Source organism: Ailuropoda melanoleuca, chromosome 1, assembly GCF_002007445.2.
Source record: "Ailuropoda melanoleuca isolate Jingjing chromosome 1, ASM200744v2, whole genome shotgun sequence".
Taxonomy (NCBI): domain Eukaryota; kingdom Metazoa; phylum Chordata; class Mammalia; order Carnivora; family Ursidae; genus Ailuropoda; species Ailuropoda melanoleuca.
In genome coordinates, this window is record NC_048218.1 from 60,760,273 (window position 1) to 60,904,451 (window position 144,179).

The 144,179-nt window shown below is 36.4% G+C and overlaps 1 pseudogene; it reads left to right on the forward strand.

Moving 5' to 3' along the window:
• Positions 1-53,660: 53,660 nt before the first annotated feature.
• Positions 53,661-114,322, forward strand: LOC105235867 (annotated as a pseudogene).
• The last annotated feature ends 29,857 nt before the right edge of the window (positions 114,323-144,179 follow it).

Here is a 144,179-nt window from a genome sequence, read left to right on the forward strand (position 1 = left end):
AATCTACAAACCAATTTAGAGAGAAATGACAGGTTAACAACATTGAGTCATCTAATCTACGAACATGCATCTCTCCATCTTTTTAGGGCTTCTTTAATTTCTTTCAGCATTATCTGTTTTTCAGTGTAATGGCCTTGAATAGCTTTTCTCAGATTGATCTCTAAGTAATATTTTTTGATGCTGGTGTAAATGCTATCTTCAGTATTTCAATTACTGATTGCTAATACACAGAAATCCAACTGTTTTTTGTATTCATCTTATATCCTACAACCTTGCTAACTTCACATATTAGATTTATTAGCTTATTTGTGTTAGATTCCAGAAGATATTTTACAGAAACCATTCTGGTTTTGGTAAATGAAGATTATTCTACTACTTCTTTTGCAATAATGTTGTCATTTAATGTTTTTCTTACCTTACTGGGCTGACTGGAATCGCCAATACAATATTGAATAGAAGTGGTGGGAGAGAATATCCTTACTTTGTTCAGAATTTTAAGAGACAACATTCATTTTCTTTTCACCATTAGGAACGATGTTAGCTGAAAGCTTTTCGTAGATGACATTTATCAGATTAGGGACATCTCTTCAATTTCTTGTTTTCTGGGAAACTTCTATTAGTAATGGATGTGGGTTTTGTCAAATGCTTTTCCCTATATCTGTTGATCTATGTGCTTCATTGTCACTGTTATTGTGTATGTTCGTGTGTGTGTAGTCTGTTAATAAGGTGAATCACATGATCTTTAAATGTTAAACCACCTTTGCATTCTTGAGATTTTTCCAAATTGGTCGTAATATATTATCTTTTTTACATACCATTAATATAAATTGTTAAAATTTTGTTGAAAATATATACATGTATGTTTATGAAGGATATTGTTCTGTAGTTTTCTTGTCTTACAACATGTTGGTCTAGTTTTGCTATCTGGATAATGCTGTTCTTGTGAAATGTGTCGGGAAATAGTCTCTTTAATTATCTGGAAAGATTTGTGTTTAGACGTGTTTTATGGCTTGGTATGTGTTAAATATTTATAAATGATCTGTGCATGATTGAAATTAATGTACATTCTGCAGTTGATGAGTCAACTTTGTTAATTATGTTTTTCAATTTTTTTATATCCTCATATTTTTAAATGCTTTTCTATCAATTCCTAAGAGAGGAATGTTGAACTTTCTGACTTTGGAGATCTATCAAGTTCTCATTGTATTTCTGTCAAATTTTCCCTTGAATAATTTGACACTTTGTTAATATATGCATATAATTTTAAAATTGCTATACATTCTGCTCATTGAATCTTTAATCATTTTGAAGTAATTCTTTTTAATTCTACTAATTGTATTTGTCTGAAGTCTACTTTTGTTGGTTATGTCAACTTCTCTTTTTATTAGGATTTAATGGCATGCCTTTTTCCATCTAATGGCTTTCAACATTTTATATAGCCATGTCTTTCAGATATATTCCTTATAAACAGTATAGATTTTTTGTTCCCAGTTTATCTTTATTAAACTAGAGCATTTAGTCTATTTGTACTCAGCCTAATTACTAATATATTTGGATTTTGTTTTATACGTTTTCTTTGTAGTCTCTTTTTATCTCTTTTCTTTGTTCTTTCAGATTATTGAATACTTTAAATAATGTTTTCATTCATTATTAGTATAAAATTCAGACCCTCTGTTTCCACTCCTGTGGTAATATTAGAAATAACATTCATATTTAACTTACTAAAGTTTATAATTATTCAATTATTTTACTCTCTTCTTTGAAAATATTAGGATACTAGAAATTTTACCCCCATTAATACCACTCACTCCAACTGGTAAATTATGGCTCTATGACTTTTTTTGTTATCTGAAATTTGAAAGTCAGTTTTCTGTTTATGTGTTTGCTACAACAGACATTATTACTTTCGATTTATAGACTCAGTGTTCATATTTATATTGCCCACTCATCTACCATTTTCTTTGATGTTCACTTCACTTAGAGATCACTTTCCTTGGACCTGAAGATTATTTTCTAGAGTTTTCAATAACTGACAGTCTTTTGGTGATTAATTTTCCCCCATATTTATTTTAGTAAACATGTCTTTACTTCACCTTTTTTTAATTGACATTTTGTCAAATATAGAAATCTAGTCATGCAGTTATCCATGACACTACATTATTTTTCTTCGTAACACTTGAAATTTGTAACCGTGTAGTTATTTATTCAATATCTGTATTCTGAACTGGGTTACTGGGCCATAAGTTCTACGTGGGTGGGAACTATGCCCATTTTGCGAATCAGTGGATATTTAAATCTACTATAATGCTTGGAATATGGAAGTTAAACAAATAGATTTGCATGAATAAATAATAGAATGAACACATTAATAAGTGTAGTCCCTGCACTTGTGGTATTTACATCCTGGTGGATGTCTATTGAAAATAGACAAAATATTGGTTATCTGAAAATTCAGGGCTAGTTGTCTGATTCCCACCATTGAACAAAACAAAACATGGACCCAGGAGAAAAAGAGATTTGAATGGTCAAAGTTTGGGTTAATTTCTGAACTGACTAATATGCAGCTATTTTCATTATGTATTGTTCTTTTATTATTCTTAAAACTGTAGGTGAAATTGGTCCTGAGGACTTAATAGTACACCTTGAGTATAAATTTTTGCTTTGTCTAAGTTGGGCTTTACTAATATATGTATATTATTGGCTCCTCTTTCACCTTTCTTAGGGTATATTCATACTTCTTAAGGCATACTTCTTAGGAAATCTTTTAGATTTCTCCGCAAAGGTCTCTTCAATCCCAGGTGCATTTGTATGTGAAAATCAAGTTCATGTGCCTGATCCTTTGCCATATGCCCATATGGCAGATCTAAGTACTAACACTAGCCATGGTATTATTAGTGCTCATTATGGTTTTCATTTTGTATTATTCTGCTAAAAGATAGAATGGCAGCCTCAAGGTGCTAAGTATCTTAAAGAGCTATAGAAAATGTGGTGAGCTGAGGGGGTGTCTGGACTTGAAACTCTGAGGTTTGATGGCCTTTTTCATCTTTAGCAATTCTAAGATGTAGACCTATAGATACTGACATAAGCAGATGGCTTTTGCTGGGGCAAGAATTACATGACACCTACCATTTGGGTCTCACCCACCCCCAGATTTACCTCCTTTTCTTGCTGTTTAGCACACCATTGAATGTCTTTGAGTCTATTTTTCCAAGTCTTAAAATATGCCAGGTGTTTTACTATCCCCTTGATGACAGAATGTGAGTGATCTCTACTTTCATGAAGCTCATGGTATAGCTGGGGAGGCAAAGAAATAAAATTATCTATTATACCACAGTGTGATAAATTCCACAGATAGGGAAATGACTGACATCTAAGTGGAACCGTGACTTGTCAGAAGGATCCTTTTATGTTACTTCTGGGATGCCTTCTCTGACCATTTATGTCTTGGTTATATGTGGCAGTCCTTATTGTTCAGTGAGAGAACCATATTGCTCAATGTCAGGGGTGACACTCATATTACCATGCAAATGGTGTCCCCTGGATTGTTCAGCATATAATCCATGCAACTTGGCTCTTATAATGGCAAATGTAGCCATGATTATTTTGAAAAGGCCAATTCTCAAGAAGACAGTGAAAGATTATAACTGAACTAAATTATGGAGAGATGTTTCATTAGAAAGAAATATAGGAGAAGTAGTCTTCCAGCTTTGGATAAATAGCTACCCCATCAAAAAAAGAAAAGAATAATAGAATACCACAGGAATTGCAAGGGACTAACACAGTGCTGCCAAATCAAGACATAAGCTGGTGACTTAGTAGTCCATTGAGTAAAGGGTGGTGGTGGATGAAGTATCTTCTTGATATTCATGAGGCTGCAGGCTTCAAAAGACTGATTTCCATAGTCAGTACCCCAGATCTACTTCAGACCACCAGAATTTGGAACAGTCATAGGGGTGACCTATTTGAGGCCAAAAAAGTCCTGGCAGAGGTTATTTCTAATGAAACTGGAGTCCTAGCAGTAAAAGGAAACGTCCTTAATAAGTCCCACTTTGATGTGTTATCTGTATATTGTACAAGATATCTGTATATTTTACGAGATGTCTGTCCTTTGCAAGCTAAGGGACAGCATATGTATCCAGAAGCCAGGGTACAAGAATGACAGACACTGCAGTATATGGCAAGAGTTAAAAGAACTGTAGAGCTGTTCAGATTTTCTAGTCAAAGTCAAGAGCATTTTGCACAACTGAACTGATTGGCCATGAATCTCTGAGCATTTGATCAATGAAATGGCGCCTCTTTATAATGCAGGATTGGAGGCCACACCTCCCAGTCTGAATACATGGCCTGAGGCCATATACAACTGTGTAGCAAGAATACAGAACTTTTCTCATATAAACATGCAGTCTTGGATCCTTGTTTAGCTCTGATATTTGCAACCCTCATTTAAGGTAAACAGTATTTGGGAATTTTATTAAACAAAATCTTTTATCAGTCAAATTTCTTTAATTTAGCTCCAAAATTCCTGAAGAAAAAAAATCAATATTAAGTTTTTCAGCAGGAACTTTATACACATTGCAAAGTAACTATTTATCAGTTTGTGTAGTCGGTAAGTTTACCTGTGAAGAATTAAATATGAATACAAGAGCTCTCACGTATAGAGAGAAGTAATTTCTTTTTGAAAATCTACCATGTACTGCTCTGGGTGCTTTGTGTTTGCCTGATCATGAGCCATCTCCTCCTTTTGATGAAGTAATTCACATCTGAATGTTTTCATCATGAAAATAAGAGCCCACTCCAAATTCTCTTTATGAGAAAGTCTGTGCTTTGGACATGAGATGATCATTTCTCTTGAGGAAACAACACTAAAAAAATCAAAACTTGTTTTTAGCACTGAAACTGCAGCTCTAAATTTGTTTAAATGGGTTCAGTTTTCTATTTCAATTCCTGTGTCAAATGCAAGTGTGGGAAGAATTTTTAGCATCGTGGATAATCTGTGGAACGATGCAACTGTGCATCGGGACTACAACAAAATGAACATACAGTCAGTATATAGGAAATGCTGAGCCTGTTTAAATGCACCTTTAATTTAAGTGGAAGGAAAAGATGGGTATTTGAACTCAAAGACTTATAAAAAGCTATATATTCTAAAATAGATTATAAGGTATAACGTAGGTCATCCTCGTATGAAGCCAATGAGTTGGAAACTTGGGAATTCAGATAAGAGCTAAAGGGGACAGAAGGTGAGATTTATTACCTGAGCCAACTAACACCAAAAATTAGTTAATTTTTCTCTCTTTTTTGATGTATGGATGTTTCCCCATCCATAAAAATGTGATCAAACAATACATAAAAATTTTGTTAAAAATAATAATTTGGGGAAGAGGGACAGGAGAACAGAGGAAAGCCCTGATTCTCATTATAAACCTTTTGAACAATTAGTTGAATATTCTAAAAATGTGCATGGATTAGTTTTTTAAAATGTTGATAGGTATTTTCCAGGTGGAGAGATTATAAACTATATATGCTTTTTTTTTTTAGTTCTGTATACTAACAGCACTAATGCTAATTTCTCAGCAACACTCGTTGACTTAGTCATTGTTGAAAGTTAGAAATCAGAGAAAAACAAAAATAATACTAAAACATTTTTAAAACCCATGACCATTCAAAGACAACAACTATTAGCTCTTCTTCCAGATTGTTTTCTCAAATAGATTATGCTAATATAGCAACTAATATAGAACTTTTCACATTACTTAATATATTTCTGCATCACCTTTTTTAAGGACTATATGTAATGTATCATAATTTATTTAATGAATCCATTACTTTGGAATCACAGGGTGTTTTGAATTCATCTTTCTCCCTCAAATTTGTGTATTTGTCTCATTTCTTAGGATGAATTCCTAGAAGAGCACTGCTGGCCCAAAGGGAAGGCATATGTTTAAGACATTTGATACAGTTGCCAAATTGCCTTTTAGGAAAGTTGGACCAATTCAGACTACCATTAGCAGTGTATAAGAATGTTTATTCCAATCCATGCTGTCACTCAATTTTGTCAGTCATTTTAATATTTGTCAATGTAATAGGCTAAAAATTAAATCTCAATTTTTTTTGCATTTCTTTGAAGTTAAACGTATTTTCTTCTTTTGTGAATTACCTGTTATTTGCCCACATTATTTTTTCCATTGAGATGTTGAGCAATTTCTTCATAATTTGTTAAAGGTCTTCATATAAGTATATTAACATGTGTTAATACATTTTTCCATTTATTTTGTAGTTATCTCTCCTAGCTTAGTGTTCATCTCAACTTTTTTTATTCTCTTTTTTTCCCCATAGATAGGGAAGTTTTGTGTTTTGTTTTCAAATCAATTGAAAGACTGAATATAAAAACGGACAATGGCCAGACCATCTATAAAAATAAAATTCTGATGCAAAGTTGTTGGGGTTAACTTAGAGCATGAAATCAGCCATAATATTCAGCTTGCTAAAATGTAACTCGAAGGCAGCTGAGGGCAGGAAAGGTTTCGGAGAAGGGCGTAGGCCTTTGGAATGCCAAGGCCTAGGTGACCACTCTGCAATTGGAATGCCATGGGGTTGCCTTCCCGAAGCTTTCCTAGCCCAAACAGCTGCCCTGTGATTAAGAGATGTAGGCATTGTCCCTTAGGCTATGTTGGATAGAACATGCCCAAATTAGCATATCCTATCATCCCTATAACCAGATCCTCCCAGTTTCAGTAAGACCTCCTGTCAACATCATGTGCTTGAGGAACAGTGATAAGGATTTGTGATTATCTTGAAGAACCAATAAAAGTGGGAACAAAGAAGAGCAAAGGGTCTTCGCCTCTGAGCATTGCCTTCCCCTCTCTTTCACGGAGAAGTTTGGAGTAATCTTTCATCGGTCAGTAGAGGGATTGCTGGCCATTCCCGGCACAAAGCCTGCAGTAGCCTGCCCAGGAAATCAACCCTTACCTACAATAAACAACCAGGAAGTCAGCTTGCTATCAGTAAGACTTCCAGGAAGACAGATTGCTATCTCTAGTGGCAATCCAGGAAACTAAACAATGACTCTATCAATCAGCCCCGAATGGCCAGGATTTGATTAATGGACAACTTCTTAATTTCCGTCCCCATTTCCAACTTAGGACAAACCAGAGTAAGCCAAATATGCACTCCTAATCAATCATATAGGATGTCCCGCTTCCACATGGCCCGCTTAGAGCGTCCCCAGGCCAACAGCCTCCAATGAGGCTACACCTTCAGCTTCCCTTTTCTTCACCATAAAGCTTTCCAGCTCCTCTGCCTGCCTTTGAGTCTCTGACAAAATACAAGTGACAGTAGCCGCTGACCCCCTTGCTATAACCAGCTCAGAATAAATTGCCTTTGTTTTTCTCGTTTTGTTGGTCTTCATTTATTCCCATACTATCTTTATATTCTTACATTGTTACTCCTTTGGTGCCACACAGAGCCCCTCCTCACTACAATTTTGTGTAATTTTTAACAATACTTAATTACGCTTTATTGAAGAGGCAATCTGGGGTGTAGATTCAAAGCACTGGCTGGAAGGCTAGACTATTTGGATTTTTATATCTGTGCTGTCCCTAATCAGTTAAGTGACTTTGGACAGTTGCCTATCCTCTCTCGCCTTAGTCTTCCCCATCTGCATAATGGGTGTAATATTAGCTCCACAAGGTTGCTGTGAGGACCAAGTGAAAGTACCTAGAATGACACCTAACACATAGTAAGCACACAAAATATGTTCTTGTTATTGCCTGTATTTTTCAAGTACTTTAATGATCACATTTCTAATTATAGGAGAATTTTACACGGTTCCTACAGGAGGTGACAGGCATACTCTAAGAATCAGTTGAGGGATAGGTTCTTGATTTCAGCCACCTTAGTCAGTCTGTGGTTCAAAGCAGGGATGCTTCCACAAAATCAAGAAACTGAGGGAAGCTCAGGCATGCTGCCTGCACCACGGGTTTGAGAACTAGAGAAATGCTGCCACTTACAGGCCTATAGATGCTCATGAATCTGTCCAAACCCAGACTGTCCATAATCTTGTGAATGGTTTCATCCACCAAAAGTTCCAAGAGTCCTGTTGTGCTCCTTGTCCTGTCTCCCCGTAACACCTGCTATTTTGGAGTGAAATTGAATACATTAAATATTTTCTTTCCTCTAGTCTTTGGCCATAGCTCAAGTAACCCCTACATAGCTATCAGTAAGTATATCTCAGTTGATTTATTTAAAGAAAATTTTAGGGATTTGACCCCCACATAGACCTAGAGTAGAGCTCTTAAGTTTATTACTAATAGGAATTCCAGGTAATTATGATACTGATTCTCAGGTGTCACTATTAAAAATTGAGATCATTCAAGAGACCCGGCAGTGTGAACAGGAACCTACATTTTTTCCTAGATGTACTGAGATTTAATTAACGTATAACATTGTGTAAGTTTAAGATGCACAATATGATGATTTGATGCATTTATATATTGTGAAATGATTACTGTGGTAGTTAACACCTCCATCACTTCACATAATTACCTTTACTATTGCGAGAGCATTAAGATCTACTCTCCTAGCAAATTTCAAGTATATCATACAATATTGTTAACTATTATGCTGAACATCAGATCCCCAGAACTTATTCATCTTATAACTGCAAATTTGTACCTGTCGACCAACATCTCTCCATTTACCCTACCTTCAGAGTTCCTGGAAACCACCATTCTAGTCCCTGTTTCTGTGAGTTCAGGTTTTTTTTTTTTATTCTACATAAAAGTAAGATTGTACAGTATTTGTCTAACTCTGCCTGACTTATTTCACTTAGCATAATGCCCTCAAGATCAATCCATGGTGTCACAAATGGAAGAATTTTCTTCTTTCTCAGATCTGAATAACATTTGCTTTATCTATTCATTTGCTTTATCCATTCATCTGTAGATAGACCCTTAGGTTATTTCCCTGACTTGGCTCTTGGGAATAATGCTGCAATGAACATGGCAGTACCCATATCCCTTCAAGGCTCTGTTTTCATTTCCTTTGGATACATATCTAGAAGTGGGGTTGCTAGATCATATGGTGTTTCTATTTTTCATTTTTTGAGTTCCCTCCATATTGTTTTCCATCTTGGCTACACCATTTTACTACCCCACCAATGGTGCACAAGAGTTCCCTTTTCCCCACATCCTCTCCAACATTTGTTATTTCTTGTCATTTGATGACAGTCATTCTAACAGATGTGAGGTATTATCTCATTGTGGTTTTGATCTGCATTTCCCAGGTGATTAATGTTGTTGAGCACCTTTCCATGTACCTGTTGTCCATCTGAAAAAAGAATTTCATTTTTAATAAGCACTCTAAATTATTTTGATGATGATGGTATGTAGACCCCACATTGAAAATACTGCTATAGATGTACTCAGATACTAAACTGGTTTGCATTTGATCTAACATCTAAAGTAGGAGCTAAAAAATGACACAGAGGTAGGATGAGAGGAAGAGGAAGCATTAGATTATCTTCCTCTTTCATCTTCTCCATACGGTCTTTAAAGAAAGAGGCCTATTATTAGTATTTTGCCCTTTAATGTTACATTAAAAATACTTGGTTTCTTTCATCTTCCAGCTTCTCTGTTTTGCATTTCAGAGCATTCTGTCACTAGGACAAATTTGGTGATGCCCAAAGAAACACCAGTCATTTTGATCCTCTCCTCCAATTACTACTATCTTTATTTTCAGTGAGGAACAGTGTTAAACCTTTTCTTGGTGCTTTTTGTACAACAGCAACTTTCCTTTTAGACCCTTACAAATGGAATTTTAAAAAATATTTAACTTGTTTCCTCTACCCCCATGTACACATAACTATATCTGGTATTTAAATATGATTTTATATTGTCTCTAATTATTTCATGTTTTCATCTTGTCTTTTCAGCTAGATCACAAATAAGCAGTGCATTTCATTACAATTACTTGCTGTACCAATTTGGTTTAGCTCTTCTGTTTCTTTTTGGTTGAGCTTTTCTCTTTCTTCCTTTATGATTTGGTCATTCTTTTCTATTACCTCTATTCACATTGTACATTTTTCTTTTCTTTCCTCCATAAAAAAGTTGTTTTATTCACTTATAAAATATTATTTAATTAAAAGTTTTTAGAATGGTTTAATAATACTACTCAATTTTGTATATAAATAAACTGAGTATCTGACATGTTAATGTAATTTTTCAAGGTAATAATGTTAACAAGTTGCACATATTTTTTTTTTAAAAAAAAGGAATATAGCATTAGCAAACATGTGTTAAATACCCATGTGGTCAAATTTTCATATGCATTTATCTTATGTATTCCTCAAAATAACCCTATGAGATAAATATTACCCACTTTGACAGATGAGTAAACAGTCTTAAAATGCTAAGTAATGTGCTCAAACTCAGTTCACAAATAATACAGTCAAGAATCAAAGCCAGCTATTTTTGTCATCCTCCTTTTTAAGGGAATATCTAGCCCCAAATCCCAGCCTCACTGTATGGTATCACATTGTAATGTTATGTTGCAATTCCACTTCTACTCCAAGAACATGAGAGAAATGTATGTCTACCTTACCGAGGAAAGATGCTCTCCCGACAGCCAAGCATGAGAGAAGCATACCAGCTACAATGCCCTTTGGCATTACGAGAGAAAAAGTATCATGATTTAAAATAAAACATTTCCATGTGTGGAAATCAAATTTGCAATGATTACTCTTTATTCGTAGATGTGATTTACTTACAAACACTTCTGCCAGTCAACACACAAGTTGGAAATAAGATATTAATGACACAAATCCAAGTATTTCATCCAACCAATCTAGACAACACCTTCTTAGAAAACTTTATGACTGTATATTTCTAAGACATATTATAAGCTAATTTTCAAATGGTTACTGTCCAAAGATAAAATCAGTCTCTTAAGTTTATGCAACCCAAGGAGCCACAAAGTGATACTGAACGAATCTATTTAAATCATTTAGTTTCATTCCTTTATAGTATTAAATAAATGAATATTAAAGTTCTTAATGGAAGAAAAGAATATAAATTCCCATAACTGAAACTCTGTAACAAAAAAGAAGAGAATAGCCAGGGTATTGTGTGACTGTAAAGGTCAAATTTCCGCCACTTTCTATTATCACCATTCTGGTGCAATTCACCCACACTCTCACCTGGGTTAAGGTGTTGCCCCAGACACAGAAAATCTAGATACTTTAAGCATGAAAATCCATGACATTGGAAAGTGTAGCTCTCCTTGAAAAAACATTAGATAAACACTAATAACAAATTGTAGGGACAAATGAAAAAAATGATAACGTGTCATGAAGTCTAGAAAGGAAATGTGTGTTGTCTGTGTCTGTTGCTTCATGAATTCGGGGTCAGTGTAGTCATCTGACTTTCTAAAAACTTACCTATTATTTTCATGTTATGTTACTAGGTAGCAGCACCTCTATATTGTATAGTTTTCCTCTAGAATATAGCTTCTTTCCAGGTATTGCACAAATACTGAAGTATTTATGATCATGGATTGCCAATTACTTTAAGGATCAAATATAGCTTCCTCTGTTAAAATAGTCAAACTTAAATGATGTCTAACAAACCTCAAAGCAGACAACACTTTTGGAGAAGTATTTTATAGCGAACTAACAAATGACGTGTTGCTGTTCAATGATATCTGTTTCAGTTATACAAGATGAGTAAGTTCTAGAGATCTGCTGTACAACATTGTGTCTATAGTTAAAAATACTGTTATTATTTAAGTGCTATCATGCACTTAAAAATTTGTCAAGGGTCAGACCTTATGTTGCATGTTCTTACCGTGATAAAAAAATAAAGAAAAAATCATGTGTGTTTTAATAAACTAATTCCTACCTATTGACCTATACTCATTCTTCCTTTTTAAGGAAGTCATATATTTTCCTTCAAACTGAAGGACCTATTTACTTACCTGTTTGACTTTGAGTCTAAAGCACCTTCTGCAATTTGCTTTAAACCATCCCTGTTTCAGCCAAGCTCAGAGTAAATGTTTCTTCAGCTCTGCTCCTGGTGTAAAACATTTTCTTTATGCTTCATCCTTTCAGTCAGCTGGTAGAACAAATAAACTGCCAAAAGAAAAAAGAAAGAACGAAAGAAAGAAACATGGCCTATCTCTTCACCTTTGGAATCCGGTATCCCCTACCAAAGAAAAGTATAAAATGTCTCTCCTTAGAAAAAAGGTATTATGGTATGATGCCTTCCAGTCAGGAAGAGAACTAGCACATATTTCTTCTTCTCTTATGTAATTCCTTTAGTAAGAGCTAATGAAGGATTTGGCTTTATTTGTATATGAAAATAATCAGTAATAACGTTAATTCTTTCTACTAAGTTTCAAATATGAGCGAACATTATTACAGTAAAAAGAATAATGCTACATAGCTACTTTCTCCCTTTTTTAGGTGCTATTATTACATCTATATAAGTTACTAACACATTACATTGTTATAATTATTATTTATATAATTTTATGTCTTTTAAAGAAGTTGAGAGAAGAAAGAAAAGTATATATTTATAGTGTTTATTATACTAAACTTCTTATTTGCCTTTTCTGATTTGCTTTATTTGTTCCTACAGATTCAAGTCACCATCTGGTGTCACTTCCTCACTCCATTACAGTGTGGCTCCCACCCCCCCACCTCCTTTGTGCTATTATTGTAAAATACATGTATCATTTCTAAAATATGATATAAGCTCAAAAATATAATTTATATAACTGTTAATCATTTACATAATTATTTATATATTATATATATAGTCCTACACAATTGCTTTTCTAATGAATTAAGAAAAGGAGAAAAACATACAATTATAGTATCATATAATTATATAAATTGCCTTTATTGATGTTCTTTGTTTTTCGTGCAGATTCAAATGAAAGTCTGGGGTTACTTGCTTTCAGTCTGAAGAACTTCAGCCTGAATCTACTAGAAACAAATTCTGTTTTTCTTTATCTGATCATGTCTTAATTTCACTTTTATTTTTGAAAGAGAATTTTGCTGGATATAAATATGTTTGGTTAACAGGGTTCACGGATGGTATTGTCATTGTTGTTTTACTTTTAGTATTTGAATATGTCATCCTGCTCCCTTATCCATCATTTCAGATAAGAAATCTGTTCATCTTGTTAAAGGTTTGTGTATATGACAAGTTGTCTCTTTCAGAATTTTCTCCTTGTCTTAGTTTTTCAACATTTTTACTATAAAGTGTCTCTATGTGGATCTTTTTAATCTATAGCCTACTTGGAGTTCACTGAGCCTATCAGATGTGTAAAATAATATTTATCATCAAATTCAGGAAGTTTTCAGACATTATTTCTTCAAATATTTTTTCTGCTCTCTTCTCTTTCCCTTCTGGTATTCTCGTTGCACATCTGTCTGTGTGCTTAATGGTGTCCCACATATTTCTGAGGCTCTGTTAATTTTTGTTCATTACTTTTTCTCTGTTTTTTGAACTATGCAATATTTATTTATCTATCTTCAAATTTCCCTGCTCTTTCTTCTGCCATTTTAAACCTGTGGATCCCCTCTGGTGAATTCTTTTTATCAGTTATGCTTTTCAACTCCAGAATTTTCATTCATAATAGTTTTTTGTGTATAATTTCCATCTCTTTATTGATATCCTCTATTAGGAGACACTGTCATTATACATTTCTTTACATCTTTAGACACAATTTCCTTAGTCCTTTAAACATATTTACAATGGCTGCTTTAAAGCTTTTGTCTCTGAAGTTCAACATCTGAGCTCTTTCATAGGCAGTTTTTGTTACCTACTTTTACTTTCCTGCTTATCACTTTTTCTTATTTATTTCTGTATCTTAGAATTTCTTGTTGAAAACTGGACAATTTAAATAATATGTTATAAAAACTCTGCATACAACAAACTCCCATGGTTTGTTGTTGTTGTTTGTTTTTTTTATGTTTAGTGACTTGGCTGGATTTAAGCCTGTTTCTCTGGTACTGTGAAGCCTGTCACGGGATGCTTCAGAAGCAGCAGCCTTGGACATAGGCACAGTCAACCTGGGATGAAGTAGTTTGGACAGAGTTCTCTCTTTTTTCCTGATCTCTTAGTTAAACTGTTTGCCTCTGCTGGTATCATATACCCAGCTGTTAGTCTCCACTACTTTCCCCTGACTGTCCTATTGTTTTCAATAATGCCCTGGGGCATGAAATACTCCAGAGTCCAACCCAATTAAATTTGAGCTCCTTTATAGGGATAATTCTTGAGGTCATTCTTTGAGGTTAGTTCTGACCCTGGGAGGGATACTCTTACCTGTCTCTTTCCATGATTTTCTCTGGTAAACCAGCTGTTGTACAGTTTAGTTGTAGCTCTCATGGAGTTACCAGTCTCCCCTACATTGTTTACTAGAAAAATCTTTGTTGTTTTTGAGAGTACCTTATGTTTAAACATCTCTGCACTCTGTTCATTTGGACAGACATTTCAATTGGAGGAGTTGCAGAGCTCTCTCATGAAAGATCTGTCCCTCTAGCTAAAATCTAGGAGCTGGGATGTGCAGCTGGCCCATTTCTCTGAGTAACACTCCCATTTTACAAATGCAGTGTTGGGAGAGGGGAAGGGCCCCTAGTCTTCATGGCTTGCCTCTCTTGTCATGAAATCTCCACCTCAGAAGCAAGCTTGGTCAAAAGATGTTGAGGGGCCAGTACTCTGAGGTAGAATCTCTGTCCTACTAATGTGGGATGCGTGGAGGAAGGGAGCTCATAAGTGATTTCTAGGTTACTTTTGCCTACCATTTAGCTTCTGCAACACAGAGCTGGTACAGATGAGAAATCCTGATGATCTTTCCCTCCATGGGGGATACCATGGAGAAACAGGGAGCTCAAACTGCCTGACCAAACCTGCTAAAGTGGAGCTCTCATAGTGTTTAGCTCATGGAAGGAAGAAGCACTTTGTAGCCATGGACTTTTGCTCTTTTTACAGATATTTAGCTGATTTTCTTTAATAAATTTATTCTGTGCTCTTAGGACAATTCCTAGAACTATAATTTATTTTTTAAAGCAATTTCCCAGTTATTCTTTCACCGTAATTTCTCCCCAATTTCACTAGGGAGAGTGTCCACAGAACTTATAGGTTGCAATTCCAGGAGTTCAGGATTTTCCCACCTATAATCAAGGCTTAAAATTTAATTTCTATGATGGCTAATGATACTGTCCACTTTCTTTAATACAAGGATATTATTTTTTTTACTTACCTAAATATATATATATATCATTTATCAAAATGACTGAAATTATTTTTTAACAACTTTACAGGGAATAAAATTGACAAAACAAATCGTACAAATTTAGAGTGTACAAATTTGTAAGTGTTGACATGTACTCCTATGAAATAATCACCTAAGTTAAGATAATGGAACTATACATTACTCCCCAAATATTTCTCATGTCCTTTATAATCCATCTTCCTGCCTCTCTCACTGACTTTTTCTCCACATACAAGGAGGAATGTCCTATGGAAGCACTGATCTCCTTTCTTTCCATGTAGATTAGTTTGCATTTTCTAGAATTTAATATTAATAGAACCATATAATATATAATCTTTTTTTAGCCTAGCTTCTTTCGTTAAGTGTAATTGCTTTGATAGTCCTACATTTTGTATCATGTATCAATAGTTTCTTTTTATTACTGAATGCTATTATATTATATCCATTCATCTGTTGATAGAAACTTAACTGTTTCCAATTTTAGGCTATTACAAATAAAGCTACTATGAATATTCATGTACAAGTCTATGTAAAGACATATTCTTTCATTACTCTTGAGTAAATATCTTGGAGTGAAATAACTAGATCATATGATAGATATATGTTTAACTTAAGAAAACACCTGCTAAACTCTTTTCCAAAGTTTTAGAAGTTTTAGGTTTCACATTTAGGTTCAAGATCTTCTTTGTGTTAGTTTCTTTCTTTCTTTCTTTTTTTAAATGGGGTGATTTATGGATCAAAGTTGTTTGTATTGTACACAAATAGCCAATGTTGAAAAACTATTCTTTCTGTACTGAACCGCCTTTGCAACCTTGCCAAAAGTCAGTTGTCCATATGTGTGTGGGCTTATTTCTTAACTCTCCATTCTGTTTCATTAATCTATGTGTCTATTTTGATACCAATCCCACAAAGCCTTCATTGCTATTGTTTAATTATAAGTTTTACATTCAGGCATTGTTAATCCTCCAGTTTTGTTGTTTTTTCTCACTTTCTTTCACTAGTCAATGTCCTGTTCATTTCTAAATGAAGTTTAGAATCAATTTCTTAATTTCTATTTTAAAAATTTAGATGGAGGAATAGGGCTTCCCAAATGATGCATTGAGAAACTCTGTGAATATTTTCCTGCGCAAAACCAATGAAAATTCTAGAAAAAAAGTTGCCAAAACCAACTTCCTGAGAACTCTGAAAATCACCCACAGTTTTGTGACAATGATAGGAGTGTTTGCTAAAAAAACAAAAACAAAAACAAACCCTTGCTATATCTTTGTAAGAAAAGTAGGGTTTTGGTTTTTATGCTTGGCCTATTCCCATCCCCCTTTCCACAGATATTCATTATAAATCTAATTTAAAGGCTTCGTGGTAGCTTTGAAAACAAGCAGCCTCATAACCACAAAAGCAGTGAAAACCAGGAGACTTAGAACCAGAAAGAGCAGATGAGGATTTCAGTTCTTCAAAAAGTTCTTTCTCCAGAGTATTGTCATTATTAGATTTGTATTATACCTATGTAGAAAAGTCCGATTTATAAGACGTTGTCATTATTTAACCTGACTCAGACCTCATTGTATTATAAAGTCTTTGTCCTCATAGCCTTTGTTGAAAAAAACTCAATGGCAACTTTTTTTTTATTATTGCAGCCTCTTAAGTCTACAATACCAGTTGAGGCAAACAAGCGCCAACAAATAGTTATAGGAGATTTGAGTAACAAAACGTCCAGAAGAAGCTTTGAAATATGACATAGCTAGAGAAATCTTCGTGCATGTGCAAGGCTATGCATATGTTCAAAAAAGACCTAATAGGGCCCCAATCTCTCAGATGTGCCTGAACTTGAAATACTATACAAATAGGAAGTGAAGGACAAGGCAGGGTTGTGTATGTTCTATCCCACATACAGAGTCTCTTTGTAACAGATGAAAGATTTATTGGCTCAGGCATTTAAAGAATAATCTGGCCAATCACTGTTGAGCGCTAAGCTAATCAAACAGTAATTTCAGTGGTAGCATACTATCAGAAATATAGCCTTCATAGAATTAATCAAGAAAAGTCACTAAACAAATACCAAAAACAACAACCACAAACCTTGGGGAAAAGATAATAAAATTTCTAGAGCTGCCATATGATACCATCCCAAATATTCCGTTTTCAACAACAATGACAAAATATAAGAAACATGAAAGTATTGCCCACACCCAGGAAGAAATTAAGTCAATAAAAACTATCCCCGAGGAGACCCAGATCTTAGACTTACTAGACATAGACGTAAATCAGCTAGTATAAGCCTGCTCAAAGAACTAGAGGAAAACATGTCTAAAGAATGAAAGGCATGACAATGATTCTCATCATTGACAAGAGGTAACATCAACAAAGAAATAGAAACTATAAAAAAGAACCAAATAAAAGTTCTGGAATTGAAAAATACAATAACTAAATGAAAAATTCATTAGAGGGCCTTTAGAGTAGACGTGAATTGGCAGAAGAACTTATCAGCAAACTTGAAGAGAGAACAATTGATGAAGTCTAGAACGTGGAGCAAAAAAAATAATTAAGAAAAATGAATAGTACCTCTCGGATACCATCAACATGTACTAATAAATGCATAATGAATGAATGTTTCAGAGATGAGAAACGGGCAGTAATAATATTTGAAAAAATAATAAAAAATGATATTTAAAAATGTTTCAAAATTGCTGGAAAAATTCACACATCCAAGATGTTCTATAAACTCCAAATAGGACAAGATTTTAAAAAAAAAGAATATTCAAATTACAAAAATCAAGAATAAAATAGTGGAAATCACCACCAACACTACAGAAATTAAAAAGGATATGAAAATAACCTAAGTATCCATTGACTGATGAATGAATAAAGAAGAGTGGTACACACACACACACACACACACCTACAGACACACAATGGAATATTACTTGGCCATAAAAAGAATGAAATTGTGCCATTTGCAATGACATGGATGGAGCTAGAGAGTATTATATGAAGCAAAATAAGTCAATCAGGGAAAGACAAATACCACATGATTTCATTCATATGAGGAATTCGAGAAACAAAAACATGAGCAAAGAGGAAAAGAGAGAGACAAATCAAGAAACAGACTCTCGGGGCACCGGGGTGGCACAGCGGTTGAGCGTCTGCCTTCAGCTCAGGGCGTGATCCTGGCGTTATGGGATCGAGCCCCACATCAGGCTCCTCCGCTATGAGCCTGCTTCTTCCTCTCCCACTCCCCCTGCTTGTGTTCCCTCTCTCGCTGGCTGTCTCTATCTCTGTCGAATAAATAAATAAAATCTTTAAAAAAAAAAAAAAGAAACAGACTCTTAACTATAGAGAACAAACTGATGGTTACCAGAGGGGAGGGGGGTGAGAGGAGGGGGAAATAGGTGATGGGGATTAAGGATGGCACTTGTCATGATGAGCACCAGGTATTATATGGAAATGCATCACTATATTGCTCATCTGTAACTAATATTACTAAATGGAATTTAAATAAAAACTTTAAAAAAAAGGATTTAAAGGGACTACAGTTGGTACTTGAACAACATGAGTTTGAAAGGCATGGGTTCACTTATACCTGGATTTTTTTCCGATAAAACATTTTTAATAACGTTTTCTTTTGCACAGCTTACTTTATTGTAAGAATACATTGTATAATACAAAATATGTGTTTTTTTTAAAGATTTTATTTATTTATTCGACAGAGATAGAGACAGCCAGCGAGAGAGGGAACATAAGCAGGGGGAGTGGGAGAGGAAGAAGCAGGTTCATAGCGGAAGAGCCTGATGTGGGGCTCGATCCCATAACGCCGGGATCATGCCCCGAGCCAAAGGCAGACGCTTAACTGCTGTGCCACCCAGGCGCCCCAATATAAAATATGTGTTAATCGACATTTTTATCTGTAAGGCTTCCAGTCACAGTAGGCTATTAGTAGTTAAGATTTTGGGGTCAAACATTGTACCTGGATTTCAACACACAGAGAATGGACACTTCTAACCCTGTGTTGTTCAAGGGTCAATTGTACCATGAACAACAAAATACCAAGAATGTCACCTCTTCCATTCTTGTCATTAGAATGTCTCCTTTCCTTTTATCTTTATCAGTTTTGCCAGAGGTTTTTTCTTTTATCGTACTTCTCCAAGAACCAACTTTTGACTCCACTGATTTTTTATTATCTTTCTGATTATACATTGGCTTATACTCTTTATTATTTACTTTATTCTGCTTATTTTCTGTTAATTTTCCATCACTTTCTAGTTTCTAATGATGCAGGCATAGGCTATTTGAGACTTTTCCGCTTTCCTAATATAAGATTTGTACTAGATCTCTAATACTGTGTAACAAAGTACTAAAAAATGTAGTAGCTTGAAAACAACAAATATTATCTCTGCATCTGTGGGTCAGGAATACATGAATGGCATTACTAGGTAGTTTTGCCTCAACGTCTTTTATGAAATAGCTGGACCTGTAATCTCACTTGAAGGCTCAACTCAAAGAGAATACAATTCCAAGCTCTCTCACACAGTTGTTGCAAGCTTTAATTCTTTGCTGGCTGTTTGCCAGAGACTTCTATTCCTCACTATGTGATACTTTCCACAGTTTGCCTGAGTGAACTTATGACAAGGCTTCTGGCTTCCCCCAGAGCAAGTGATCTGAAAGTAAGAAGGTCCATGCCAGGGGGAAGCTGTAATCTTCTCATAGTCTAAATCTCATACATGACATGACATACCATAGTTTCTACCATATTCTATTCACTACGTCTATCCACACTCAACAGCAAGGGAATGAGTATCTGCCGCTTAAAGGAAGGAGTAGAAAACGGTTTATAAAGATATTTTTAAAACCACAGTCCAACCTCTAACCAAAATTTTTACTTCCCCCTCCCATGCAAAATAACTTCCTCCCTGCTATATTTTTTATTTTTAAGCAGGTATGGCTCTACCAATTATTCTATGCCTGCTCTGCCATTGCTTGTGTGAGGCAAACAAGTCATCTTAGTTTCACAGGTCCACAGATTGACAATAACTGTATTCCAGGAGAAATAGTTAAGGAACTACACCCATGGAGCAGTATCCACACCTGGACCTGAATTAAGTAACAAGATTCTGAACTGATAGAACTGACTTGACAGCAAAATGAGACATCTGGGAGTCTTGGGATGCTGGAGATTGAGCTCTATAAAAACTCTTGAACATGAAGCGTTGGAGAAATTCTGAACTAGTGAACACATCCACATGCAAGGAGGGTGGAGCTCCCCAACTCCACAGTGACAGAAGCTCCTGCACCAGGAACCCTTCTAGACCTTGCCTGATGTACCTCTTCATCTGGGTGTTCATTTGTATTCTTTATAATATACTGTAAACATAGTAATGTGGCTTTCTGAGTTCTGTGACCTTTTCTAGCAAATTACTGAACCTGAAGAGGAAGTCATGGGAACCCCCAATATATAGCTGGTCAGTCAGAAGTACGGGTGACCAGATATTTTCAATTGGCATCTGGAATGAGGGCAGTCTTTTGAGACTGTGCCCTTAAACCTGTGGAGTCTCCTGCTAACTGCAGGTAGTCAGACTTGAATTTTGGACATTGAACTGGTATCCACAGAAGATCAGAGAATTGGTTAGTGTCAGAAAACATCCTAGACAAATATAAGTAATTAAAGATAATGTCTAGATTTTTTACTTGGATATAAAATTATTAATTTCAACTTCTTTCTTTAAAAAATTTTCTCCATCATGTATTTGTCTTTTTCAGTTAATTGACTTTCTTTTATCACCATGGACTACTATCATCCATCTCCCACAAGCTCAGCACTGCTCGAGCCCAAGAACACAACCAAAACCATCTCCCAACCCCATCTTTGCAAGTCTATTTTCCTATGAACACTCAAGATACAAACCGTTTATCAGTCAAGGGCTAATCCAAGCATGTAAATACCACTGTAATGCGAACACAGGAAATTTAAAGAATTATTAACCATAACAGAAGCTAATTGCAAGTATAAAGAAAACTGTAAAGAATAGCCTGTGTTTGAGGAAACAGTGTTCAAAAGGGAAACCTGGAAACCAGGTCTCCTCCCCAAGGCTAGGATTCAGATCTGATTGCACACAGAAAGTGAAATTGCATTTGACTGTATTGTGGAGAAGTTTATTTGGTTGCTTCCACCAACGCTGGTCTACTTTTGCCAGGCAAGTAGGAAACACTCCTTTAGGGTGTGTAGAGGCTGAGGCTGGCACATAGATGCTTAGCGGGCGTCAAGCTGGGAAGCCACTTGCAAGCACAGTAGTAAAAGGCCTAAGAAACACAGTGTCCTTTTTAGGAGTGCCACAGTGAGATGCTCACTAGGCCTGTGCCAACACCAACAGTTCAAGGCACTGTGTGCTTTGGGCACATGATTTGGGCAGAGTGGCACTGGGTGTCCCAATCTACATGCACCCTGAGAGTAATGCAGTAGGAGCAAGAAGGAACAAAAACAGAAGCACACTGGAATGAGAAATATCCTTTCTTCTGGAATGTCCTTCCAGCTCTTTACTCTTAAAGGTTAACATCTTGCTCTCTGTATAGGAGATGCGCTTAGAGGATCAATCTCCATCATTACAAAGCATGTTATTAAAGGTGCATTTTTATCCAAAAGGCAATAAATTGACAACTAGCACAAATACATATGCAACTGATAGAGAGGTTATGCTAAAATAAAGGTGACAATTTAATTGGTCTTAGGTGGAGCCTGAATTTTAGGAATTTCACTGTAAATGCGGTTTCCTCTACTATAACTGGTGGTGCCAATAAACTCTTAACCATATCAACTGTCCCAAAGAAAACAATTATAAACATGAGACAAAACACAAAAACAGTTATCTCGTGGTTTGGAGAGTAAAAATTAGGAGGCAGATTCTGGAGAAGAATTAAAACTTGGCAGAAGGGATCACCACAGGATTAGTTTTATTTATTTTGGCTTTTCGCCTCTGTGCAGACAACACTCACATCCCCATGAAGGACAGCTATAGAACGTCTAAGCCACAGTATTTCTGGCCTGAAAAGAAAGAAAAGAGTTTGGGGCAATACCAGCTGCTAGAACATGAGGTATTTGGGGGGAGGCAGGAGCCACAAAAAACAGAGAAAGCCCTGGGGTCATATTTTGTGTATAAACTCTGAGCAAATCTCTGGCTGAGTGCTGAATTATACATGTGTAGGACATACTGCAGGCTGTAAGCAACCCAGCTAATGGAGAAAACAGCAACAGCAACAACGACAATGACAACGACAAAGAATTCAACTTAGATTTGAGTTTCTACGTAAAAGTCAGAGTTCTCAGTTTGAGTCCAATCAAGTTAACTGTCCGCTAAAACAAAAATACACATACTCTTTAGTTATATAACAGAATTCAGGTCACCATAACATGACATTCATAATGTCCAGGACATAATACAAAATTACTTGAAATTTAACAAGCAACAAATGCAACCCATTTTAAAATGGAGAAATAATCACTAAAGGGTAATGTTAACATAATCAAAATGTTGGAGATAGTAATCAAGACTTCAGGGGCGCCTGGGTGGCACAGCGGTTAAGCATCTGCCTTCGGCTCAGGGCATGATCCCGGCGTTATGGGATCGAGCCCCACATCAGGCTCCTCCGCTATGAGCCTGCTTCTTCCTTTCCCACTCCCCCTGCTTGTGTTCCCTCTCTCGCTGGCTGTCTCTATCTCTGTCGAATAAATAAATAAAATCTTTAAAAAAAAAGACTTCAAAGCAGCTCATAACTATACTCAGTGAGAGATAGGAGAATATGCTAATAATGAATGGAAAAAGAGCCCAACAGAGAAATAGAAAATGTGAAAAAGGAAAAAAAGAAAGTTCCAGAACTGAAAAATACAATTTCTGAATGAAAAAGTCACTGGATGGGCTTAAGAACAGACTAAAAATTAAGAGGAAAAATTCAGTGAAGTTGAAAATAGATCAATAAATTGAAATAAATAGATTATAGTATCAGAGGAAATAGAGAACAAGGCAGAACAATATATTTGAGAAAAATGCCAAAATGTTCCCAGTTTGATAAAAGATATAAATTTATAGTTTGAAGAAGCTTAGGAAGCCTCAAGTCAGATAAATATGAATAAAACCATACTTAGGCATATAGTTAACCTGTTGAAATCAAAGATAAAGAGAACATCTTGAAAACAGCAGGGGAAGATGGCACATTTTATTCAGGAGGCGAACATTTACATAACTGTTAACTTATCAGAAATTATGGAGGCTAGAGACAATGGGATTACATCTTTAAAAGTGCTGGAAAAAAGATCAATGTACTACAATTTCAAATAATGGAAAAAATAAGAGAATTTGTCAAACGTGTTACGAAAAACGCTTAGTGAAATTGTTCAAACTGAATGAGAATGATTCCAAATAAAAAACTCAGATATTCAAGAAAAACGAAGAGCACTGGAAGTGGTAAATATATATAAACATTAAAGATTTTTTCCTCTTAATTTGTTTAAAATATATATGACTAAAGCAGAAGTTATGATTTTGTGTGCACTTTACAATGTAGATAGATATAATATGTATAATAGGCAGAAAGATTGGTGGAATGGGGTAAATAGACCTCTACAGTCCCAGGGTGTCTACATTTTATATGGAGCAGTACAATATTATACAAAGTAGACTATAAAAAGTTAAAGATGGATATTTAATCCATAGAGCAACTGCTAGAAAATATTCAGAAATATAGCTAAAAAGCCAATAGATAAATTAAAATGAAATTCTTAATATATTGCAATGATCTGAAAGAATGTAGAAAGGGATGATTTTTAAAAAAAGAGAGATGAACAGAAACAAATAATAAAATAGTAATAACATAAAAGTCATTGGGAGAAGATACTTGCAAATACATATCTGATAAAGGGTTAGTATCCAGATTGGTGGGGAGATGGGTGAAACAGGGGATGGGGACCATGATGAAATTAAAAAAAAAAAAAAACAAACAAACAACTATACCTGAAGAAAAAAATCATTAATTGCATTAAGTGTTACTGGACAAAACAGTAATCAGAAGGTATAAGTTATCATAATGGACAAGAAACAAACCTACCTGTATGTTGTCTAAAGAGATACACTTAAAAATAATGCACAGATAAGTTGAAACAAAATGGATAGGAACTACAAACAGTATTTACAAGTATACTAACAGTAATTATAAGAAGGCTGGAGTAACTATATTTATATAAGATAAAATAGACTTTAAGACAAATAGTATTACCAGAGACAGAAAACAATAACTATTAAAGAACTAATCCATCAGGGAGACATAATAATCAGAAATATAAATGCATTCTTACAACAGCTTCAAATTGGTGTTATATGTAAGTAATGAATCACTAAGTTTTGCACCTGAAACCAACTTTACCATATACGTTAACTAACTAGAATTTAAATAAAAACTTGAAATAAAAAAAAACAGCTTCAAATTACATGAATCAAAAATTGACAGAATTAAAAGGAGGCTAGTTAATTCCACAATCATAAGTAGAAATTTTAACATCTTTTTCTCATCAACTGATGGGATGCTAGACAAATAGCATTAAATACATAGACGATCAAGGAAACACTGTCGATTATTTTGATTGAATTTATATTTATACAACAATATAATTAACAACTTCAGAATATACATTCTTTTTAAGTGCACATGGTACATTTATCAAGATGGATCATATCCTGGGCCACAACACAAGTCTCTGTAAATTTAAATGAACCAATATCGTATAGAGCATGTTCTACTACCACAACAATATTAAATCTGCAATCAGTAGCAATAAGATTCTGTCTAGGGAAATCCCTTGAGAAATTGAATGACACCCATCTAAATAATCTATGGCCCAAAAAATAAATTACAGCCAAATTAGAAAAGGGTCCAAACTAAATGATACAGAGATTACGACATACCAAAACTTGTTGGCATGCAGCTAAAGGACATCTTACAGGGAATTTATTAATCTTTCATGATTATATTAGAAAAGAAGAAAGGTAGCAAATCAGTGAGCTACTTAGGAAGCTACAAACGTAGAGCAATGTAACACCAAAGTAAGTAGAAGGAGGGCAACAAGAAAGGTAAGAAGAAGAATTAACAAAATAAAAACCAATAGAAACCATTAATAAATTCTGTCTCCCTCGTGTCTGCAGCTAAAATATCTATCAGGTTCCTCTAGCCTTTCACTTATTGTTTTCCCCTGGCTATCTGGAATTTCAGCAGCTGTGGGTACATTTTAGAAATCAGCCAAGGATTTGAGGATAGTTTATATTAAGATTTGGGGTTCTCCTTCTGTGCTTCCCTATTTTGTGGTATTTTCCTCAATTTTTGACCATAATGGCATCCCTGAACTTGGATCCCTGACTCCTTAGGTCAATAGGATTCTTGTTTTCTGTTTGACTTTGATCTGCCAGCACACTCTGTTGACCAGGTAGCACCCTCAGAGCAAAGTTCTATCAGCGCAGATCTTGCTCTGTGTGGAGCCCAGCTGGTTCAGTATCTCTCTGAGATTGCTCTCCAACACCTTAAAACAGCTTTCCAAAGTTCACCACTGTTTTCAGTGGAAGGGTTATTCTGATTCAAGATCCTCTGCCCTAACCAGAAGCTGGAAGTCCCCCATATAATTTTTATCCTTAAACAAACCAGCATCCTAGGTAAATGCTTCTCAAATTTTAATGCCCAGATGAATCATCTGGAAATCATGCTAAATGCAGGTTCTGATTTAGTAGATCTGTAGTCGGGTCTCGGATTCCAGATTTTTAACAAGCTTCCAGTTGATACAGATGCTACCAGACCACTTTTGAGTAGTGAACCCCTAGACTACTAACATAGAGAAGTATTTTATAGCATGATACAACAAAATCTTACAGTTTGAAACAATGAGGATTAACACCGCTGTTAGTGAAGAAGTGTTAGTTGTGATTGTGAATTCTTAATTTCCTGGGTCTAGGGATCTGAACAAGTGCCAGTATTGATAAAATCTACCTCTACCTTGTTAATGCTAATGGCTTAAACAGTGCCATGAGCCTGATTATCTGTTAGCCAATTAAGATAAGCATTGAACTTGTCTTTATAGCATATTTATTGTGATTGGAAATATTGATGTATTCCATGTTAAATACTGGCCAATATATCAAGTACACAATTTTTCCCTGGGCACACTCCAAAAACAACCACTGAAAACATATTTTAAAAAGGACAGTTGCTAACTTTTCTCAACTAAAAAAAAAAAAAAGGACCTGAATCTCAATGGATGATAACAACAAATGACATTCCTTCCAAGCATCTGAAAGGAAGTTATCTCCTCCCTCCTTATAATATACATTGTCAGTCAGTCCCACATGAAGTTCATTTTAGATAACCCCTCCCTTGGCTCACCAAACCCAGTCATTAAATTATACAGATTTTATCTTCTAAATAATACATCAATCTAACTCTTACCTTTTCCATCTTTTTTTTTTTTTAAGATTTATTCATTCATTTTTTTAGAGAGATAGAGAGTGAGCACACATGTGTGGGGGGGCAGAGAATGACAGAAGGAGAGGGAGCAAGACTCTCAAACAGACTCTGCACTGAGTGCAGAGCCCTATGCAGGGCTCGATCCCATGACCCTGAAATCAAGACCTGAGCGAAACCAAGAGTGGGACACTTAACCAACTGTACCACCAGGCGCCCCTCTTACCATCTCCATCTTTGCTATCACTGCTCTAACTTAAGTATTGAGCACCTCCCCTGACTGCTATTCCTTTTCCCTTCAGGTCCATATCTAACACTGCCACCCAACTAATCTATTTACCCCTTCCTTAAATCATCTGTAATATAATATTCAAGCTATTCATTGTGACATAAAGACACTCCATGAGCTGATCTCTGCCTATCACTATGGTTTCTTTTCTCGTGAGTTCTTTCTTCCAAAATTATCTTCCAGTAACAATAGTCTGCTCTACTTATACTGGCCACGCTATTTCTCTTCTTTATGCTTTGGCTCTACTTGGGATATTTTCTAACAATATGATCATTCTTTTCATCTTCCACAGTCCTTACCTACACACGCACGCACACACACACACACACACACACACACACTTGAACTAGAGAATGCTATTCTCTTTGTATTTGGGTCCTAACTTTACTTCTCATCTCCCTCCAGATTCTACTTTATTTCACTTTTGAACCACCAGCTCTAGTCTAGCTCCTACAAGAAATGCTCAGAAAAGCTGGTCTAGAGTTTCCTACTGAAATGCAAATGAATCTTCCACCTGTCTTTAGTGTCTGGAGAGATTCAGAGTGGATGTACAGAATAGTTTTGCCCTTTGCAATCTAAATAGAAACCCTAAAAAATAAACATAGATAAGAAAGCTCTCTCAAAATATCTGTGATAGCTTCAGGCATAGAAACCTGAATGGTAACTGTGTCATTCTATTCTGCTGGGAAGGAAACTTACATGTTATAAAGATGAGCAAGAGTGGTCACAGAAGGGAGGGGGGACAAACAGGCAGATCGTTAAGGACAAATAAATTTCCCAGGAGCCGCCATGCTTTGCAGTTCCTGACCTTCATGAGCTTTATCATTGAAATTCTTCAACTGTCAGGCTCATCATTCTCCTTATATGTTCCTTTCCATTTCCAGTTAATTGATTATCTAAGACTTATTTTGCGTTTCAATATGCCACATTCTGTAGGAACTATGGATACCACTGTGAACTGAATATAGTCTTGCTCTAAAATGTTCGGTATACTAGGAGAGATACATAAACAAACAATTAAGTATGGTTATAAAACTACCAGTGGAATATGCACAAAGTTCCTTGACCCACCCACCAGTGAGGAATGTATAAACAAGAGCCAGATTCAAGGGAAGCTGTATTTGGGAAGCACCTGGCAGTTTCCCAGAGAAAGTTGTTGATTTTCATTCTGTCTGTGCATTTATTGTGATTATAAATACAACTCATAATTTCTTCTTGGTGGACTCCTCTGATCCTACTACCACCCACCAAATACATGGTTAAGGAAAAGGAAGGGAGTCATTTCCATTGTACGGTGGATGAGAAGCGTTCCTGTCATCTTAAAATAGAACCCAAGGAATTTTTTTCTCAGAAAACATTTTTACATATAAAGTTTAGTTCTATAATTATATTTCAGATAAATCAAAGGTTAAACACGATTTTGTACACTGGTTTTAAAGCACCACTATGACATAAAAGGCATTCCAAGTTCCAAGAAAATGGTTTACGATGCACTTACTATACCAACTTGTTAGTAAGTCAGATACTTTCATATCTCAATTTTACATACTAGGAAAACTTAGACTCAAAATCATCAAGTGATTTTAGACATTTTTATATTCTTTATTTAAAAAATATAATTTTAAATTGCTTATAGAAATGGCTGGACAAAAATGAAATAAATTTAAAAATAAGGGGTAAAAAAAATTTGTCCCATAAATTACTTAAAGCCATCTAGAGAAAGGAAGATTATTTCACCATCTATGACTCAGTACATTCTCACACTGAGAGCACTTAAATCCCTGACGCTCTTGTTCAAGTTGATGAGAAAGCCAAGCCTTGGGAATGTGAGTTTAAAATAAGACAGGGAACAGAGCATGGGTACCCTAACAGACCAGATAATTTTAAAATAGATCATGAAATTGTGGGACCCTAGTCAAAATGTTCATGTTACATCTAATGAAAATTAACCAACTCTTCTTCAAACGGTTTCCTGGTCAAGGTCATAGTTAAGTAGTGGCAACTGGAGGAAAGGTTTGGTTCCCTATTCTTCTTTAAACTCTGACATGGAAGTAGGGATGTTCGGAAAGTGAATGAGATAACTCAATCTGTCTTGTTTGGGTTTCAAAGTCAAGACATATCTGCAAGGTTAAAATTGATGGCTCATATAAACAACTCTTAGTAATGAGGTCATCTATCCAGCTGAGAAATCCAGATTTGCATTGACCCACCATCTCTGAGCGTAAGCTGTCATGTCACCTTTATTTTTCCTTATTTATTTTTTCATTCTGTTTCATATACCTTACTTGAGAAAGAAGGAAATTCAACTATGTGAAGAAAATTCTGGGAGAACAAAGTACAGGGTACACCCTACTGTACACACTATTACTGTTACAGAGAAATAGAGACAGAATCATTCAGAAGTAACTCAGAAGAAATAATACATGAAGGAATGCTGAAATAATGCTGCTTTTCTGTTTTTGCCTACTCAGAACACTAGAATCTCCCCTCTGAATATCAAATCTGGTCCAGATATTTATATACAAAAACAATAAGAGTGTGTTTTTTTTTAACTCAGAGATTTAGGGAGACAACAAGAGATTTGCTGAAAATGCCTGAACCCATAACCTGAAATGAGAACTATACAATTCCTCACATACATGAAGAATAGGAGTGTATACTGCTTTCTGAAGTTATTTCTATTCTCTGCATTAAGAAACTGGGAATGAACCTTAAATAGTATAGCTGAGGGACCAGCATGGTTGAGCTGGAATGCTCCCTAGCGTGACAGACTGCAGCAGTCCATTCCTTAATTCTGAACTCCAATTACCACTTATCTCTTCAATATTTAAAAAAGTAACATTTGAGGGGTCCTGGGGTGGCTCAGTCGGTTAAACCTCTGACTTCGTCTCAAGTCATGATCTCAGGGTCCTGGGATGGAGCCCCGCGTCTGCCTCCTTGCTCAGCAGGGATCCTGCTTCTCCCTCTGCCTGCTGCTCCCCCTGCCTGTGCTCATGCTCGCTCTTTTTCTCTATGTCAAATAAATACATAAAATCTTTTGAAAAAAGTTACATTTGATGACTAATTATTTATTAAATTATTTTACAGAAGGCTTTGCCCCACTTCAATATGCTCTGCAGAAGAAGAATGTGAAGGAAATGCTGCCTTTTCCTACGAACATTGAAAAAAAATTGTCTCCATGTCCTCTTTTTTCCATACAGGGTATTTTTTTTTGTGATCTGTGGTGATGAGATGCATGTTTTACACCCATTTTGGAGGAAAAGTCCCTTCTGCTTGGAGTCATTGATCTAAAACTTATGCCACAATATACTATCACCAGCACCATTTGTCATCCCTGTGGGACCATTCCTGTTTATTGTGGCAAGCCTATGTAGATTGGGTTACTGAGAGATGGAAAAGGTGTTCTGTAGAGGCAGAGGGGAATCAAGAGGAATGTCAAATTTTCAGAGATTATCAGAACATGATGCAGATGTGAAAGATAAGGACAAGAAATTTTGTAGCCCTAAGGTTCTTCTCCAAAAAGTTAAATGTAATCCTTGTGAAGTATATACATTATGCCACATTTCATGGAACATAGAACAGAAACAGAGGTATTCTAAATAAGTATTATAAATCCTTCTACAGATTCCAAGAATCAGAGATGTGTTGTGGTGACAGTTGGTGATACTTTGCTTCAATAGAATAAACTTGCTTAGTAGTGACCTATTTGTGTTGATTTTGTTTACTTGCTTTCCCAGAATCCCATCTCCTTTCTTTTGGTAATAACTGCATCTTGTCTTGGTAAATCACCCCCTCCATCCCTTAGGCCAGGAGGAGTTCAAGTGGTACTCAATTTGCTCTCTGGTTCCAAGGATGCTCAGACAATACAGACATGGTCGATCATTACATGACATCTACTGGCTGCATGCATCACTTCTCAGGACTTTTACTAGAATTACCAGTAAGATGCACTCTCTCTTTCTTGAAGGAATATGTTGATCTGGAATCCCTGGACATCCTGTTGGCTACCACGTAGAGAGAATCTGCTGAGCAAACCTGAGGAGTGGCTGGAAGTCAGATGTGCCACAAATTGTTTTCAGAAGTAAATAAATTCCATTTATTATGTTTTTAACTTGAACTAGATGAGCTGGATTTTTTGTAACTTGCATCTGAAAGAGTCATGGCTGGAATATGCTATGAAGCCAATATAGTCTTCTCCACCTAACTGCATCTTTGGAAGTATTAACAAGTCACTCAAAACTGTGAAACTAAGGAGTGGCTCAGGCCAAATTAGAACTTTTTAAAAATCATAACTGAATTATGTTCTCTTCAGAAATGCATACATATATGCTATACCATGAGGATCCTTCCTATATTTATTAACTGCTACCATATCTGCTGGCATACACAGGGAATAATAAACAATATTAACATTTTTATACAATAGCACTTGAAGTCATTAACTTATTTTAGTGCTCAATCTCACCATTTCTATTCAATATCAAACTGGAGCTCTTCATCAGTAAAATAAAACAGGAAAACAAAAATGCAAGTAATAAAGCTGGGGAAGAAAGACGTAAAACTGTCTTTATTTACAGATAACAATCGTGTATGCAGAAAACACTACGGATTTTTTAAAAAGAGCTATTAATACTATTAAGTTAGGCAGAAATGCAGAAAACAAAGTCATTTCACAGAAATCAGCTGTTTTCTACACACTAGCCACAAATAATCAGAGAATCAAATTTAAAATGACCACATGATCACAATGAAAGCTACAGTGCTGAAAGAAATTAAGGACCTCAATAAGTGGAGAGATTTATCATGTTCATGGGTTAGAAGACTAAATATTGTTAAGCTGTCAATTCCTTTCAAATTGGTATCTACATTTATTATAATTCCAATCAATTCCCAGAAAGCATTTTTTTTGGTAGAAATTAACAAAATGTTTCTAGTATCTGTTTGGAAACATATAGACCTAGAAAAGCCAAAATAATTTTTGAAGAGAACAAAGAATTTTGAAGACTTATATTACCTGTTTTCAAGACTTACCATAAAACCATGGTAATTAAGAAAGTGTGGCATCAGCATATAATTAAATATGTAGATCAATGGAAAAGTTAGATAGTCTCAACATGAACCCACCCCTATATGACCAATTGTTTTTTGACAAAGGTACCATCACAATTCAAGAAGTAAAGGATAGTTTTTTCAACAAATGCTATTGAAACAGTTGCTCACCATTTGGAAAAAATAAACCATGGTATTTACCTTCTACCTTATACAAAGAGTAACTTGAAATGAATCAGAGTCCTAAATACAAAACTAAATCTATAAAATTTGTGGAAGAAAATATAACGAAAAACCTTCAAAACCTCAGGAGAACAAAGATTTCTTATAGATGACACAAACATGGTAAATCACAAAAGAATAAAAATGATAAACTGGACTTCATAAAAATTTAAAATGTCTGCTCTTTGAAAGACACCATTAGGTAAATGAAAAGACAAGCTACCGGCTGGGGAAAAAAACATTTGCAATAACCATAGCCTTGAAATACACTGAAAAACTTCCTACGTAGTTTTCAGAAAGTACTTTTCCCCAACTCTTTCCAACAAACTGGTTTGGCCTTAATACTTAAGCTATGTGTTCCTTTTTCATTCACCCTGGTATTTGAAAAGAAACCAGGTACTGTTTAATATTTCAGGTTCAAAAGGAAAAGTTGAGAAATGGTATCTTAAAGTCATACCTGAAACATTCCTTTGTTTTCTAAGGTCTAGTTCAACTGAAAAAAAAAAAAAAAAGACCCAAAACTTAGCTGGATAATCTAAGAGTTGCACACATGCTTTCAAAAATTAGTCCTAGCTTTGACAGTGGTTAGAGAACCCCTAAGGACAAGATTGACAAAGAAGGAATGGAACTTCCAATGGGTCAACACAAATTTTAATGACCTGTGCAGACAGTGGTAGGAGTCCAGGTAAGCATGATCCTGCTTCTGGTGAAGCAGCAAGGGAAGAATGGTAGAGCACAAGCTCCAGGTACAACCTAGAGCTGTTTATGCAGGCACAGAACCCCAGGACCCACATATAACCTCGGGTAAGAGAAGGTAACTGACATTATGCTTCTTACCAACCTTGGAAAGTGATTTTACAGCCAAGATTTAATTTGATTTAGAAAATTAATTTGGCACGCCTTATATTCAAAATGTTAAGGAAACAGTCAAAAGCTTGCCGTTCTTTAATGAATTCCTCACAAAGTATTACATGTGATCATTTAAAACTTCAATCTAGAACATGACATCATGCTAAAAATCTGTCAATACCTTTATTGCAGTTGTCCAAATCCATAGTTTGACCCATAACACCCTGTAAGATCTGGCACCTGCTGATTTCACTATGCTTGTCTCATAACTCTCTTTTTCTTGATCTCTGAGGAATATCAAAGACAAAAAGAACTTCTTAAAGAATGTGAGAAAATATAACTTTTTTAGGATCCAGAGATGGATGTAATAATATCTTCAAATTTCTGAAGGAAATAATTGTCCATCTAGAATTCTATATCCACAAAAACTATCATAAAATCATGGGTACAAGATAAAAATATTTTTAAAGAATAAACTATCACTGAGAAGTTTGCTTTAGCAAAAGGGAAAAGAAGCCTTGGATAAAGAATTAGATATGAAAAGCAACAGTGAACAGATAAGTCAATAAATTAGTTTAGTAAATATAAATAAGCATTGACTATGACAGAAAAAAAGAAAAAATAATTTTGCTGGTTTTCAAAACAAGGTTCTAAATTGCTCAACAAAAATGTGGATAGCAGCCCTAAGTGTCTCTGTCAGTTAAGTCTCTGACTATTGGTTTCAGCTCAGGTCATGATCTCATGGATCAGTGACAGCAAGCCCTGCTTTGGGCTCCCCACTCAGCAGGGAGTCTGTTTGAAAATTCTCTCCCTCTGCCCCTTCCCCCACTCGCTCGCTCATTCTCTCCCTCTTTCTCTCTCTCAAATAAATAAATAAATCTTTTTTTTAAAATATGGATCATGTAGCAGAGCTTGGGAACCTGTAGCTAAAATAAGTTTCTTTTTTTGTTGGGATGAAGGACAGAGAAATTGATCATCTATTATGTAAGTATTTAAGATCCTGGCAGGAATTGGTCTGTTTGTATTGTACCCTGTGGTAACCATAGCATCTAAAATAATGCCTGCCATGTATTTTGTTTGTTTTGTTTTTTAACCAGTGTGATTTTATCTTTTTTTTGGATGAACTTTTCTATTTATAATAGTTATAAATCTACAGAATTTTTGCAAAGATAGTACAAAGGGTTTCTCTATACCCTGCACCCAGTTCCTTATTATTAACATCTTACATTAGTATAATACATTTGTCACAAGCAGTGAATGCATATTGATACATTATTATTAACTAAAGTCTATACTTCATTCATATTCTCTCAGTCTTGTTCCTAATTTCTTTTTTTCTCTTCTAGGATCCCATCTGGATACTGCATTAAATTTAGTAGTCATCTCTTTTCAGACTCCTCTTGGCTGTAACAATTTCTTAGACTTTCTTTGGTTTTGACGATCTTGATTTTTTGAGGCATATTGATAAAGTGCTTTGTATAAATGTCTCTCAACTGGTAGCTGTTTCCTGTTTCTTTCTCCTGATTAAACTGGAGCAATATGTTTTGAGGAAGACAGACCACAGAGGTAAAGTGCCATTCTCACCACATCATATAAAGTGTACATAATATCAACAGGACTCATCAATGTTGCTATCACCCTTGATTACCAGATTTGATCACCAAAGACTGTCAAGTTTTTCACCATAAAGGTATTGTTTTTTCTCTCTTTCTATACTGTATACGTTAGAAGAAATTCACTATGTACAGCCTACACTTAAGGAATGGGATCGTTTTGAACCCTGGTTATTAAAAATAATAACCCTGTTATTAAAAAAAAAAAAGCTTCTTTACTTAAACTTTTTAAATACATAAAAATATAAAGGGGAAAATAAAACTATAACAACTGAAGTGACTATTTTGGAAAAGATTGCTTCATGCATTTCTCTGTAAATATACACACATATATACACATATGCTGACACCTCACACTCAAATATATAATTTCATATGAATGGGATCATATCACACTAGCTGCTTTTTATTATATATACACTGTTTAAATGCAGTTTCTGGTTTGTTTTGTTTTGTTTTTTGGCTTATCTCTGCTCAGCATGCTCCTATCTTTCCTAACACAACTTCTCTCCATTTTTCAAAGCCAAGGCTTCCAAGTTGTGCATAATTTTGGCCTCTATTTTATATATATATATATATNATAATATATACACATATTTATATACATATATACACATACACATATATAATTACATATATACTTATAAAATTATATGTAATTTTACAAAAAATGGGATGCTATTATATATATCTATGTCTAGCTTAGATGGGCAGTAGACTCAGTTGTTAAGTCTCCTGAGACAAGGGAAACAAAAGTAAAAATAAACTATTGGAACTTCATCAATATATAAAGCTTCTACATAACAAAGGAAACAATCAACAAAACTAAAAGGCAACCTACAGAGTGGGAGAAGATATTTGCAAATGACATGTCTGATAAAGGGTTAGTATCCAAAATCTATGAAGAACTTATAAAGCTCAACACCCCCAAAATGAATAATCCAATTAAACATTGGCAGAAGACATGAATAGACATTTTTCCAAAGAAGATATACAGATAGATGGACAACAGACGCATAAAAGTATTCTCAACATCACTGATCACTGGGGAAATGCAAATCAAATCTACAATGAGAGAGTACCTCACACCTGTCGGAATAGCTTACATCAACAACACAAGAAATAACAGGTGTTGGTGAGGATGCAGAGAAACGGGAAATTTCATGCATTTTTGGTAGGAATGCCAACTAAACTGGTGCAGCTACTCTGGAAAACAGTATAGAGGTTTCTCAAAAAGTTAAAAATAGAACTACCCTATTATCCAGCAATTGCACCACTAGGTATTTACCCAAAGGATACAAAATTACCAATTCAAAGGGATATGTGCACCTCAATGAATATAGCAGCATTATCAACAATAGCCAAGCTATGGAAAAGAGCCCACATGTCCATCAACTGATGGATAAAGAAGATGTGGTATGTGGTATTCCATGTGTGATGGAATATTACTCAGCCATAAAAAAGAAAGAAATCGTGCCATTTGCAACAACATAGGTAGAACTAAAGAGTATTATGCTAAGCAAAATAAGTCAGAGACAAATACCATATGATTTCACTCATATGTGGAATTTAAGAAACAAAACAAATAAGCAAATGGGAAAAAAAGAGAGAGAGAAAGAAACAAGGCAAGAAATAGGCTCTTAATTATAGAGAACTGATAGTTACCATACGGGAGGTGGGTAAGGGGATGTGTTAAATAGGTGATGGGCATTAAAGAGTGTACCTGTTGTGATGGGCACCGGCTGATGTATGGAAGTGCTGAATTGCTGTATTGTACACCTGCACTAATGTTACATTGTGTGCTAACTAACTGCAATTTAAATAAAAACTTTAAAAAAAAGAATACAAATTCTGGAGCAAGACTCAGATTATCCAAGTCCCCATGTTAATTACCTGGGTGACATTGAACTAAATTCTTTGTACCTCATCTTTCTCATGTTTAAAAGAGGAATAATAGAAATACTTACTCAACAAAGAGATTGAGAAGACTAAAGGATTTAGTAGAAGTGTAAGAACATTCAAGAAACATTAGCAGTTGCTGGTTTATTATTATTATTATTTTCAAATAACAACACAAAAATCCCTTAGTCCCTGCAACTCAATTAGTATAGGTGCATAAAATTCCATGTTACAAAGACAAACCTCATTTTATTCAGTTATTTCCCTATTGATGGACATTTGCCTTCTCATTTTTTTGTTATTACAATAATACTGCAATAACATCTTTTCATACAATGAACATACATTCATACAATCTTTTTGAACCTGGTCTTTTACATGTAAGGAACAGATTCACTGGGGAAATATTGCTGGTTTGATTTGTATATGTACTTTCATTTTTAATGGATTTGCCAGGACTCTAAAAATGTTATAATAATTAATATTTTAGCAGTAATGTATGAGAATGCACAATTATAATATCCCTATGATAACCCTATGAGCAATAGATATTGTCACTCTTTTTTATTCTTTATAAATAGTGAATATAATGTGATATCTTAGTATAACTTTGACTTAAAACACCCTCCTGTCACAGAGATTAACTTTTTGACATATGTTTGTGGTCACCTGAATCTTCCTTTTTGAGATTTTCTTGTTCATATCCTTTGCTTATTTTTCTATGAACATGTTACCCATTTGTAAGAATTATTTTTATATGAACTTTATCTGTGAAATGGATACCAAATATTTTTCCATAATCCATATATTAAATGTGTTTAGGATAATTTACATAATTTTTAAAAACACATACTTATATAAATATTTTTCCATTTTAAAATGAGTTTTCTAAGTTTTCTGTGTTGTATATCTTTTTTTCATCTAAGAATTATTTGGACCATGTTTCTTAATTTCATAATGGAAAGTTTATTGCAATCTTTTTACTATTCTATAGTACTAAGATTTTTTGAATGGAGGTCTCAATCCTCTAAATTCATTTTACACAAAAAGACAGTGGTTTTCAAACATTACTATGCATTAAAATCACCTGGAATACTTTCCAAAACACAGATGGCTGGACCGCATCACCAAATTTCTGTTTCAACATCTGTGGGGTGCAGACTATTGGGATTTCTAACTACTTCCCAGATGATGTTGTCCTACTGGTTCAGGGCCTACAGTCCGAAAATCACTAAAAGCTTACAACACAGAGTTTGAAAAATATTAATAAAAAAATAAAATAAAACTTTCAGTAGAGGCTTAGACATCAATGCTCAGTACCTTTTTCAAGGTCACACATCTAAAAATGACAGATCAATATCTCCCGACTCGCAGAAAAGTAATGACTCAACCACATCATACCATCTCCCTAGATTCAGTAGAAGACTGAAGATTCTATTAGTTAGATCTATGCGAATGGAAAGGGTTAGGAGTTCCATGTTCATGCAGAGACCAGAGAACCAATTAGAAGAGACAATCTTGAAGAATTTTATACATAGGAGTGGAGGTTAATCTGAACTACTTCTGTGATTTGAAGCCTCACAGATTTAAGAATGCAAAGGCAAAGCTGGAAATAGTTCATGAAAAAGCAAAGAATAAACACTAGGCTTAGAGTGCGGAAAGAAGGGCTTAGTAAGAATAGTTGCTTTGGCGCTGTTAGAGCTGAAAAAAATGCTGATAATAAATTGATCAAATGAAGGAGAGCTTCTAAATCAAGTAGAAGGCTGAAGGTTAATATGACATTTAAGGTTTTAAAATGTAATAATTCAATTACCAAGTGCAAAACTAAAAAATATGACTAATAAAAAGCCACCATGACCTACAAAGTTGGCATAATGCAAATTGTGTGCGGCTAATTACAATCTGGCTCCACAAGTTAAAATTTTGGATGAGTGTAATAATTAGAGATGGCGAAACTGGAGCTCATTGAACCTAAATAACTTGCCCAACATCAATATATCCAGTAAGCCTTCTAGCTACTAGTGGGCCTTGTGATTCTAAAACTACTTTGTTCACTACGCCATAAATGAATAGTTTGATCTGCGACCTGGGGGACCATCTCTATTTCTGTGCAAAGCAGGACCTTTTGTTAATGAAATAGCCTGTCATTAATAGTATTTGTGGGAAAACATAGTGGGACTTTATGCTTTATGCCTGGGACTCTATCCCATTGGACAATCCCAAAGATGAGGCAGTGGCTAATGTAAATACAGCCACATCTGCTGTATCATTCCATTTCGAGACCCATCCTCTAAGCGACTCAAAGGCACCTGGACACAACACAAACAGACTTTTATTTTTAAGAGTCACATACTTTTTTTTTTTTTGCATTCCAGAAACAGCATCATCCTTTTCCCCGTTCATGTGCCTGAAACCTACCTACTTTTTTTACCCATGCTTTTTATGTCATTTGCTACAGTCGTTTTGAAACATTCTCCTCCACAGCCTGCCAGCTGGAACTGTCCTTCAATGTCTAACCCTTCAGATCTCAACTTCTGTATGAAACACATTGCAATAGTATAATTAAAGTGGTTCTGTTCTGTTGTATGTTGTCTAACATTTTGCTTTGTGCCTGAGAGAGCTATTTATTCTAGCGGCCACAGAATCTTTGGGAATTGGTAGCTCCCAATGAGGGTCAGTAGGCAGCATGAAGAACAGATGACAGCCTGCAACGCCTCCTTCGCATTTCTGTAAAGAGATCTGACATTTACAAAGAACTGCATGTTGCCTTTCCCCACAAATCTCCAAAGACTCCATAAAAATAAAAGGCTTAATGATTATTCCTTCACATTTGATATGCTTTTAAAAGTGCTAGATAAGCTATTCTTGGTTAAACGGAAAGCCTTACCATTGGAGACGGTGGAACCATTTCTAAGAATTCCTATCAGAATACAGGAACAAGACATGTCAGAGAACCCTTTCCTAGAAATTGCAGTGCTAGTTCTGGAGCTAAGAATTGCTGTTCAGGGCAGGTCTTTGGGTTCTAAAGAATCAATATGTCTCTTCCTACAGTTCTCTTAAATTCAGATCTGGTAGAATCAGGTAGCATTTAAACTACCCTAGAGTTAATTATACTTCCATTTCCTCTGTTCATGAAAGAAATCTGAAACACCTGAAGTCATCCTTAAATAACTGAGATAAACTCCTTTAATGATAGATAACACCTTGAAGTAAAGATTCAAACAAATTCCAAAAGTTAATCTACCCTTGGATCTTTTAAATTGCATATAAAAACCTGCATTCATTAATAAGAAATGACTTCACTTTATTAATACTGCTTTATTTTTAATTTTCTGATCTAAATACGGATTATTGAAAAAGAAATTTTCTGTAATATTTCCTTCATGCAGAATTTAGAGAAGTGCTGAGATTAACTAATCTTTTCTATGGTAAATAATTTAAGTAGGGAAAAAGTTAATCAATAAAAAGTAAAAGGAGCTTTAGTGACATTTTAAAGCAAAACCCAAGGACAGCTTTGATGTGGATCAAGTCCCATTTCTCCCTCAGTGTCACATACAAAGTATGGAAACCTGGCTTAAACAAATCAATGCTGGATTTGGTAGGGCACAGAAGAAATGAGTGAACTACAGGAGTAAGAGAAATAGCCATTTCCAGAGGATATTCACTCAGAGGATACAGCCACAAAGAGTGTAAGGGGAAGAACAATGGCTCCTTAATCCTTCTTCCTTGCTCCTACTGTCTGTCCTAGCCAGTCTCCATCTAAATAACTGTCATTAGAGGAAAGATGAAGAACATAATATTCCTTTTGCAAAAAAAAAAAAGCCCTTACTGGTAAAACTTCATGAGTCACATTTTCTTTTTAAACTGTTATATTCTCCAGAATTTCAGGTAATTCCTGAATTTTCATAGAGTATTATGAAATATATCTCTACTCTAAAAACTGTTTAAATGGACAAATAGTTTAGAATAAAAGTAACAGGACACCCATATACTCACTATCCAGTTTAAGAAATACAATTGCTGCCTGTACCTGAGATGTTTTCTGTATATCCCTAAATGAGTGTATCACATTCCCTCTGCTCAGCATTGCCCTGCTTTCCTTCTTTTAGTTTCATCATGTCAATATACGGTATACAGCTTATTGTTCTGAATTTTATTGATAGACTCATGATGTACACAGTGTTTTATGGCATTTTTTCTTGTTTTTATGATTTGTCCATGTTGATGCTTGTGCCTACAATTTATTTAACTACTACATATTGTATCATTAAATGATATACCACAATTTATTTTTCCATTCTATTGTTAGCAGATATTTGGGATGTTTCCAGTTTCTAAAATCTACTTCTATTCTTACCATCAATTTTTTTTAATGTCAAACCTCAAGATTCTCAACATCCATAATTATAGGTGAAATGCAAATCAAAACCACAATGAGATATTGCCTATCAGAATGGCTAGAATAAAAAATACAAGAAATAACAAATACTGGAGAGGATGTAAAGAAAAAGGAACCCTCATACACTGTTGGTGGGAATGTAAATTGGTGCAACCACTGTGGAATATAGCAATGGAGGTTCCTCAATTAAAAGCAGAAATACTAGGTGATCCAGTAATTCCATCACTGTGTATTTACCCAAAGAAAATGAAAACACTAATTCAAAAAGATTATGCATCCTTATGTTTATTGTAGCATTATTTACAATAGCCAAGATATGGAAGCAACCCAAGTGTGCATTTATAGGTGAATGGATAAAGATGTGAGATTATATATATATATATATATATAGGAATATTACTCAGCCATAAAAAAGAATAAGAGCATGCCCTTTGCAACAACATGGATGGACCTAGATGGGGTATTATGCTGAGTGAAAGGAGTCAGACAGAGAAAGATAAATACCATAGGATTTCACTTATATGTGGAATCTAAAACACACAGGGGATCTGGGTATGGCATCAACTCATCCACTATGGTCCATCCCTGGCACCATTGAGGGTCACTTGTTTATCATAGTAGGTTCACTTTATACAGTCAGAGTTTCTTCAGGATTCTGGTTGGTGACAATTTCTGGAAATACTGAGAGACGAATTAGCAGGACAAGTCACAGCTCCACTGCTATAGTTCGTCCTGAAGCCGTAACTGATAATCATCGTCTCCTTCTTCTGCCACCCGTTCTAGATCTCCCTGAACTCTGGCTGCCACCTCCTCTAATCTAGACAGCTTGACTGGGAGACTGACCTGGATCCATGAATCCCCAAGGGAATCTAGCAAAGTCTGGAGACATTTTTGGTTGTCAAAACATGAGGAGGAGCTACTGCCACCTGGTGGGGGGAGGCCAGGGATGCTGCTAAATACCCGACCACGCTCTGGACAACCCCCTCAACAAAGAATTACCTAGCCTAAAACGTCAATGATGCCGAGGTTGAGAAATCCTGCCTCAAAGATTTAGTGAAAATGCTTATGGGTTTGGGGAATTTTAAGGTTTCCTTTTATGCAACGTGCCAGTGACTTGGCTTTTTGCAGACAGGCAACTGTGGAAACAGTCACCCAGACCGGCCTCCCAAAATGCCCCTTTATTTCAAGTACAATCCCACTGGAGAGTGAATCAGGAGAATTCATTTGAGAAATGGCTCTTCTCCTAACTTGTCTTGTGTCCCTAGAGAAGTCTCATCAACTCTGGGCTTAGATTTTCTCATTTATAAAGGAAAAGGGGGGGGGGTTATCTGATCTTCATATGGTCCTTTCAATTCTGACCTTCAGTCCTTTGTGCCTAAACACTTCTTGGAGGAGGGAGATTAACATTGGAAAACCATAATCATGTATTTGTGTCTTCGTAATCAGTTTCATTTATAAAAGAAAGCTGCACAGGAGAGCAAGTAATAATGGCTGTTGTAGAAGGGGAGTGTGTAACCCTGATAAGTGGAAGTCGGCTGGACAGGAAAATTATGGAGGGAGGGGAAAACATTGAATGTGAAGGCAAAAACTTTCAGAAATAAAAACCACCATTAATCTAAGGCTGATCTGGTAACCACTACAACCACAAAAGCACACAGTTGCACAGGGTTTTATAAATGTTAGATACTTTAACCCTTACAGCAACCTCATGAGATAGGAAGGGATGATCCCCATGTTACAAATACAGATCTTGAAGCTAAATAAGACAAGCGGATGCTTAAGTTCATGTGTGAGTAAGAGGCAGAGTTGGACTTAAATTGACATCTTCTGATGCTAAAGCCTTCAGACAGACTGCCAGGAGAAAACTGAACCGAGAGTCTGAAGACCCTGGTTTTAGTGTAGTTCTGGCCTTTTCCACCTATGTAAAAGCTTGTTTCCCCATATCAAAATTATTTGATTCCCATGCTCGGGGAGGTTTCACCATCTTCTCTGCACTCATTAATTACATTCCCCTGAGCTTGAAAGGGGTGATTCACTTTCAGCATTTCTAAAAAATAAATAAATAAAGTCTTGCCAAAACACAAACATTAGTTCTGCCACATTATTCTTCAGGTCCATAGGCCATGTCTCAAAAACCTAAGAGAATAATGCTTATAAATTAACTCTGGCTGTGAAAGGTTTTGAAAGAATTATGTTCCTGTAAAAGCCTTAGAAAGCATGGGTTTTGTGTCAGTATATTTGTATGACCCTTACTGTGTGCTAATTATCAGTTATTTTTAAAGTTATTTTATACTGAGTTTTCTACACAGCAGCTTAAAGAAAGATTCTTGGAAAATATCCTGGATTTCTATCTGCAAAACCTTGGAAAGCTCTATCACACATTTAGTGATATTACAAATACTATGGTTTTAAATTCACCCAAACTAAAGAAGAGATTTGGAGATACTAGAGTTTTGGGGGTCATATTTTTGTCTTGGTTCATTGGAGATATTATATATGATAATCTAATAATTTGACTTTGGCTGTAAAGTCAAACAGGTCTATGATCTGCTATCTTGTGTCCCGTTGCCTATCTTTATGGTCTTACCACTGATTCTAGCTACAGCTGCAACATACTTTTTTAAGTAGGCTTGGACTCATTTTGCACTTACAGAATTTTACCTCCATGACATGCTTTCCTTCTTGCCCCATGACTTCAATGCCAATGCACAAGTGGGCCTGCAACAGGAACTTTTTCAGCACAACTCAAGTACAGCTACATAATGTGGGGGGAATTAGCTCTGGCATAATGTTCAATCAATCTGGGATGGGAGCCATGGATGAGTATTCTTCACTGTCAATCCTTGGATTCATGATTTTGTGAGGCATTTCATATGACTTCAGAAGATCCCAGCAGGACTGAACTCTTAAGTTTCCATGATGGTAACCAACTCAATAATGATCTCTTTTATTATTTTTTTTGTCCTTCCCTATTAAATTCTGTGCAGTTACTTCCATTCCCTGAAATCACCTCCCAAATAAACAACCAGCTCATAAGTCTTTGTTTTACACTCTACTATTTTGGGTGGGAGGTAGGTAGATGGGTAGAATACAGGCCAAGGAAATTAATATTAGAAGTAGCCCTAGAGATTAGTAGACCTCCAGGATGAGATTATAAATCTGAATCACTCACCAACTGCTGGTGACTGACCATGATAGCACGAGGCACGCTGTAACACCACAATAGAAATATTGTCACCTATGGTGTGTTGGAATGATACACAGGTGGAGAGTGAAGTCTGCGTAACTGGGCTATTGAATAGAATAGGTGGCATTGGTAATTATAAGGCAGAGTTCTGTTGGCCACATTGGAAACATTAAAAAAGAATGATTGGTCTGGTAAGCCAACCATCAACCAAGAGTGAGCTATGGAAGACATAAAGGCCTCCACAGAAGAATTGAAAGAAAACTGCTTCTCCTGCTGCAACAGGACAGCCTGTGTTGAATATCAGATCCCATATTTATTTAAGAGGGGGAATTTAAGAGGAGACTAATGTGCAGATTCAATGTGACTCTTGTGCAAAGGAGCCCTGATAGAGGAGAGACGTGACCCTGACACCTGATATGGGAATATTTGGTAGGACAAGCTTAAGAAGACACAATTCCCCAATTTTCCTAATTCTCTAGGCCAGCAAAAGGAAATCCCTTCCCGCTTTGGGCAGGGCAGCATCCTCCCCTTGCCTAAGGACCATGCAAAAAACTCACCCATCATGCCTCCACTCATTTCCACAAGCTGATAACTAGAATCAGATCTCTTCAAAACCCAAGCAAGGAAAAAGAGTCTCTTCTCTGGAAGGCAACAGCTAACTCCCTAAAAGAATTACAGATTTTGGCTCATGTGTACAACAAATTATGAATGTTCCCCTTAGATTGAGGGCAGAATATAAGACTAGAAGAAAAGGCATTATTCACATAGACATACTCTCCCATGACACAGAATTTAATATTCTAGCCTGAACACCTAGAGCTAATTCTAATACACTTCTGGAATGGTTCCTTAAAGCTCTAATATTCTGATAGTCTACAGTAATTGAAGATATGGGAATTGCCATGGAAGTTTTAATCAACTTTATTGAGGTACAATTTACATACAATAAATGCACACATTTTAAGTGTACAGTTCCAGGAGTGTTGATAAATGCACACACCTATGTCCACCCTAATCATTATAAAAAATGTTTTCATCACTACAAAAAGTTCCTTTGTGCCCATTGTAGTAAGTTATCCCCACCTTCCACCTCAGGCAATTGTGGATCTGATGTCTATCTCTATAGATGAGTTTTCCCTATTCTAGAACTTCACATGAATGAAATTGTATGGTATATACTCTCATGTGTCGGCTTTTCTCTTTTTACACTCAACATAGTATCTCTGAGTTTCAAACATGTTATCACATGTAATAGTAACTTATACCTTTCCATTGCTATTATCACACTTCTCAAATATACCACGATCGGTTTATACATCCACTTGCTGGTGGACATTTGGGTTGTTTCTAATTCAGAGATAATTTAAACAAGTCCCTATTAACATCCCTATCAAGTCTTTATGTAGAAGTATATTTTCATTTTTCTTGGCTAAAATACTTAACAGTGGATTAGTGGATTATAAAGGGATAGGTATACGATTATTTTTTTATAAGAAACTCTGTTTTCCAAAGTAGTTGTATCATTTTTACATTCCCACCAAGAATGTAGGAGAGTTCCAGTTGCTCTTCATTCTTACCAAATGGGTATGACCAGTCTTATTAATTTTAACTTTTTAAGTTCTTAATTTTAACTATTCTAACAAGTGTGACATGATAGCTTCATGATGTGGTTTTAATTTGCATTTCTCTAATAATAAGTGCTCTGGAAGTTTGAACCTTTTTCATGTGCTCATTGGCCATTTATATATCTTAATTTTTGAATATCTGATCAAATATTTTACCCATTCTCAAAACTGTGTTATCTTCATATCATTAAAGAGTTCTTGGGCTTTGCTAATGTGGGTCTACAGTATTTTTAACTCTAGAGTGTAATTTTTATTCCTAAAGCATTCTTTCCAATATCTCAACTAGATGCTGGGGTTGTTAAGGAGGTGTTAATGAGTACTTCCCACTCTGGCTGGTCTGAAATTCCAACGTGTCCCAGCATACTTAATCTTGATCTATACAATCTCTGTTTTCTATGTCCTATAGGTGCTATTCTCTGGTAAGACTCCGATAGTCTTGACCTGCTACAATGTGAAAAATTACCTGCATGCAAGGTAGCCTCTAAATACACTTCCAAGTTATCTCACCCAAAGGTGATAGAACAGAAGGGCTCACAGAACAAATTTAAAAGGTTTATTAAATTATTTTAGAACACACTGTAAGAAAGAGGGGGGTAGAAGTGGGGTAACAACATTTTTAGAATAGGTTACAAGTGGACAGAAGTACCATACTACTTGAGTCCTGGGTTACGTAATGTTCATTTGTCCTGTCTCTGTCTCAGATACATGAGCCTTCTTGCTGATGGTGTGGTTACAAGATCCAGAGATGAAGTCAGAGCAAGCAATTCACAGAGATATCCTGAGCCAATGACTCATGCTTGCTCTATCAGAAAGATGCAGAGGCAAGTATACCTGGCCAGAGCAGGCTGTCAATCAGCCTATTGAACAAACATGGGTTTTATTGCATTTCTTGTGTAGAATACACATGGTGTTATTAATCCAAAGGATTCATAATAATGACTTGTTCTTTCTATCCCTTTCTATCTATAAGTAGTATTCATATTTGTTCTATCATTTTTACTATTTATTATATCTATCTTTGAAATGTCTTATAGGTTACTAACTTATTTACAATCTATATTTAACACATCTCCTAAATTTGGCTATACCTCACAGGCTCCTTGTTTACTCATATTTGACACATTCTAGGAGCTTTACCTGTGTATCATAAGCTCCTAGCTTACTTACTATCCACATTAAACACTTATAGGTTTCATCATCCTGTCCTCTATGGAAGATTGAATATTCTCAAACAATAAAGTACACTCACATTACATCTGCACATGTGCAGCTCAATCCTCCACAAAGTCCTCACCAAGTCCCTAGAGCCAAACCAGCACCCATTGATTGAAGGGGAGATTCGCTCCCCTTGAAGGACTCTGGAATGCCACTAAGGTATATATGATAAATATTTACCTAATCCTTCCTCAAGAAGTACTTACAGTCATTTACCAGAGTAACTGTGAATTAGGGGAAGTAATATATTCAAACACCTCGAGGGCTATTGGCAACAAGGTCTAAGCTAATATTACAACAAGAGGACCAAATTGCCAGTTAGGGGGTTAATGGAGGAGAGGTGATTAGTGGGGTCTTAGAGTGGGTACAAACTAGTATTGCCAACATACTTGGAAGTCGTTAGAGTAATAGAATAGAATGGCCTATTAAAGGCTCAGCTAAAGTGCCATCTAAGAGTCAATATCTTACAGGTTTTGATAACTGTGTACTTTAGGGGAAACAAAGAAAGTAAACTAATAACCATTATGGTGACTTATTCCCCAATATCTAGAACAAATACTTGGATCTTAAAAGCAAAGGGTGGAAGATTGGCACTTATCACCACCATTTTTAATGATCTCCTTGAGGAATTTACCATTTTTTAATAATATTTTTTATTATATTATGTTAGTCACCATACAGTACATCCCTAGTTTTTGATGTAAATTTCCATGATTCATTACTTGTGTATAACACCCAGTGCACCATGCAATACGTGCCCTCCTTAATACCCACCACCAGCCTATCCCATTCCCCCACCCCCCCTCCCCTCTGAAGCCCTCAGTTTGTTTTCCAGAGTCCATAGTCTGTCATGGTTCATTCCCCCTTCCGTTTACCCCCCCTTTCTTCTTCTCTTTCTTCTCCTACCGATATTCCTACTTCTTATGTTCCATAAATGAGTGAAACCATAAGTCAAGCAGAGAAGGAATTTACCATTTTTCATTCCTAAAACATGAGGGTCTGATGGATTAAAGGTCCTAATTTCCAGAGAAGAAACAAATCTTCAAGGGAACCCAAAAAGTGCTGCACTAAAGAAATGCTATGAGTACTACCTGGTATCAGGGGCCAGAAGCCAAGAATGTAGCTACTCTAGTTATGAAAAATTGATTCTGGTTATCACAGGGAACAAAGGTTGCTCTGCTGGAATAGACACATGGAGGACTATGCCTGGGACATATTTATTGGGACATTTTTTGCTTTCAGGATTGGTAAGAATGGTGAATGCACAGTTGCAGCCAACACGGCCCAATAGGTCTCAGACCCCTCAAGTATGATGATCTGGGTCACCCTACCAGGCAAACAACCTACACTTGCTAAAGCGCTAGTGAAGGACAGGGAAATCTAGAAAGAGTGGTGGAAGAAGAAAAGATAAATGTCAGTTATGGCCTTGAGACCAGTAGGAAGTAATTTGTTCCATTAAACACTGAATATTATCTTTGAAAAATAATTTATTGAGGTATAATTGAAATATTATATTAGTTTCAGGTAAATATTAAGTTTTTTGCAAATTGCAATTAGCTAGTACCTTCAGTAAGTCACTATTTAGGTTTTAATGGAAGGCATGAGCAGTTCTTAACAGTGCAAGACGTGAACTTAAATGTGTCCTGTGTCTGGCTTCACATCCTCTCAACCTTATCTCTGATTCCAACTCTAACTTGATAAATAAACTCTTTGTGGGCTTTGACCTGTCCTCCACTTTTACTCTTTGACTTGGGCCTTCTCCAATGTTAGAGTGTGGAAATCCAGGTGGAACTCAGTAGCGTAAAGCTTGTGCAGTCCAGAAATGTGTGTGTGTGTGTGTGTGTGTGTGTGTGTGTGTGTGTGTGTGCACATGCTGGGCATGGGGATTAAATGTCCCTGGAGTTATTCTCAATGGAAAGTGATAGGAGCCCATGGGTATATGTTTGCCCCTGTCAATCCTTTGGTGGACAATTTGAGAATTATTTGGCTAGTTCTACTCTCTTAGAAGGCCCTGATGGGATCCAACTTCACCATGGCAGTGACCGTCTTGATATTAGGTGCTCAAGCTGAATTTTCATCCTTCCAAGTTTATTCTCCCCAGTCCCTCATCCTCCCAATCATCACTCTGAAATCTGGGTTACCTAGAGGAAGAACCTAGACTAAGACAAATACTATCCCTATAACCTTTTCACTGTGTGATGGTAAGAAAATTACTCAAATTCTCTGTATCTTTTGTCTTACTTATACAATGGCAACAATAATGGCACACAGTAGTTATGAGAATTAGATGATAAAGCATAATGACTGGCACAAAATACAAAATAAATATTAGCTGTTTTTAATATTGTTATTATTGTTATTAAGCTTTCCCCAAAACACAAAATTAGGGTCCTATAGCTCATTTAGGAAAAAATCAGCAGTGCTGAGATAAGAATAGTCTGATCAAGACATCCTCATTGTTTTTTTTTCCCCCTTGAATATGTAAAGCATCAAGAAATTTTAGGGTCATTAATGGAGTCCCAGTGTTTACATATACTTTAAGAGGTCTACATGAAGTTGAGATTTCCAATGGCTTAAAATCACATATAATGAGTCATATAAACCTATTTCCTAGATAGTTTGCTCTATTTCCTAGGCAGTTTGCTCAAAATGCCAATCTCAGCACAGGTTTAGTTTACAGAGAGAGTCATATATATTATAATACCCATAAATATATATGTACATGTCATGTATATGTATGTGACATGTACATGTATATGTACATACCTTCTAGCTTCAATTTTAAAATTTTAAAATTACAATATTAAGAAAACATTTCATTTCACTTTGAAACACAATATTTATAAGAAATACAGCATTGAGACTCCAGTGTATCAGTTCCTATAAAATCTCAGATTACTTAAGCTCTCTAAATGACATATTATTCATTTAAAAAATGGGTATAAAGTAACACTACCTCCATGAAGGTGTTATCAGGGTTAGAAGAGATGTATATGAAAGTGCTTTTGGAACTGGATTTTTTTTAAACAACTTTTTTTTTTAAGATTTTATTTATTTATTTGAGATAGAGAGAAGGAGAGAGCAGGAGCAGGGGAGCAGAGGGAGAAGGAGAAGCAGGCTCCCCGCTGAGCAGGGAGCCAGATGCAGGGCTCCATCCCAGGACCCTGGGATCATGACCTGAGCTGAAGACAGATGCTTAACCGACTGAGCCACCCAGGTGTCCCTGGAACTGAATTTTTTACAAATATTGAGCATTAATAATTACACTTGCACATATACATACAAGTAGCTCTTGTTGAATTTATGTACCAAGGAACTAAATTTCAAAATGGAAGAGCCTTCTTTTCTCTTCTCAAATTCTCTAGTGATTTTGAGCTCATGTCCATAGGTTGGAACTGCAGCCATCTGGACTATGTGCAAGGGCCAGTCTCTCTTCCATGCAGCCGGAAGTGTAGCTGCAGGGGATTCAGAGCCAGCTCTGTAGTGCCTAATGGAAACTAATCATCCAACCCCTTACCTTCCCGCATAGTATAATAGATCTGTGGCTCCCAGATGACAGTTAATGGTACTTTTCGCCACCACCCTGATATTTCTTCTCTGGGCTTGGAGGCTTGTAGGACCCATACTTATTTTGAATCAACAAACTCTCATAGATTGAGAACATTTGGGAGTGAATGATTCTTTCCAGTCAGGGGATCAGAGGCAGCTTCAAGGATGAGGCTGAATTTGAGCTGAGATATATAGACTTTCAAAAGGTAAAAACAGAATGAGGGCATTCTGGACAGTGGAAAGAGCATTAGTAAAGACACAAGGACATGGAATAATATCCAAGAAGATTGATTTAAGTATAGGGTGTATTGGGTATTAAGGCCAAGAGAGTAAAACAAACAGTGTAAATAGGTTAAGATCAGGTAATGAAGGTCAAATATAAGGAGCACTTTCTATGCAATACAGAGCCATTTGGAATTGGGTTGAGATGGCATAATTAGAGCTGAATTCTAAATAATTAGGGCCTGAATGGGACAGTGTCATTGAGATGGGAAAAAAAAAAAGGAAGCCTTTTGATGGACTTAGAAATGTTTTTGTGAAGATTAGGAATATAAAATATATTTTTAAAAATGACCGAAGAGTGACTTATATTGAGGTATAACATATATATATGTAGATATACATATATATGCACTTATGTTGGGCTTGATTCATTGAATGACTAATTTTTCATTCATATTGAGGTATAACATATATATATATATATGCATATATATATACACACACATACAGATGTGTGTGTATACAGTTAAGTGCATAAAAATGCATTAATCTTAAGTGAATTTTCACATTTTAAATAAATACTGAAGCCATAACCCAGATCAATACAGACTATTTCCAGCACACCATAAGGTTTCCTCATCCTGTTGCTAGTCAACAAACATCTCCCTTGGTGGATTTTGAGTTAGGCTCATTTTATATCTTTTTTTTTTTATTAAATATTCACTGAGCTCATAACAGTACCAGGAAAATATGGGGAATAGACACAGTTGCTTTCTTGTCTCCAGCAGGATTCTTTATACACGGTCCAGAGCAGTGGTTCTTATTTTACTATACATAAAAGTCACGTGGGACTATTGTTGAAAATGTGGATTTGGTAGACCCCTTCCCCAGATCCTAATTTAGCACTTCTAGGGTAGAGCCCTGCAATATCCATTTCCCCCCTATTGGAGAGTAACTTCCCTTTTCTTTTTTCTTTCTTTCCTTTCCTTCAAGTACAGTTGACATAGAATATCATATTAATTTCAGGTATACAGCATAGTGATTTGACAATTACATATATCATGAAATGTGCACCATTAAGTGTAGCTCCTATCTGTCACCATGAAGAGGTATTACAATATGATTGATTATATTACCTATGCTTTACTTTTCATCCCCATGACTTATTCATTTTATAACTAGAGGTTGGTACCTCTTAATCCTCTCACCTAGTCATCTATGCCCCCAACTCCCTCCCCTCTGGCCACCACTCGTTTGTTCTCTGTATTTATGAGTCTGTTTCTCTTTTGTTGTTGTTGTTTGTTTAATATTCATTTTTAAAAATGCCCTGCTTTCCTTTGAAGCAGAAGATCTTAGGGTCAGACTTGAGAAATGCAAACCTATTGAATGGAACAGTAAGGCCTTGTAGTCCATGCTAAGGAATCTGGACAAAATCCTGTGGGGTTTAGAGAAGAACTAGAGCTGTTGACGAAGGAATAGAAAAGTCATGGTTTACGTACTTGGAGATGACTCTGGTAGCAGAGTGGAGAAAGGACAGCCTAGAGGGAACAAGACTGCTGCCAGAAGGTCAATTGCATGAAGATTATTGCAATAGTACAGAAAAGGCAAGAAAATGTCTGACTTTCTTCTGAAGAAAAGGCAGATTTAAAAGGCATTTAAGAGGAGCACTCAAAAGCATGTGTGACCAATTAGATGTGTGTATGTGGGGAGGAATGAACAGGGAAATAGGGAAGATGACTTGTTGTTTTTAATAATGTAGATGAAAGGATGCACTCCATGTTGAAGACATCCTGACCTCATGACTACTACCAGCATTGGAGTACTGAACCCAAAACACTAATCCATTTGTCCTGAGAAACAGAGGGCAGGTCTTTAGTGCCAAAGGCTGACCGGTATTTCTCCAAATACATAGGCAGCGTCAGAACCATTTGTCCTGAGAAACAGAGGGCAGGTTCTTTAGTGCCAAAGGCTGACCGGTATTTCTCCTAATACATAGGCAGCGTCAGAACACTAAGATGTTGAGCATCTACTTAATGAAGCCTTGGCAGACTCTCAAAGACCTGGTCCTGATGGTTTTCAGGAATTCAGTTCCAAGAATGCTCCTTCTGCTGGGGAATTAATTGGTTTTTTCTCAACTAAGTGCGGGGGTGGTGGGAGTAAAACCAAAGAAAACCTTGTTTGACATTGGGAAGCAAGCTTGAGAGGGGAGTCGGGTAAAGACTAATTGCCAAGTATCCTTTTCCAGCTTGTTTTGTCACAAAGTCTTTAGTGGTAGCAGCTGAGAGGTGACACAGATGGGATGTGAGAAGTAAAGGCTGTGTCTCAGCCTTTGCTGGCCAACCCACCAACTTCTTAGGACAGGTCCAGAAAGTAAGAACTAACCTATAGATGGGGATTCCATGCCTCTTCAACCCTAAGTCTCCTTCAGAGGGACTTAGACCCAACAGTGAGGATACCACATAAGGTATCAGCAACACAGTAACTCATTACAGATTACTAAGAACTTTCTTCAAGCCACCTACTTTGAGTCTGATAACAGTCCTCTGAAAGCCAGAAAGTGAAGATGTTTATCTCCTCTTGCAGATGACAACAGCATAGAAAGATAAACAACCTCTTCAAGGTCATGCACACATATCCTGCTGGAACTGAGATGACAGCACTGAATATCAAAAGACCTGAAGTAATTTCTCTAAAACTGAGCAGGGTGCCAAGGACCAAGGGCAATCTGCTAGCCTGTCTGTGATCCACTTTTCCCTTCTGTGATACCAGCATCTCTCCACTGAGGATGTGCAACGGCAGAGACCCCCAGCATATTAAAGTGAGGATAGAACCTAGCCAAGGGGCATACACCATCATTCTCTCCCTCTCCCCGCCATCCACAAGGTGTGCACATCTTCCAGATGCCGGTGACAGACATGGAAGTGGAACAGTGGAGAACGCTTTCTTCTTTGTGCCCATATTGATAGTAGCATTTAATAAAAAACACCAGGAGAATCCAGGTGAGTAACATGTATTTTTTTTTTCCTTAAGGATTTCTTTACAACTGATTCCTAGCTTGCTCTTAGCACTGAAATGGAATTGGAAAAAGAAATGACAATACTGATTCTTGAAAAATGTTTCCTGTTTCAGATATATAGCTGCCATAGCTGTCAGCATTTGGCTTTGCCATCTGTCGTTTGTCACAGAAATCCAAAGCTCTTCTATGTAAAACTTGCTTAAATGAAATTCACTTAAAACAATTCTAAATATGAAGAATTACTTAATTTAGCAGCAAACTCAGCCTATGGGCCAGAAAAATTCAAAATTAAAAAACTGAAGAACTGATATTATCCTGTCTGCCATCTTGATGCTGCTTAGTTCCCTCACTACATGAGTTTGGATTAACGCCAGAAATGAGCAAATGTTTGAGAAAAAGAAATCATCATTGAAACAGTATGCTGATGTTCTAACATCTTACAATTAAACAAACCATTAGGTATAGACTTGCCCATCATGGACCACACACCAGTCATGGCTATGAAGCTGGTGGGGAAGGGGCAGACTCAGAGGCTTTGCCTCCTATGATGGGACAGACACAACTGAAGCAGATACAACTCCAGGCTCTGGGGGTCACCTTATCTGGCAATCATAACTGAGAAATGGAATGGGTGGCAATGGACTTCCGCAATATCCAAGTAGGCAGACAGGGCTGTTGGATGGGCTAAAGGGATCCAGAGGAGACAGAGAAGCATGGACAAGTACCTTTTACATGAAGCTCTCTGGCAGAAATGTAGGGCACAATGACAGGGAATCCAGGAACAGGCCACATTACCTAACCAGAAGTATTTTCTCCAACTCTTGTTTGCTTTTGTTGTTTTTTTTTTAATGATTTTCTCATCTTCCATTTCCTATTCCAATTGTTGCCTAATACTTGCATGCTATCAGTTCTCAAGTCAACAGACTACTTGTAGCTTTAGACAATTACCTCTGTTACAAAGCTTTCCTTTCATAAAGAGATGATACCCTATTTGGCTTCTCGTTCTGGACATGCCCAAACTTTCTGAGAAATGGTAAGTGCAGAGAAAACACTTCAGCAATAGGACTGCCTGCACCATGTTTAATACAAACTGAGTCACCAAGGGAGCAGGAAAACAAGCTTAAGGTCTACAGTTTCCTCTACAAAGCAATGCTGACTGTGTAACAGAGCAGGAGAGGCAACTCTGTATCAGTGACATGGGTATGCATCGCTTTGACCATCCACCCTGCAGCATTAGCAAGACCTCAAACCTGGATTTAGGTATTTAAACAAAACTGTCCCTTCCACAAGCCTCTTCCCTCTAAAAATTATATACATATATACTTATCAACTTTCCTTCCTATGATCGCTTGGGGCTGTCTTATCCTGGGACCATGGTATGCAGGTGTTTCTGGTTCCATTTTTATCTTGACATTATAATATGGAGAGTGGTTTGGCATCCGAGGCCACTTTGGTGCCTGAACAGTCCTTTCTTATTGATAACCCTAATGTAGCTTATCTTTCTCTCAAGTGTGCTAAGTCAATAAAATGCATCCATAATCAAAACTATATCAGAGGTAGACAAATTTTTCCCATTACACTTTACTGATGCCAGCTGGTGTTAAACTGTCTGTTTTCCATGGTCTTTGTATTTGGGTTCTGCTTTTTAACAATGCTTTATTTGGCTTTTATATCCACCTATATCTAAAGTACTATTAGGATTATTTTTATATTGTGTTATGTTCCCCAACAAATCATATACCTTTTCCAGCTATAAAACTAAAATTACTAGAGTATCAACATAGAAAAACATTTAAGTGGACTACAATAGGATGTTAAACCTAGATTCAAGGTAAATAAACACTATAGCTATTCCTGATAGAAGTACTGATAAAATTTTTACATAGTAAGTTTCTATAAATTGAAGCTAATTCCTGGTTTCCCCTCAATAATTTTAAACATGCTAGGCTACCATCTTTCTATCTTTCTGGTAAGATAATCAACTATTAACATGAGCTAATATTTCCCTATCCTCTCCTTCCCCAGTCTAACACTTATTCCTATATTTACCACTGATTTTGCAAACAAACATTGAGAATTACCCTTAGAATTCTCCAAACATGCTCCTTCCAATTCAGACCATTCTGAGCCAAAATCAGCTTTGGCCTTAGCAACCAGAACTCGTTTCCTGCTCTAAATGTTATTCCTTTGCAAATATTCTTTGTGCTGCCAGTCTTCCTACCTACCTGTCATTTCACTCCTTCCTCAAATTCCTCTTTCCATATTCTCAATCTGAGATGACTCCTTGTCCACACACCCATTCAAACAGTTTCTGCACACTCCTGCAACTTCCTTGTACCCCCACATATTCTGTCCCCTCATCCCTACCTAATTTTCTCTTCATCTCTTTCCAATGTGGCATTACCTACTCTGTTTGGAACTAGGTCTTTGGCAATTATAGAAGGTATGTTATTAACTCTGCCAGCTGCTTCATCACCTGCACTCACTGCAAGCCAATTTTAAAAATCTTTGTTCTTGGGTACTCCGCATATTCTAATTAGAGAGCTTATCATAGGGCTGCTGCAAAATTCTGCTTTGACAATGATCTTCTTTCCTTACTTCCATAATATAAAGTAAGGAGCATATTGCATTTCAGAAATCAACCTGTAGCCCTCATACTATTAAGTTTTCTTAGTATGTGTTAAGTTTGTGGCATCCACTTACTCCTGAGCCCTTTCTTCTGGACCTTACTAAATATACATATGAAATTGTTTGAGAGTTCTGGACATTGAAGAAGGTGTGATGGCACACAATACCTGTTGTTTTTAAAAGGGAAACCAGAGAAATACATTTTGCTACTTTTTATCCATGTGTTCTGTGTTTTATTTAAGAAACTTCTTTTTCTCTCATGTTTTTCCAACTCTCACATAATTAGACAGGAAGCTGAAGGAGACAACAAGTGGCTGCTGTTGAGAAGTTAATTTACAGTGCGACACAGGAAGCAACCAAGGAAGGGCACTACTGAACAGCACTGGGCGGTGTTAGGGGCCCGAACCTCCACACAGTTGAAAATCTGTGTGTAACTTTGGACTCCCCCAAAACTTAACTACTAATAGCCTACTTCTGGTTGGAAGCCTTACAGATAACAGTCAGTTAAGACATACATTGTATATGTATTATATACCATACTCTTACAATAAAGTAAGCTAAAGAAAAATGTTACTAAGAAAATCAAAAGAGGGGCGCCTGGGGGGCACAGCAGTTAAGCGTTTGCCTTCAGCTCAGGGCGTGATCCTGGCGTTATGGGATCGAGCTCCACATCAGGCTCCTCCGCTATGAGCCTGCTTCTTCCTCTCCCACTCCCCCTGCTTGTGTTCCCTCTCTCGCTGGCTATCTCTAGCTCTGTCGAATAAATAAATAAAACCTTTTAAAAAAAGAAAATCATAAGAAAAAATACATTTATGATACTGCACCATATTTGTTTAAAAAAATCCATGTATAAGTAGACCAACGTAGTTTAAACCCAAGTTGTTCAAGGGCCAACTGTAGTGTCTTCCAGGCATTACTGAATCAAGAAGCTCGTTGATTGATTTCTTCTTAAAGACAAAAAGTTTTCTAAGTCTCCTTTCATACTAAGCCTACTTGTTAGCCTTCGAACTATCCTTAATATACTAATTCTTTCATATATTCTTTTGTCCATGCCTATATAAAATCATTTATTTATTCATTCATCCTTTCAACACATATATATTATAAACGCAGGTAAGGAGTTGCACTGAATGCTGAAGACTCACAGAAAGGCAAGGTGTCTGCTTGCCAGAAGCCTCAAACAAATAGGCGAACCAAATAAGCAAAGAGACAATATAATATGCCATGAGCACTGTGAGTAGTTGCCTTTTCAAGTCTTAAAAGAAGCATAATTGTGAAGTATATGAGAAAGCTTTAAGTTGTATACATTTTTACTGAGGGGACTGTAGTAAAAGTATTTAACATTGCACAGATCTATATAGAAACTAATTTTTTTTAAAAAAAATGTACAAGTAATCCTGAGAAGTATTGTCACAGTGAATTATTGCATGACATTACATGCCAGGAATACATGTCAGACATAGTTACTAAAATAGCCATTGTGAGGCAATCACTGTAATTATCTTTCCATGGCCAGACGTATTTATAATAGTCAAAGGAAAATCAAGTTGGTCTAAGCAGGTTGCAAAACTGGAAGAAATAGGGGGAAATATTCTCACTTAATTGAGCATTGATAAAGGAGAAAGGAAGTTGAATGAATTAGTAATTTAGTTACAAATATGAGGGTTTTTTCTTTCTTTCTTTTTTTTTTTTTTCCCCTGGTGGAAGGTCATGAGTTTAGAAAAAAAAAATAAGCAAATTAATGAAAGAGACACAGGATCACCTTTTTTCATCTGCAAAAGAAAAGAACAAATCTGGAGAAAATGTTGTTTCAGGCCCACCCCAAGACGAGGAAAGGGACTGTCTATCTAATGAAGCTGAACAAAGACCTGCAGACACCATGCCGTCAATAATTCTTAATAACTTTGACAGCAAGAACAAGTGCAGTAAGGGCTTGAAAGGTAGCTGGCCTGCCAGGAAGCTAAGGGACAACTGAGATGTTAGAGCTTTCCAGTGCCTGAAAACATGATGGAAAGACAGAGAATATAATGGGAAAGACAAAAAGCTAAGTGTAATTTAAGAAGTGACAATTATAGAAATTAATAGCCTATATTTTATTTATTCTGTTATTTATGTTTTCCTCAATCTTGCTGGATATTGAATGTAGCCTTTAACATATTTACAGTTTAATAATGGTATAATTGATCAAATGGAGTCCATTGGCCTTTACTCCAGGTAAGCAAGCTCAGGTCTGCATCTCTCTGGATGTACCCGTCTCTCCAGATTTCAGGATGTCAGTTTGCCTTGTGACCTAAACTCTGGGGCAAAGAAAATTCACTGATTTTCAGTTTGTGTAGCTCTTTTCTTGTGGGACCGGAATGATAACTGATTTCAAACATTTTTAACATTGTATCTAAGATCCAAAGCTTTTTCTAAGGGTTTTAAACAAGAAAATGGTATGACTTTATTTTCCGTTTTAAAGGTTTACTCTAGTTTGTAGAGTAGATTGGAGGACAGCCATCGTGGAAGCAAGGAGATGGGTTAGGGGTAGTTTCTAATGACTACATAATCTGCTGTTAAAGAGATGTAGGGACACCCCATGAGATATGAGAACACTGAAGAACTGAGATGCCTTGGATGGATGGGTCCTCCACCACCACTTTGAAGTTATTCAGTATGAGACTAGCACTTGGTTTGAAGAAAAAGACACTTGGAACCAGGAAGGAAGTGCTTTGATAAAGTAGGGCAATGAGGAATTACTGGATGACAAGATGAAAAAAGGAAGAGCATAGAAAGGCATGGGACTGACCATATTTTTTTTGACCTTTTAATTTATTTTTCTCTATTATTGAGATATGGTTGACATACAATGTTATATTAGTTTTAGGTGTACAACATAGTGATTCCACAATTGTATACATTGTGCAGTACCATCTGTCACCATACAATGTTAATATAGCACTATTGACTATATTCCCTATGCTGTATGACTAGGGAATACTCATTGATTTTATAACTGTAAGTTTATACTTTATTTGGTTTTTATTGTTGGGTTTTTTCTTTTGTTTTTTTTTTTTTAGATTCCACATATAAGTGAAATCATATGGCATCTTTCTTTGACTTATTTCACTTCGCATGGTACCCTTTAGGTCCATCCAAGTTGTTGGAAATGGCAAGATAAAATTCTTTTTTTATGGCTGAGTAATATGCCACTCTGTGCATGTGTGTGTGTGTGAGTGTGTGTGTGTGTGTATCACATCTTTATTTATCCATCTACTGATGAACACATGGGTTGCTTCCATATCTTGGCTATTGTAAATAATGATGCAATGAGCATAGGGTATGTATATCTTTTCAAATTAGTGTTTTCATTTTTTTGGGTAAATACCCAATAGTGGAATTATTAGATCATATGGCATTTTTATTTTTAACTTTTTGAGAAGCCTTCATATGGTTTTCCACAGTAGTTGTACAAATTGACATTTCCACCAATAGGACACAAGATTCCCTTTTCTCTAAGTCCTCACTACCACTTATTATTTCTTTCCTTTTTTTTTTTGTAGTTTCAAGTTTTTAATTTAAATTCCGGTTAGTTAACATAGAGTGTAATGTTAGTTTCAGGTGTAGAATTTGGTGATTCATATTTTATTTTTTTTAATATCAAGCTGAATGTATAATAGTTTTATACTGAATTGGTGAGAAAAGACACCCATTCCACTTTCTTCCCTTAAAGCGTACATGGGATGAGGGAAAATGAAGAAAAGGTGGCATGTGCAAACTCCAGGATGGAAAAGATGGAAAGATTTAAGACTTCAGTGGAGTGGATCAATCCTGAAATAGGTTCAGAAATGTAAGTTTTTTTTTCTTTTTGTTTGTTTTGCTTGATTTCAGAAATGTAAAATAATTTTGAGAAGAGTAAGGAGTGAAATATTTGGTCAAATATAAGAAACAGAATACCAAAGGGCTACCTGCAAAAGAGACTTGAATCTTTCATAACATATGAGAAGCAAGGGATACAGGGATGTGAGCAAGGTGACTTAATGTCAGTGGACCCTCTGACCTCACCAGATTCCATTAAGTTTTGGTACAGCCTGGGTGGCTCTGGGGATCACAGGGCAGGCAGGTGGCAGCCATGCTGGGCAGGAATATCTTTTAGCATGTAGGTTACAATCAGAAGGCAAGAGAAAAAACCACAATGGGCAGAGGCAAGTGGCTAGACAAACACCTAGTGGCCAGTCATCAAAACAACAATGACAACAAACAAGCCAAAACAAAACCCACACACCTAGTGGCCACTCACAGTAGGAGCAGACGGAGGTGGTGAAGAACTTTTGTCATTGTAAAGAAATAACTGACACTGAAACAGACAACATTCATCTTGTGGCAGCAACCAAAACTTAGAGGATATAAGCATTTGCTCTCTGTGTCTTGCTTTTTTTTTTTTTTTTTTTTTTTGGCTTGTCACATCCTGCCCCCAATCCTAAATTATTTATGGCCCTTTTTCAAACAAACTTCTCTCATTGAAGCTGGTCTCCTTACTGTCCAGCACCTCATCAGAAGCATCACTCTTTGGGTTTCTACCTTTTGTCCATTTCTTCAGCCCTTAGAAACTCTTACTTTTGTATATAACCAGTGCAAAGTTCTCAATGACAGAATTTTAGGTCTAGTTAGGAGAAAGATTTTTTATTCTAACTTTGCTCAGGCAAGAACAAAGCATTGTCTGCAGAGAGAACTGTCTGACGGTAGTATAGCACTAATTATAATTTAATACATTTATTAGAACAGAAGTCTTTCTTAGGAAAAACTAATTTTTTAAAAATTATTTTTTGCAGGTTTCTAGGGGTGTTAGGGCTGCTATTTAAGAGTGGGATCATGAATGAATTACACTCAAATTAAGATTTCTTAGAAGACCCAGGATGGTAAATTATTTCCTGACGAGGTCTATAAGTTGATTCTATTTATATAATGTTGCAAAAGGTAAATTTTCTTCCTTATGAGATGCTTTCATTAGTTAACCAACATATAAAAGAGTAATTCACATATTTTCAATCATTCCACAGGAAAATCCACATGGCTTCCAGGAAAGAAAGATTTAAAAATACTTCTCTTGTGACAATTTATTCTGCTAGAACCCTTCTAAGTGCCAGTGAAATACGGATGTGAATAGAATAAAAAAAGTCATTAAAACTAGAGTCCCTTTTAACATATAATTTAGAAGTCAACTGATTAATTTTCTTCAAGTTATATTTATTTTTAAGCACAATAATGTCACTACTGCAGGATTATACAGTTCATCAGAAAGATCTATCAAAAGCATCTTCACACAAAATTAGGTGACAGGGTACAACACTTTGTCAGCAATCTGTAGTGGACCACATGATGGAATTTGAGGTGCAGAACTCTGGCTGAAATGGTTATGGTGCAATCTTTGGTTTTTTAATCCCATTCATTACACATATCAAATTTAGCTTCATATATTAAAACTTCAAAGAATTTGTTTTCAAAGATAATAATCATCCAATCTGAAAAGCTCAAAAAATAATAATTGATCATTATTAAAAGAGAATATATTATAGGCCACTGTATTAGTTTTCTGTTACTCCTGTAATAAATTACCACAAACCTAGCAGCTTCAAACGATATAAATTTATGATTTCTGTTCTGTAAGTCAGAAGCCTGAGCCGGCTCAGTTAGTTTCTCTGTTTTGGGTTTCATAAAGCCCAAATCAACTTGTTGGTTGGCTGGTTTCTTATCAGGAGGCTCTGGTAAGAATCTACTCCCAGACTCATTCATTGGTAGAATCCAGGTCCTTGCAGCTCTAAGACTGATATCCCTCTTTCCTTGCTGGCTGTGAGCAGAGGGCCACCCGTGGATCCTACAGGCCTCTCCCCAGTGCTTGAACAAGGGTCCCTACTCAGAACTAGCAACAGCATGTCAAATCCTTCTCATGATTGGAATACCTCTTAACTTCTCCTGCCAAATTTCTCTTTTGCTTCCAGCCAGTGGAAGTTCTTGGCTGTTAAGGGCTCATGTGATTACACTGTACCCACCTGAATAATCCAAGATAATCTCCCTATTTTAAGGTTCTAAACACTAATTACATTTGCAAATTCCCTTTTGCCAGGTACTATAAAATATTCATAGATTCCAGGAATTATGACATGGATATCTTTGGGGAGGGGGCCTTATTCTGCTTACCACACTCACCAAAAGTAAAAGAGAAATGCAAAATTACAAAACAGAAGATCTATAAAAAGAGTGAAATACATGTTACTTGATTAAAAAAAAAATTCTGAGGTTACAGCAAAATAGATCAAGACATGTTCAAACTATAGAATATTATTATGTGGTCAAAAAATCTTATTTTTAAAGTGTATCTAAATCATATCAGAGATTTATACAAAAAATTTAAGCAAAACTAAAGAGCAATTATGTGTACTGTAAAATAACCAATATTTTACATATAGGAATATATAAACACATATGCATACATATTTATTTTTATTTATGTACAGATTTATAAATGTATATGCATAAACATTGCTTTACATGTGTGTAATTTGTGTGGTACATACGGTATCTTCATATACCAAAGTATAGCAAAACATCAGTGTGGCAATCTCTGGGTAATGATATTATGTTTCCTTCTTCATATGTCCTATGAAATTTTATTTTCCAAAACATTATAATCAGAAAATAAAATGCTATGTTTTAAAAAAATGATATCATGCATGGCTTCTCATATAAAATGAAATATTCTAGCAAGAGAATCCAATGAGTCACATTATAGACAGATCTCAGTTTATTATGAATTAACCGTAAATGGAAATCTGGTACCCTGAGACAGGGGCGGGGAGAGGGAAGATGATTCATACCTTATTGACAGATTAATCACAGAAAATCATTGAAGGTTCACAATAACTTCTCTGCTAGAAAAACTTTTCTGAGTGCCCTTCTCTCCACCTCACAGTATAAAAGTTAGTAGTTTCTTGTTTTGTTTTATGTGATTTTTCTTGATTTTTGTATGTCTGTATATAAAGAATTCTCAGGTTGCAAATAACAGTCCCCATAGTTGTTTCAAGCCCCCACATAGAGTTCCGAGTCTCTTATACCACTAGGTCTCCTGAAGCAACATCATTGTCCTTCTCCCTTGACGAGGGACAAATCAGACAAGGGAAGCAATGATCTTTCTCTCCCCCTGGTTGTCTAGTAACTCTAAACTATGAGTTGTGAGAAAGAGCTATGGCCCTTTGACAATAAAGAACATTTACCTGTGCTCCTCATTTGTTCTCAATGTCAAAAACATTTCAAATGAATTTCTACCATCATCTTTTTCTTAGAACAGTAAATCACTGCCAAGACAGTTGAGCTCATTTCCAAGCCCTGTTCCATGCCTTCATATTTTGTTAATATCAGCCAGACTGCCTTAAGTGGGGGAACACTGACATACGTCATTACAAAGGGTTATTACTGTCATTGCTCCATTTTTCTGAATTTCACTCAGAAGGCAGTCACTCCCCTTTGGTCTGAACAGTGCTCTTCTTCACAGAAAAGTTAGCATGCCTGCAAGCCTATAATTGGAAAAAAAGGTTTTCTGGAGGTTGAGTACTTTTAGGTATGATAGACAGGCCATATGCCACTGAGACTCAAAAATAGCAGGATAAAGGAACAGAGGATTCAATTGTTCCTCATCCTCCCTTAGGAAATGTGACTCATAAGAATTGTGATGATAAAACTGTCCACTTTATGTGTTTACTTTTGCTGATTCAGTGTTCAAGATGGGCAAGAACCGCATAGAAATTACGCTCTCATTAGAATGTCTAGCGACAAACTAGAGACGGTATCTTGGTCACATGCTGCAAAATTGGAGGTTTGGGTCTCGGTTGCCTATGAATCAGTGGTGTGGATGTCTACAGCAATGGGTTACAGTGGCACATCTGGCTTTGTAATTACGAGAGCCAAGGCAAGACTAGAAATGACATCTATGAACAGAAGAGAGAAAATCTCAGGTAGAGATCAAGAAAGGCGAGTGAGTCTGATGACATATATTTTAAATTTTGGTTTTGCAATGTGGTGCATTTGGTGTTGAGGAAAGCAAACCCACAGGCCTTACTTCAAAAGAGGCTCTGACACAACTGAATTATATCCACAATAATCCACCTGCATGATGGTTCCTTATTACTTTGCCTTGCCTCTTCAGTCAGGCCCTGCCAGTTTTAATATGTGATATTTCTTCATATTTTGCATGGTATGCCATGCCCTGCCCAAAAGTGTGTCTTTTACTATTATTCTGATATCTAACTACTATGTCCCAATCCTGACTTCAGGTTTGTTTTCTAAAAAGTAGTATTTGACATCCTTTCTATGTTGCATTAGTGTATCTTGATGAATTCTGCTTTATTTTTGGCCTTGCTGACACTGTGAAAAGATAGCTAGATGCACTGTCTTTTGAGGGTTAAAGCACTAAAGACCACCTTCAGGATCAAGAGACTACCTTGCTAGAATATGCAAGATGGATTGGATAATTTTCTAATTTCTCCACTTCATATTATACCTATCTCTGGTTGTACCTGGATGGCTCTAGAACAAGTCTTGGGGAAAAAAAAAAGAAGTATTTCCATCATCTCTTCTTATGGACAACAGTTTGCACACTTTGGTATGTATAAGAATTACTGAAAATTATTTATAAAATTGCTTCCAGGATCCAATCCCCAGATATATTGATTTAGTAAGTCTGGGATGGTCCCACTGAGCTGTATTTTAATCTGCTGTCTTTATGTCAAGAAGCACTGCTGTAAACAGCATGAGAAAGGAAGACTATAGAGGTCCTCTAGAAACTTGGAAAAAAATAAAAACATTTTCTGGAATATAAAATATGAAACCATCATCGAATTCATCAGAGTACAGACAGACAAAATCTTCAATCTTCTGACTGCTCTTCAATGTTCCTTGTATCTCCTCTTTAGAGAGGATATTCTACTAGAGAGCAGGAATGTTTGTTTCCCTGACAATTGTACTTCCTGTTGGGCTTCCCCATTACAGTCCATCTCTGTGAGGCCAAGCTATGTGAGCTTACTCTTTGGAGACAGACCTGTTTGTGGTGGGCTCATCAGTTGATATCAGCCCTTGAGACTACAGAGAACAACAGAGCATAGATCACAATATTAGACTGAAGTAATGAAAGCTACCCTCTGGGGACTTCAGGCAAGGGAGCAGGCCTGCTTCATGGAGTTACCCACTGCATTTGCTACACTGGGGTCACTTTTCTGGATCTTTCACAGTGGCTCTTTCCTAAAAAAAACGTTAATTGAATGAGTGGTTGTTTTGTCATCTATGAGCTCTTGAGAGCAGAGACTATGTCTCATCTATCTTGTGTCATTAAAGCCTAGTGCAGTGCTTGATAAGGATGTATTGAATAAAGAACTAGATGAAGGAATGGAAGCACCAAGAAGATAAAACGTGGGTAGGGGGCATGGAAGGAGACAGAATGCTAGTGCTTAAGGAAGAAATGACCTCATCTTCTACTCCACCTGATTTACCCCAGACTACTTAAGTGCTGCATTTTTGTACTCTTCCGGGGGGGGGGGCAGTTATGTGACTAAAGCAAGCAGTTTGCTAGAATAGAACATTTGGTTTATACCATGAAAAAACCCATCTATATATTTATATTTATCATTTTCTAAAACCTTGTATTTCTTCTTTAGAAATCACTGGTGAGTTAGTGTTAAAGAGCTAGGAATAGAACTGCTTTTTTGAAGTCTAATATATGTTCCATTTGAAAACACTGCTTCTCGTGTCTAAGAATAATTAACAACACTCTTTAATTTATGAATGTCTGTGCTCAAAGGTCTTTCATCCGTGGGAAGAGAAGAGAGAGAAAGAAAGACTGAGAGGCTAATGGAAAACTTTCATGTCCTTGTGCTCAGCTCCGGTGAAGCCTCCAGGAGTGGTTCTGAAGAGGCCAGAGGAATCGGGGCTGAGCTCTGCTTTACATATGTGCATTAGAAATGGGTAACCTCCATATTTTAGGTTTTCAACAACCCTTTCTCCCCTCCAGTGGCTATGATTTAAGAATAACAATGTGACATGAACATTGAGATGAGGGGATAAGTGAATAAAGAAAAAGGATGGTGGTGAATAATTAAAAGGAGGGGGGAGCAAAGGGGGAGAAAGAACTGACTCACCGGGAGCAAATGTATTCATCGCCTCTTTGTCTCCTCCATATACTGTACCTCTCGACCGGGAAAGCAGATTTCTTGACTCTCAAAGGAAGTAAAGGTGGCAATTAAAGGCTGACAAGAAAAATAATACAAATAAAAAGGAAGAAAAGAACAGAGAGGAAAGATCGCCTCCTCCCTCAACTATGTACTGTGACCCTGACAATCTTCTCCCCATCTGTCAACACTAGAAAAGTCAGAGGATTCGATCTTATGGGCCTGGGCAGTGGGTTTTTGAATCACCCAACAAATAGATCTAGTTCTTTTTTACACCCTTTTCACCTGTCCGGTCTTCCCCACCCATCCCTATGAGTCAGCTGCTTGTCTTCAGTGAACTTACATAGCCCACTGTAGCAATCCCATGCAGGAGGCCACTCCTACTGACCAGATCCACCCCAGCCTCATGACCATGGCCTTCTCTCCATTGCCAACTGCCTCAGCCAGTACTCCCATGGTCTCTGACTATTTCTGGATTCTGTGCTACCCTAACCCTAAACCACCCCCCACTATCTACTGAGCCTGTTCCTCTCTACGTTCTGAGTGCTGCTGAGGGAAAATGCCAAATCCAGAAGACCCAGTCTTTCTTTGTTGACTTCAATTGCTACTTCCCAGTAAGACTTTTATTCTTAGTTACCTCCAGTAATACTTCAAGCAGCTCTTCTCAAGTCCCCAGACCTCAAAAGATACCCTGGCCCTAAAAACATGACTATCTTTCCTCCTACCTATATGGAAAAACCAAAACCATGCCATAGGCATTCAGAGAGTTGCTCTAATTTCCTCGTCTGTCCAATTTCACATTCTTTATTCCAAAACAAAGGATGAAATGTTCCATCTTCCTCTTTAAACTCAACCCTTATGTCATCTACCACACCACTTTCCTGCTTAACCCCACCTTCATCTCTAGCTGATCAGCTCTTACCTTCATCCAGTTACTTCTTCCCACAGGTTTTGACCTTAAGCCCCTGGTTAATATTAATTTCATTCCCTCTTCCCATGACCAGGCTTCTGAGAAGCCAGAATGACCTCTTTAAGTTCATTGCTAGCTTGAAGCAGTTAGTCGCCTGTCCTCACTAGGGTTTTGAGTTCACCAGTGAACCCCACTCCCATGCCCCAAACCCCGCCCTTTTGGCCATAACTAATAGTGATCATTGTCTCTTACCTTTGATACTATCGAAACCCTAACTACTCTTTGGCGGCCTGGTACAATTTTTTGCTACCCAGTTCATCCCTGCTTTCTTTCATCCAGCTCCTTCTACCTCTTCCCTTCCATAGTTCCTCAGCACCCTGTTTATGCCTCAGTGTTTTGCCTGCCTTTTTCTCTTGCTGGGTTGTAAGCACCCTGAGGGTAGGGACTATCTCAGAACTAATGCACACTGCTTTCTGCAAGACAGATTTTCAGTATTTAAGAGAAAATTGTGTTCAACATTTCTTTCTTGAACTTTCTTCCCTTGGCTGTTCCCTTGGCTGACTAAGTCCCTTCCTTCATCACACTGTTCCCTCAATAATCAGTCATAAATTATGAAATGTTTTTCCTTTCAGTCAAATGCCATGAATCTATGTCTTTCTCTCCATTTCTATTATCAATACCTGGTACAACCTCTTCCCTTTCTGTGGCTGGATTATAGGGACAATGTCCCCCACTCTAAGTTTGTCTTCCCCCTTCCAACTTCGCATTGCAGTACTCATGTTTAATCAACACTTCTCATAAACTCTGTCCCAGATCTAAAACATTCAGGGGTTCTCAGTTTCCTACTATGTCAAGTCTAAAATCCTCTACCAGATTAGATGCAGACTTAAAAGTAAGCAATGTATTTCAGAGCTGCCCAATTTCTGCCTACTTCCAAATGCTACCTTCTTCTGGTCAACCTGGTTTCTTCCTGAGTCATGTAGATGCAACACACATCCTTATCACAGGGGCTTTGGAGTCACAAAGCCTGGGATTTGAATCCTGGCTTTTCCCTTTACTAACCGTTAGCTTAAAAGTTATTTACCTCTTTGAACCTCAGATTGCTCATTTGTAAAATGAAGGCAGTAATACTTTACTCACAATCATATCACAACCAAACGATGAGCTCTTTATATTCTTTCTCTAACGCTACCACACCTAGCACAGAACTGAGCACAATACAGGTGCTCAGTAAACTCGGGCAGTGGTTAATCATGCTTATCTCAACAATAAGAAATAACCTTCATCAGAAATGATGAAGAGAAATAGGATCAAATATAGGAATACAGGAAACACAGCTAGAAGGTTGAAGCAGCTCTTTATGGAGATTTAAAAAATCAAAGACCTCAAAAAGTAAAAGGCTCCATTGTAATACTGGTGTAAAGGCCCAAGTCACAAAGGCTTACATTAAAGTTGCAGAAGATGAGTCAAAGGAAAGTTTCCAGTGTTGTAGGAGGTATTCAGAGGGAAGTTAGGCAGGCCATGCTGCCACCTGTTTTCTACCAATCAATTTTATTCTTCTTGCCCCTTCATGGGGAGTAGGACCATTTTCTGCATCTGTCTCTTTAGTTTCAAATGAGGCAAGGACAACACTATGACAAAGAAGAGCGCTACCACTCTGTTTTCTGTTTCCCACAGCTTTTAAGCCTATAATTCTGATCTTGATCACTGCATAATTATCTTCATTATATTAGATCATCATATTATCCTCATTTCATAAATGAGGAAACTGAGGTTCAGAGAGATTAAGTGACTCACCTCCTTAAGAAGTCCTCTTAAGATATTAACGTGATTAAATCCCTGCTCCTACAATAGGCCAATTGTAAAAAAGCTCTTGCATATCAGGTTCTTATGACAGATATGTATAATACGAAATCACTGTAAGAAAAAGCATCTAGATTTGACAGTCCTAGATAGTATCTATTCGTCCCCCTGAAACACGAAGTTCTTTCTGTTGGTGTGGCTGAAATGGATAAAGTGAGGGCCATTCTTTGGGGTGATATCTTCCATCCTGCTTACATTTTTTTCCCCCCAGCATCTAAAATGATTAACTATGCTGTCTCAGCTGTGATGAATTGAGGGATCTTGAATGTGAATCGCTAGGGAGAGAAGCTGACAAGAAACTAGAAAGACTAGGGCCAGGGAACTGAACTTTTCAGGTTTGATCTTAGTGGGATTAACCAGATGGCCAGTGTCCAAGCTTCTAGATAGTCTGGAATTGGCTACTAAGGGACTCTGATATTTGTGGCAAGACAAGGCAGTAGGTTAATACGCAGAAAGTGGTAATATTTGGTATTAAATGTGTAGAAAAACCTGCGTGCCAGGGACATTAATCACTTTAAAGCAGGGTCACGGGGAGAAAGGAAGTTACAAGGGCCTCAGGGAGAAAACTGATGCTCAGAAAGATTTCCCTAGATGAAAGAAACTATAATGTGAATTAAGAAATTGAGGCACATTAATAATAATAATGTAATTTAGTGAGGACTATATCCCAGGCACTATTTTAGGCATTCTGTACAAAAATATAAATGAATTCTTCTATTCAGTCACTCTGTAAAAACAGTATCATAATCCTCATCTATGAAAGGTAGTAAATTTTTAAAGCCTGACCACAGTGTAAATTTTAGTAAAATGAGGATAAAAAAATTAACTACTTCAGATTGTTCTCATAAGGATTGCATGAGTCAATAGAATGAAGAACTTTGAAGAATATCTGGCACATATTAAGAATTGAATGAATATTAACTCTTATTTACTAAAAATAAATAAGTACATATTAATAATAAAATAAATCAAGACACAAAATGATTTGGTAACTTGCTCAAGATTACATAGCTATTTACTGGTTTGAGCCAAGCTATGAACCCATCCCTATCTAGTCCCAAATGCTGAGCTCATAAACACTGAGCTATGGAGCAGAAGTCCAAACATACCCAGGAGGCATACATAATACCAGGATGGGAAGCAGCAGTTGTAGCTTGCTGGAGATGGAACCTAGAAGGTCATCCAAGCATATAGTGAATAGGACTTTGAACATCAAGACATCTGGGCTCTAATCATGTTTCAAGATGGTGCTTCGTAACACCAAAAATGTTTGATTAGGCTATGCTCTGGGTCAGGTATAGCAGACTGCTGGATGAAGTTTGGCAGTATCTGTAGCTAAGGGGACATGAGACTTCAAAAGTGTCTGAAGGATGTATGAAGAAAAGGAAGGTAGTGGTTAGAGACTTCCCCTCGATGGTAGTAGTGGATGGGAGGTTTTGAAAAAATAATCAGATATTTTTATGTATTCAAAAAAACAAGCTCTCTAAACCAGACATTATAAACTATTCCCAAGTGCAGATGTTGACACAGTCCTGGTCTATCCGCCAATCTTTATTTTTTTATCATTATTTTTTAAGACTTTATTTATTTATTTGACAGAGAGAGACAGCCAGCGAGAGAGGGAACACAAGCAGGGGGAGTGGGAGAGGAAGAAGCAGGCTCCCAGTGGAGGAGCCCAATGTGGGGCTCGATCCCAGGACTCTGGGATCATGCCCTGTGCCAAAGGCAGACACTTAACGACTGAGCCACCCAGGCACCCTATCCACCAATCTTTAGTCTTACATTAACTGGTAGGCACAAAAATGGCCACTGTTACGGCTGCCCACTAATACCTACTGAGTTAATAGTTTATGATGTTATATGACCAAAGCTTTGTATTTAAAATTTGCATCCAACTTTGCAAATGCTTAGCTTGACCTGTGTCTGTGAATATGTCTAGTACAGCATTGTGCCTGGTCCGCCAAAGAATTTCCTTCATTAATTGTGAGAGTTAAGGTGTTACAAAAAAGGAGGGAGGTAGCTCTATCACTTTGTCTTGGAAAGGGCCAAAGATATGAGTGGGTATTAAATCGGGCATTTAAACAACCCAAACAAGTGTTTAAAATACCCCAAAATGTAAAAGGTTACTCTTCATGCTTTACCCACCCATTCTGTATAGTGATAGATACAACATTGGCAATACAATAAAGATAACAGGTTCAAACAATTCTATGATTGCTCTGATACTCACCTAATTTTTTTTTCTTGCAAGTAATCCTTGCTCAGTCTTTGAGATGGAAGTTTAGAAAGTGACAATTGCATTTTAAAACACACACACACACACACACACTCACACAACTTCCATCACCTCCCATGAAACCTAACAGACTATGAATAACTTAAGTATTAAAAACTTGCAAAACTGAGTTCTTACATCAAATTAGATAAAAGTTGAATTGTTTTAGACAAAGAGTTTTTCTTTCTTCTTTTTTTAAAATTCTTGACAGACCACCATTATATCAGGTGAGCATTGCAGCAAGTAATGATATTTAAAATTAAGGAAACTTTTCCATTTCACTGATGCCAATTTTAACATTTCACAATGAGTCTTTTTGGCATTCTAATTATTGTTCTAATTCTATTAATGTTTTTTGTATAGGATTATATTGGCTCCTCTTCTAATGATCACTAAAACTTCATTTGGAGTTGTATCACTTCATTAATCTTGATTACCTATAATTAATCAAAACAGTCCTTTCTTCACAGTTAGGTCTCAGAAACGTTTATCAATATGCATCTTATGAATACTTGACTGAATCTATGCTGGCATTTTAAAGAAAATCTGGAAACTCAATAAGCTTCCTTGTTGAGATAGTATAGCTTAACTGTTAAGATCTTGGCCTTTGAAGTCAGACTATTTGGATTCAAAGCCAGTTCTCCTTCATTTCAGCTGCCTGTGATGGGGCAAGTTATTTAACCTCTTTGTACCTTTTTAATGTAATCTATAAAACTAGAATCAAAGTAATAATACTTAACTCATAGAGTAATTATAAGCATTTAATAAAATAATATGTGTAAAACAGATATAAAAGCTCCTGGCACATAATAAATATTCGTCAGGTTGTATTTTTTATTATTTGAAGAACAGAAATAATTAGTAAATTGTGTTGTGCATTGGCCTTTAAAATCAGATAAGCTAGGGTTTTATTTCTTGCTGTTTTACTAAACCACATGGTTTATGTAAGTTATTTAGCTCTCTTGACTCTTCTTATAGATGTAGGTACAGATATATAGATATCATCTCCCAAGTTTGTTAGGAGGATAAAATCTTTGAAAATATGATTAATATAGTTATTAGTACTTATTTTATATTGATTGAATTTTTTAATGGGAACACATTTTAGTTTTACTCTATATCAAGCTAAATTATATAAAATGCTATCTGGAAATCATTTATAATATTTTACTTGTATATTTTCCTGTAGTATAGATAAACAGGCCTATAGCATGCCCAGTTTCCATTCATTCATTCATTCAAAAATATCTGAATGGCTAATATATACCAGGCACTGTGTTAACAACTGGTGATGAAGTATTAAAAGGCAGAGACCCCACATTCCAGGGAGCTCTATGACCAATAAGCAAGGCAAAAAATAACAGGCAATGAGGAAACTGTCTATGTACTATGTATACACTAGAGGCATTTGTAGAGGGCACTGGAAGAGTAGAGGAAGAGCAAGAAAAGCTCGCTATACATGTGGAATCTAAGCTGATTCTTGAAAAAGTAGATGTTAGCCATAGAACATAGAGAGGAAGAACATTCTAGTTAGAGAGAACATCTTATGAAAAAGAGCTTGGGAATCATTTTCTTAAGCCTGCAGGTATGGTGCAAGGAGAACAGATTAAGTTGAAGAGTTGGCTACTGGAAGCACACAGGAAATGGGGATCCTGAGAAAAATTCATCCAGGGGACTTACATGAGTTGATTTGAGTTTAAGAAAGATTACTCAGGCAAAAGTAGAAAATGGCCACAACAACAACAAAAAAAATGGAGACAGAAAGCTTAGGAGCAAATAGTTGAGCTCAAATTAAAGGTATTTATTTATGACTAATATTTATATTTGCATTAATGTATTTACTATAACTTAAAATTGGAGATACATCTAAGTAAGTTGTGTCACATGCTGCTTATCATAAGCTTTCTTCAGTGTTGACAAAGTCTCTTCAAAACATTTTTTAAAACTCATTTTGTTCTGTCAGAATCTAGGGAGTACTAGACTGGCTGCTGTGACCCACACAGTTGGTTATGATGCAACAGAATCCCTAACTCTGAAGGACCTAGACATGGTTGTTGCCCTCAAGGCATTCACAGTCTAGAGGAAAAGATAAACTAGTCAATAATACATTATGTTTCAGTGTTCTGAATGCTCTGTGGTGGCAGGAGGTGATATGTAAACACATGAGAGGATGGCCGTAGCCACTGGTTTCAGAGAAGACTTTGGGCAGGAATGATGTTTCATAGACAACCAAAGAGGACCTATCCTGAGGAGTCCACACAAAAGTGTTGCAGGCAAACTTAACATGTGAAAGTTCAAAGGACAGAGCGGATTTGGCTCCTTTGAAGAAAGGGAGAGTTCAGCATGCCAGGATGGCAATGCACAAAAGTCAGGGATGGAGAGGAAAGTAGGAGCTATAGCACCAAGGGCCCACACATTATGTTAAAGAATGTGGACAAGGATAGATTTTGAATTTTAATAACATCATCCTGGCCACCTTACAAAGAAAGGAGATGTTGAGCCTCTGGGTATGCCCAGCATCTAAGCTCAAATCTAGATTACTGGACGAGACTACGATACCTGAGAGCTAGAGATGATATGTTTTCTTTAACACTATCAAAAGCCAGCATAGTGGCTGCCAATAGGAAGCACTGGATGCAGACGTTCAAATGACTGAATGGACGACTGGAAATTAAATGCCCAGTGGGAAGTTCATTTTCCATAATTTAACTCTCTATTCCTGGAGAGTTCTTTGTAATCTCTCTTACTTGAAATAATGATGAAGTGAACATCCCTATGTTTAAATTTTGAAGTACATCTATGTTTACTTATTTAAAATACAATCTTAGCAACGGAATTACTGTGTAAGAGTAGGAATATATTTAAGGCTCACAATACACTGATCTGGAAGGATATTCCAAATATGCTCTCACAAGCAAATATTTGAAAGTGCCTGTTTCCTTGCATCTTCAGCACAATTGGATTATACATAAGTTTGATAAGGATTTGCAATTACTGCATGAAATACTAGGGGAGGAGCTAGTGTCTCTATTATCTACTTAGATTTCTTTTGTTAAATCCTTGAAATCATGTCTTCTTCCCAGTACCCAAAGGGCTTATTGATTTCCCTTTTCCTTTTAATTTGTAATGAAAATAGTTAGGCCATGAATTTACCTTTGATTTGATTTGATTTTGGCTAAATCTTAAAGTTAATTTACTGTTTAATTTTTTAAATTTTCTTCCACAAAGATGTGTAGTGCTGGATTTGGTGTTTAGAGTAAAATTAGCATATCATTTCCTCAGGGCAGTGTATTATTACTGAATTGTAAGCACTTTATATAAATTAATATCATCATTCTCTTTGTCTTATAGATTTCAAATATGTTTGCTGTTTGACATCTGCCATTACTTTTATTCATAGAAACTTCTGACATTCATTTTTGCTTTAAAACTTCATTCCTCCTACGTTCCATAGCTTCTATAGTTCTTCCGACTTCATGACATTAATGTGCCATGTATCACATTTCATTTTTAATTAGTAATAATTAAGCTATGGCTCTCCTACGAGTCAACTTTGGCTAAAACTTTAGGTTAATTTACTGTTTTTTAAAAAAAACTGTCATTATATTCCCAAAATATATGTAGTGTCATGGTTAAGAGCTAGAGTTAAATAAGCCCAAGATTTCAAACTCTGGTCTCTCGATAGCACGGTGATATTTGGAAAGTTCCTTAATCCTTCTATACCTTCATTTTCTTATCAAAAAATTTCTAATAGTATCTACACTTCACAGAATTTACAAATGTCTATGAAGGACCTGCCATGTCAAGGAACTGATCTAGATCTTTGGAGTATGGTGACAAAGGAACAAGACAACATCCCTGCCATCACAGACCTTACATTCTAGTGGAGAATGGACAGTAAACAAATGAACACATAAATAAGTCATATGTCAGGGAAGGAATTAGTGTTTGGAAGAAGAATAAATCTGAGCTGCTATTTTAAATAAACTGGTGTGAAGTTATAATATGTCATATATCTAAAATACTTTCTCCAGGACCTGGAATAACAAGTGTTAGCAATTATTAATTACAATCTAACTTTCCTCTTACCTCCTAAGTTATTCATAGGAGCATTTTGTGGGTGTGTTTAACTTCAAGTGACTTGAATTATATTTACAGTTTATTTTTTATTTGTTTATTTATTTGCTTCTTTTAAGCAGAGACTATGGCCCATTTATTTTGAGCCACTTATTTTCTGCATTTTGAACTTTTTGAGTATTTATTGTGGTCTAACACAGAAATTATTTTTAAAAGTAGATTAGAGGCTATAAAGTTTCTATTTTCTGTTTAAGATGTTCAATTAGATATCTATATATTTATTTTTAATCTGTAAAATTACCTTCATTAATTATATTATCTAGATCATTATCTTTTATTTTCCTTTTTTTGGTCTATAAAGGACTTACAGAAATAAGCTATTGCCAACTTCTCTTTATTTATCTAATAGTTTTGGATTTACACATTTTGATATAATGATATTTAGGACATAAATCTTCATGACTCATATCTTTACTGTGGATTGTATCATTTATCAGAATAAAATGACATTCTATGCACTATACTGTCTTTTGTTTGGGGTTTGACATCCAGTGAGAATCCCTTCATAAAGTTTTTGCTGTTGAGTATATACTAGGCTGTTACTGAAGAAATGAACAATTCTCCTTTTTCTTTAACTTTTAAGATCTCTCTTTCCTTTTTTGATTTTGCCTAATATTAGTTTCTGCTCTTGTCTTTTGAGTGTCATGATGCTGTAAGTGCATCTCTTTTAAGGAACATCGTTTTACTTAGTTGTTTTTACTGTAATTGAGAACATTTTTTTTTAATGTGGCGTTAACTTATTTTCATTTATTGTTACAATTGATAAATTTGGTTTTTATTCATCCATCTTGTTCTATGTTTGCAGATTTAATGGAAATTTTTTTGTACCATATTGATTCTGTTTACTTTCTCTTTGTGAATTGGGATGTATTCAATTGTTTTTAAATTCAACTGGAGCTTAACTTTTTTTTTCATCTTGCTTACTTTTAAGTAAGAACACATGCACAAGCATGTATGCATGCACACACACAGACACACAACTCACACTTTTCTTTAATCACTTTTCATGAAATAATCCCTATTCTTTACTGCTCAGACTCTTCTTATTCCCTCTGCTCCAGTAATAACCTAATCTCAGCAGCATCCTTTCATCCAGTGTGTGCTAAATGCAGGAAGGCATTCTAGCTTAGTCTAATAGATACCATCATAATGACCTTTTCTCTATAACAAATTTGCTTCTATGTCTCAGATGCCTGCTAATACAAGAAATTTGCTTATCTGTTGGAAATGTAGTAACTTGGTGCAAACATTCAATAACAGTGATTATTAGGCCACACACACATACCAAAGACTATGAATGCAAGAAATATACAGATAGTATTTACTGCATAAGGATATGAGCACAAAGTGATACCAATAATTTTTTTTTAGCTGCCCCATGATATAGCTCCCGGGAATCTCTATATCACCTGGAAATGCTAATGGTGGACTCAGCTCAAAAACTGCACAAAAAGGTAAATCTTATTGAATCAATAATTTTGATAGAATGTATTAACTCATAGACCTCTTCCCAATAATTAATTTTATGCCCGGCTATCTATAATCCAACTTATTAGCAACTTCTACCTGATACAACTAACAGAAAATAGCTGAAGTCATATTTGCACATATACAAATCATAAATCTACTCTTTTTGGGCCTTTTAAAAAATCAGTATTTTGGCATCTCACAGTTAAATTCTAGGTAAATACAATCTAAATCCAAGTCAGTAAGACAGACATAACATAATGATCTGAGCCAGATCACAAGAAATCTACCTCCAGGTTGACAATAATCTATTAATCAGCAGGCTTGAGATAATACAGTTGTACACTATAGTTTTGAATTTACCCAATTATGGTCAGGAGTAGTTAGGGATCACTAAGAGTTGAAAGTCTACTTATTCTATGATTACCCTATAGTTTTTATCCAACTCTTTATCTGGATAGCAAATTTCATCATATTTAGTGTGGTGTTCAGAGAGAATACTTTTCCTATCATGTGTACTGTGGTATTTCTAGCATTTTCATGGAATGAATACCCTAGATTCCTTCTTAGAGAAAAATAAATAAAACACATTGGTCTGAGTGTGACAAGGGTTAAGGACTTTCAAATGAAGAGAGGTTAACCCCTAACTTCTAAAGCAATGCCCAAATGGGAGCTGTGGGGCTCTGAAATAAGATGGAGCTAAGGATGACAAAGGTTAATTTTGTAAGGAAAAGACGACTTTTCCCTCATTTGATATTTATCATTGAATCAGGTACTGGGGATAGGTTTTAATATGCCCTGTAATAAAAGAGATAAAAATCTAAGAAAGTAAGTTCAATTTTAAAAATTGTGATTCTGTTTGTTTTCTGTACTTATGGGTCTGTTTCTAGTTTTTGTTTGCTTATTCATCTGTTTTGTTTTTTAGATTCCACATAAAAATGAAATCATATGGTATTGGTCTTTCTATCTGACTTATCTCACTCAGCATAATACCTTCTGGGTCCATCCAAGCTGTCACAAATGGCAAGATTTCATTCTTTCTTATGGCTGAGTAATATTCCATTGTATATACATACCATAACTTTTTAAACCATTCATCTATTGATGGATACTTGGTTTCCAGAGGGGAGGAAGGTGGGGAGATGAGTGGGTGAAAGGGAGTGGGAGATACAGACTTCCAGCTATGGAATGAATAAGTCACAGGGATAAAAGGCACAGCACAGGGAATACAGTCAACGGTATTGTAATAGTGCTGTATGATAACAGATGGTAGCTACACTTATGCTGAGCACAACATAACACACTATGTTGCATACCTGGAACTAATGTAACATTGTGTGTCAACTATACTATAAAAAAATTGTAACTCTGGAAGTACTTAACTACTGCCCTGGTCCTCCTTTCTGACAGACTAAGGAGGACTCTTTTTAAGGGGTCTCTTCTATCTCAATATGACAATAGACCATATTAATGGAGAGAGGAGGACCGATGGCTTCAGGAGATCTGTAATAGCCAAAAAGAGGAGTCTGTGGGTATCCTGGGACATAAGGTTGCCATGTAAAATATAGGACACTAGGTTAAATTTGAATTTCAGATAACAAATAATTATTAGTATAAGTATGTTCTGCGCAATTCATAGCTCATCTGAGATAAAATTTAACTGGAAATCCTGTGTTTTTTATTTGCTAAATCTGGAAACTCTAGTCAGAAAGTTTTCAGAGAAACAGAAACCTCAAATAGCTTGGAGTCCTCATTATTCTTCCAAATAAAAAAATATTTTCATTACCTTATATATTTCCAACCATATATCTTAACTATCATTTTACAGTTTGTTTTGGAAAAGCAAGTTTTTCCCCCCAATTGATAAAATGTTTTTAAGTGTTTCTGAAATTCCCTTTTATTATTCTGGATTATTACTTATTCTCTCATCAATATCTTAATATAAGCACCACTGCCAGAACTAAAATCCACTGAGTTCTCACAGATATCAAATGCAAGCTCCTTTAAAAGATATTATGTATAAAGGAAGAAAACACTGGCTAGTAAATGACCAAATATGTAAGGGAAGACAGGAAGAAGGAAAAAAATCTGGTAATTTAAAAAAAAAAGAAAGGAAACAATAAGTATTTATTTTTTTTTTTTAAAGATTTTATTTATTTATTCGACAGAGATAGAGACAGCCAGCGAGAGAGGGAACACAAGTAGGGGGAGTGGGAGAGGAAGAAGCAGGCTCATAGCAGAGGAGCCTGATGTGGGGCTCGATCCCAGAACGCCGGGATCACGCCCTGAGCCGAAGGCAGACGCTTAACCGCTGTGCCACCCAGGCGCCCCAACAATAAGTATTTAAATCTGATCATTATAGTGTTTAGTTTCTCTTGTAAGTAAATTAAAATTGAGTAAACTCACTACATTTGCATATTTAGCTTAATCTAAGGATTTTCATGGCTTCTTTCTAATTCTGACAGAGCCTCATTCCCTTGTGTATTTCTCAAGCTTTAAGATGAATGTACCCGTTTATCTTGTCACTTCGACAATTTCAATTGAAAGGCCTTTTAACTGATGTCAGTAAGAAAACTGCTATTTGTAAAAGGAATTTGAGTGATGCAGTTTGGAAGTTAGAGATATATTTCTCCTACCCACTCTTTCCCCAAAAGGAAAATAGTAGCCTCCATTTTGGGAAAAGAAAGAGCAAACAGCTCCAAGGTTCATAATGCAAATTTGAATGTTGGGCTCAAATCTGTGCGGGTGCGCGTGCGCGTGCTGAGAATTGAAGCACGGACCACAGTATTAGACTTAAGATTGCATGAACATAAAAAATCTCTCATGAAATATTCCCAAGGCAGAAGTGATAGGTTCCTTTTTAAGTCCCCATACAGCAGCTCCTTAAGCAGTAATTATGAAAGGAAGTGAAATGTCTAGATAGGGTCTCCTAAACTCCAGCCAGCCAATTGACTTCCAGCCCTCACACTGCAGATTTGATCTCAGGATGCTTGTGCTGTGTTGTGCTCCTGGCAACTCAAGCCCACCTATTGTTTCGAAGAGCATCTAGGGAGGGTAAGGCCAGCTGGTTTGCCAGCTGCCGCTCCTCCTGGGAAATGGAGGGAGACTTCCTCGTTCCCCTGAACTACTACCATTTCTCGTTATTAGCATACACAGGAGAGAGTCTCCAAAATTCCAAGCTTGTCTCTTGGCAAGGCTGTCCACAATTCAGTGCTTCCAGGTTTGATTCTTTTTAGAGAACATAGGGATTGCCAACACAATTGGAGGCCAATTGACTCTTGCCTATGAAATTAGAAGTGTCCAGCGTGCTTAGGGTCATATTCACATGGGCAGAAACATACTGTGAATTCAGGGCTTTGGAGCAGAATGTAGCTGTGCTATGAATCCTGTTCATTGTCGTTGTTTTTTTAGGTTAATTCACCTATTGTTCTATGGTCCCATTCTAGTACCATGATGCTGAAAGGGTTGTTGAGACCTCCATCTGCTTGATCTTAAGCAACATCAATTTACTTTTCAGAACTGTTGCTTTCTTCATTGTAAGATAAAGAGGAAAGAGTTGATTAGATGATCTTTAATGACCTTTCACTACTCTCTTAGCAAGGTGATGCTGTACAAAGAGAACCGTTGCCCAGATTTTGTTCACTCCATTAGTTTGACCGAAGTAACTTCTCAGGTCCTTGGGTCCGGTCTCCTATTATATGGGACACCTATGCTTACTGAGCCAGCAAAATTCACGTGTACGGATATCGTGATTTTTTTTCAGAAACTGTGAGCAGGCCTTAAAAAGAAAGGTCTTAACAGAAAGAAGGTTTGAGGTATTAGAATAATGAATAATTCACCACAGTACTTAGCTTCCAGAAAAGGACAGTTGAGGGCTAAGGAGAAAATTGGAGTTGCTCTCGTCTCTATAATTGACAAGTGCACCTTGGAACAAACATAAGTATCTTTTCTATTATCCAGGTCCTGAATTTACTTCTGGGCACACAACAAAAACACTACCTCAGCCTCTGGATCCTTGCCGTATAGAGCAGGAGCCCCAGGGGAACAGATACGCCATCCTTTCCAGTGTCAACCAGCAAGGCCCAAGCACGTTCGTTACTGGCAGGAGCCTGGAGATACTTCAGGAAGAGAAGTTTCCTTGGGAAGCCCAAATGGGCTGCCTAGGTTGGTGCGATAAGGGAATCCTGAGAGACCCCACAGTGCCTAATCACTACACTTTCCCTATCTGAAGTAAAACAAACTAGGCAGCAGCTGCCTCTGATCACCCTCAAAGGGGCAGTGGCTGCAGCTGGTTTCTCTCCCACAGGGCTCCACAGTTACACGGTACCCACTGGCATCTCGTCAGCTGGCAGATCTGAGATCTCCTGAAAATCCTATTTTCTGTGCTCCGAATATTTGCTGCTGTTTATAATTATCCAGTGACCAGTGGAAGGAACAGCCAGGAAGTAGATGTGGTTCAGTAAACCCTCTACAAGCATGAGCTCCCCTCAAGTGAAATGTGGCTTATGTGGGTAATAGGATGACTTAATGTAAAGTTGAGGTAGCTGGACTACCTATTGAGAAATTGCCTTATGCTGTCTTTTACCATGCCAGCAGAAAACACCACAACAAACACGGAAACGTTTTTCTTTTCCTACCAAAGGGAAGTCAAGCTTCTTTGCTCCTATGATCTGGGTGGGAGAGCTATAATCAGCCTTGTGTTTCCAGACAAAAGAGAAGTTGCTAAGTAAATCTGAGTTACGGATGATGATAAATAGGCTTTTTTGTATTGATGGTGTAGGGTCAGAGTTCACAAACTCAAAGCCTTTCCAGGAAGAGGCAGACCACAGAAATGACCAACTCTGACCCCACAAGATAAATTCAAGCTGACCCCTGGCTTTTCAGGAGACAGTAGGAAGTGGTAAAAACTGGGCAAACTAGCAAGTTCATGTCCTGCCTAAAGAAGGAAGATGCCATTCAGTTCCAGCAGGCTGCTGTGTTTGGGAACAGAGACCCCTCTTCTGGATTAAGGAGCAACAGCACCTATGGACATAAAGGGCACAGCTTTCCTCCTCTCCTGTTTGGAACTAAAGAGCCCTCCTAGGATTCTTCTATGATAGAAGTAATGCATAGAAAATCTCTGTAAAATAAGTGATGTTACATGGTTCTACCACTTTGAGACAAATGAGGACTAGACGAGAAACTAATTCATTACATCCAATAAATTCTAGTGGTCTGCATGAGAATTTTGGGGAACACTATTATAGTGAATTTTCAACAATGGAAATTACCATTCTAGGATACTTAAATGATATGAGTTTTAAGTTGGTTCTATTGAAGAAAATTATGAAAAGAGCAATTGGGGAAATGGGTACAGAAAAAGGAGATAAAATGGGTGGTAGAAAAAGAATAAAATGTTCTGCAATGCTATTTTACAAAAAGTAGAAGATAGGAGAAAGCAAATCACTATGTCAGGTCTGTATTATAATGGTTTGTAAGGAGGGAGCGAGCTAAGGAATGTGTAAGAAGTTGGTATGGATAGATGCTTAGTGAAAAGGACATAGGAGTCAAAAGCTCCAAATCACACAATCAGGTGGATCTTGAGCATTGGTTGGAGAACTACATGAATGGGAAAAAGTCTTGCTTATTAAAAATAAATATATGAATTAAATAAATACATGAATTAAACAGTTCATAGTGATTTAAGAGTTTCTAATGTCATTAACTTTTAGAGAATTATTTTTATTGATTTTTTTTATATCAGCAGCTGTGGCAAACCACAGAAACCAAGCTATATTAATTTTATTAGAAGATAATTTATTTTAAGGATATTGGATAGCTCACAAATCATCAGGAATGCTAAAGAGCCAAATTCAGAAAAAGTATAGGTAATAAGGGGAGGTAAGAAGCAGGCAAGATCCTACCATAGCAACACCACCCCTGGATACCACTGCCCATGAATAGTCACTCCTGGGATATAAGGCTTATGACTCCATAGCAATCTCCACACATAATCTCTTGGCGTATCTTAACTTGGTTTCACCTCCTCAAGATGTGGAAGTGTTGGGAGCAACATCCAATTGGCCAAATTTAGGGTGAGTTCTACATCTTCGCAGCCTTCCACCTGTGGATTCCATAATGGAAGGCCTACTTCTCATAAGATTCCACCAATATATGAAGGTTGTTCCAAAATGAGCACACAAGAAATGACAAATGCTTTTTATATTTATTAACTCATACTTAGATTATATAGTACCTAGTAATCTCTTTCTTGCAAAAAGAGTTCATATAAAACTTATTTTATTAGTCATAAGTTCTTGTATCAAGAGGGCTTTATATTACGTAAGGCACATGACAAGGGAAAGATTATCATGTAATTGTGGAAATCCAGGTGAAACCTGTAAAAACGTAGTAAAGCTGTTGGGTGCCTACTGACGGCTCGTTCTATCTAGGCAAAGTCAATACCAGCATTAATGAGTCTAAATTACTGAGCAACACTGTGGCAATGAAAAGTAGAGGAGGGGAGAAGTTGAAAGAGAGAGATAAAGAGATAAAGATAAAGAGAAACAGGTACATAATAGACCTTATCTCTATCTAAAAAATAAACAGAATGAAATGACTTAAGAACACTCATAATATATATGCCTGCAATTGAGCACATAAATCATGAGTTGTGTAGACTGTGCATTCATCAGAGTCACTACTGACATTCCAGTAAGGAATGTGTCTAAATGGGGTAACTTGTGATCTAGCTCATAAGAAAAAAAAAACAATCTACAAATCCATTCTTATCAAGTCAGTCATTTATTCATTCACTACTTCAACAGATATACATGGGTACTTACTATGAAAAGAAGTTCAACTGAGAAAAAAAATAGCATTGATGAGCATAATCAGGATAAGTAAACAGCAAAGACAGATAATTTAGGGATGAAAAATTATGTATTAAAATATTTTAAACTAGTCTCATGCTTCAGAGAAATTCAAGAAGCAACAGTGAATGGATAAGCTAATCCTAAAATCCTCACGGAAATTCAAGGGATTATGAAAATAATCCTGAAAGAAAAGAAAAAAATCGGAGGACTTCCCAATTTCAGAAATTACTTCAAAGGTATAGTAATCAAGAGAGTATAGTACTGGCACATGATAGACATATAGACCACTAGAATAAAACTGAGAGTCCAGAAATAAACCCATGCATACATGATCAATTGATTTTCAATGAGGGTACCAAAACAACTGACTGGGGGAAATAGTCCTTTCAATAAATGGAAGCTAGAAAAACGAGATGTCCACATGCAAAAGAATGAATTTGAGCACTATAAAACTATAAAACTCTTCAAAGAAAACAAGTGTAAATCTACACAACCTTGGATTAGACCAATTTCTTACATATAACACTAAAGGCACAAGCAACAGAAGACAAAATAGATAAATTGCTCTTAATCAAAATTTTAAAATTTTGTGCATCTAAGGACACCATAAACAAAGTGAAAAGACAACCCACAGAATGTTAAAGCATATATTAGATAAACATCTAGTATCCAGAATATATAAAGAACTCTTACAACCCAATAACAAAAAGACAACCCAATTGAAAAGGGGGCAAAAGATTGAAATAGACATTTCTCCAAGGAAGATATACAAACGGCTATTAAGCACATAAAAAGAAACTCAATATCGTGAGTCATTAGGAAAATGCAAATCAAAAACACAATGAAATGCTACTTCACACCCACTAAGATGGTCAGAATTAAAACAAATAAGCAAACAAAAACAGCAAACAACAAGTGGTGAGGAGGGTGTAGAGAAATTGGAATCTTCCTATACTGCTGATGGGAATGTAAAATGATTCAGACACCATGGAAAATAGTTTGGCAGCTTGTCCACAAGTTTAAAGTACCATATGACCCAGCAATCCCACTCCTAAATTTATGCCCAAGAGAACTGAAAATATACATTCACACAAAAATCTGTATAGAAATGTTCACACTAGCTTTATTTATAATAGCCCTAAATTGGAAAGAACTCGAATGTCCACCAACTGAGGAATGGATAAACAAAATGTGGTATATCCAGGTAATGGAATATTCAGCCATAAAAAGGACTGAAGTATTATCACATGCCACAGCATGGATGAACCTTGAAAACATTATTTAGATGGAAGAAACCAGACACAAAAGGTGTATTATACAATTTCATTCGTGTGAAATGGCTAGATTAAGTAAATCCACGTAGAAGGTAGATTATTGGTTTTCAGGAACTAGGAAAGTGGGGATGTTCCTGGGACTGACTGCTAAATAGCATAGGCTTTCCTTTTTTGGGTAATGGAGAGGTCCTAGAATTAGATATCGGTGATGCTTGTGCAACATAGTATATATAGAGAAAAGCAACCCATCGAATTGTACAATTTCAAAATGGTGGATTTTATATTATGTAAACTAAATATCAATTTAAAATAAAAAAAGAAGCAACTGTAACCATAAAAGAATATGGTGCTATGAAAACAGTACTCAGAAAGTAAGAATCTGTTCTTAGAAATTAAAAACACTGATGAAAGAAAACAAAAAAAATCAATAGATTGGCAAATTAATAAATTGGACCTAACTTAAGATCTATTTATTGACAAATGATAATATATATAGCAAAAGAAATGAATGGAAAAATGTGGAAGTACATTTAAAGGATATGAACAGGGCGCCGGGATGGCTCAGTTGGTTAAGCGTCTGCCCTCGGCTTAGGTCATGATCCCAGCATTCCAGGATCGAGTCTCACATTGGGCTCCCTGCTCCACAGGGAGTCTCCTTCTCCCTCTGCCCCTCGCCCTACTCGTTCTCTCAATCTCTCTCTCTCTCTAAAATAAATAAAATCTTAAAAAAATAAATAAAAGATATGCAGGTAGTTCCAAAGAGCACCACTGATCAAACATACTGTTTTTCAAACTGTAGGTTTAACCCCTTAATGGGTCATGATATCAAATTAGTGCTCTACAAGTAACATTTTTTGAAAATGAAATGAGATCACAATGTATCATATATAGTAATGTAATGTGCATATTGAATAGCATGTAAATATAGTTCTTATTTTAGATAGTGGCCAAAAGTTTGATAGTCAATGATGACATAGTAAAGTATCAATCAGGTAGAAACAGTGACAATGTAGGAGCCAGTGCAAAGAAACAAGAAAAGATAATTTCCTCTTCTTGGAGAGAGGCACAAAATCTTTTAGATGGAAGGACCAATCAAATATATGCAGAACAAATAAAAGCACCTACATCCAGGTGAAACTGCATAATTTCAGGGATAATTTTATATGTTCAACACCTAAGAGGGCACACAACAACACTGTGCTATCCTTGACCTTCTCAAGGAGAAAAGAATCTAAGCCAACGCTTTATGCCTAGAAAAATAGCAAGCAAGTGAAAGAGAAAAATGAGGGCACTTGGTGACAAGCAAGAACTTAGTTTACAATCCACACAGTCTTTATGAATAAAAGAAATTACTCAAGAAGTTACTCCAGCAACAACAACAAAAAGAATACAAAGAGGATGACCTAGGATATACACTCAAGTATGACCTGGAAGAAAGAAAGAAAGCTTAGAAGCACTGAATAAAGAATCCATTAAAATAAGATGCTGGGGGCGCCTGGGTGGCACAGCGGTTAAGCGTCTGCCTTCGACTCAGGGCGTGATCCCGGCGTTATGGGATCGAGCCCCACATCAGGCTCCTCCGCTATGAGCCTGCTTCTTCCTCTTCCACTCCCCCTGCTTGTGTTCCCTCTCTCGATGGCTGTCTCTATCTCTGTCAAATAAATAAATAAAATCTTTAAAAAAAAAAAATAAGATGCTGAAAGAATTCCTCTACCACAGAGTTGAAATGCGACTGGGGTAGCAATTCCTTCTCTGAATTAAACACACTTCTTAATTTTACAGTGAATAATATGTATACAACTATAATATTGTGAATTATGTGGCAATTCCAATTTTTAGAAATCAACCGATGAACTCTGAAAGGTATATGGGTATAAAACAGATAAATATTAAGGATCTTAACCAAAAATGGTTAACATGAATGACCAAAAAGTGACCCTGAAGATAAGAATGATGGAAAGAAGGGTAAATGCTCTAATTTTCCATTTTATTTTATTTTTATTTTTTTTAAAGATTTTGTTTATTTATTCGACAGAGATGGAGACAGCCAGTGAGAGAGGGAACACAAGCAGGGGGAGTGGGAGAGGAAGAAGCAGGCTCACAGCAGAAGAGCCTGACGTGGGGCTCGATCCCATAATGCTGGGATCACACCCTGAGCCGAAGGCAGACGCTTAACCGCTGTGCCACCCAGGCGCCCCTAATTCTCCATTTTAATATCAGGAAATAAATACAAATTGTCTAAAGTCAATAAATCAAAAAAAAATAGAAGTTCAACTCATAATTACAAGTTAAGCTCATACTACTCAATGACTAGATAAACTAAACATAATAAGATGGCCAAAAATAAGTAGAGAGAATATAAATACTTTAGAAACCTTTGCTCAGGTGTCCACTCCTCCGATAGCCCACATAAGGAGGGATAGGGCTTGTCTTTGTGATTTTTGTGCAATTCTCCCAAAGGAGTATGTGGTATATTAATTGGATTGATGGCCCAATTAATGGGACTTCCTGCATCCTTTGAGCCCTGTAAATTTGTAGTCCTCTCCCACTCTGACTCTGGGCTTAGACATTAGACTGGTTTCTTAGCAAAGCTGATGCAAGCAGAGGCTTGAAAATGCATTTTGCTTTCCCTTTCTCCTCTTGCTTCTAATTGTCATGAGAACATGCTCTGGCTAGCCTGATTCTGCTGGATAAAATATATATCAGCAATTCCAACCTACCACCTCAGGGTTCTTTCCTATTTTCTCTTTTTTCCATTTGTATAGATTCCTTCTCTGCAGTGTGATTAATTCCACTGTATGTATCTCCAGACCACACTGGATACCTCTGCAGCCCTTAGTCCTGTGGCCCCTGAGTACAACCCCCACCTCAGTTCCCAGCACTGCTGCTTGCTTTGCCCCTGGCCCTATCACTAGCTCCCTAGGTATGACTGACCTCCTCAGCCCCCATATCCCACCTGCCACCTCCTCAGGCCACACTGCTGCCTCCTCAGGAAGAGAAAGAATTGAAAGGAGAGAGAAAGAATAAGAGAAACCCCAAGAAACTTTCTATTAAAAAGAATTTATTTAGTAAAATTGTAAGTTAGAAAAGGCCTCATTTCCCTTTCCCATTTATTGGAGATAACAGAAGAGGGGAAGGATTTCTTAAATCTTATAATCAAATTCTATTTTGGAAGTCTCATTATTGGTGATACTCTTTTATAGGGATATCTTCTCCATAATATGCATAAAAGCTGAATTCCAGTATTAAATGAAATATTCAGCAATGATACAATGAAACATAACTGTTTGTCTAATGCCTACCATATTTTGAAGATACAAAAAGAATTTGTCAATAAAATATCATTCCACAAACATCAGATAGGCATAGTTTACACTTTTTGACAATGTCAGTTATTGGCACGACTACTGAGACTCATATCATGCTGGCAGAGAATATATTGGTGCATTTTGGAGAACATTTTAAAATTATCTACCACATTTAAAAATGACCATGTTCTTTGACTCTGCACTTTTACTTTGAGGTGAATTTCCTGAGAAAATTTGCAGTTGTTCACCAGGAGACATGACAAACAAGTTCATCACAACCTTGATAGAGAAACTTTGGGAATGACCTAAATGTCCATCAGCAGGCCAATAAATACAGACAGTGTACTTATCAAATTTCATACACTCATTGGTGAAAATGAACTAGAACTACTGATAGCAACATAGCCCAACATTTAAAACATAAATATGCAGAAAAACAAAAAAAGAATGAAAAGAATACTGTAGTATGTTATAGACACTATGGTAAATCCTTTGAAGTTTAGAAATAAATAATACTGCATATCATTTAAGACAGACTCACCTGTAATAATAATATAAAAACTTGGATGAGGATAATAAACACCAAATTCAATATGATGCCTATATTTGAGTAGAGATAAGTCTTCAACTGTATCTGATTTTATAAGTTAAAAAATGTTAAGAGAGATGGCTAGAAATTGAGAATGTTATGTAGTAAGTACATTAGTATTTAAATTTTCCATAAAACTTTCTGTATGTTTATAGTAATTATAACAAATTCTCTCTCACACACATGCATGTGTGAGCACATGCACACACACACACAAACACCCTTCAAGGAGGTTCAGACTCTTTGGGATGGTAGAATTTTGAGGAAGAATGCCTATAAACAAATAATATTCTTTCTGCAGCCCACACAAAATGGATATGGTCTCCTCTCTGATAAGGTTAGCAGTGTATCAGGAGAGGCAGATATTTAGCAAATAGACATAAATAAATACATAATTAGCACCTCTGGTAAGTGCTATGAACTGTGGATGACATTTATTGAAGATAGGGAGGCTGAGGGAGTGGTTTAGTCAGGGATGTCTTCTCAGAGATAAAATATTTAAGCTGAGGCCTAAAGGATGAATAAGAATTAACCAAGAGAAAAGTAAAAGATTTCTTCCAGGTACAGGGAACATCATGTATAAAATTCCTGGTACTATGAACAGATTGCCGAGTTCAAGGAAGTGAAAGGATGACTGTATTGCTGAGCAGTATGGGTGAGAATGTAGAGGTCATAAGACAGGGCAGAGGCCAGGATCAGGAAAGACACTGAAGTCATTTAGCAAAGTATGTGTTATGATCTGATTTATATATTTAGAAGATTATGTTGAATGCTAGGTAGAGAACTGACTGGTAGGGACAAGACATTCAACACAACAGTCTCAAACCACCACACTCATATAGCATGGGGTGTAATTGCTCACAAATCTTCTTAGGCTAATGACCCATCTCTGGATGCATGGGACTGTAAAGGAGGAAAAAAACAAAAACAAAAAAACCTCTTCTCTACCCTGTTATGTTAAGTAACTGAGGCCTTGCAAATTAAAATGATAAAGACATAGTAACCAAATAAAAGGCATAAGTATTTTATTTGATATTCATATTTTTATATAGCACGCGGGGTGGAGTCATAGAAAAGCAGTGAAAATCTCTCAAAGGCCGTTAGGCCTGAGAGCTTATATATCATTTTAACAAAGTGTGATAAATTGTAGAGACATGATAAAACAAAGGAATAAGGGTTGAGCTTCCAGGGTGGTAAATTATGGGAAAGTAAATATATGGGGTAAACTGATGGAAGATAGGGTTATTTTAGTATGATTTGTTTATGCATATTTAAGTTGGTGTCATCTTCGATGATAAGAGTCATCTTTTTCTGGTATAAGAAAGGGGAGGAAATCACCTTCACAAGGGTAATTCATTTCCTGCTTTTAAACAGAAAGGAGGAAGGTAGAGAGGTGGGTTGTTTTTGTTTGTTTGTTTTTTTCCTCTGCTATTTCTCAGCTGCTTTCAGCTCAAAATAATGCCAAATTAGCATATTTTTGGGATGGCATACTCTGATCCCCTTCAATATACTGGTTAAACTATGGACTTTTGAGACAAAGAGAACCGAATTCAAATTTCAAATCCACCACATACCAGCTCTGTTATCATGGGCAAGGATAGTAACAGACAACATTTACTGAATTCTTATTATATACCACACACCATTCTAATAAGTTTTATATTCTTTATCTCACTGAATTCTCAGAATAACCGTACGGAGTTACACATTACATTATTTCCATCCAGTACACATGAGAAAACTGAGACTACACGGTTTATTAACTTATCCGTGCCACATAACTAAGTGGTAAAGTCAGACTTTGATCTCAGGCAATCTTGAAACCCTGTGTTCCGCTGTCACAGCATTTTCATTTCACCTACAAACTAAGGGTAAGGGACCAACTCACAGGACTAATACAAAATTAAATGGGACAACCTATGTTAAGTTGTAAATCCAAAATTAGCACAAAGTTGCTGTTTATACATTTTATTTTACTTATTTCATTTTTTAAAGATTTTATCTATTTATTTGAGAGAGGGCACATGTGTGTGAGTGGTGGGGGGAGGAGTAATAGGGAGGAAGAATCTCAAGTGGACTCCAGGCTGAGCAGAGCCCAACCAGGCTTGATCTCATGACCCTGAGATCATGACCTGAGTGGAAATCAAGAGTCAGACATTTAACCAACTGAGCCACCCAGGAGCCCCTATACATTTATTTAAAAAAATAATACAACTTTGCTTTAAGAAAGGTTTTAAAATTTCAAAGTGCTTTAGGTGCTCATGAATTTCATAGTCCAGTAAGTTAAGAGAAATTGAGAACATTAATGTCATGCACCAATGCATCATTTCCACCTGGCTAAAGTCATAACTTTTCATTGACACCGATGCTCAGAAATCAGTCATCAACAATCTTAACTGGAAAACACAGAGTAGAAGCAAGGAACTGGTAATCATTTTGGCCATCTTTAAGAGCCATAATATTAGAGCTGGAAGGAATTGGAGGAATTGTGCAGTTGACAAAATGGAGGCTTGGAAAGGTAAATACAGGGTGAGTGAATAGGTATTTTCTTAATTCAATACTGTGATTGAGAATAGATTCTTAATTCAATACTGTGATTGAGAATAGATTCAGAGACATACACACACAAATAACAAATTGATTTTCTGATGAAAAAGAGGTGGTGGAATCAACCTTTCCCAGTCAAAATACTGGCAGAACAGAGCATGGTAGCTACCCCACAGTCTCTAACTTGATATCTCTGCAGTAGAGACCACAACGAAGATATACCACTTCTAAAAAGATGCCACCTACTCTTATATGCATATAATACTTTTGAATGGTAGAGCATCTCAGAAAACATGTTGAAGCAATAAGTATCATTTCATGAGCATGAAAACATATTAAATTATGACTATATCTTTCTGTAAGGAGAAATTAAAAGTGAAATAATATAGCAGTCAGTCCAGCACAAAGAGCAGCCCTACCTCCTGGACCATCCATTCCCAATGGCCAGTCTTGGTGTCTCACAACAGTCAGATAATTTATAGAAACCCATTTTCTATTCTGCATTTTCACAAATGCTATAGTACTCCATTTACTCCATATGTAAAAAGACAAAACATATATCAGAAAGGGGGAAAAAAAAACACCTGACCCTAATTAGCAAAAGCACTATAGATTTCTAAAAAGATATGGATTTAAGTTCTGAGGCTTAGGTAGGAAATGTAATTCTCACTTCCAACCCCACCTTTCCTTCAAAGGAGGGCGGAAAAAGAGAGAACCTTACTCTTTTTTTTTTTTTTGAGATTTTGTTTATTTGTTTTAGAAAGAGAGAGACAGAACCTAATACTTTTTTTAAATTATTTATTTATTTGAGAGAGAGATCATGCATGAACAGGGGGAGGAGCAGAGGGAGATGGAGACGGAGAGGGAAAGAATATCAAGCAGGTGCCACACTCAGTGGAGCCTGGTGCAGGGCCTGATCCCAGGCCTGAGATCATGAACTGAGCCAAAACCAAGACCCACCCAGGCACCCTGAGAATCTTACTTTTATTTGCCTTAATTCTGTATTATTGTATTGCTTAGAAAGAAAAATGAAAACCAAGATGAAAGATGGAGAAGGCACCCCAAGTTTAACAAAAAAATAGCAACAGGAAAAAAAACAGTGGAAGCAAGTGGGGGACAAGGCTTTTACACCAGATAGAACTGCCTTTATGTTTCATTCTTTTTAGCTTAATCCTCTTGAGCCTCAGATACCTTGTCTGAAAAATAACATGTACTTCATGGAGGGTTTTTGTTTTTTTTGAGGATCAAATGAGAAAATGTATATAAGGTGTCAGCAGTTCCTGGCACATCATAGATGCTCAATAAATGGTATTTATTATTATATTATTAAAATTCAATGTTGAGGTCTCTAAAGACAGACAACTCTATGTTTTAGTCTTTTACTGCTACCAAACTGCATACTGCGTGGAGTAGTAATGCACTAAAGAAATGTTTAATGCTTAACAAACTGTTGAGTAATTCCACATTTTTTCAATGGTTCCCAGGCTCAGCATCCAGTGAGGGATGCATGGGGTTTAGCACTGCTTCCATGCCTGATTATGCATAGGAATATAGCCCTCCCCTAAGCCCTCAAAGAGAATGAAGGTATACTAGATTTGCTTATTGGGAAAATTTTCAATATCCATAATCCAAAAATCTCAGGAAGGATTTATCTACCAAGACTCCAGCCTGGAATTTAGCGTTTTCCCCTTTTCCTTTGTCTGAAGCGCCTTCTCCCACAACAGGTGATGCAGTTTGTGCCATGGTCATCTCCTTTTACTGTGCGAGATTGTTATTCCGAATATAAACTATGTAATCCTACTACTGTAAGCTCTTCGAAGACAAAAATGCTTCATATTTGTCTTTTTATTTCCAGCATCTAAACAAAGCCAACACATAGTAGATATTCACACGGCCGGGTCCATCTAAGATAATACATTCATAAAGTATGCCACACATCAGACAAAATACTTTACATGGTGCCTGATACAATGGGAACTCAATAAATGTCTGCCAAATGAATGAACAGGAGTTGGTTATATATAAACAGCTTTGTATTGCTGATTTTAAGTCATTAAATTCTTCCTTTCATTCATTCTTCAGTTAGCAAGAAAAACATGAATTGCAACCTCATAGAGTTCTTTTCTAGTGGAGAAGAAGGATACTAAACATAATTTTAAACATTTCTAATTTTTACCATAAGGATTTTCTGCTCTTACCTTCTAGCTGTATATTTTTGAGTCCATTCTTTATTCTTCTCCAGCTGAGTTAGTTCCGAGGGTCTTTCAAAGCTATAATCACTCTTTCTATCTCCACGATCTCCTGCGTGTAGACCTGCAGCCTCAAAGTAAGGTTTTTGGTCCCACGCATGACGTACGGAACCAGGAACTTGGGAAAGAGGAAATGTAATCTGTGTGTTAACAAGCTCTCTACTAGAACCCTGGTTCTCAAACTTACCATGCTTTCACTCACATGAAGACCTTGTTAAAACACAGGTTCCTGGGCTCCACCCTCAGAGTTTCTGATTCAGAAGGTCTGGGGTGGGACCTAAGAACCGGCATTTCTAGCAAGTTCTCAGGTGATGTTAATGCTGCTGGCCCAGGAATCGTACTCTGAGAAGCAACCATCTAGAGTTCAGACATAAATCTAGAGTTCTCAAACCTGGTCATCTATTTGAGTTCCCTGGGGATTCAATGCCTAGTCTGTACTTCAAAACAATTAAACAGAATGTCTGGATATAGATTCACATTTTCTTAAGTTTCCCAGGTGATTCCAATGTATAGCCCAAGTTTGAGAATCACTCATGACACCAAATCAATGCTTCTCAGACTTAATGTACATAGTGTTGTCTAAGGTCTGGGGCAAACCCATTGCTCATAAAATGTGGTCTCCTGAGCAGCAGTCTGAACATCTCCTGGGGCTTATAAGAAATGTAGATCTCTGGCCCCACCTCAGACCTCTGCTTTAGAATCTGCATTTTAACAAGACATTGAGGTAATTTTTAACCACGTTAGAGTTTAGACATGTATCCATGCACACACAAGAGCATGCTTCCTCCAAGTCCTCCTGTCCTTGTTCTATTATTGGCCACATTTTGACCTGAATTGTACACCATGCCATTCTCCTTTCTATCCACTCAAGGTCTTCAGACTTCTGAACAATAGAAAATGTGCAGCCCCTTTGTGGCTACATCACGGAGTGCTGTGATTTCCATAATTTTCGATGAGCAGGGCATCCCAGGGAATGAGGTACTGGGTGGATGCACCCAAAGGGAGGCAGATGTTTTTAGATGGGATGGGTATTCCTTCCTAATTCTACTAATGACTGAAGCACAAGAACCACCAGGCTCTTTATGCTTTTAGAGCAGATGGAGAAAAATTTTAAACTGCCTCTGATGAGTCAGAAATCCTAGTTCTATTCTGAGTTCTCTGACTTCGGAAAGCTTGTTTATCTCAGCTCCAGCTAGTCAAGTTGTGGAATAACTCTGCCTTTAAAAAAAGAGAAGTCATAGAAAGCAGCAGTGCCAACAGCCAACTTCACATTTCCCCTGTTACTCTGGGGGATAAAAATGGCTGGGTTGGCATCAGATCAGCCTTCAGCTTTGGAGAAGACGATGGGATGGCATGTAGAAATTCTAAGCATTCCTCTTTGGATTAATATATATATATGGAAATATAAAAAAGAGAACAGAGCGTGCAGCACACACACACAAAGGTTATAACTGTGTTGCTGAAATGACAGAGGGAGGGAGCAACTGAGGATTAATCAGAAAGCCAACCCTGGATAGCTGAAGCCCCAGTAAGAAAGGATAATAACATTTATGTGAAACTCTGCTCTTTGTCTCATTCAGTCTCACAATGTTATGAAGGTCCTAGAGTATGATTATTCCCATTTTACAGGTAGAGAAACCTGAGGCATAGAAGGTCGATATGCTAAGCAATGTTACATAGATCATAAATGTTAGAAGCTAACCATGTCTTATGGCTTTAAATTCTAAGTTTTCTTGGAAACATTTCTTATGTGCTTCAAATTTGCTAAACACTCCCCATTATTACTAGGCCTTTGATGATGTTTACTTAAAATCTTTCACAAGGGTAGCATGAGGACTCTCCTAATCTGAGAGAAATCCTATGAGGACCCACAGTGAGGCACAAAGGACATGAGCGAGATCACTAAGTGGCCATCCAATTCTGTGTTTTCCAAACATCATTTGAAAATAAAAATCATATGGGTGCCTATTAAACATCTAGTTTCACCACAGGTTTAAAATATCTTGGATGGGGCCTGGAAACTTGTGTATTTTTTAAGCATGTCTTTTATTAGGCAAGATTGGGGAGAACTGATTTTCTTAACTCAGCATTCTGCAGTGGGATTAGAACAATAATTACATGGAAATACATACCATTTTAATATTTCTACTATCTGCCTCTTTAATCCAAGGTGGATCCAAGTATCCCCCACCCAGTCCTCTATCAATTCTATTTTGTTGTTTTTATTTTAATAAAATGATCTGGCAATTAAAAATGATAGGATATGATCCATAAGGGTCTTTGTTCACTGTAGGCTTGAGCTTTCTGAACTATGCTCACATACCACTCGGATACAAATATGTGAACCTAAAGCTCTGATATTTTAATTGAAACAATCTGGCAACCATCTCCAGTATTCAGTAACTCTTGCACTCAGGAAAAGAATTTCACATACAATCTAAATCTTTAATATGGCAATTTAGCTCCTTTTGAAAGTGTCGCTAGCTTTCTGATACTAATGTTTACTGCCTTAAATCTTTTTTTTTTTTTCTTGAATAGATAGGATATAAATTCCAGTAGGTAAATAACCAAGAAGTTGGAAAGACTGTATGGAAAACCAGATGGGCAAGACATAGGAATCTATGCTGTTCACTGATGAGGATTTATGGGGCTTGGATGGAATTGTTGCAATGTATAGGCACTGAATGGGAACATATGCAATGTTAAATTGCAACATATGTGAATTATAGAAGTTGTCAGAGAAGGAAGTGGTGATAACATAACAATTTAGAAATAATATAAAGGAGCTAGGGACCAGATAAATCATGGTAATATAATTTAGGTTGGCTTTAGTAAGAAGAGATAACAAGAATGAATTGCGTTAACAATAATAGTAACAAAAATACTTATAGGTAACATTATTCAGCACTTTGTGCCATGAACTATTCTAAACACTTCACGTGAAGTCCCTCAATTAATCTTGAAACAAACTATTGCAATCCTTATTTTACAGATAAAGAAACTGAGGCAGAGAGAGGTTAATAAATTTGACTAGGAGCAAACACCTTCATGAGGGGCTGAAGCAAAAGGATTCCTAGGCAAGTACATGTGATTTGGCCTTGTACCTCAAGGCAGCCAAACTCACCGCACACCCCTGTGCCTGTCCCAGGTCCTCCAGTTTTGATCCCTGCCATTGTCTTAGAGAATCATCTCTCACTGAAATCTAGTTTCTGTATAACTGCTCACTTGTAGTTCCCCAATGAGACTCTCTGGCATCTCCAGCCCACCACCCTGAAGGGGAGCTCAAGTCCACTGACAATAGGATGAGGTGATGGAAATTGTTAAGTCACTCAAACATACCTCAAATTAAATAGTGTGAGGGCACATTTCTACCAAATTCATAAAGCATAAACAACCAGTCTTTACAATTCAGAACCAAACAACTCCATGTCCTTCATAAGTTATAGTGATTAAATTTAATCAAGGGTAATGACTACATAATCCCAGGCATAGTTCATCTACATTTTTTGAATGTGTTAACATCTTGTTGAGGAAGGCTCTCAAAGCCTCTAGGGATTACTGTTCATGTCCTGGATGCTGCTTGAAAATTAATACAGGCCTGTGCAGGGTTAGCTCATCCAAGGTCAGAATACGGATCTTGTCTTACACAGGTACTCAGCACCTATGATATGCAGAGCCTACGCTGCTTTTCTGTTCACTTCCCCACCTAGTTTGAAAAGGAGGTGAATAATTCTGATAAATAAGGTACCCTCTTTACTTATTACAGACTCTCCTTTGCAACCAAAAAGAAATCCCCCATGGAAATAGTTATGATGGGATTTGAGCTATAAGATATGCACACTTATATGGAGGTGTAAAGATTGATTGACTCTTTTACTCTATGAAGAGTACAAGGTTATTTATCGATTAGATGTTTTATAGCATCTTTCCTCTGAAAGGTTCAACTTATGCACAGTTGGGGAAAAGTTTGTCCAAGGGAAATAATTTATGGGAGGTGAGGGAGCAGGTGAGGGAAATAGTAAAAAATCATTAGGAAATATACAACCTCCTGAAAGACCAGGTATAGGAAAATGTGCGTGCCAGGGAATATGCTAGCAATGGACTTGGAAAAAAAGCTGAACCCCAGTTTATCATGAGGGAAAAGAGAACTAAGATGCATGTGCACATTCACACACACACACAGGATTTTAGAAATAATTAACTAAACATATTTTTAATTAAAGTGATACAAGCACCTGGAGTCTTGTGATCTCCAAGCAAAACCGCCAGTAAGCAGGGCCCAGATCTCCAGGGCTCTGTAACTCCAAGGTTCCATTTTTTCCTCCTCTTAGCACAGAGAAATCTCTTTATAGATGAGAGAAGGATGAGCAAGGGCTTGATCCAGCTCTCCCTTCTGCTTCTCCCAGATATTCTGCTCTACTTGAAAATTTTCTCCCATTCTGAGTCTTTGGCTTTGGTAAATAAAAGCTAAGAGGTCTTTGAAATCTATTTCTAGTTTCTTCCCTGCAATATAACTCCCCAAGAGAATGGGCAGAGCATCAGTTACCTATTTAAATGGGGGGAGGGGGGAGAGAGAGAGATAGGATGGGAGCAAGAAATAAAAATCGACAGGTCAAAATATTATCCATCTACACATGCTTACCATCATAACATAATGCAAATGAAAGAATTGCTAGATAGAATGTACTAGCAAAAAGCCAAAGGGCTGAGGAAGGAACAACTGTCTTTAATTGAAGGATTCCTTTTTTCCAACAACGTACTGGAAGACAAATGCCTTACGATAGCCAAAACTTCTCCAGGAGTTTATTCATCTTCATATGTAAAGAAAGAGTAGATTATCTGTGGCAAAAATGCCACTCAGTGCCTAGCAATATGTTTAAAGTATTGTAAGGTTTTTCCTCAATTAACTAATTGACTACAGCAATACAAAGTAATTCTTTTTTAAAAAATTTTATTTATTTATTTACTTACTTAACTATCTATGTTATAGAAAACATGGACTTAATGTGACCCTTTGATATTACAGCCTAGATCTTTCTCAGATATTAAAAAAAAATAGGCAAAATAAAACCCAATTTTTAAGGTTGCCAACAGGCTTAAGATGAGAAACTGCATAGAAGTTACTTTGTAAACTGTAAACCACTACAAAATGCTATTTTTGCCTTCCTTTGCAACATCTCCTTAATGTGTACCTATTGGCTATCAGCCCCAAATTTCACCCATACTCTCTTAGAGACTAAAAGTCTCTATCGCTTTTTCTTACCCACCTGAAATTCATGTCTGTTCTGTTACTGTTATCAGGTGAGTTGTTTCTCCTTTATGCAAGCCTATCATTGCCATTGCTTCCCTCTGCCCACATGATAGTTCCATCCTTTTGCTGCTGATTGGCTGCTGTTACAGGTGATGGAGGCTGATGCAGATGGATTCCAGCAGTTCTCATGAGTATTTTATGTGCTTTTGCTGATTTACAGCCAGTTCAGCATTCCTTTAAATGGCCATAAATTGGATTGATGTCATAAATCATATCTAGAGAAAGTGCTTGAGTCCCAGCTCAGGCAGCTATGCTAATGTCTGTGAAAATAACAAAGAAACATCCTCATTCAGGCCTGATTCTACTGCATTAAAAGGCCAAAATGTAAGGAGCTGTCAGTTACTGAGAGGGGAAAAGGTAAAAGGGGGAGAAAGGTCTTTGTAGGGATTATTAATAACACAGCAAGGAAGAATGTATAGATGTGTGCCAGCGAGAATAAACAGGGGTGGGGGTAGAAGAAGGGCTGCTGAAAGAGTGATAAAAGAGAGTGCTGTATATGGAAAAGATAAATGCAAATGAAATATACTGTATGGCAATGGATTATATCAGAGGTTGATATATGGGATTGAGTATCAAATTGTTGAGCTGGCAGCCATTAATATGATATAGTGGATGTGATATGCCAGGTGACGGCAGTCCTGGTGCAGGGGAAAATAAAGAACACACTGCAGTCTTTCAAAACAAGGGTTCAAAGAAAAGACAGAAAATTATAGCAGTACAAGTTTATAAAACTAAAATTGTGTGAGATAATTATGGATTCTGATAGGGTTCATTATTCTTTATCAGCTCACCAATCTCACAAGGAAAACAGAGGACTATCTCTTCTGCTTCTTGGGGGTGGGGGGATTAGGATGGGAAGTTTCCCATTACTTGCAGGATAGCAGAAGTGACCTGGATGTTTTCTCTGGTGAATGCGATTCCCTTTGACATTTTTGCCAAAAAGGTTGGTATCCCCAGACTTCACCAACAGAACTGTTAGGAGAGGACACTCATCTCTCGGATTCCTAGGAATTTAGTTTACTCCCAGAAGTTATCTGCTACTTTAATTCATTCACCAATTCCTTCACCAGATCTATATTGATAACCTACTATGTGCTAAGCACGGTAATGAGGTTTCAGAAATTAATATAAGGAAGTCTTCAAAACATTTCCTATTTTTTATTATCCCTTGACATTTGCATTTGGATAGTGCACCCACACAACATGCTGCAGCAGGCCCATATAAAGAAAGTCGAAGGACAGTGTTTAGTCAGATGTCTTTAAACCCAGGGAATTCCAGGTCCACTGCTAGTTCTCAGTGTGCTGGTCCTTGGGTCCAAACTCCATACCCTGGCACCAAGATTTTCACAATTGTTTAAACTCCTCTTTTTGGTTTACCGGACCTTAGTTTCCCACTTAGTTTTTGGGTTTGCCCACTGCTTTAGCTTGGTATCTCTTGTGGCTTAAAGCTAGTATGAAAGAAATCCTCATCTGAGCACTCCCACACCACCCTTCTGCTTCATCTCAACCACCACCACACACAAACATGTCAGCATTATAGGAACCACCAACCCCTACTCCACCAAGAATGGAGCATTCTGGAACTGCCTCAGAATTATCCTTCTTTTTGATGGCCCCTTGACCTGTACTTCCCCATTTTTTCTGTGTGCCACTGTTTCCATCCTTGAAACACTCCCTCTGAGTCATCTTATCCATTTCCCCCATCGTCCAATTACCCCCCAGTCGCCAATCTGAATCCTTCATTTCCACTTCCTCCCTCCTGAACTCTAGTCCCAATCACTCTGTTGAAATGCCCACAGAACAGGCCCAATTCCATGTCCCACATGCATTCAAGTTCAGGAGGGAAAAGCCTACTCTTCTCAATGTGTTTTCTGTTTCTAGAGCATGATCACTTCCCCAGCCACTCAAGTAAAACATCAACATCTGAGTCATCTTTAATTCCCTTCTTCTTTCTGACTAGTCTCTCTGTGTAGTCAATTAGAAAAGTTCTGCCAGTACTACCTAAGAAACAACTTTGAAGTCGATCCCTAATTCTATATTCTGATGGTCATTACTTGAGTTTCACTTTTCACCATGATACTGGCTCCTAGCTGATCCCACTTCCAATTTTTCCCATTTCAATTGATTCCATCCCACTGACTTTTATCAGCGTATCATTCTATAGGATATATCTGATGATGTCATGCCTTTGCTTGAAAATTCCCCACTAATTGCACTATAAAGAATAATATTTAATAGATGCATATGTGAATGTTTACTTGTTCAAAACAGAAAGATCATGTTACTCAGCAGGCATACAATACAGCACCAACATATTTTCTAACTCTATCTTAAAGCACATAGCCCTAAACACATCTTATATGGATTTCACCAGCCTGAAATACTTGCCAATCCTTGAACATACCTTACAGTGTCTACCAGGTCAGTGAAGCCAGTCCACAAAAAAAAAAAAAAAAAAAAAAAAAGNAAATTTTACCCATGGTCTCCATAAGATCCTGAAATTTCCCTAGCATCTGTAGAAGGAGACGTGTGCTTTTGCCATGATCCTTTGTCATTCTTTGGCCTCCTGGCAACCTCAAAGTTATCAGTAGGGATACCCTCTACACCCCAGTTTGGACACTGATCAGATTGAGTTTTGAATTTCAATAGTTCCCAAACACAGGTCTACACAGAAATCACTGGAGAACTTCCTAAAATACAGACTTCCATGGTGCACTCCTAGAAATTATAATTTGGAGATCTGGAGCCCAAGAATCTGTACTTTAAACAAGATCCCTTGAATAATCTTCAGGCTCAGTCAAGTGTGGAAACCAATGGCTTACATTAGCTGGATGGCTGATAGAGCCAAGATGAATAACAGGACCAGCTTAATTAGCTGGCGTTCCCATTGGAGCAGAGCAATTCAGAACAACAAAAAGTTGGCTGGGGGTGAGAGCAATGGGGATGAGAAGATGAGGAAGAAAATTGAAGCAACCAAAATCCTTTTCAAATCCCAGAGATGATAACATTTTATTTTGAGACTGATAAATAAAAGATGGCCTCTCCCATCTGGCTTTATGATATGGAAACATTGTTAATGAGACATTTGTAAAAGTGCTGCAGAGTTGTTAAAGGACCACGGCTATGGCTCTTAAATTGTGAAATATGAGCACCAGGCTTCTGTGTGTTCTATCTTAACGCAAATGCGAGAGTCACTGATGTGGGCACCTGGCATTTCCAAAGGGTCATATTTACATTTCTCACAAATTAAGCTAATGCTGTTTAAAACCAGTGCAAATCTCACATTATATTTCAGTTTTCTTGCTTTTAAAAAGTATCTGTTCTAACCATTTACCAAACCTCACTGTTTAACTTGGCAGCTGGTTAAATTGGCAGTAAAACCTGAATCATGGTGGTTCTTAATGACAGCAACAGTGCTGCTGTGTGTCCAGGCTGTCAAGAGAGATTGGAAGAACAACACTGTTTATGTGGCCTGTGGTCACCATGGACTCCTATTTCATATTCTTTCATTGGTTGATTTGGTAAATAACCTCTCTTGAAATTGCTTTGGATGCCACCAAAAGGTCCCAGCTTTAGTGATTTTTACAGACGTAAGTAGACTTTTCTGTAATTGACCTAATGTATGCAATTCTACCATTATGGCTAGCTGGCTTTCATCAAGACCTTTCTAGACTTAAGTTTCTCTATTGGAAAAATAATAACAATAATAATAATAATAATAACATTTTAGCTCTGCTCCTTAACGATGGTCAAAGAAACAAATGATGTGTGTGCGTATCTGTGCATGAGTGAGTGCTTGAGTGAGCTATTGACTTCTGCTGGGAACGTGAGCTCTGTAAGATGTTCTAGCAGCTCAAGCAAGAAGAACAAACAGAAGGAGGGGTGTGAGAACATAGCACACTAGCCACACACAAACTGGTAAAGTGACAAAACCAATAAAAGCAATGGCAAAAAGCAGGTAAATGGCATGGCTGAAGTATGTTAAGCCCAGAATGTTTCTTTCTTGACCTCAGTTCAGAAGCACCATCAGTGTCAGACACTGCAAGCAGGGATACAGGAAAACACTAGTGAATAGTGATGGGGAAAGCATAAAGAGAAAAAAAAAAATGGGGAAGGTGAACTAGAAACAAAAAATAGAAGTATGACTTTTTTTTTTTTTTTTGGTTGTTCTCAGCCATTTGGGCAACAGGAAGAAGATAAGGCAAGAGAGAAGAAAATCTCTTCTACTTCTGGGAGTTAGAAAAATCTCATCAATAAACAAACAAACCACATTTTCTTCAACCCAAATATCTTCGCCTCCCCAGCCTCAGGCTGTAAAATTCAATATGCAGTTAGACCCTCAGTCTACTTGACTTTGCAAAGCTTGCCTTTTACTAGATTTCCTTTCCAAAATGTTTCTGGGGAATGTGACAAATTTGGCCCCATTGCTGCTCACCATGCCTGCCAGCTGTCTGGCTCTGTTCACTGCTCCTCTCATCCCCGAGCTCTGCTCATCCTACTGCAGTTACCCCCTTCCTCTTCAGAGGGGCTTACCCCAGGCAGCTGCTGCTGGCTCCGTATGCCTGTACCCTCAGTATTTTCACTCCTAAGTTTTCCCCCTGCATTCCCATGGTAGAAGCAGAGAAAATCTGCAGTTTTAAGAAAATGTTACAGATGGTTCAAAGATAATGAGAGAAACACAACATAAAGAATAATTCCTATCTGTCACTAGCTGTGTGAATACTCTGAGTACACAGACCTATGTCTACCCTTATGGTTCTTTAACAGTTCACAGCCCTGACTTATTCCTCATCTGCCTCCTCAAAGGAGAAGCCAATGCACCCCTTTACCCTGATCGAAAGAGCTGCAGGCATCTCAGTGCTCTAGCACCCAGTGGTCAAAAGACTGCAGGAAAGTGGAAAAGGCCTCCACCTCTGTCAACCCAAGGCGCTCTTTCTGCATGCTCACTTCTTGCCCCAGGATTGACTCTCAATGAGAAGATTCTTCCCTTCAGGGGAAACTCTGTCCCACCCATTCTGTGTTATCTTTGTTATCTTACCTATTTGCCCCCAAATGATCTCAAGGTATTATATTTCACAAACCTTTAATAACTCTAAGCATAGGTATAACTATGAAGCCAACCAGACCAAATACACATCCCTGCAAGGACAAGCACATCAACATGGGGCCACGCCCTTTCCCAGCCCCCACCTATTCAGAGCCATAGTACCTTCTCCATCTCCCCTGCCGAGCACTGACCTCAGGCTGAGACCCAGACAATATGCTAGGAGCTTGAGATACACCCACCATATCATCCAGTTCTCACCTGCTATCTCCAGAATACTTTGAATGCACCCTCTAGTGTTTTCAAAAGTTTCCCAATTTGAACAATAAATTATATGGTCTCCCTAATTTGAGGGGGATTAAACATTTCACTGATACAAAGCCTGTTAATAAAGGCCCTGATCATTACTTTCCCAGACCACTGTATAAACATCTAACCTGAATATCTGCCTCCACTCTTAGCTGCTGCTCATTTATTTAACAAGTATTACTAAGCACCTGCTATATATTTGGATTATTCTGGAGACTGTGTATATAAGAATAAAACAAACAATGTTACTACTTTCCAGCAGTCTATATTCTATTTTTAGAAATATTCTGAAAACAAAAACCTGGCCATGACACTTCCCTGCCCTAAATCTTTTATAAGTCCCCTATTGTGGCCAGACAGCCAAGAATTCCCCCCCCCCATCCTCAAATCCCCCAGGCTCTCAAACTTTTAATATAACTTGCATTTCACCAACAATACCCTCTATCCTCCACTTCCCTTCCTGCTTCAGCCATTTGTATATGCTCTTTACCTTTCTCACAATATCCCTGCTCACTTTTTCTCTTGTGGAATCCCTTACTTTATCCATCAAGTTTCAACTTGATGTCATTTAATTTCTACGGTTTTCCCTCAGACTTGAAGGCAGAATTAATCACTCCCTTATCTGTGAGCCCAAAGTAGTTTATAAACACATTTGTCTTAGCACATATTGTATCATGGTTTGGTTAATATGTTTATAGGTCTTTCTCTCCCACTAGACTGTGGGTTACCGATGGCAAAAATATCCAACTAGCTCAACAAATATTTGCTGAATTTCATTGGAAATTTTAGGACATTAATCTTTTTAAGCACAAAATTTTTGTAAGAATCTTTGATAGAAGGTTGGTAAGAATACCAGAGGATATGATAAAGAATGTGCAATGGCTTTCACAGAAGGCTGGAAATATCTAAAAATTTGGTGAATATAATGTAAATAACAGAAAATGGCAAAGGACAAAGGTGAAAAGAATATGCATTATGTTTGTATCAAAAACAAATGTTTAAGTTAAGAATAGCAGCAAGAGGTATGTGTTATTGTTCTTCCCAGATGAACTCTGCAGAAGAACCACCTGCAGGCTCTGCAAAGCATTCTCCTTTGCCAGTCTTGGCTTGGCTCCAGCATGAGACCCCCAGCTCCAAATAAAATACATATTTTTAATGGTGGAAGGAGGCGGTAGATCCAGCAAGAGAAGCAAAACAAAGCTCAAAATAACTTTGCAACTTCCACAAAGATAGATATATAAAAAAATAGAGAGGATTAAAGACATAAAAGAGAAAAAAAGAACAAATAGTATTGTTTTGTACATCCTTAGATTTTATATAAATGGATTTATTCTGTCCCCACCACCATTTACTTTTCCATTCAATTTTTTGTTCTAAATACCCATTTTGATACAGTGTATTTCAAACTACTACCTCACTAGGTCTCCAGTCTTGGTTAAAATGCATGCCTGTGATACATCATTCAGCTTTGTGAGCTGGCATTATACATATAAATTATTACTATTTTCACCATATTGTCATTTATTCATATGAATAATCACAATTTATATATCCATTCCCCTTATGATAAGCTTTTAAATAGTATCCAATATTTTACTTGTACAAAAAAATGTTGTAATAGATGTACATGTCTCCTTGTAGATATGTGTGAGAATATCTTATACCTGGATATGAATTGCTGGATTGAATGATGTCATAGGTTGTTATAGTAATTAATAAATCATGCCTCTCTGTATCCATGCCCCTTATTGTCTCCTCCCATACTGACTCTAGGCTTGCCCATGTGACCCTTCGGCCAAGAGGACACTGTTAGAAGGTAATCTCTATGGTTTTCTCACATTTCTACACCTCTTATAACCAAGGCACTAATTGACCTTTTGTTCCAGCCTATTTTTTCAAGGATGTTAGTATAGCAAATAGCCTTAGAGGATAAAGAGAGTGTCTCCCTGCAGAGCAAAGGACAGATATGCTTAACATCCTACATCATATATCATCCCACATCAAAGAGATGATGTCTTCCTCTGGAGCAAAGGTGGACTTGCTTATAACAGGTCATAAAAGATTTAGGTTCTGTAAGCTCAGAGTTCCTCAGCTGTGATTGAAACCCACCACACTTGAAGCATCCCCACCTGTGTCACTCTCATATGACTTGAGAGGCAAGAAAAACTGTTGTAAACATAATGCTTATGCTACTTACTATGCTGTAACAGGATCCTTTAGCTCTGGTCCAAAAGACTGGTATCTCCTTACCTGCTTCCAGAAAACTATAGCAGTCTAATTTGTTAACCTGAAAGGAAAATAAAATCTCATATCCTCCACATTCCTCAATAGATAATAGCAGATGTGATAAAAAAAAAAAAAGGATTAAAATCTGCTTGCACATTGCCAGTTGCCTTCTCTTGATTCTGGAAACTCTTTTTCCCACATGTGAAAAAGTCCAGGCTAATGTGTAGGATGATAAAGAGCCTGTGGAGAGAAATCCCCCATATCCCAGTCAAGACCCAAAACAGTTAGTTTGCCTGGATGGCATTGTAAGTAAGCAGACGTGAACCTTCTGAACCCAAGTGGATCGCCCACAGATTTGTGAGCTGTAAGTTGTTTTAAACCACTAAGTTTGGAGATGATTAGTTATATGGCAAGAGATTACTTTAAAAAGGTTACTGATTTTAAAGTAGGTAGTCATTTAGAACTTAATATATACCAGGTATTGATACACGGACCAGAGCTAGGGCAATGAACACAACTGAGATACATTTCAGTGGATAAAGTACCTTTATATATAGCATCAGCTACCTTTGATACTAAAAAAATTGATCCACAAAGAATTCGTACCAATATTCACTTGAAGGAATGCATGAACATTCCCCTTTACCATATCCTTACTAACAGATGTTATTTGAGGAATTTTTCCCCAATCTGATAAATGTGAAATTGTGCATAATTACTGTTTTAATTTTCATTTCCCTGATTACTAGTGATTTGTTTTCATATTTTATTGTGTATTTGGGATTCCTATTCAGTGAATTTCTGGCTCATGTCCTTTACCCATCTTGCAGTTGGATTGTCTTTTTACTTATTTATTAATTGTTTTTTATATATATAAACACTAATGCTTTATCAGTTAAGTGGGTTGCAAGTAAATCTCCCAGTTTGACCATAAACTATTTGTTTCCCCTCTCCCTGCATCAAAAATACTTTTTAAATGTTTCCTTCAGCTTTGTAATAAGTCTTAAAATCTGGTAGAGGGCAAGCCCTCCTTCTTGATTCTCATTCAATTATCTTGGCTGATTCAGTTCCCGTTTGCCTCCCTTACATTTGCCCCTGCATACATATATCTTGTCAAGTCCCACAAAGACCACTGTAGTGTTGCTTTTTAAATTTTAATTACCTTGGATTTATTGTTAAATTTGAGGTTAAATGATGTCTTTTAAGATACTGAGTCTTCCCAAGCTGAGATGCCCTTTAACAGATGAATGGATAAAGATGTGGTTCATAAATACAATGGAATATTACTCAGCCATCAGAAAAGATGAATACCCACCATTTGCATCGACATGGAGGGAACTGGAGGGGATTATGCTAAGTGAAATAAATCAAGCAGAGAAAGAAAATTATCATATAGTTTCACTCAAATGTGGAACATAAGGACTAGCACGGAGGACCACAGGGGAAGGGAGGGATAACTGAATGGGAAGAAATCAGACAGGGAGAAAAACCATGAGAGACTCTGGACTTTGGGAACCAAACTGAGGGTTACAGAAGGGAGGGGAGTAGGGATGGGGTAACCAAGTGATGGGTATTAAGGAGGGCACGTGTTGGGATGAGCACTGAGTGTTATACACAACTAATGAATTGTTGAACACTACATCAAAAACTAATAATGTATACTATATGCTGGCTAATTAAACATAATAAATAAATAAATAAATAAATAAATAAATAAATAAATAAATAAGAAAAAAGGATATTGAGTCTTCCCATCTATGACCACGATACCTCTCCATTTTCTCTGCAATGATTTCACAAATCTTTCATTGGGCTTATTCTTAGATAGACACAAACAGGCAGAGAGATGTTTGCTACTGTGATTGCAAAATTTTTAAAGAAAACTAGATTATCTTCTTGGTTGTCACGGATGCCTTTGGAGTCTTAGGTCACATCTCCTCCACTCATCTCTGATTTCAGCCTTTGCTGTGGCAGACAATTCCATGTGAAAGACTTTCCGAGCCTTCCCTGAATCCACAGAAGCCCAATAGGTACACACCACACACAAAGCAGAGAAGTTTGGGGAAGTTAATGCCATCAAGAACAAACCCCAACTAATGGGGGCACAGGAGCCATGGATAAATGACCCAGCGTCCTCTCCTTTCAACCAGTAATTCTGAAACTTTGTGTGCTTCTCAGATGTCACAGTGAAATCAAACACCCATCATCTATAGCAGTGACTTCAATAATTCACCCATGTATTGGCTTTTGCTCCTCTGCTTGTGCACTCTCCTGCTTCCTGACTACTGCTCCTTGAGTTCATATCAAAAATTAATTAGCTGCACCCAAATTCTTGTTTTAGGTTCTGCTTTGAAGGGAAACTCAAACTAAGAGATTAACATATAGAAATACTATATTGATTTTTTTGTCTATTGATTAATTTACAACAATTTTACCAAATTCTCTCATTTATTCTAATAGATTGGAATAGATCTTGGATTGTCTATGAACTTAGTTACATTGTCTCTGAATAATAAGAAGGCAGTTATTCCTTTCAAAATCTTCCTTTTCTTACATGTTATTTCTTGTCCCATTACAAAGGCTTGAACTTGCAATACTGTGTTGAGTAAAAGGAATAATATCAGGGACCTTTAAATTCTTTTTGACTTTATAAAGGACGCTTCTGTCCTCAGTTGTGCATATTTCCTGTAGGTTTTTGATAGAGACACTCTATGAAGGTGAAGAAGTTTTCTTCTATTATGAATGAGTGTTAAAATGAAGTTGAATGCTTTTCCCTGAATCTACCCATAAAATATTTTTTCCTCTTTTAATCAGTGTTTTATAAAATGAAACTGTTTTTGCATTTCTGAGAACAATACTATTTGCCAGGTTCTTTCTCCAGTTTTGATATCTTTTCTGCTTAGCCTCCAAAATGCATTGGAAAATGTTTCCTATTTAGCTTTTCTGTGTAAAACTGAATGTAAGATAGGTAATAATTTCACTAAAAGTTTGATAAACACTTGCAAAATTGTGTTAGTCTGGGGGTAAGTTGTTAGTATACTTTGAGAAATGAATAATAATTATAAATTTATTTCAGTTTCAATTGCTTTTTAAATTAGTAAAATTTATTCTTCTGGGAATTGTCCATATTATCTATGTTTTAAACATTAGTATTAAAGACTTTATATTATTTCTTATGATTTTAAACCTCTCTATACACCTTGTTATACTATTAATTCCTAATATATATTATTAGTTTATTTTTTTCCTCTAATTTTATTATCAGATGACTATTTCACTTGCATTTTTTAAAAGATTTTATTTATTCACTTGAGAGAGAGACAGAGGGAGAGGCAGAGAGACAGAGAGAGAGAGAATGAGCAGTGGGGAGAGGCAGAAGGAGAAACAGACTCCCTGTTAAGCCAGGAGTCCAAAGTGGGGCTTGATGTGGGGCTTGATTCCAGGACCCAGAGATCATGACCTAAGCCTAAGGCGGACACTTAACCATCTGAGATCACTTGTGTTTTGTTTTTTTAATTTTTTTATTAACCAGCCTTTGACTTTGGTTGATTCATTCTTGTGTTTTTTTGGTTTTGTTTTTCATGGTAATGTTTTCTATTTCAAGAATCCTTACTCTTCTTACTTCTTTCTTTCGTATTATTTGTTTTGGGTTTACTTGGTTATTACATTTTACAGATTTATTGAGATATGCTTGACACAAAATAAGTTGGACACATCTTAAATTTACAATTTGTATAAGTTTTAACATACTTATACACCTGTGAAACAATCAGCATAATTAAGGTAGTGAACATTTCTGTCACCCTAAGGGATTACTCATACTCTTTTGTAATGCATCCATTACTCTTTCTTCTATTGCATAATCTCCAGACAATCACTGGTATGTGTCCCATCAATACAGAGTATTGTTCATTTCTAGAATTTTATATAACTTAAAACAGAGTATGTGCTTTTTTTGGCCTGGTTTCTTTCACTAGGCATACTTCTTTTGGAATTCATCTATTTTGAGGCATGTGACAGTAATTTGTTCTTCTTATTTCTGAATACTGTTGTACAGATTATACAAATTTGTTAATCCATTCAATATTAAAGGATTTTGGATTGCCTTCAGTTTCTATTACAAATAAAGTAACTAGAAAGATCAGTGTATTGGCTATTTCTCTTAAATACCTTTGAATGGAATGGCTATTTCATATGGAAAATCTATGTTTAAATTTTTATGAAAATGCCAAACTGTTTTCCAAAATAGTACTGTTTGACATTTCCACAAGTGCTACATGAGAATGCCTGTTGCTGTGATTCCTTGCTAAAACTTGGTAGCAACAACCTTTTCGAATTTATGTTTTCCAGCGTGTGCAGAATTATCTCATTGTGATTTTAATTTGCATCGTCCTAATGATGTTAAGCATCTTCTCACGTACTTCTTTTCTATCTATATATTTTCTTTGGATAAGTGTCTATTAAAATATTTTGCCCATTTTGTTGTTTCTCTATTACTGCATTTTAAGTGTTCTTTATGTATTCCAGACACAAGTCCATTTTAGATATATTTTGTAAATATGTTTTCACAGTCTATGGTTGTTCTTTTTGATTTCTTAAATTTCTTTTGAAAAGCATTATTTCATTTTAATGAAAATGGATTTTTATACCACATTCTTTTCATCTCTCACCTAAAAATCTTTACCAAACTCAATGTCATTTGGATCTTACATTTAGATCTGTGATCCACATTAATACATTAAGTGTGAGGTAAGAGTTGTTTTCTCTCTCTCTTTTTTTTTTTTTTTGCATTTTTATATCCAGCACCATTTCATGAAAAATTGTCTTTTCCTCATTGAATTGCCTTAACCCCATTATCAAAATCATATGACTGTAGACAAACCAACATGGTGCACGCAGACTGTGGGTGTCTGGTTGGAGGCCTGTGGTGTACACTGGAGTGGAGAAGGCAAGGAGCTCCGAGTCAACCCCCTCAGCCCATCCACGGACTCATTTTAATTTTCCCAATCACCCCTTAAGTTGTATAACTTTGACTTTCAAGATCCTCTTCCCACCAACCCTCCACACACTTAGCCAAAAAAGAACTGTGCCTATTCTGAGAACAGCATCATTGGCCTGACATAAGACAATTCAGCCGTTGGTTAGAAACAGATCTGCTTCATGAGCACTACCTCCTCCAGAAAAAAAAAAAAAGGCCTGTTCTGTCATCCAAGAAAGTAATAAGACCATGGTCACCTGCCTTGTTTTCTTTCCAGGGTCACAAGAGGAACTCTACAGTGGCCCCTGCGAGATGGCTGAGCAATGGTTCTGTGTGGACTATGCCAAGCATGGCATGGCCGGTTGAAAAAAAAATCAAGGAAAAGGTTGTGAAGAGTGTATGCCAGATCAGCAAAGTGGTACCCACCCTTTCTCAGAGTCCAGAGGTGATATGAAAGAGTGGTAGCATATTAAATGCATGTTTGAGAAACTGGAGTGGGCCCGGGCCACCACAAAAAATATTGAGGACCACACAGAGCTGGAAAGCTGAGAAGAGCTAGAAGATAATGAGAAGGAACAGATAAGCCAGCACATTGTAGATCTGTTTTCTAAGGCAACAAGCACACCAAAAAAGAAAGCCATTGTCCAGGCTAAGCTAATACCTACTGGCCAGGTGACATCTCCAATGAAAGATGCCTCATTTGTCACCAACACCAATCCCCAGAAATTTTCCGGCTTTTCAGTCAAGTCCAACAATTCTGGGGAAGCCTGCTCAAGTCCTACCCCTAAGGCAAATTTGTCCTCAGCAAATGTGACCCCAAGCACAAGAATTGTCTGCTATGTGAGTTTTGGAAGTTATGTGCCATGGTGGCTGAAAATCCTGGCTATGACACAAAGACCCAGATCATCCAGGACTTCCTTTGGAAAGGTTCAGCAGGAGATAGTTTCCACAGTGATGTGTACCTAGCATCACATACCTGCTGCCAGGTATTATTAAAAGTGTTTACAACTTGAACAATAAGTAGATTGTGAAGCTTTTCAGCCACATTCTTAACTGCAACCCAGATGATATGGCATGAGACCTAGAGCAAGGTGAAGTGTCAGAGATAATCAGAGTCTTCTTTGAGCAGAGCAAGTCTTTCCCTCCAGAGCGTCCTTACCATCCAAGAGGTGGATGAATTGCTCCTTCAGCTCTCCAAGCTCACCAAGGAGGATGAGCAGCAATAGGCCCTGCAGGACATTGCCTCCAGGTGCCCAGCCAATGACCTTAAGTGTATCGTCAGGTTGGTCAAACATGATCTGAAGATGAACTTGGATACAAAACATACATTAGATGCCTTTGATCCCAATGCTATGAATCCTTCAAAGCCTTGTGATACCTGCAGGACCTGGTGGAGGAGGTCCCCTGCAATGAGCAGGAGGTGGACTACGTCAGAGATGAGCTCTGAGCTTCACTGATGATGCCAGTACAGCACATGCTGGCTGTAGCCTGCAAGTCCATTGAACATGAGATGAAGAAGTGTCCTAATGGCATGTTCTCTGAGATCAAGTTTGATGGGGAGCGAGTCCAGGTGTGTAAGAATGGGGACCAATTCAGCTACTTCAGTTGTAGACTCAAGCCTGTCCTGCTTCACAAGGTGGCCCACTTTAAGGGCTGAGTCCTCCAAATCTGAGGCTCACAGAGCTGATGGGACCTCCATCTGATTCCCTCATGGTACCCAGATTCATGATGATAAGGATTGGAAATCTGTCACTAACCTGCCCCAACTCAAGAAACTATACTGGGTGTCTAAGGAGAGGGTGGAATTCACTGTGGCAGTTGGAAAGGAGGGGAACTCCACTACAGGAGGCAGTAGTGGAGAAAATAAAGGTACCTCGGGGCCTGCTGGGTCTTGCAAGGCTCCCCAGAGCAGCCCTCCACCAGTGCCAAGAAGGCAGGAGGGAGGCTGAGTAGCCTCAACAGCAAAGGCAGCAACAAGCTGAAAGCAAAACGATCCCCTGTGAAAATGAGAAAGAAGCAGAAGGCTCCCTATGAGACCCTGTGCCAAGCAAAGGTGTTGCTGGACATCTTCACTGGGGTGCAGCTCTACTTGCCACCATCCACACCAAACTTCAGCTGTCTCAGATGTGCCTTTGTGGCATTCGATGGGGACCTGGTGCAGGAATTTGACATTGCCTCAGCCACACATGTACTGGGTAGCAGGGACAAGAACCCAAGCGCTCAGCTCTCTCCAGAGTGGATTTGGGATTCTGGATGTAGAGGCTGGTAGCTCCCTGCTAGGACTGTGGCCCTCCCCCTTCCTCACAGCATTAGGAATGGGGGGTGGCCTTTCTTTGAGCAGTGCATCTTCCAGAACTCCACCAACTGTGCTTGATCTCTTCCTGGCCAGGAGTTAGTTGCTGTGGGTGCCATCAGTGAAGTCATTTTTTCTGCTGGTTTACATATATCTTTCAGATCTGGGTGTTGGTTTGGTTGTCTTTTTGTTTTCTTCTAAAAGAAGTTTTTTCCCCCCTACAAATAAAATATCTTGCAGTTTGAAAAATCAAATGACTATATATGTTAGAGTCTATTTTGGGATTCTCTATGCTGTTCCAATGACCTAATATTCACTTATGCTAATACCATGATGTCTAGATAACTAGCAGTCCCTTAAGTCTTGAATAAAATACTATAACTCTTTCATATTTGCTCATAATTTTCAAAATTGTTCTGGATATTAAAAGTCTTTGATTTTCCATATCACTTTTAGAACCAGTTTGTCAATTTTTACAAAATAAAACAATTTCTAGGATTTTAATCATTTTTTTTCCATGGACTCTATAGTTGGAAAGAACTGACATCTTAATATTGAGTATTTCAAACCACAATCATGGTATGTCCCTCCATTTATTTAAGTCACTTTATTTTCGGTAATATTTTCTAGTTTTCACTTTATAGGTTTTGCACATAATTTGTTAAAGTAGTCTTTATTTCATATACTTATAATATTTTAAATGATTTTTTTTCAATTTCAATTTATAATTTACAATTGTTTGTTGCTACTGTTTTTGGTGTGATAAACTTTCATCCTGCAAATTTACTAATTCTAGAAGCTTTATGATCCATTACTTAGAATTTTCTATGTGGAGGATTATGTTGCCTGCAAGTAACAATAGTTTTGATCTTCCTCTAAAATCTGGGTTTATTTTATTTTTACTGTACTATTTATTTTATTTTAATTTATTAATTTAATATTATATTATTTTGTTTTATTGAATTGGCTCCAACCTCCAGAATAATGTTCAATGGAAGTGGTAATGCCAGTAATCTTGGCTTCTGCTTGATATTGGGGGAACACATTCAACTTTCACCATTAATATGATGCTAGTTGTAAGTTTTACATACATGCTTTTTTGTCTGGTTGAAGAAGCTTCCTTTTGTTTCCTGTTCACAGTGAATTTTTTTTATCAAATAAATAAATGATAAATGATTTACCTGCATCTATTAAACTGCTCATATGATTTTTCTTTTTTCATAGCTTAATATGGTGAATAATACATTGGTTGATCTTAGAATGCCAAGCCAACTTTATCTTTTAAGTATAAGTTATACTTAGCCAAGACATATTGGTTTTGTATATTTTGTAGATTCTATTTGCTAAAATTTTGTTAATACTTTGTGTAGATGGTCATGAGGGATATCAATATATAGTTCATATTGTCAAATTTACAGACATGTTTACTATGTTTAGTTATTATCTTTTCAGTGTCTATGGGATCTGTATTAGCTTTCTAATTCTTTCAATTTAATTTTATTTAAAGTTAAGTTAGTTAACAAAATGTGTACTATTAGTTTCAGGAGTAGAATTTAGCTCTCTCATTCTTGATACTGGTATGTTATTTTTCCTCTGTCTTTTCTAATCCATCTATTTAGATGATTATCAATTTAATTGATCTTCTCCAAGAAACCACTTTCAGTTTCCTCAGTTTTTATGTTTTGTTTGATTGGTATTCCATTAATTTCTGCTTTCATTTATTTCCTTCATAATGATTACATTTGGCTTAAACTAACTGTCTAGTTTCTTAAGACGGAAGCATAAGTCATTGATTATAGATTTACTGACCCTTAATTTTCAATATTATAAAATTCCCTTTGAGCCCTTCTTTAGGTGCATCTCTAAATATTTCTATGCTGTGTTTTCACTGTCCATAATTTTAAAGTGTTTTCTAATTACCCTCGTGATATTTTTTGACCCACGGATTATGTAGTTGTATGTTGACTGAATTCTAAATACTGGGGGATTTTCTAGATATCTTTCTCTTATTGATTTCTAATTTAATTCCAATGTGGTCAGAATAAATAATTCGTTTTACCTGAAATTTAAAGAATTTATTGGCATTTGTTTTATGGCCTAGAATATGGTGTCTCCTATTGTTTTGTGTACATTTAAAAAGAATGCTGTTGGGTGACTGCTTTATAAATGTAAATCAGGTTGAAATAGTTAATTGCACTGTTCATGTTTTCTATAGCCTTGTTAATTTTCTTTCTATTATTCTATCAGTTAGTGGGGCATGCTGGACCTTTGTACTATTGTCATATATTTTCATTTTGCTTATGTTAAAAACCCACAACATGTTTTTATTATTTTTCTTTAAAACATTAATAATTTTTAAAGGAATTTACAAAATAAGAAAAATATATCATATTTACCAACACATTTTCCATATCTCATGCTTTTCATTCTTTAAGTATATCCAAATTTGCATGTCATTATTTTTCTTCTCACTAAGAGATTCTTTTTAACATTTCTTATAGTCATAATGGTGAGTAGTATAGTGGTAGTCTACTGGTGATTATACTCTTAAGTTTTTCTATATCTTAAAATTATTTCACCTTTTTTATGAAAGATGATTTTACTTGGTTAGAGTGTTCCACTTTTCTCTGATTTACATTGTTTCTGAGAAGAAATGTGCCATCATTCTTTTTTTTTTTCCCTTCAGTATAAAATGGGACTTTTTCCTACCTCTGGTTTTGAAGATTTTCTCGGTAATCGCTGTTTTAATGCAACTGTGTTATTATGCACCCTGGTATAGATTTCTTCTGATGGAAGTTTACTGGGTTTCTTGGATCTATGGCTTTAGAGTTTTATCAAAATTGGAAAATATCGGTCAGTATTTATTTTTTTTATTTTTAAAGATTAAAAAAAATTTTTTTTTTGTTATTTGACAGAGAGAGACAGCGAGAGAGGGAACACAAGCAAGGGGAGTATGAGAGGGAGAAGCAGGCTTCCCGCGGACCAGGGAGCCCGATTTGGGGCTCGATCCCAGGACCCTGGGATCATGACCTGAGCTGAAGGCAGACGTTTAACGGCTGAGCCACCCAGATGCCCTGGTCAGTATTTCTTTAAATATCTTCATCTTTCCTACCCTTTTATCTTTCTGGGACCCCAATTACACACATTAGAATGTTTGATGCTCTCTCGCTGCCACACTGCTCCTTCTTAAAAAAATCTTTTTTCTCTCTGTATTTTATTTTGGATAGTTTCCATTGCCATATCTTCAAGACTACTATTTCTTTCCTTCTACTATGTATATTCTGCCATTAAACCCATCTTACATATTTTCATCTTACACAAGATTAAATTTTATCTCTGGAAGCTTGATTTGGGCCATTTTGTGTCTTTCATATCTCTCTCTTTTTTAAAATTTAAATGCAATTTAGTTAAGATATAGTGTATTATTAGTTTCAGGGGTAGAGCCTATTGATTCATCAGTTGCATATAATACCCAGTGCTCATAACATCAAGTGCCCTCCTTAATGCCCATCACTCAATTACCCCATTTCCCCACCCACTTCCCCTCCAGCAGCCATCAGTTTGTTCCCTATAGGTAGACTCTCTTAAGGTTTGCTTCTCTCTCTGTTTTTATCTTATTTTTTTCCCTTCTGCCATGTTCATCTGTTTTGTTTCTTAAATTCCGTATATGAGTGAAATTGTATGGTATTTGTTTTTCTCTGACTTATCTCACTTAGTATAACACTCTCTAGTTCCATCCATGTCTTTATAAATGGCAAGTTTTCTTTTTTGATAGCTGAGTAATATTCCAGTGTGTGTGTGTGTGTGTGTGTGTGTGTGTGTGTAGATGTCATGTCATATATATAAATGACATCTTTATCAATTCATCTGTTGATTCCATATTTCTCTTTAACAACCTCATGCTTTCCTCTTCATATTGAGCATATGGTAAATATTTATAACACATATTTAATATTCTTATCTGCTAATTCTCCCATATTTATTTGTTTCTATTTCTATTGATTACTTTTTATCCTCATTATTTTTTTTCTGCTTTTTTTTCTTCATGCCTGGTAATTTTTGATTCAATGCCAGACTTTTCCAAGTTTATAATTTGAATATTGATTTTTTTTTCATTTCTTTAAATACTTTTGGGCATTTTTTTGGTTATGCAGTTAGCTGGAAACAATTTGGTCCTTTCAAATCTTGTTTTTAGGATTTGTTAGGTAAATCCACATAGCTTTTGTACCAGGGCTCTGACTGATAAGAACAATTATTCCTGGCCCTGTGTGAAGATTGTTCCACATGATCCTTTCTAATGGGATTTCCCCCCAACTTTGTTAGTTTCCTCACCCACATGCACCAATTAGTACTCAGCTGAAGACTCTGGGAGAATCCTTTGCAAATCTCTGGAGCTCTCTTTCCCAATGCAATTGTCTTTTCTCTAGTATTTTTCCCTATGAAATTTAGCACTTTGGTCTTCCAACATCTGAATTCTGTCTTGTAAACTATTTTAATGACTTTGGCATTCTAATACCATTTTATTATTAACCAGTACAAACCACTTCTCATTATTCTTTTATTTTCAGAATTTGTGGGATGTTAGAATCATTAATTTTCCAAGATGACCTTTAGAAACATCTTTAAAACTTTTCAAAAACATTTATTGATATTTTGACTGGAATTATATCATATTATAAATTGTGTTATCTGGAGAATTAATGTTTTTAGTATTAAGTAAGTGTTGGTATTTGTTTCATATATTCATTATATTTAGTGGGGTTATTTTGCACTTATCTTAAATTTCTTATGAGGATTATTTGTACATATTTTATACTTATTACTACTTGTTAGTAAGATGACCATATAATTTGTTATTCAAACCAGTAGACTTTAATAGTAAAAGGGAACACTATAATAATAACAGGCATAAACAGATCTCATAGTTATTATTAATTTGATTTTTTGAAATTTTATCTTCTAATAATTAATGTAACTAAATAGCAATGGTGTCTATGTACATATATATTTTTTAAACAAGCCAACCTTTCTACCACTGTTAAATGTAATCATTTATATTGATTTCTCTTATTTTCTCAGGTTATCAAATATGTCGCTTACATATAATGATAATTTTGACATCATAATAATTATATGCCTAATTTATTTTTCTTAACTTATTACATCATATACAGCTTCCAGAAAACATTAAATACTAGTAGTGAGGGAGTGTATTTTTTTTTCTTTGATTCCTCACTGGGACCACAACTAGCACAATACCATTTTGATGTAATGGTAGTTATTTCATGTTGGGGGGGTCCTTTCTAACTTTTTTTTGTAAATTATACTAATTCAAGTATAACAGGCATAAAACACAATATAATTCAAGTATAACAGGCATAAAACACAATATATAAAGTCATATTATATAGCTCAATGAAATTTCACATCTGTGTAATCAGTACCAAACCAAGAGAAATAATATTTCCAACCCTCTAGAAGTATCTTCTACTTCTACCCAAAGAATTACTATATTCCCACACAAAACAAATATTGTGATATATAATACCATATATCAAGTTTCCTGCTTTTGAAATAGGTATACGCATATGCACACTATTCCCCGCAATATATTTTCTTTTGTGTCTTTTTTCTTTGTTGTTCAATATTATGTGAGTGTATCTAAATTTATATATCTATAGTAATAGTTTTTGGACTGTCATGATAATTATAATTATCTATTATATGAAAATACCTCTGCTTATTTATTCATCCTATTCCTTTTATGGCCATTAAAGTTGTTTCCAATTTAGGTTTAATTCCCATATTGCTGTGAAGTTCTTGTATACATCTTTTGGTGAGCATACACATTTCTGTTTTGAATATGCTTAGGAATTCAATTACTCTGTCATAGGGTATACATATGGTCAGCTTTAGGGGATGCTACCAGTTTTCCAAAGTAGTTGTATCAATTAACACTCACAAGAAATATGAGTGTACCAGCTCTTCTACATTCTTACCATCATTTGTTTTAATTCATTAATTTTCTTTTTAATTTTAGTAATCCAGGTAAGTGTGAAGTATATCACTGTAAATTTTAATTTGCAATACCCAGTTGATAAGTGAGGTTGAACATCTTTTCATATATTAATTTACTGCCGTGACACCACCCGCAGAGCTGCGGCCTGATTCGGGAGAAGGACGAGGCACAGACAGGTTAGCTTGCAAAAGAGAGCGTGGGTGCAGGCGCAAGGCGCGCCACAGCCAAGAATGCGATCGCCCTGAACAGCTGCAACCTCGCGTGCTTATTGGCAATAAACAATCAAAGACAATCAAGGGATGATCCGTATTACATCCTAGTGAATAGGAGTACATCATGGGGAAGGTCATGGGGTTAGATGATATAACACTCAGCAAGTGAGGCCTATTCTTAAACATGTATCTATGGACCCCGCGAGCTATTGTCAAGAGCAATCAAGTTTCAGTTGGGGCAGCGTTCTGCCCTTTGGCAGACCAGGAGTTCCTGGCCACTTGTTATCTGAGGGCAGCGTTCCACTCTGAACGAGCTGGGCGTTCCCAACTGCTGTGTAAGCCGGGCGTTCCTGGCTGCATGCTCTGACGTTTACGCTAAAGCCCGCAAGGTCACAAACATGTTTTCCTATTATATCCTTAGCCTAAGCTCACAGCCAGGTGCTGCTGCAATTTACTATTTGGAAATCACCTTTTATAAAGTGCCTATTTAAGATATTTGTCCATTTTTTGAGCCATTTTAATTTTTTTCTTATACGTTTGCCTGGGTTCTTTTTTGGATATGTGCTGTTTAATCATATACTTATAGCAAATATCTTCCATTATATAGCTTGCTTTATAATGTCTTAAAGTCTTTTGGCGTGTTTTGATGAAATTATCTTAATTTTAATAGCCCAATTAATCAAATTGATTTTTTTTATGATTGCCTCCCTCAACTAATGAAGACACACTCCTGTTCTTTTTTTCCTATGCACTTTAATTTTTAGCCTCTATATTCAGCTCTTTCATATTCCATCTGGAATTGAATGTTTTATACAGTATGAGTATGGATGTCAAGATTCATTCTTTCCATATGAATATCTAATTGGTTGAACATCATTTTTTGAAAAGATATACTTTCACAAATGCATTATAATGCCAATTTTGTCAGCATAAGTCAAGTGCTCATATATGTGTGGGTTGATTTCTAGACCCTTTGTTCTGTTTCAGTGGTCTGTATCTATTCTTATACCAATACTATAATCATTTAATTATTATAGCTGTAAAATAGGTTTTGATATCTGACTGTATGTATCTGTCAGATTAGTTTTTATTTTTCATGATTGTCTTAAGTATTGTTGTCCTTTTTCATTTCTATATGTGGTAAATATGTGAGGTCCTGCTTGGATCCCCCTTCAGTGGAGGGAAAGTCTTGCCTGGAGAAAAGTCTTTATTGTTCATTCCCCTTTGGGGATTGCCTTATGTAGAGAGACAAAACTCACCCAAGGGCATGCCCCTTTCTTAAGTGTAGCCCACATCTAAAAACTGACCACTGTGAGGGTATACATGTCCGACTCTTGCTCAAATTGAGAACAAACTGAAGAGTCATCTCAATTTCAAAGATCCTCACAGTACTACTTGAGTTCTCCATCGAAACTACTCTTCAGTTCAGTATCTCCTTTTGTCTAATTCTGCCTTCAGCTCTTCCATTCCTCAGGCGTTACTCCCCAAAACATTCCTAAGAAATCTGTTGCATACTAATCTCCATCATAGAATGTACTTCCTTAAAAACCCAGTCTGAAAATTGGTGCCAGGAGTGGCCCAAAAGAGTAAACTATGGAATGGAATTTTGGACCTAGATTGCCTGCCTATCCCTCCGCTGGTAACAAGAAACCATTAACTTCTTGAGGTAGAATACTGATAGCTCCATAACAAGATAGCAGAGCAATTGTTAAAACACTTACCTATGGTGAACTGGGATGGTATGCTGGTGGCAGTGAATTCACTAATGGTATAACGTATCAGGTATTTAAGAAATATGTGGGACACAGTAACTCTAAGAATTGTGGGATTGACGGTAGCTAAGTTCAAATGAAGAGAATAAAAAGCTAAGAGTGATTAATTGTAGCTAAAAGCTAAGTGAGACAGTCCATGTGCCTTCTTAGTAGTAAAAAAATAACCAAAAAACAGGACAGCTGAGAAAGATGAGAACATATCCAGAATTTAATCATAAGAGCAGCAGAGCCCAAGGGTTGAACTATTATCCTAAGAAGGTCTGCCATTTACCCAAGCAATACAAATTGTGCTGGTAAAGATACCAACATCACTAACATATTCAGTTTTGGCTCTCTGTAGACCATAACTGATGACTGGAGTTGCAATTACAATATAGGCTTACTGATGTCAAGAGAGAAAATTGAAAGGGAAGAAATCAGAGAGGGAGACAAGCCATGAGAAACTCTGGACTCTGGAAAACAAACTGAGGGTTATAGAAGGGAGGGGGGTGAGGGATGGGGTAATTGGATGATGGGTATTAAGGAGGGCACGTGATGAACACTGGTTGTTATATGCAATGAATATTTGTGTAATGAATTGTTGAACACTACATCAAAAACTAATGATGTACTATATGCTGGCTAACTGAACAAAATAAAAAAATATGATAAAAAATAAAAAATTTTTAAAGAAGAGTAATTATAGGACCCCAAAACAATAGAGGCCAGGTGGTTAGGGCTTAATCATCAGAAGCCAGGTATACATATTTTTCATGATGTTGGGGGGACAGCCAAGTGGCCTGAATGACAGAGGATTATGGAAATTTTAAACAGACCACAGCATTCCTAGGAGCAAAACAGATAGACAGTCAAGGGAACTACTCATCCTACATAATCAAAGAAATCAAGGGAGGCTGAGAGCAGTCACCTAAGTAATATTTTTTTGACTTCTTGTCCAGTTTTTGGATGTAAGCCAGTTTTCAGACCCAGGATCCACTAACTAAAGGAGAAGCCAGATGCCAAGGGAGAAAAATATATGTGTTCTTCCTTTGGAAAAATATATGGTAATTATTCCCCCCATCTTTCTCCAAAGGGACTTATGGCCATTTACTTAGGTAAACAATATCAAAACCCTTGAGGTGAGAGGGAAATGGCAGAAATTAATGTTTAAATTTGAAGCCTAGAATAAAGAAGTTATGTTTCTCTAATACCTGTATTTGCCAATTTGACTCCCAAAAAATCTAAATGGAACAAGGAAAATGACAGTGTATTACCACAAACTCAACTAAATAGCTCAACGTGCCACTGCTGTGCCCATTGTGGAATCTTTGTTACAGAAGATTAAAATGCAATTGAACTACTAGGTATTTACCCAAAGATACAGATGCAATGAAAATAAGGGGCACATGCATCCCAATGTTCATAGCAGCAATGTCCACAATAGCCAAACTGTGGAAGGAGCCAAGATGTCCTTCAACAGATGAATGGATAAAGATGATGTGGTACATATATACAATGGAATATTACTCAGCCATCAGAAAGGATGAATACCCACCATTTGCATTGACATGGATGGAACTGGAGGGGATTATGCTAAGTCAAGTAAGTCAAGCAGAGAAAGATAATTATCGTACGGTTTCACTCATATGTGGAACATAAGCAATAGCACAGAGGACCACAGGGAAAGGGAGGGAAATCTGAAGGGGGAGAAATCAGAAAGGGAGACGAACCATGAGACACAATGAACCCCGGGAAACAAACTGAGGGTTTCAGAGGGGAGGAGGGTGGGGCGAGGAGGTAACAGGGTGATGCATATTAAGGAGGGAATGTGTTGTGATGTGCACTGGGTGTTACACGTAACTAATGAATCATTGAACACTACATCAAAAACTAATGGGGGACACCTGGGTGGCTCAGTCGTTGAGCGTCTGCCTTCAGCTCAGGGCATGATCGAGCCCCGCATCGGGCTCCCTGCTCCGTTGGGAGCCTGCTTCTTTCTCTCCCATTCCCCCTGCTTGTGTTCCCTCTCTTGCTGGCTGTCTCTCTGTCAAACAAATAAATAAGATCTTAAAAAAAAAACAAAACTAATGGTGTACTATACAGTGGCTAACTCAACATAATTAAAAAAAGATTAACATGGCTTCAGGTACATGATATGTAGCCATTGACCTGGTGAATGCATTATTTTATATTTCTATTTTTAAAAATGTAGAAGAAAAACAGTTTGAATTCACTTGGAATAGACAAGAATATACATGTCATAAGATAGTCTGAAGAGCTCTGGACTGACTAGACATCATTCAGAACACTATACTGGTTTATAATATCAATGACATCATATGAGATTATAGCATCTGATCAGAGAGGATAGCCAAGAAATTGTTGGTGCAACGGAAACATTATAAAATTCGTGAATGCCAAAGGATAGGAGGAAATAACTCAACAAAGAATCAGGAACCTACCACATCCATAAATGTTTTTGGTGTCCAGTGGTATAGGGAATACTGGGCCATTTACTTTAAAGTGAACAACAAGTTATTGTATCCTGTACCTCCTACTACAAAGGAAGGGATAAACTTTTGGGGTCCTTAAGGCAGCATATTCCATACCTGGGACTACTGCATCAATCTATTATACATAGTGACATGAAAATCTGTCAGTTTCAGTGAGGCCTAGAGCAAAAAAGGATTCTAAAGTAGGTTCAGGCTATGATGTGTGCAGCTCTGACTCTTGGATCATAAGAAACAGCACACCAAGCAGCTTCTTGGTTATGCTCTCTGATTACCATGTATCCCAGCCTATTACTCCAAGGAACTGAGTTCTGCCAATAACCTGAATAATCATGGATGGGAACCCTGAGCTCCAGATGAGACTACAACCCTGGCCTACACCTTAATCTCAACATATGAGACCCTGAACAAAGAACTCTATCTTTAGCCCAAACTTCTGACCTACAGAAACCAAGGGATAACAAATTTGTGCTTCTTGGCACTTAGCACCACCTGCTAAGTGTGTGGTAATTTCTTGAACAGCAATAGAAAACTAACATATCCACTATTAGTATTCTTGGGAGCTATCTTAGAACTCTTAGTATAAAATGATGACTTGTGGAATCTGTGGCAATTTCAATGGGAAAACCATAATGTACACCTTTCAGTGGTCTGAAACAAAGCTGTGCCGTTTGAAGTGGAGAAATATACATGTTTGAAAGATAGCTTATGTTGCACTACTGGGCCATGGTAGAGTTGAAATACATGACCATGGGGTAACAGATTTGCTCATCATAAACCAGGTTCCGTGAGACCCACTAAATCGTAAGTTGGATAGGTCCATTGTAAAGTAGAAGTGGTATGACTATAAGTGAGCATGAGCAGGTTTAGAAGACACAGCAAGGTCCTTGAGTACATTGCCTAGATCCCCATGCCATCCACCACTATTGGATCAGCACTCTCCCTCAGTTCATACTTATGTCACATATGGATTAATTGGTTTGGTACGACTGTGCAAGCCAAAAAATGGATAGCAGCTACATTATAGTCATACACAGGGGTATAGGTTTGAAAGATATGGGTAAGAGGAAAGCTTTTCAATAGGCAGAACTTTGGGTAATGCATTTATTCATACATTTTGTGTGATAAGAATATAAATGGATTTATGCTCATTGGTATGTGGACATATGAGCATGAGCACAAAGTATAAATATTTTTATACACACGTTTGTATACAAAATGAGCATGTTAATCCTCGAAAAGTACTCTACATAGACAAGGCACTAAATAAGCAGGTAGACAAAATGATGTGACGTTAATATGTTACATTCACTGATTGAATCTAATGGTCTATAGATTTTTTTAGATTCTTTAGCAATTTCTATGTATATTTCTTCTATTTTAATCTTTTTAAAAATATAGACAGGGCACATCCAGTTTTTTTTTATTTCTTCTTGTATCAATTTTGCCAATTTTTGCTTTTCAAAATATTTGCCAACTTCATCTATATTAAAAAGTGTATTAGCTAAAATTATTCTTAATATATAAATTTAAAAAGTATAACATCTGTAGTAATATCCCCTTTTTCATTTCAGAAACTGTTAATTTGTGTCATCAGTTTTATTTTTACTTAGTCTTAATAGAGTTTACCAATTTTACTCTTCTCTTTTAAAAAATATTTTTTTACTTCGATCCACTGTATTTTATATTTATATAAAATCACCTAATACTTATGTTTATCATTTCCTTTCTTCTATAATTTTTGAGTTTATGTCATAGTTCTTGTCTACCTACTTGAAATATATATTTAATTAATTTACTTTTCAGGTTTTTGTTTTTAATATATACATATAAAGCTCTAAAACTTCTTCTAAGTACAGTTGTAGTTGTATATAACAAATTTTCATGGTTTTTTTTTTTGCATTTCTTTTACTACGGTGAGGTAGAAAATTCTCTCAGATAATTCCCCCACTTCCTTCCAAATGTTTCTCTTTTGCCTCCTATCTTTGAAGGATAATTTTGTATAAAAGCATACTGAAGAATGCTTTCAAGATAATTTAACTATAAAATTCTAAGTTGGCACCCATCTAATTTTAGAATTTTGAGGTTATCATTACACTGTATTTTGGCTTCCACCCTATATGTTTAGATGTCAATTACCCATTTGGTTCCTTTTCCTTTGAAGGTAATGATTCTTATTTTAATCAAGATTTTAGTGGTTGATTTAGCCATCATTTTTCAAAAGTTTTACTATTCTGTTCCTAGATGTGTTTTTCCTTGTATGTATTTTTTATTTCACCAAATGAAGAACAGATTTTGTATTTAACAATAAAATATGATATTACTATAGTAGAAAGATGGGGAAAAAAGAGAATTGATTCCTCAGCTCTAATAAAAGAAAGTTAATAAATAATGTCTCAATTTATAGTTTAAGAAAAAAATCATAATTGTGTTGTATAAAAATGTGTATTAAGATACTGAAAGAAACAGCCTGAAGAATTGAAAGTGACTGCCTCTGGGAAAGAGTCAATGAGATTGGGAGAATGGAGCAGAAGAATGCTGCTTTCTGTTATGAATGTTTTTACATTAATTGATTTTTCCATAATATGCATGTAATAAATTAATAGAAATAAAATTAATTGGAAGTAACATGAATCATATATTTAACTAATGTCGATTACTCAAAATTTTACTTTACTCAGGTTTTTAGGTATATATACTGAAATGTTTCAAGAAAATTTTTTCTTTTTAATTTAAATTCAATTAGCCAACATATAGTACATAATTAGCATCAGATATGGTGTTCAACAATTCATCAGTTGCATATAAGACCCACTGCTCATCACATTATGAGCCCTCCTTAATGCCCATCACCCAGTTACCCCATCCCCCCACCCACCTCCCCTTCAGCAACCCTCAGTTTGTTTCCCATAGTTAAGAGTCTCTCATGGTTTGTCTCCCTCTCTGATTTCTTCCCATTCGGTTTTTCCTCCCTTCCCTTATGATTCTCTGGACTGTCTCTTAAATTCCACATATGATAACTGAAACCATATGATAATTGTCTTTCTCTGATTGACTTATTTCACTTAGCATAATACCCTCCATTTCCATCCATGTCATGTAAATGGTAAGTATTCATCCTTTCTGATGGCTGAGCAATATTCTAGTGTGTGTGTGTGTGTGTGTGTGTGTGTATTTACCACATCTTCTTTAACCATTCATCTGTCGAAGGACATCTCAGCTCCTTCTATAGTTTGGCTATTGTGGACATTGTTGCTATAAACATTGGGGTGCAGGTGCTCCTTATTTTCACTACATCTGTATCTTTGGGGTAAATGCCTAGTAGTGCAATTGCTGGGTCATAGGACAGCTCTATTTTTAACTTCTTGAAGAACCTCCATACTGTTTTCCAGAGTGGCTGTACCAGCTTGCATTCCCACTGACAGTGTAAGAGGGTTTCCCTTTCTCCACATCCTTGCCAACATTTGTTGTTTCGTGAGCTATTAATTTTAACCATTCTGACTGGTGTAAGATGTTATCTCACTGTGGTTTTGATTTGTATTTCCCTGATAACAAGTGATGTTGAGCATGTTTTCATGTGTCTGTTGGCCATCAGCATGTCTTCTTTGAAGAAATGTCTGTTCATGTCTTCTGCCCATTTCTTGACTGGATTTTTTGTATTTTGGGTGTTGAGTTTGATAAGTTCTTTTTATATCTTGGATACCAACCCTTTATTTGATACATCATTTGCAAATATCTTCTCCCATTCTATAGGTTGCCTTTTAGTTTTGTTGACTGTTTCCTTTGCTGTGCAGAAACTTTTTATCTTGACAAAGTCCCAATAGTTCATTTTTGCTTTTGTTTCCTTTGCCTTTGGAGATGTGTCTAGCAAGACGTTGCTACTGCCAAGGTCGAAGAGGTTGTTGCCTGTGTTCTTCTCTGATTCTGATGGATTCCTATCTCACATTTAGTTCTTTCATCCATTTTGAGTTTATCTTTGTGTATGGTGTAAGAGAATGGCCCATTTCATTCTTCTGGATGTGGCTGTCCAATTTTCCCAGCACCACTTCTGAAGAGACTATTCTTTTTCCATTGGATACATCACATTAATAAAAGAAAGGCCAAGAATCATATGATCTTCTCAATTGATGCAGAAAGAGCATTTGACAAAATACAACATCCTTGCTTGATTAAACCTATCCACAGTGTAGGGATAGAGGGAACATACTTCAATATCATAAAAGCTATCTACGAAAAGCCCACAGCAAATATCATTCTCAACGGGGAAAAACTGAGAACTTTTTCCCTAAGGTCAGGAACATGTTAGGGATGCCCACTCTCACCACTATTGTTCAACATAGTACTAGAAGTCTTAGCTTCAGCAATCAGACAACAAAAAGAAATAAAAGGCATTCAAATTGGCAAAGAAGAACTAAATTCTCACTCTTCACAGATGACACAATACTTTATGTGGAAAACCCAAAAGACTCCACCCCAAAATTGCTAGAACTCATACAGCAATTCAACAACATGGAAGGATTCAAAATCAATGGACAGAAATCAACTGCATTTCTATACACTAACAATGAGACTGAAGAAAGAGAAATTAAGGAATCAATCCCATATACAATTGCACCAAAAACCATAAGATACCTAGGAATAAACCTAACCAAAGAGGTAAAGGGTCTGTACTCTAAAAACTACAGAACATTTATGAAAGAAATTGAGGAAGACACAAAGAGATGGAAAAACATTCCACATTCATGGATTGAAACTATAAATATTTTTCAAATGTCTATGCTACCCATAGCAATCTACACATTCAATGCAATCCCTATCATAATACCCTCAACTTTTTTCACAGAGATGGAACAAATAATCCTAAACTTTGTATGGAACCAGAAAAAACCCTGAATAGCCAAAGGAATGTTGAAAAAGAAAGCCAAGGCTGGTGGCACCATAATGCCTAACTTCAAACTATACTACAAAGCTGTGATCATCAAGACAGTATGGATCTAGCACAAAAACAGACACATAGATCAAAGGAACAGAACACAGAATCCAGAAATGGATCCTCAACTCTATGGTCAACTAATCTTCCACAAAGTAGGAAAGAATATCCAATGGAAAAAAAATTTTCAATAAAGCATATGATTTTTCTGCTGTCTGCATGCTTTCTTATCTGAACAATTCTGTGTCCTTCAGAAGAGAACAGATTAGCTAGACAAACTTACAGAAATTTTATTTTGAGGGTTAATGTTTGAAAGCAGTTTGAGATCAAATTGATTTTTGTAATTTGTAGGTAAAGTGTTTTTGTTTATTAGCTTATCTATTAATGTGTTTGTTCATTATATATCGACCTGAATTTTCCTCTCTTTTTAAAATCCTTGACATTTAGAAATGTGCCGTGTCTATACATACGAATTGTTCTCTTTTCATTAATTCTCCTTAGCATTTAATGAGCTTTGGGGGGTATAAACTCAGGACTAGCACAACATTGGCACTCTTTCCTGGTTTCGAAGTCCAGGTACATTTCTATACTATTTTAATTGTTCACACTGATCACAAGTAAAGTGACAAAAAAAAGGTTCCAATGGGTTTTTTCAGAATCTTATCCATAAATCTGGGAAAACTTAAATTTCCTTAGTGCCAGTCCTGCCTTGCTGACCATTAATTATTGAAGTATAAAGGTAGTTATAGAAGAAATGCACCTCCTAATTCCTAAAATAAGACTTTCTTTCCTAGGCTTTTGAGGCATTCCTTCCCTTCACAGTTATCGATTCCTTCACTTATAATTAACCCTCTTTTTTTCTCTATTCTCTCTGGCCTTCCAGGATATAAACATGCACAGATAACCCTTATTCCAGCACTTTGGCAAGAAGTAATGTACTACTTAGAGGAAATCTATAGTGACTGTTTCTATAATGAAAACAATACTTTTGAAAGAGAACACTTTAGAAAATACCTCCTAATTCATCTTTTTGGTGAAACTGTAAAAATAGATTTAATTAAACAAAGACGGTTACAAACCCATAAAATCTTATGCATAGATATTGGTAATAATTTGAGACATCATGGAAAACAAGTAGAATATTTGATAAAAATGAGACAACTACCATCATTTTAAAATGTAAAAAAGAATTACCCATTACCCTAGAAACTATAGTTCTATAAGCTTAATTTTAGTGTCAGGAAAATGCTAACATAATGCAGTAAAAATCTTATTAAATCTTAACACAGGGGACCAGAGAAAGAAAAAAAATACAGAATTGCAATTAACTTGCTTGAGATTATCTAAATTTTTTTTATTAATGTAACAGAGCATCTAGATATCTGGGGACTAGCAGTCTTCTTGCTATCCTAAATAAACCAATATTGGGTTAATAAGGTTTTTTGTTAACACGGGAGCAAAGTTGAAAATTCATGGAAGAAAATGGCATGCTGGGTAACATAGCTTTTTGAAGAAAATAATTTTTGTAATTATAAGAATTATGACTTTGTAATAGGACTAAATCATTGTAGAGTTCTGTACAAATTACCTTATATCAAAATAAATTTTTTGAAATGCAACTATTTTATTACGTACAAAAAATCTCTAACACTAAAGCATTTTCTACCAATAAGCAGTGATGACCTTAAAAAAAATTTGCTGAAGATCTTATAATGACACGCAATACAATGTACTTGAGTGAAATAGGTACAAGAAGAAAATAATTACACTCATTGTGTAAAAATGCATGCTCCTGATCAAGAATTAGAGGAGCAGCACAAAACAAAAATAGAAGAAGCAAGAATGTGTTTAACACAGGATAATTGTTAGGGGTTAATATTTCATAGTACCTAATTCTAAAAATCTTGTGTAAGTGCCTCATTTGGTGATACTAAAAAATTATTGGGGGAAACCAAGATGGTGGCTTAGGTAGACCTTGAATTCACTTCCTCCCATGGACACACCAAATCTACAACTACATATGGAACAATTCCCACTGTACATATGGAATAATTTCCGCTGAAAAAATAACTAAATGTATAGGTTTCTCCATAATAAGTGATAAAAGGATCACATCCAGAGAGGTAGGAGAGGCAGAGACAAGAACATCATCAAAACCCCAGCCCTCAGTGTCATGACACACAACAGGGAGGTATGTCTGGGCTAGAGCCTCATCCTGAGGAGTAAGGGGTTTGTGCCACACATAAGGCCCTCCAACCCTTGGGACCTGCACCATAGAAACGAAGTGTCTAAAAACATTGCAGGGGACCAAGGGGGCTGTGGGAATCTGAGATACTCCCTTCAGAGGGTTTGTGCATGTACTCATTCTTTGAATGAGCAAAGGAAGCAGTCTGAGAGGTAACCAGATTTTATGTGAAGGTGATTCTGTTGCTAATCTTAAAGCATCTGTCAGAGAAGCAGGGATTAGTTGGGATTTTTGCTGGGGACAGAGATTTGGAGAGCACAGTTGTTTGTATTCTCCTGCTACCTTGCTATGCAGGTGGGTACACATAGACACAATCTCAGTAAAGCCAAGGGCTTGCCCCACCCTCAGTGCTCATCCCAGGCCTCACTAAAGGCATGGGCATACCCCACCCCAAACTCTCCTGTGGCCTTGCTACAGCCCGGGGTGTGGGGCGGGGCAGTGGCAGGGATTCACACAACGAATGCCTCTTGACTGCCTGGCTATGGTGTCCAGAGCAGCTTGTGTTTCTGGGCCCCACAGTTTTGTAACAATCAGAAAGATGGTTCTGGGCAGGATACCACACCCAGACACTAGACAGACAGCAGAATGAGACACACCTCCAGTCTGCACATGAAAAAAACCCTTTAATCATCCCAGAGCTCCCAACTTGAGGGACAGGCTTCAAGAATGCTACACATCTAAAGGCTACAGAGGCACTGAGAACATAAGAAGGGAGACACCAACGTGCACCTTCCCTGGGCCTTGCCACAGCTTGCTAGAACCTCTCAGAAAGGAGTTTATACATTGAACTGAAGCCCTGATTCTTAGAACTGTCACCCACAAGACATCTCCATATCTCCTTGTCTGGAAGTCAGCAGAGTCTGTGATTGTTGTCCCACAGGACTGTATATATTTGCAAACTTTAAAAGCTGCTGCCTGAAAATCTGGCTTCCAATCAGCCTGCATTTAGGTGTTGACTGCGATCACTCCCTTTGGAACACTGACAGGTCCTGGCACACCCTCAACACCTGGGACCCATCAAGAATAAATCAAGCTACTTAGTCACAAAGGTTCAGGAGAAAACCAAGAGCTAGGGCAAAGTTGAATGATAAGGTTAACCTCCTATACAAAAACACTCCTTCAAAACTGGGAGGGGTAGCTATTTCACCTAATACATAAACACACACAGTCAAACCAAATGAGGAAAAAAAGGGATATGTGCCAAATGTAAGAACAAACAAAAGCCTCAGAAAAAGGACCTTAATGAAAAGGAGGTAAAAAATACCTGATAAAGCGATCAAAGTAATGGTCATAAAAATGCTCACTGAACTCAGAGAAAGAATAGATGAACATTGAGAACTTCAACAAAGAGACAGAAAATATAAGGAAGTACCACAAAGAAGTCACAGAGCTAAAGAATACAATAACTGAAGTAAAAAATATACCAGAGGGGTTCAATATTGACATGTAGTAGGCGAACAAATCAGTGACCTGGAGATAGTGGAACTTCCCAAATAGAGCAACAAAAAGAAAAAAGAATTTTAAAAGTGAAGATAAGAGACTCATGAGACAACCTCAAAGAGAATAACATTCTCACTATAGGGGTTCCAGAAGGAGAAGAGAGAGAGAAAGGAACAGAATACTTACTTGAAGAAATAATGGCTGAAAACTTCCATAACCTGGAAACAAAACAGCCATCCAGTTCCAGGAAACAAAGAGTTCCAATTAGATGAATCCAAAAAGATTTGCACCAAGACACATTATAATTAAACTGTCAAAAGTTAAAGATAATGAATCTTAAAAGCAGGAAGAAATAAACAACTTGTTACATAAAAGGGGAACCCACATAAGACTATCAGCTGATTTTTCAGATGAAAGTCTGCTGGCCAGAAGGGAGTGGTATGATACACTCAAAGTGCTGAAAGGAAAGAACTCTAAATAAGAATACTCTAACCAGCAAAACTATCATTCAGAATTGAAGGAGAAATAAAAAGTTTTCCAGACAAACAAAAGCTAAAGGAGTTTATAACCACTAAACCAAGAAATGTTAAAGAGTCTTCATTATGCGGAAAAGAAAAGATATTAACTAATAATAAAAAAAAAATATGGAGGTAAAAATCTTGCTGGTAAAGGTGAATATATAGTAAGGGTTGTGGATTAGCCAATTATAAAGACAGTATGAAGGTTAAAGGACAGAAGTAGTAAAATTAACTATAACTACAATAACTAGTTAAAGGGTACACGAAATAAAAAGATGTAAAATATGACATCAAAAACAAAACACAGGGAAGGGTAATAACAATGTAGAGTTTGTACAATGCATTCAAATTTAATGTATATATAGACTGTTATATGTAAACCTAATGGTAACCACAAAGCAAAAACCTACAGTAGATACACAAAAGATAGTAAGAAAGCAGTCTAAACACAACACTAAAGAAATTCATCAAACCACAAGGAAAGAGAGTAAGAGAAGAAGAAGGAAACAGAGAGGAACTACAAAAACAGCAAGAAACAATAAATAAACAATAAATAAAATGGCAATAAGTACATACCTATCAATAATTACTTTATTTTTTATATATTTTATTTATTTATTTGCCAGAGAGAGAGAGAGAGCACAAGCAGGGGGAGCAGGAAGCAGAGGGAGACGGAGAAGCAGGCTTCCTGCCAAGCAGGGAGCCCGATGCAAGGCTTGATCCCAGGGTCCTGGGATCATGACCTAAGCCGAAGGCAGATGCTCAACCGACTGAGCCACCCAGGTGCCCCAGTAATTACTTTAAATGAAAATAGACTAACTTCTCCAATCAAAAGATACAGAGTAGCTGAATAGATTAAAAAACAAAACAAAACAAAAAGACTCATCTATATATTGCCCACAAGAGACTCAGTTCAGATCTAAGGAAACACAGACTGAAAGTGAAGGGTGGAAAAAGATTTTCCTAGCAAATGGAAATGAAAGGAAAGGTGAGGTAGCTATAGTTATATCAGACAAAATAGACTTTAAACAAAGACTGTAAGAAAAGACAAAGAAGGGCATTACATAGTGATAAATCCAACAAGTATATATAACACTTGAAAGTATTCGTGTACCCAACATAGGAGCATCTAAGTATATATATATAAAGCAAATATTAACAGACCTAAAGGGAGAAATAGCAATTATAATTCTGGATCTTAATACCTCACTTACATCAATGAACAGATCATCCAGACAGAAAATCAATAAGCAAACATCAGCCTTAAACAACACATTAGACCAAATTAACTTTAAAAATATATACAGAACATTCCATTCAAAAGCAGAAGAATTCATATTCTTCCTAAGTACACATGAAATATTCTCCAAAATAGATTACATGTTAGGCTACAAGGCTCAATAAATTTAAGATTAAAATCAAATCAACCATCTTGTTTCTGACCACACTGGTATGAAACTAGAAATCAATTATAAGAAGAAAACTAGAAAATTTTCAAATATGTGGAAATTAAACAAAATGCTATTGAACTACCAATAGGTCAACAAAGCAATCAAAGGGGAAATAAAAAAATACCTTGAGACAAATGAAAATGGAAATACAACAACCCAAAATCTATGTGATGAAGCAAAACATTTTTAAGAGAGAAGCTATAACAATACAGGCCTATCTCAAGAAACATGAAAAATATCAAATAAATAATTTAATTTTACACCTAAAGGAACTATAAAAATAAAAACAAAAGAAGCCCAATGTGTTAGTAGAAGAAAGGAAATATTAAGATCAGTATGAAAATAAAAGAAATAGAAACAAAAAAATAGGAAAGTTAATGAAACTAAAGCTGGTTCTATGAAAGGATAAACAAAATTGACAAGTCTTTAGTTACACTCATCAAAAAAAATGAAGGCTCAAACAAATAAAATAAAAAATGAAAGGGAAGTTACAACTGATACCACATAAAGAAAAAAGATCATAAGAGACTACTATGAACAATTACGGGCCAACAAATTGGACAACATGGAAGAAATGGATAAATTCTTAGAAACATACAGTCGTCCAAAGCTAACTCATGAAGAAACAGAACATCTGAATAGACCAATTGCTTATAAGGAGATTGAAACAGTAACCAAAAACCTCCCAATAAACAAAAGTCCAGGACCAGGCAGCTTCACTTGAATTCTAACAAACATACAAAGATTTAATACCTATCATTCTCAAACTCTTCCCAAAAAAGAAAAGGTGGAAATACATCCAAATCCATTTTACAACAAAAGCATTATGTGCATATCAAAAGCAGACAAGGACACTACAAGAAAAAAAAAGAAAATTACAGGCCAATAGCCCTGGTAAACACAGACGTAAAAATCCTCGAAAAATAGTAGCAAACTGAATCCAACAATACGTTGAAAGGATCATACACCATAATCAAGTGGGACTTACTCCCGGGATGAAAAATAGCTCAACATCTATAAATTAATCAACATGATACACCACATTAACAAAATAAAGGATAAAAATCATATATTACATCTCAAAAGATGTAGAAAAGAAATCTGATAAAATTCAATATTCACTTATAATAAAACACTCAACAAAGTGGGTATAGAGGAAACATACCTCAACATAATAAAGGCCATATGTGACAAACCCACAGCAAACATCATACTTAAAGGTAAAAAAGCTGAAAATTCTTCCTTTAAGATAAGAAAACATGGCAAAATGCCCACTTTAACCACTTTTATTCTACATAGTATTGGAAATTCTAGCCATGGAAATTTGACAGAAAAGAAAAAAGGCATCCAAATAGGAAAAGAAAAAGTAAAACAGTCACTATTTGCAGGTGACATGATTCTATAGATAGAAAACCCTAAAGGCTTCACCAAAAAAACTCCTAGGACTAATAAATGAATTCAGAAAAGTTCAGGGCACAAAAATAATATATAGAAATCGGTTGCATTTCTATACAGTAATAGCAGACAGAGAAATTAAGAAAACAATCTCATTTAAAATGGCACCAAAAAGAATAATAAAATACCTAGGAATACATTTAGCCAAGGAGGTGAAAGACCTGTATATTAAAATTAAGACATTAATGAAAGAAACTGAAGAAGACACCAATAAATGGAAATATATTCTGTGCTAATGGATTGGAGGACTTAATATTAAAATGTCCCTACTACTGAAAGCAATCAACAAATTCAACTCAATTCCTACCAATTTCCAAGGGCACTTTTCAGAGAAGTATAATAATTATAAAATTCTTATGGAACCACAAAGACCCCAAACAGCCAAGCAATCTTGAGAAAAAAGATTAAAGCTGGAGTAACATTCTCCCCGATTTCAAACTATATTATAATGTCATAGGAACCAAAGCAGTATGATATTGACATAAAAACAGACACATACATCAATAGAACAGAACAGACAGCCCCCAAATAAATCCATGCATACATGGTCAGTTAATTTATGACAAAGGAGGCAAGAATATACAATGGGGAAAGGACAGTTTCTTTAGTAAATGGTATTGCAAAAAAGCGGATAGCTACATGCAGAGGAATGAAGCTCAACCACCATCTTACACAATACATGAAAATTAGCTCAAAATTATTAAAGACTTGAATGTAAGACCAGAAACCATAAAAACCCTAGAAGGAAACATAGACAATAAGCTGCTTAACATCATCCTTGGTTATATTTTTTTGGATCTGACTCCAAAGGCAATGACAGTGAAAGCATAAAAAACCAAAGGGGACTAAATCTAACTAAAAACCTTCTGTACAGTGAAAGAAACCATAAAAAAAAATAAAAAGGCAACCTTTTGAATGGGAAAAGACATCTGCTAATTGTATACCTGATAAGGGGCTAATATCCAAAATATATAAAGAACTCATTCAACTCAATAACAACAAAAACAATTTGATTAAAAAAACAGGCAGAGGATCTGAATAGACATTCTTCCAAAGAAATAGACAGATGGTCAACAGACACATGAAAATATACTCAGCATTAGTAATCATCAGGGAAATGCATATCAAACCCACAATGAGATATCATCTCACACCTGTGAGAATGGCTACTATCAAAAAGACGATAAAATAATGATGTACTGTATGGTGACTAACATAACATAATAAAAAAAATTTTTTAAAGACAATAAATAAGTGTTGGAGAAGTTGTGAAGAAAAGGGAACTCTTGTACACTAGTGATAGTAATGTAAATTGGTGCAGCCACTATGGCAGGTTCCTCAATAAATTAAAAAATAGAATTATCATATGGTCCAGCTATTTCACTTGTGGATATTAATCCTAAGAACATACAAACACTAATTCAAAAAAAAATACACACCCCTATGTTCATTTAAGCATTACTTACAATACTCCAGTGATGGCGACAATCTATGTATCCACTGAAAGATGAATAGATAGAGAAGATGTGGTATATATACACAATACAATACCACTACACCACGAAAAAGTAGGAAATCTTGCCATCTGCAACAACATGGATAGATCTTGAGGGTATTATGATAAGTTAAATAAATCAGACAAAGACAAATACTATGTGACTTCACTCATATGTGGAATCTAAAAAACAAAGAAAATGAACAAACAAAAAATTTATCACAGCTAAGAGCTGTCTAAAGAGAAATGACACCTAAATGTAATGTGGTGTCCTGGATGGGGTCCCAGAGCATAAAAAGAACATTAGGTTAGAAACTAGGGGAACCTGAGTAAAGTATGGACTTTCATTAATAGTAACATATCAACATCAAACCACTAATGGTAAAAATTAACCATATTAAAGCCAGATATTAACAATAGAGGAAAGTGAATGCAAGGTATACGGACACTCTCTGTACCACCTCTGTAATTTTTCTGTAAGTGTGAAACTGTTCTAAGCAATAGAATTTTATTTTTAAAAAAGAGTAAGAATAATGGCTATATATTATATGGAGTCATCTTCAGGAAATAGTAGTTAGGAAACAAAGGTGCAGAAGAATGTATATAGTATGCTACCTTTGATGAAAAAGAAATAGGAAAATGTGTGTGTGTGTGTGTGTGTGTGTGTGTGTGTGTGTGTGTGTGTACCCACTGTTTCATAGTGGGATGAGAAACCAAGAACTAGTAAAAATGGAAACCTATAGAGAAAAGACAGAATGGGAGATGGTTTGGGGGCAGTTATCAAAGTTAGACTTCTTTAAATCTCATTTTACACATTTAGCTTTGGAACTATGTAAATATTTTGCATAATTTAAAAATAAAATTGAATTTTTGAAAAGCAAAGAAATCTCTATAATCAAAAGCAAGCTGGAACAAATGAGCCTAACTATATATCAAATTGTTCACACAGTCATTCATAGAATTATTTCAAGTGAAGAGAAGTATTTCGAGAAAAGAATTTTGAAATACACAGTATTTAGGCTGCACCTCCCTAGTGGGAATTATTTTAAAAATAAAATAACCACAAAGACATCTAAACTGCATTCATTTTTCTTATTCTTGGTAATAATATTGGTTTTGTTGTTTTGAAACAGAGAGAGAAGGCACGTTTCATACAATTTAAAGATCCTTTTGCTGTGGAACACAAAGACACTTGAAGAGATGAAAGGCAGAACTCTGTTATTTACAGCTCAGAACAAGGGAAGGTTGACACACAGGTCACATAGGGGGTTGATAACAGCAAGGGACAAGATAACAGCAAGCTGTAACTATAGGTGGAAGCTTATGTATGGCAAGTGGGTTGGGGTAGCTAGGTTTCACAGGCTTCTCATGGATCGTTTAATTTGAATAATTTCCCAAGTTCCTTGGCATAGGAAATATCCCTAGTTGTCTGATACCCGGCTCCAGGATGATTAGAGTGGGTGCATGGTAACCTCAGAGTGTGAGAGCCCTGATAAAGGAAGTGGTTGGTGTGTGGATCTTAATAAGCTGCTCAAGAAGGGAAAATGACTGGCTTCTAATAGGTCCTCAAAACTCATTCAAGATAGTAGTAAGAAAGAAAATACTATATTTAGGGGCACCCGGGTGGCTCAATTGGTTAAGCCTTTACCTTCAGTTCAGGTCGTGATCTCAGGGTCCTGGGATTGAGCCTCACATCAGGTTCCCTGCTCTCCTCCCTGCTCTCCTCCCTGCTCTCAGGGAGTTGGCTTCTCCCTCTCCCCATGACCCTCCCCCTACTTGTGCTCTCTCTTGAGTTCCTGTTCAGTCTCTCCTTCTCTCTCTCTCTCTCTCGTGAATATATAAGATCTTTTTAAAAAAAAGACAATACTATATTTAGACATATACATACATAGAGATAGAAAGGAGAAAAAAGATATTTGACAGAGTAAGGAGTAAGCAAATATTATTAATATCATGAGGATCAAAGATCATCCAATAAGAGAAAAGAAACAAATACTACATTAATTTAAATAAGGTTATTTAAAAACTATAATCCTTCATTTCAATTGAAAAGATGAACAAAAACTCTTTTTCTAATTTTCTTTTTATTTTATTTATTTATTTGCCAGAGAGCGAGAGAAAGAGCACAGGCAGGGAGAGCATCAGGCATAAGGAAAAGCAGTCTCCTTGGTGAGCAAGGAGCTGGATGCAGGACTTGATCCCAGGATTCTGGGATCATGACTTGAGCCTAAGACAGGCACTTAACTGACTGAGCCACCCAGGCGTCCCAAAGAGAAACTCTTGACTTAATTTCCCATTGTAAAAAATTGTATATTTTCTAGTTTTGTCTACTGAAAAGGACTAAAGTAATGACAACTCAGTAATAATTAGTACTCTCAGTGCCCGTACTATGATCTCTAAATCCTATCTATAATTAAGTGGATCTAGGAATTCTAAGAAAAAGTAGCTAAATCTATGTTTGCGGCAGGAAATATAAATGCATAAATGTGGACATGTTATGCCTGAAAGTAAGAAATTGTCAAAGACTACCAGGATCATGTCAAAAAGACAGAGGAGCCAAATTTAAGGGGTCTTCAAAAACCAAAGATCATCTGAGTTCATAATTATATTAAAAATATTTATTGTCATCACTGAAGAGAATTGTTTTGAAAAGCACTAAAGGGAAAGATTCAAGCGTCTATCCCACTTTTGTTGTATGGATAACATTTCAATATAACCAAAAGTTGATGACTGACAGTTATCTCCATACAAGAATCTCAACTAATAAATGCAGAAGAAATAATAAAATAAGAAATCACCATTTTGCACCCTTAATTACATAATAGATACAGACACTTATCATCAATAGCTCCTTAAACCAGCAGTTGAAATGTTGTTGGGGGACTCAACCATCACTTAAAATGTTGTTGGAGGAATTTAATGGAGGGAGCAGACTGATGAACTTGACCTTATTGACCAATCTTATCATTACTAAAAGTACAACCATCAAATATCATGTACCTCCTGATGTAATGCAAGAGAAATACCAGCAACAAAAATTATCCTGACTCTAATCAAGTTTCTAGATCTAAGTACAAGCTTACAGGAAATCTGATGACAGAATAAAAAGTTATAGGAGATTATGAGGAAGTTATCAACCAAATCCAAAATATAGGAAATTCTACAAAATGACTCGGTTTTTTAACAACATAAATGGGATGAAATAAAGAGGGTAAGCTATTATTGATTAAAATAAATATAATAGATACATCAATCAAATGTAAAATGTGAACCATGTTTAGATACTAATTCACACCAATCAATTATACAGATATTTTTGAGATAATTTGGGAAAGGTTAACATAACTGAATATTGGATAGTATTAAGAAAGCATTTAAAAATGTTAGTGACTGTGATATTGGTATCACAGTTATGATTCTTTAAGTTCATGTGTGAGTTGGAAATTTGTACTGAAGTATTTATGTGTTAGAAGATAGCATGCTGCAACATGCTTTAATAATATCCAGCAAACTCAAAAGGGAGGGTGGGAGATGATACAGACTGATAGAGTTTAATGTCATATTCATCTGCAGCAAGAATGTTCAGACAGTCCTCCAAAGCAAAAATGGTAGAATGTGGGTAGCTACCAAAGGAAGCTGTGAAGTAAATATGGAGATTCATTATATCGTATTCTCAACGTTTGTATATGTTCATATACAAACTTGAAAAGAGTTTCCAAGGCTAAGTTTCATCGTACAAGTAGTTTAAAAAGAAATAATATGGATATACTCCTCTTGGCAGATTCAGTAACAAATATTTTTCAAAACAACAACTTTTCTTATCTAGACCTTTCATTCTGTGTATCCAAAATAAAAGAGAAATCTTCCCATTGTTTAAACATGTCCAAAAGATTTACTGTTTTCTCCCATATTGCCATGAGAGGCAAAACTTCCAGATACAAATTTCTGTGTAAAAAACCTAGTTTTGCTAGGTTACGCTGTGTAATAAATAGCCTCCCCCCAAATTACAGGGACTTAAAACTACTGAAGTTTGTTTTCTTTTGTTTTTTCCTTACTCTTAGTACATGTAGGTGGCTAATCACTTGGCAGTTATGCTCTGTGCTGGGGTTCAGTTCCGATATTCACAAGTCTCCATTCTCGGGTCTGGCAGAAGAAACATCTCCTATTTGGAACTATTCTCATGGCTGAGGGAAAAAACACAAAATGCTGAACTGAACCATACAATTTTCTTTAAAATATTTGTTTGGTAATAGGATGGCATATTATTTCAATGCCACTAGTCATAATAAGTCACATGGCAAAACCTAAGAATGGGATGGAGAAATGGAAATTCTATATTCAAGAATTGCGTGCAATTATACAATCTCCCACAGAGAATTTTCCATAAAGAACATCCCTCCCTCCATTTTTTGATGCACCAAAATATTCTTGTCAACATTTACCTAGGCTCTTGAATGTAAAGCAGTTCAGATTTACTTGCAGACTTAGTTCTTTTGAGCAAAAGATGACTGGATTGGGAAAGTTCTATGTCCACTACTTTAGAAAACTAGAGCATATTTCACCTTTAACAACCAACTTAGTGTTCACATAAGTTCACTGATCCAACCTGTTTAAACCCTTACAGTGATGTTACCTCCAGAAGCTTATTTATTCTCCACTTACCAGAATCTGGAAAGGTCACTTTTGTCTATATTGACAGATTTCATAACTTGAATCTTGGAGAAGGAAAAGTTTCTCAATTTCTTCCTTACCAGAAAGTCCTTAGTTTTTTTTTTCCCAATTATTCAAAATGTTCCACACTCTCCCCTGCCACCACCAACAAGCACTCTTCATGCTAAATAAATCTTCTTACACCCCAAAATAATTCATCTTTCTCCTTACTAAACTCACTAAACTAATAATAACAAAGCAAAAACTTCAACATTAATAGTATGAAATATTAAATTCAAATAAAAATTTAAAAAGGACAAACAAGGTTATTTTACATTAATAAAACTTATAAGCTTCAGAATAAAAGAGTCATGGAATTTTATGTGTCGGATGACAGAATAAAAATACATAAAGCAAAAATGCTAGAGACACAATTATTTTGGGAGATCTTAATGCCGCTCTTTCATTACCTCTATGAACAGTAAGTAGTGAAATATGTTGACAAGTGAAAATTTTTTTTTAATTTAAATTCAATTAGCCAATGTTTCGTACATCTTTAGTTTTTGAGTGAAAATTTGATCAACGAAGTTGTTATGAGGTATATTTGGATTTTTAATCCTACAAACAGATTTTAGACTTTCTTTTCAAGAATCCATGGAACATTTACAGTAATTGATGGAGTCCCAAGCCCTCTTATAGAAGAAGAAGGAGGAGGAGGAGGGAGAGGGAGGAAATGAAGGAGGGGGAGGGGAGGGGGGAGGAGGGGGGAAGAGGAAGTAAACTGATCTAGTTCTTTAGTCACTACAGAATTAAGTTAGAAATTAAGAAAAATATTTTTAAGTCAAATTAACGGAATTTAAAAATTCTCCCAAATTACTATTGAATCAAAGGGGAAAATTAAAACATGAAATATTTAGGAAACAGTAAAATTGACAGCTTATTGCTTATTACAATATGGAGTAGGCCTCCAACATTGATTTTGTTTTTCTTCCTACTGATTTAGAAAGTTACAAAGATAGAGACCACATTTTTCAGCCTTTTTTGTAACTAGGTTTGCCATGTAACTATGGTCTGGCCAATGAGATTTAGAAAAATAACTGGTACAACTTCCAGGTCATTACCATAATAGATAAAGTCACTTACTCTGGAATTTTTCT